The 143325-nt window shown below is 42.1% G+C and overlaps 4 protein-coding genes across 6 annotated transcripts in view; 2 read left to right on the forward strand and 2 right to left on the reverse strand.

Moving 5' to 3' along the window:
* Window positions 1–17023: 17023 nt before the first annotated feature.
* LOC148839320 (matrix metallopeptidase-21-like) lies at window positions 17024–24097 on the reverse strand. Its single transcript, XM_088935646.1, has 7 exons — window positions 23896–24097; window positions 23243–23382; window positions 23022–23163; window positions 22594–22851; window positions 21214–21386; window positions 17995–18094; window positions 17024–17220 (listed from the first exon to the last, which is right to left on the reverse strand). Exons 1-7 carry the CDS (start codon window positions 24095–24097, stop codon window positions 17024–17026), a joined length of 1212 nt encoding a protein of 403 aa, XP_088791772.1.
* Window positions 24098–32747: 8650 nt separating this feature from the next.
* Window positions 32748–109241, forward strand: dock5 (dedicator of cytokinesis 5). Of its 2 annotated transcripts, none has more exons than XM_088908719.1 (52): window positions 32748–32883; window positions 52670–52753; window positions 53000–53040; window positions 53775–53830; window positions 55156–55252; window positions 56755–56903; window positions 57178–57313; window positions 58370–58527; window positions 59260–59341; window positions 59523–59652; window positions 61603–61675; window positions 62307–62449; window positions 63540–63665; window positions 65694–65818; window positions 67218–67316; window positions 67614–67686; window positions 68865–68968; window positions 69604–69784; window positions 70658–70755; window positions 71432–71521; window positions 73992–74092; window positions 75011–75145; window positions 75912–76023; window positions 76443–76513; window positions 78675–78781; window positions 79910–80046; window positions 80212–80307; window positions 80992–81090; window positions 81828–81919; window positions 83941–84019; window positions 84653–84753; window positions 86013–86071; window positions 87105–87259; window positions 88056–88141; window positions 88802–88958; window positions 90537–90577; window positions 91579–91669; window positions 92891–93010; window positions 94332–94421; window positions 96046–96150; window positions 96769–96910; window positions 97452–97533; window positions 98253–98337; window positions 98673–98759; window positions 99156–99332; window positions 99531–99614; window positions 100942–101079; window positions 101607–101782; window positions 102297–102441; window positions 103478–103628; window positions 106376–106491; window positions 106772–109241. In XM_088908719.1, the coding sequence occupies exons 1-52, from the start codon at window positions 32841–32843 to the stop codon at window positions 106871–106873; spliced, it is 5607 nt and encodes a 1868-aa protein (XP_088764845.1). In that variant the 5' UTR covers window positions 32748–32840; the 3' UTR covers window positions 106874–109241. The 2 variants fall into 2 exon arrangements, with proteins under 2 accessions (XP_088764845.1, XP_088764846.1); XM_088908720.1 differs by having other exon boundaries at window positions 62370–62449.
* A 6098-nt stretch (window positions 109242–115339) lies between these two features.
* LOC148839322 (uncharacterized) lies at window positions 115340–119057 on the reverse strand. Its single transcript, XM_088935658.1, has 4 exons — window positions 119051–119057; window positions 116465–117339; window positions 115620–116370; window positions 115340–115578 (listed from the first exon to the last, which is right to left on the reverse strand). The coding sequence occupies exons 1-4, from the start codon at window positions 119055–119057 to the stop codon at window positions 115340–115342; spliced, it is 1872 nt and encodes a 623-aa protein (XP_088791784.1).
* A 14029-nt stretch (window positions 119058–133086) lies between these two features.
* Window positions 133087–143325, forward strand: part of ftsj1 (FtsJ RNA 2'-O-methyltransferase 1) — a 10390-nt gene continuing 151 nt past the window's right edge. Inside the window, exons 1-11 of one of the 2 annotated variants that reach the window (XM_088908331.1) lie at window positions 133087–133120; window positions 135196–135330; window positions 135700–135769; window positions 136274–136376; window positions 136816–136894; window positions 137148–137200; window positions 138192–138245; window positions 138339–138441; window positions 140176–140259; window positions 140987–141090; window positions 141799–143325. The exon at window positions 141799–143325 is cut by the window's right edge and continues 151 nt beyond it. In XM_088908331.1, the coding sequence (XP_088764457.1) occupies window positions 135210–135330; window positions 135700–135769; window positions 136274–136376; window positions 136816–136894; window positions 137148–137200; window positions 138192–138245; window positions 138339–138441; window positions 140176–140259; window positions 140987–141090; window positions 141799–142047 (1020 nt within the window). In that variant the 5' untranslated portion in view covers window positions 133087–133120; window positions 135196–135209 and the 3' untranslated portion in view covers window positions 142048–143325. The remainder of the gene's footprint in view (window positions 133121–135195; window positions 135331–135699; window positions 135770–136273; window positions 136377–136815; window positions 136895–137147; window positions 137201–138191; window positions 138246–138338; window positions 138442–140175; window positions 140260–140986; window positions 141091–141798) is intronic. The other variant, XM_088908340.1, reaches the window with a different exon arrangement.

A 143325-nucleotide genomic window follows, 5' to 3' on the forward strand; every position in this document is an offset into this window, starting at 1 on the left:
TTGCTGGAGGGCTGTTTCCTAAATTCCAAACTATGTATGTTTTTTGGGCGTCTCCTTTTTCCCTTGAAAAGACAGAAGTCTTTTCCAGTATAACTAAGAATGCTGGACAGCCTAACTAGGGACATTTAAAAGCACCTGGTGTTTAAATAAGGCTTTTATCCAAAGGGACCTGCTGGGAACAGGGGTACCCCAGTAGCTGCTGCATCAGAGGTGATGAGAGCAGAAGCTTGAAGTATTTGTTTCAGTTGTTCCACTCTACACATGCAGAGCCAGTCCAGTTGGGTGTTGTATTGAAAAGGTACAAGGTTCAAATCTGCAGGATGAGATTTCCCTTTATTCCCTTAATTTTCAGATTACTACAAGGTAAAAGGGAACAAGGAAAATTTAACAGAACATAAGATTTAGGGTTATTGGATATCTCGTAGCGAGAGAAGCAGGCTTTGTTGCCTAATCACCTCTATAAGTGGTTTCCTTAAGGCCAGGCCCCAGGGACACACTGGCCTACTTTTGTAAAATTAAAAGCAGTTTTTCTTCCGTCAGACGGGCAAAGCTCAGATAAAAAGCTCTCAAGTATAATTACATGATGTGCACATTAGATCATAGGAAAGGTTACAAATGAGAGGAGTCCATTCAGCCCATCTATCCCATTTGGCAGTTAGTGTCTAATTTAGCCATCTCATCCAGCTGGTCTCCACAGGAGCCAGGGTATCAGCTTCGACAACATGGCTGTCCAGCTTGTTCCAGTCCCCACATTATAGTTTGGCTCTGGAACCTTGATTTTCTCAGTGTTACAAGTAGGCAGTTGCAGGAATTTTCTAAAAAAAAAATGTCACCTTATTAAGTTATTCTCTTAATGTCAAAATACATTTTAAAACTTTTCCCTTCCTCTGACTGATTCAGTTAGTTAAATATTTCCCCCAGCAAGCCCAGCGTTGTGAAAATTCAGGGTTCCAGCTCATACTGTAGTTATATTAACACACCTTAAAGACCTCAGGGTTCCCACAGACTAGACAATATTCTGTGAACCTTCTTCTTTGGCACTGCATGTGTAGAGGCCAGAATTCAACCTCTATTACTAACATTGTCAAAAGAGTGTACCCCCATAGTATAGTACCTGCTTTTCACATTTTGAATTTAGTTGACCTGTTGTAAATCCTTAATCTTTGACATCTTAATGCAAACACAAATAACACAATTTGTAAAAAAAAATAAGCACGACTTTCTATAGCCAAAGAGATTTTTATAAACCACCATTTGTTATTTATAGAGGTATCTCAAAACTTCACTTTTTTGTCACACACACACAAAAATAAATCTTCACAGTCTCATGCATTAAAAATAACACACATTTCACGTATTAACATGTTTTTAACATTCTGTATTCAGGGAGAAATTTCTGATGCTTTTTGCATGGGGGAAATGTACCTGACTTCATGATAAAAGTGTCTAAAGGTCACAATCAATTAAGAAACTATGGGAGGGAGCAATAGATAAAGACAACTAATGTTTGCTTCTGTCTCCTGTAACAATGAGATTGGGTAAAGAGTCAATTAATATTCATGATTATAATCCATTGCAAGTGCCACTCTTATCTTCCACCCTAGATGGGCAAGGCATTACTTCTAATTACAGTATGTTACATACAAAACTCTTTCAATAGAACATGCATGATCTATGAGCCCTTTCCTCCTGATAATGTCAGTGTTTGCCCCAGTCTCCTTGGGAAGATTAAGTATTGGTCTTGTTAGATAATCTATTAACGCAGAGTGCATTTATCCCAGGTTCTAGTTTTGGAATCTATACAGTATGTGGATTTTACTTGGAAGTAGAAAAAGCAGAGCAGGTTTTGAACAACACTAATTGAATGCTGTCCTCTTGCTCAAGGAAAAGGAGCATGCCAGTCTGTGGCAGGCTGCCTGCACTCTTTGATCCACGACTGCAGTATAAAGCTTGATCTTGAATCGCTGCCCAAGTCCCCATTCTATCATCATCCCCCTGCAACACTACCTGCCTGCTTTCCGATTCTGTTGCTGCTGCTCTGCACTGCAGTGGGACTAGAATGAGAAGTATCTCAATGCACTTCATACCATTTAAGTTCCTTCCCCTCTGCTGAAACTTACTGACTATCACTCACAGCTTATTGTAGGTTTCCCAGTAGTGATCCTCTGCGGCTATCAGCCTCGGTTTTATGGGCCTAATCCAACAAGTACAGCTTCTCAAGAGGCATCTCAGAGCTAATGGTAATTATGTGCTTAACGAGAAGATTTTCCTGTGGCGACTAAGACGCCGTTTGCAAGGGTGTCCTGGGATACAATCAAGGCACTACAAGTGTAAATTATTTACAGGACAATGAAACAAGTCTGGTTCAAGACATAGGCTGACTAACTTTTAAATGAGACTGGGGAGGAATCTGGAGCTGCACAGTTCTCAGATCCCAAGCTTGGAAGGCATTGCATCTGAAGCCTGTGTGATGCTGATATAATTCTGCAAGTGGCCACAGTCCTTAATCTCTCATGTTCTGTCTGCAAGCACCTTTCTTCCAGGAGAATCAATCCAATCAGAGCAGGGGCCTCTTAAATTGTAGATTCACTCCCAACCCATCATTACATTTATGGTTTATGTGTTTCACCCCCTAAAATTCCAATCCTTACAATCGACATTAAGTTTTTAAAATCTTTTTTATCTGCTACAAATTTAATTGCTATTGTAAACCAACTCAGCCCACCCTCCAGCACAGATGAGACGACTTCATGGCAGATGCATCTTCCAAGATGTGTAATTTCTGTCATTTATTGTGCTATATAATTCTTATTCACACAGTGTTTATAGGTACATCTCTCACCCATGACACTGAAAGCACACAGACACCTGACAAGCTACAGCACTTCCTTTTGTTCACCACGTTGAGGCTAAGTCTGTACAAACTTATCCTCCTCTGTCAGACTTCAGCCTGTCACTAACTGGAAACTCGTTATTGTCTTAGTATCGTGCTATAGCTGAATTTAATATCTGCAAGGTTTGTCCGGTCCTGTGATAGAAGCAGCACCTGACCATGTATTTTATTATTACTTGCCTCTCAAGTGTGCATCTTACACTTTCAAATAAAGGAGAACAGACTTCATTGATCTCATTATTATATCAATTGTAACATGTTACTAGTTTTTAATCAGCTGTCAACCGATTCTGACAAAACAGTACTGCAGCTTCTCTCAGACTTGTTTGATTACCTGTACATTTTCTGGAAACGCATTGTAGAAATGGCCAAAGAAAATGGCCATAAGGACATTAAGAAAGCAATTCACTGAAGTATTAAATACAGATATTGGAAGGAACCGGGAAAGAGGTGGATCTCATTGCTTCGTGAAGAGCTGCATGAGGAGATGCACCTTGAATAAAACAGCAATCAGCCCTCTGATCCTTAGTTATTATCTGCTACAAGCTGTGCAAGAACCAGCAGGGGAGGTCTGCCTTTAATCTCAGTCAATGAATTCATCAGGGACATCCATCATTGTCTGGCTTCTCTGTGTAAAATAAAACAAGCAGATTATAAATCTTTTTCTAGTTGGTATTAAATATTAAATTGCAGACGCCAGCACTCTGGACAGCTGCTTCTCCGCAGCCACTTGCTTTGGTGATGTATCAGCTCATAGCCTTGATGGAGTGCTCTCTGCCGAGTGATTAAGGCTCCAGTTGGACAGCAGTTTGATCCAGTTCGGGTAATACGAGCTGCAGGCTATTGTTTTAGCTGTACTAATGAAATGGGAAAGCTCATTTATATATTGATATTTCAGCAAAATAGATAAGATTCCTAGTGCGGAGCAGCCTGCTCCATATTGAGTGTCATGAGCTGCAGACTCATCCAAATCTTTTATCATCAGGGCCTGGTTATTTTAAGTGTCTTACTTTCTTTGGTTTTCCTTACACAGATTTGTAAATCTGCAACTGTTAATGTTGCTGTTTTACAGCTTCATCACTAGGAATTGAAAAAGAGCCTAGAGCTTGTAACCTCCCCAGATCAACGTGTTGGGTTTAAGAGAGACTTACCCTGCATTTTACTCAGAAAAAGGCATCAAACTTGAAATATACAGCCCCTGGCTCTGGGTTATATTGTATCCTGTACAAGTGTGTGAGGTGCAGAAAACTTAAAATAGCTCAGGAGTCTGATTTCCATCTTCTAAATGACTCACCAAGAAAGGAATCAAAGATTAGGCTGAGGTCTGGTGGAACTGTAAGAAATAAAAATCTGTCCCAAGCGGCTCGCAGATTAGCCGAGACGTTTTTAGCAAGAGTAAATAATTGTTTCTCTGCTGCATTTCTCTCCTTTTCTATGAAAAGCAGTTTAGCACTGTCCAGACACTGCCATGTGTTATCGATTGATTTTCCCAGAGCACAGAACAAAAAGCTTCTTCACTGTGATCACATACTCGTGATTGAGATCTTTAAAGGTCTAAGGTCAACCCTCTCTGCAAAATGCTTAAATGTTCATTCTTCCATGTCAGAACTCAGGTGTGCTTTTATAATCTTGACTGTCATGTTTTCAGTATGGTCCGTGTATCTGCCTGGTTTGAACACTTCACTACAACAGTCCACACTGGCTCTGCTCTGCATTGCCCATGGGTGAGTTTTATGCATAATTTATAGAATTACATTTTTATTGAGACAGTGCAGACCATTGCAGAAATGAAGCAATATGTTGGATGTTGGAACGGATGTATTTAACTAGGATTGACTGTGCGATGCTTTACACATTCTGCATAGGATAGCTTTCCAGGGGCTTAAAAAAACATTTTAAAAACTAAAACATGATTCTCATAACACATTGTCTCTTGAGACCTTTCCCCCTGCTGCGCTCTTAATTACATAATTAAACAGGTTTTTTTTTTAATAAATGCCTTTTTAAATTTTTTTTTCAGCACTGTAAAAGTAATCTTTTACTAAAATCATGTAGGTACACTAAAACCTATAGTTGTGTATAATTTGCGGATGATTTCAAAAAGATGTCTGATTAAAAACAAATAATTCTGCCCTCACAAAGCCAAACTCCTCAAGACTGATGCCCTGTATTCTTTTATTGATCGTTTTGACCAGCTCTGGCCTGTGAGAGAGTTACGTTTTCTGCCATTTTACTTCAGCCGCGATTCTTTCGGGAGGTTGTTTTTTAATTTTGATCAGAATCCAAAGGCATCACCTTGAGACCTGACCTCGAAAAGCCAGCTCCTGGAAGCACGGGTCGAGTGTTGTTGATTTAAATAACTCATCTAAATGAAAAATATTTTAAAAATAAAAAAATAACTTGATCTAATTAAAACATCGCCAGCCGCTGCATGACAGCTCTGGTGGAGACAGAGATGGCTGGGGAAAGGCTGTGCAATGTGAGGTGCTCGCCACATGTAGCCCTCTGACTTTCTCCTCCATGTGTCAGCGGGCTTGCGTGACTGGTGCTCTATATGCAGCCTTGCCAGAGTTCTGCCTCGTCACCCTGATTCCTCAGTAACAACCTCTCAGGTACACTGAGGAGAGCGAACAGGAAGGGAATGTCGGCAGACAGCATTTTCTTGCAGAAGGGTACTGTACTTGAGTGTGTGAACATATTTTAGGAAAGTGCTTCCCTGTGTGGTTGAGCTGCCCACACCAAGCAACTATTTGTGTATTTATAGAAGCTGTCCCTATTTAAATATTTACCAGTCTGAAGCGAGCCTGTTAAAAATTTGAAGATGCAAGATGTTTCTTTTTGTCTGCTTTTTATGCCTCTGTTGCTAACTGAACAAAATCACTTGGGGAAAAAGTCTGCAAGAACTCCAGGCCTGAGCAGTTAACGCGCAGGAAAAAAACAACATATAGACAGGCAGTCTGGCACGAAAGCAGTCAGAAGCAGACACGCATCCTTCAGATGAGAGATTAAATAATGTCCTGGTATTAAATGATGGTCATTCAAATTTCTATGGCACTGATCGCCAGAGCAGAGGTGTTAACCCTAGTGTCCTGGTACAATTTCGCTTTCGGTTCGCATAATCTGTGCTCCCTAAATTGTTATTTAAATTGTCCCTACTTCAATCAATGAAGTTAATTTCTCTCTCCTCTACTAGAAATGCCATTTAGCTGCTGTTACATACCGCCCAGGAGGGGCTGCACTTCCATGCTGGATGATGTAGGTCTCCACCTATATGTGAAGCCCTTTGGGATCCATTGGGATGAAAAGTCCCATTCAAATGCAAACAATTCATTTATTCCAGAATCAGATCAGTAAAAATCATGCCAACTGCACTGTGCAGTAAAGGGTTACCGCAGCCAAGATACAATTAAGTATAAATAAATTACTCTAGTAAATTCTTGGAAAACATAAGACATTGTTGCTGACAGTTGTTAATTAGTTTGGTGCGCCAAGATGCCCCTCATACCAGCTTTGGGAGGGAGGGTGAGGACCACACAGTCTTTCACCTGGAAGTGTGTCCCTGTCTGCACAGTGGGCGTTAGCCTCACCTCTATGAGTTATTGTTACCGCAAGCTCACCGGCACAAAGCAGGTTCTGGGAACTGCTCACTAGGGACACCCAGGCCAACAGCAGCCCAGCCAGCCGGAGTGACACTCAGCCGGCTGGAGGGTATTGCGGGAGGAAGCCTGCTCCCAGATGAATAATGACACAGACCAGGCTGCAGTCAGCCGTGGCAGGAATATAATACTTAACCTGCTCTTCACACAAGAGCTTGAGCTGTCTGAAGTTCTCAGAAACCCGCAAAAAGAGACATTATGTCCTAAATTTGCACGGCAACTTCTAAATCGAAGCAGACCTGTGTACGGTACCCCTGTAGCTGCCCAGGAATGCAGATACAGAGGCTGTGCTGATGTGAGGCTGTTTAAACAACAGCGCAGGCTGGGGAGTGTCTTAATTACTGCGGCGGGAATAAATCGCAGAGAGTGGTTTGTGGGGGGTGGGGGTTGACAGCCGCTCTCACACAGGGCTGAGTCATCCTGTCAGGCAACTCATGAGTCTCTCTCTCTCTGCCCCCACCTCCCCCTTCTGCTTCTTTTTCTGCCTTTCCCTAACCCCTGGCTACTTCTCTTTCCCCTCTCCCTTTCTCCTTCCCCAGCTGTGAATTCTGTGTTCCAGGTTTTGTTCCCTTCATTTCTGTCCTTCCACCTCCTCCCCCTCTGTCTCCTTCTGCTGGCAGGCCGGTACCCTGTCAGAGCAGGAAGAGCCGTGCTGCACACTGCCCTGCAGAGACAGGCAAGCAGACAATGTCGGCTAAGAGAAACAGGCTTTAATACAGCGACCGACACAGTGCTGTGCAGGGACAGGCTCACAACCACACACGCTTACAGACTTTACACTGTTACAAATAAAATTATGTTTGTGGTGCTTATTGCTTAAAGTACTAAAAAGTATTATTTTTATGAAAGCTACAGTACCATTATTTTTATTGATATAAATCGCTCAAAAGGACGTTATACCTTTGAAGCAACACAGAGCTTTTTATAACATATAACAAATCTTTTTGCCTCAGTGGGGAACTCACTGTAGAAATGTAAAAGTACAAATTCCTGGAGGAGACAACTGAAGAAAGCAAAGGAGCAGTGTCTGTGTCTGTGGCTCCAGCACTCTTCAAAAAAACATGTTGGACTTTCTTGAGAAGCAGAAGATGTTAAACCAATTTGTCGTTCAGGCTTGAAAGGCTGTCCAGACTGGAGCCCAGAGGAAGCCTGAAACTTCCCCCAGGCTGGTGTTCTGATGATCACTGAGGAAATTGATCGTCGAGCAGTTCTGTTAAGTTTATGCTCGTCAGCAGACCTTAATGCGCGTTCATGCTCAACGCAGATCGATGGCAGCAGAATGGATCAGGAGGTCTGGGAACCACAAGGCTCTCAGCATGTTTACTGTGCCACGTGTGTCCCAGAGAAAGTTGACTAAGGGATAAAAGCACATTGCACTGATGGAGCAATTGATGATACTTAAGTCCACTAAAGTGTTACAGTATACTGTATACATTTTAATAACATGTATCTATTGCTGTTCTAAGCCTTTGCTGTCTTAAAAAATATGCCTGCCCCAGTAATGTCAACTTATCCAGGCGTCTCCAAGTCCTGGACAGCCCCAGTCCAACAGGTTTTTTAGGCAGCAAAGGCTTAGAACAGCTTCACTATGATCAAATAAGCAAGTTGTCTGTTCAGTGGAGTCTTATTAGAGATCAGAGTATCTCTAAGCCCTCAAGGACCAGTGTGGCCTTCATTGAAACATTACTTGCTTAATTGGTTAGTTGCATAAACAAGTGTCTTTAATCGTTAAAGAACAAGTGCTTCAGGGTCACCTATACAGTGAGAATAACTGGATTGGTGATCTCCAGGCCAGGTTGGAGACCCCTATCCTAATCTGAGAGAGCACCCCATCCCCCCACTCCATTATAATATTTTTGTGGAACTGACTCAGGTTCTTAGTTGATCTTTCGTTCTTAGTTTAACCAACGAGGAGTCTGTTGAATGAATGTACTGCAATAGGGTGAATTGGATAGACTGTAGTTTCAAAAGCCTTGCCCTTATCCCAGCCTCGGACCTGCCTAGTATGAACCACACAACTGCTTCATCATGTCCGCCCATCCATCAATCCTCCCATCCATCCATTTTCTATCCTAGCAAGCAATGGGCGCAAGGCAGGATACACCCTGGATGGGACACCAGTCCATCACAGGGCACACAGATACAAACAAACACACTAGGGACAGTTTTCCCAGGAGCCAATTAACCTACCAGCTTGTGGGTGGGAGGAAACCTCTTTCCCAATTTCCCTAAACACACTCTCCAGCCTGGACTCTAGAGATTGAACGGATTCTGTTGGCACGTCTGCAAGATTCCTGTGTGTCCTTGACCTGGATAAGCATAAGCTGTGCCTTTGGACTGACACACTATCACCCTCTGCAATCGGTCACCAAGTTTCCCAGAGTTTCATCCAGCTGGGCTGTGAGTGGCTTTAATGTATTTGATTACTAAACGAGAGTCAAGAAAGTTTTCCTTTCCAAGCCTATACTTATTTATTTATTAAAACAGGAGTAGTCAACTCCAGGACATTCCAATCCATTCCACTACACATTTCTATCCAACAAGCTGTTGAATTATATAATGTATAATAAGGTATTGTGCTAATTAAACAATGCTTTGGTGTTAAAGAGTTTGTATTACTGGGATGCTGCTCTGGAATGGATTGGCAGGACTAGTATTTCACAACCTAGATTTACAGCAGGGATGTTAGACTCAGTTTCTGGAGGGTCTAACATCTTCTGGTTTTTGTTCCAACCTGCGTTGTCAATTAAATCGTTATTATAATACAATTACAATTGTAACTGTTTGCTGAGCTGGACATTTATAGAATGTATTTAATGTATTTTCCGGTTGACTAATTGAAGCTTCCATTTAATTAAAGGAACGGTTACCTCTAAATGCCTCAGAGCCTGGTTAGGAATATTATGCAGTTAATTGAAAAAGTACACCAGTGTGTAACTGAGAGCTTGTGTGATCGACACCCCTGATTTAAAACATCCTATAAATGAGGAGTGTCAAACTCAACTGCTTATTTAGTCTAAATCGGTGGGGGAGGGGGGCTGCCCAACTGTGATCTAGCAGGTTTTACCCTTAGATCAACAATTTCTTCTTGGGACACTTTTATTTCAACCAGGTGAGTGGGTGATTTGTACAGATGTGTAGTTTACACATTTGAAATGAATATACATTACATTATAGCCAGCAGCCATATCACCCTGCAACTCACAACTGGCAACCCACTGAAGCTAAGCAGGTGTGAGCCTGGTCAGTACCTGGATGTGAGACCTCCTGGGAAAAACTAAGGTTGCTGCTGGAAGAGGTGTTAGTGGGGCCAGCAGGAGTCGCTCACCCTGCGGTCCATGTGGGTCCTAATGCCCCAGTATAGTGACGGGGACATTCTACTGTAAACAGGCGCCGTCCTTCGGATGAGATGTAAAACTGAGGTCCTGACTCTCTGTGGTCATTAAAAATCCCAGGGTGTTTCTCGAAAAGAGTAGGGGTGTAACCCCGGCATCCTGGCCAAATTTCCCATTGGCCCTTACCAATCATGGCCTCCTAATAATCCCCATCTCTGAACTGGCTTCATCACTCTGCTCTCCTCCCCACTGAGAGCTGGTGTGTGGTGAGCGGACTGGAGCATCATCCAGGTGGGGCTGCACATTGGTGGTGGTGGAGGGGATCCCCATTACCTGTAAAGCGCTTTGAGTGGAGTGTCCAGAAAAGCGCTATATAAGTGTAAGCAATTATTATTATTATTATTATTATTATTATACCACCACCAGCGTGGAACCAATCAGGCCAATCTAAACTTAATTCAATCGCTACATTTACTGAATTGGTCGAAACTCCCACGTGGTCTGCACGCCTTTACAAATTGGTGATTTAAGGGTGGTTTGTCTTCCAGCTGGGCTCTCAGTTTCATAACTTTACTTCTCATTATTCTAATAATAGGATTCATTAGACATTAAACATTTTCATCTCCTGAACATGTTGGTGGTGGTCTTTTAACGTTTGTCTCCAGTTTTTCAGTAAACTTACACAGGTTCCACTCAAGCAGCTTGTTAGCTCAATTAAGAGTTCAATTAAGCAATGAGCCTGGCATGAATGAAGGCCATTAGGAATGTGGAGGCTCCCTGACCTGTATGACCAGATTGTGCTTTTCCACGACCAGGACCAGAGCTGGCCACCACAGGCTTAATTACTGTATTTCTAATTAACTGGACAAATTCGTTATTCCCCCCCAGGCTCATAACAGTTAGTTTTGTGGATAATCTATCTGAAGTCAAAAACATCCTTTAAGCTTTCAGCTGAGAAAAAAATGTAACAATAAGTCTAAATAAGAAACTAATTAGACACAGTGGCCCTCCAGAAATTTTGTTTCATACCACTTTTTTAAACTCAGGCCCGCTGACATCTGCTCTCCTGTCAGGGCCTGAGAAGCCGGGCAAGTGGTTAAAACTCTTACAAGCAGAGTCAGCCCTTGAGGATAGCTGTTTCTAAGGGACAGGGAAAATGTGCCTTTGTACACTGCAGATGAGAGGAATAATCAATCCTGTTTATAGAGCTGAGAGTCTGAACTCAGCCTGAAGCTTGATTTAACCTGGACAGCTGACACCTCTGTAAGGTACATGAAGGAATAAGACTTATGGCGTCAGCCTGCCTTAGTTCTGGATGAGAGAAAAACTTCAATCCAACTGCTTATCACAAATACAAAAGGTGCCACTGCTTGGGCCTGCGGCTCTATTGTCTATATAGTGGAAATTACATTTGGAGCATCTGGGGTCTTAGACAGTACAGCTACTGCGGATAAATGCCGAGAAGCCCAAGCATCAGATTAAAAGGCCTTAATGGAAACCCATCTAAACACAAATCAATAAAGCCGTTAAGGTAAAAACAAAACCTAGACTGAGGCCTCTTGATGTGGACAGGACAGTTCAGGAAAGAAGACCGACTTCTTTTTCCTATTCTAATCTTATTCGATTACTTATTAGAATCTTATTAGCAAAAAATAGTTAAGAGCTTGTGTACTGGGAAATTTTTATTCAGATTTTGAGTGGGTTAATTCTAGTTACGTTCAGTGTTTTTAAAAGGAGAAAGTTCAGCTTTGCCTTGGAAGTTGCCATCCTGCATAAAAACAGTGGGCCTTTTTATCAGTCCTCTCTCCTGACCTTAGTCCTGTTTTCCTCCCTCTCTCTTTCCAGCAGCTCTCTCCAGCCCTGAGACACCGCCCAGGTTTCTGTCTGCAATTCAAGCTCCTGCTATGCTTCTGCTCCTATTGCTCTCTCCCCCCACTCCTGTGTTTCCCCCTCTGCCTGCGTCTCCCTCTGTCTCTGAGGTACGAGGAGGAGGAGAGAGAGCTGTGTGGGGTGTGATGAGGAGATGTGTGCTCATCAGTGACGTGTGTCAGCTCACTGCAGCAACCCGCACAGCTCACACACTCACCGACACAGTTACACACACACTGCTCCCAGCCCACACAGCTCACACACTCACTGACAGAGTTACACACACTGCACCCAGCCCACACAGTTCACACACTCTCTGACACAGTTACACACACACTGCACCCAGCCCACATAGCTCACACACTCACGGACACAGTTACTGTACACACACACTGCTCACACACTCACCGACACAGTTACACACACTGCACTGTGCCCACACAGCTCACACACTCTCTGACACAGTTACACACACACTACTAACACACTCACCAACACAGTTACACACACGCTGACACAGTTACACACACACTGCATCCTGCTCACACAGCTCACAAATGAGCAGGACAAGTGGAAAGATAGAAGATATAGGAAGTAATGTTCCAGCAATAGAAAAATAAATAATTCATTTCTCCGGGTGGCTTTCTCTGCCAGAACGGTCACACTAAAACCCCAAAACAGGTCCTCAAGCATACTTGGTATATACTGTAAAAACTTAAGAACTTTACAACAGAGAGGAGGCCATTCAGCACAACCTATCAATTACACCACCATGCATACATTTTTATAACCTAAGTCAGACATTTACAAGAACAAGAAGATACAAACTGCCACAGATAAGATAAGAGAAATATCTATGGATACAGTATATAAAATAACCACCGTTAATCTACTGAAGGCCTGTGATTCCCCATTAACAGCTTAATTGTCCATGACCAATGTTGAATAAGCTGCTGTTAGATAGTGTTTCTTACTTCTAAAAAAATGACCAGATCTTTTCTGGAAATACTGTATTTGACCAAAAACAGGTTTTGGGTTACTAAGCAATGCAATTACAGTATTACATTGTATAGCAGAGAAATACAAATTGGCTGTGCACAATATTAGAGCACCAGTGGGAGAGGGTGTGCACTCATTGGTCAGGCAGTTTCTGGCTTTCATATATTAACAATTCCTGCGGCATACCACGTGCCTGCAGCCCTGCTGTGATGTCACTGAGCGCCCTATCTCTGCTCCAATTGGCTCTCATTCACCTGTTAGGCGCTGTTGAGCTGGGAGAGAATCAAACAATGGCTGACTCTGACAAGTGTTAGGTTTCGGAGAAACACGTCTCCTCACTCTTCCCGTGTAGGGGTATGGGGTTAGTAACGAAACACTTGGCAACGTCCAAATCAAAGTGGAGGGGTATAATAAAATTGGCTAGAAAATAAAAATCATGTAATGTCATGATTGATATTCAACAACACTATCCATGCTATCCATTGTAGCCTATTGCGTTGCTGAGGATCAAACTTGGTATTTTACTGGTGATGCCATCATACATATACCAACACAAATAACTGACAGCCCGTGTTTATACACACACACAGTGTATATAACTGTGTAGCAGTCTGACCCTTTGCAGGATTTACAAGCTGCAGGCAGTTATAGCTCTATGTGCCTGGCCTGCCTATGCTAACTCATGCAAAATAAAGTAATAAACTTCAAGTGGCCAGCGCCTGGAGTCTCGCCAATACACCATTTATCTGGAATTTCAGCACATTTCTGCATTGATTACGTGTGTGTTTAAAACTAAAACCATATATCGACTGATGCTCTTTAATGAATGAATTAATCACCCACATCACCATTCAATTTTCACACTTTCAGTTAGTTCCTTCACTCTGGACAACACAGTCTAGCCTAAGTGCTTTGTACTGCTGTACAAACGTTGCCATTATATTTAAGATGCTATTCTTCCCCAAATTTGCATCAAAGCCAGACATGCAGCTCTCCTAACAAAACTGCTAGAAGAGCAGAGACCACGGACTGCAGTCGTTAACGACTAATTAATCATATGGCCAGCAGGGGGCACAGTACGGAGACACATCGTCAGTTAAAACAATAAATGAAAAATTAATCTGCGGTATTGAGAATGTCCATGACATTCCACTGCTCAGCAGATCAGGGTCAAAAAGAACGTCATTTCTTTCTTGACAAGATTTAAGGCTGCAGCATGGAGGTCTTGGCTCTGTAAAAGCTGTGCAAGAGATCCTGTACTCCTGCCAGCTGCTTCCACTCTGAATAACTTTTCCAGACAATCTTTATAAAGCAGAATTGATCTCCGGCGTGCTGCAGTGGTCAGCAACTGGTCGGCTGGTGGCAGTCCAACTCTCATTGCAGCATGTAGGAGCTGTTTCGGGTTTTATGAAGGTTTACTAGCTAATACCAGGTAATTTGCCATTGTTACATGAAAGAATTCTGAGAAAAAACCTGCATAAACAAACCTGTATACAAACAATGTAGACAAGAGCCTAAAGCATATTAGTGATTAAACACATCCAGCATTTGTCCATCCATTTTCTAACCATTTCATCCAATTCAGGGTTGTGGTGGACCCGAAGCCTATTCTGGCAAGCAACGGGCACAAAGCAGGATACACACTGGATGGGACACCAGTCTGTCACAGGGCACACACAGACACAAATGCCAGAGCCTGTTTTCCCACCAGCCAATTAGTTGGCTGTTTTTGGACTGTGAGACGAAACTGGAGCACCTGAAGGAAACTCACACAAACACAGAGATAACATACAAACTCCAGACAGATAGCACCCCAGGTCTAGAATTGAACCCAGGGCCCCAATGCTGCAAGGCAGCAATATTTTCCACTGTGCAACCTTTCCTATGTTCATTTTATGTCTTCATGTAAACTGTTATATAGTTTATATATAAATTTATATATATATAAATGGAGGTGGGAAGAGTCTGGGATACGCCTCACATTTAAAAGTCATTTTAATAAAAATAATAATTAGTCACTTAGGAAATGTTTTTATCTAGAGCCACAAAGAGCAGCTACCAGAGTGAACTATGTATTAAAAGGTTCTGTTGCTGAGTGGTTTAAGATTTCAGTTTTCCATCTTCTCTGAAGGACAGAGCACAAAGTTCACTAACGTTCCTAGGGTTACACACAGCCACACACAGTCGTGGGCCAAAATGTGAGCCAGGAATTTCCAGATAATAGGGCCGTTTTCTCTAATCACCAGTGGGGAAAATGTCAACTTTTGCTCCTGACTAATTACCTGCAGGTGTTTTATCTAAAAACTGCAAGTGGATTGAGTTACCAAGCTCATTGTACTTGGCGAATCACTTTCTTTTGTAATTACAGTTTGGGCCATCTGTTACAATGCTCTGCCACCTAGTGGTAACATCTGGTCACAAACACTTGAAAGAGTTGTTCCCCCTCTCTGCTGTTCTTTTTAAATGCTCCTTTTCTGTGTTCCTCTGAGATTCAGGGTTCACTTTCCCTTTACACTGTAAGTAGGGTGGCACTTAACAGTTGAAGGGGCAGAGCGTCTGGAAAACTGGAAAAGTCAGACTTGCCGAGGTTAATATTCGAGCTTCCAGTTACAGTGATTTCTCTTTTTAGTTTCTTGAACACTCATTCGAAGTGGTACTGAAGATACTCCAGTGAGTTGAGGCCATGTAAGTACTGTGTTTCAACACGTGCCTCGGGAGCTGAACCATTTTAATTGTGACAACATTTTCTTTCTGCTAACTTCAAAAACAGTGGTTGTGGTTCTTTTTTAAAGGTTGTCATTCAGAATTTGATGGGCAAGCTTAAACAGAAAAACTCACTGCTGAGACTAGACCACAGCAGTCTGATTCTGACAGAAAGAAGGACACATACTGTATTCTTCATCACAGAAACTGAAAGTGTTTTATTGTTTTATAGTGAGTATAAAATTCCTGTAGGGGATTTTTTTTTTAGAACTCTCGGTGACATTCCTGCCCCTTAAGGCTTTGTTGCAGAGACAGGGCCCAAGGGTGTTGAGCTATTCATCCTCAGGCAAGATGGCATTGATCTTCCTCCTGAGAGAGGCAAACTCAAGGTCACCAACCGCCTGTGTGCAGCTGGAGATAATGGGAAACAGGACCCTCATTTCTGGACACCGATACCGGGATTGTTTTACAGTAAATAAGCAGAAAACTGTGGGCTGTAAGAAACAAGAGGATCTGAGATGGAACAGAGCAAATTGAGCTATCCCTTGGGGCAAAGGGAGATTGGGGGTGGGCAGTTTTAGGGGAGGGGGGTCAATAGACTCCTCTCAATACAGATGGAAATAGCTGTGCTGTCCTACAGCACCCCCCCCCCCCCCCACCATATCACCTCACACACACCCTAATTGGCCTCCTTGTCCACAACACGAGTCAATAAAAACCTGACACTGTGTCTTGACCCACTCCCCCCCTCTCAGAAGAGACACCTGTGCTATCTATAGTACGGCACGAAAGAATTACATCTTGCTGCAGCACAGTCAGCACTAATCTCTGTGTCGCCATTCCATAGACAGAAGTGAAAGACAGTTAATTCAGTAAGAATAGACTGCAGTAGATTATAGACATCAAACTGGAAATGTGCGGTCACTCAGGCAAAATGTAATAATCTTTTTTCAAAGGAAAAATCCCCTTATTGTGTACAGGGGGTTAGTTTATAGGACCTACTGGATTAAAATGTACAGTTTTCTTTTGTTACTCCAGTACCTCAGTTTCCTAGTTTTTTTCCAAAACTATTTCTTGCAAAGAATAATTCCATGCTGAAAAACAGAAAGAAGAAACGCAATGTGATACACCTGAAGAAGGCTCAACGGGCAAGAAGTTTCATTTCTTCTTTCTGTTTTTCTACATGGAATTAACCTGGACTTGTTGCCTTGTGGCCAGCACAGGCTGACACAGCTCTCCACACTTGTCCACTTTCAGAACACAGCACAACAGTTTGCCCTTCGTTCGTCTGGTCTTTCATAAACAAGGCGAGAACTCATCAAAAACAGACTGATGACCGTATGTTGGAAATAATACTTTTCTTATATAAGACATCCCGGAAGGAATAGTCAGCATGCACAAGGACAAACCTAATGCTAGCAGTTTCATCCAGTATTTTAACTCTGTAGGTTTGGGATGACTGTAAGAGACCTTCATCTTAGTGGTGGTCAAAGTTTAATGGTCCTCATTCTCTTTTTAATCTTCATAATTTGATCAGGACAGGATGTTGTATGATTTAGCTGCTGCTCTCATCTCTCATCCAGTGTGCTGGGATGGACGTCACACAGGTCCAGCCACTGCTCTGCCACCCTCCTCCGGGGCAGCAGGGCATTGTGGGACATGGGATGCTCAGTGCTGCCCTCTCTTGCCACTTCCCAGAAGAACTTGTCTTTGAAAAGAAACAGGGTGTGGTGGGTATAGGAGTAGTAGGCAGCATCCAGGTTCCCTGCAATAATAATAATAATAGTCATAATCGTCTTTTACACTTATATAGCTCTTTTCTGGACACTCAACCCAGTCCGCTCACCACACACCAGCTATCAGTGGGGAGGAGAGCAGAGTGATGAAGCCAGTTCAGAGATGGGGATTGTTAGGAGGCCATGATTGGTAAAGGCCAGGTGGAAATTTGCTCAGGACACCAGGGTTACACCCCTGCTCTTTTTGAGAAATATCCTGGGATTTTCAATGACCACAGAGAGTCGGGACCTTGGTTTTACATCTCATCCGAGAGATGGTCCGTTTTTACTGTGTAGTGTCCCTGTCATAAGGGCATTAGGACTCACACAGACTGTGGGGTGAGCACCCCCTGCTGGTCCCACTAAAGAGTTGAGAACACATATCCCCACAAGATTGGACTGTACACATCACAATAAGCAAAGAATGACTTGTCTTTGATCGTTTGTGCTGTTTTTTTGCCAACCAGGCTCCAAATAGTCAGGGACGCCTGGCTATTTGCAGGTTCATGTTTAACGTAAATGATGTGAGTTCTTATCCGAAGTGAAAAAGAAAGAGGAATTTTCATACCACATGTTGCAAAAAAATGATTCCACATTGGGCAGCGGGCAAGAGCCAGCAGGCTATTGTCCCAAAGCCCTCCAGCTAGAAAACTCTGAAACAGCTTGAAGCGCTGGGCAGTGGGAATCTGAATTGTATGTCATAGGTGTCATGGCAATCAGTTGCATGAATAAATTCTAATAACAGTGGTGGAGAGACAGGTTACCTGTGGGGTGATCCTCCTGGATGGATGCAGGAAACACTTCCTCCAGTCTCTTCGGAAAGCCAGGCAGAGTCTGGTTACTGGACACACCAAACGCCAGCACCTGAAACAGATCAGAAACAGAGTGAGAGGAGAGAGGGTAAAGCATTCCATCATCTGGTGTGGAGTAGAGTTAGGGACCTCGGCCTTATTCTGTTTGTGTGAAGGCCAGGCCATTCAAGGTTAAGGACAGGGTTAGAGCAAATTAAAGCTTTATAACAGCAGCTAATTTCAAACACAGTACCTGATGATTTACTTTCCTCTACATAGAAGACAGTAGATAGTAGACTGTGTTAAACAAGAACATCAAGTTTGAGGTTTGTGCTTAGCTTGAAAGTTTGAGCTGTATTCAATTCTCCATACTGTATACTGTAAAGCAGTTACAATTACTATGATTACATTACTTTCAAAGTGTACAGGGCAGCTTTAACAATACTGGCTGCAGCTCCTTTATAGAGCGTCACACTGTCAAGATATTTGCCAAAACAAACTAGCAACAAACAAGAACATTTCATAGGCTAAAAAGCTTAGTAATTTGGTAATTTATTTTGATCTGGTTACCTCTGTCCACTCATATTCAAAAATTTGATTAGCAATAGAGAGATACAAATGGAAGTTGAGCACAGAAAATTAAAAACGCATTTCTTTACACGAAGGATTTTGCAAATTATGCTATACATTAATATGCGGGTATAGTATCATTGACTAATGTCATTACCACTGTACTATGTAGTTTATATGTGGCAGTTACCATTTCAATGATTAACTATCTTTGAGTTTTACAAATATTTGACTAACTCTGAGTTTGTAAAAAACTAATTTCTCTTAGGGTACCCATATATATTTTAAAATTTCATAAAAGGTTATCTTACTGTATTCTAACAAGACAACATGCTTGGTTTAGCAAATTCGCATTCATTACTCTCTGTCCAGGTGGTGACTTTAAGCACCTGTTGTTTTTAGAAATGTGCCAGATGTGTGGAAAAAAATAAAACATCTATCTGCTTTGCATCAGCAAGGCCATTTTGCTTGAGAAAAGATAATTGCTGCTTTGTTCTATGATGGTATGGAACAGAGTGGGAGAAGGGTAGCTGACTGATTTTGCCTATCTGTAGATATTTAGTGTTCAGTAGTATTTGTTTCAAACGACAATTTGATGTCTGAAGGTAGGGTTTTCTGCCCGCAGTTTAAAAACATATCAGTAGGTTAATGGAATCAACCCAGGTGTGAGAGTGTGCGTGTTTGTGTGTGTTTCTCTGCCCTGTGATGGACTAACATCCTGTCCAGGGCGTATCCTGCCTTTTGCCTGTGGCTTGCCGGGACAGGCTCTGGCTCTCCTGTGACCCAGAATGGGAAGAAAAGGTTATAAAAATGGATGGATGGGTAGCGTTTTCTGTGAGAGGTGGTATTTCTTCATCAGTGCTGCTTCGAGAGGAAATTAGTCAAACCTGCTTCACCTGGCCAGAGAGAGGAAAGGAGCCCCTGAGACATATCCCATGTTGTACACTGTATCAGTTGGTCAGTTGGTCATAATTAGCAGCAGATCCACACCAAAATGTTTCATATGGCAAGTCTGACTTTCTGAATAACTCGCCAAGCCAGCCACCTTATAGCCTCACTCTCTGCCTCGACAACCCCACCTCTATCAGTTGAATCCACTGTACAGTATGTTTTGCGAATGGTTAAATTTCAGTGTGAGTATACTTCCAACATACTGAAATATATAAGCTTCGGAGTCAACATATAGTACTTGTGATGACTAATTTTGGATGTATTTAACAAGCTTCAAATTCAGGCGTCCATCAGTCTAAAGGTTTTATATGGTAGGCTTGCTGTCTTTTGAACTGAGCAATAACTTTTAAATCATTACTAGTGCTTAAAAAGTCAGAGAGTGCAAAGCAATTATAATGGTTGGTACGTGATTAGAAATCTGCTTCTTTATTGGAGCTGACTATGAAAAAGGTTTAATTAACCAAATTACTATTTCAAGCAAGGGTTCATATCTGTCTAGACACCTTTAAATACATTGCATTTTGAAAAAACTGCTTCCAAAAAGTTCGACAAGAAAAAAAGATACCTTATGATTCACAATAGTTTTAGCAGGAAAATCAAAAACGTATTAAAGAGAGGAGAATTTAAGCAACTGTTTATTGGACTCAATTTCAGTTCACTGCTCTTCCTTAATTGAACTAATAAAGCACTTAATTAGACATCTTTCATCACTTGCAATTTGATTAATCCAACATTTAGAATTGTTTCAGTTCCATCTCTGTGGGAGATTTCATATTACCCACGTGAGTGCTGAAAGTGACTTGAAATCTGCACCATTTTAGGAGAAAAAAGTATTTTCTTCAATTAACGGTTCAATTAAGAAAAGAAGGACTCAGCGCTAATCGAATCCAGCAGAAAGGCCTCCTGCGGCTTACACTTAGTATAATAAAAAGATCTGTGGAAATGTTATAGGGACTCTCCAACTAGCCTCGGCGGGGGCTCTGACAGCCTCTTCTCCTGTAATTGTAGCATTCGTCAGTGACAAACTGAATTCCCTCTGTTTTCACAGAGTCCTGGCAGCTCTGCTTGACTGGGCGGTGAGCAGGGAAGACTCTATCAGGAGCACTGAAGCGTGACGCGGGACACAGAGGGCAAGATAACACAACAGCAGCTGTTTGTTATCGGAAAAGCTTCAGCTTGTTAGGGAATTCCTTCACTGATCCTGCATCGCCCACTCAGATCATGGTGATTTTTCGAAGGTTCCTGTATCTATTCCTGTCCATGCAGAAATAAAAAGGTGGAACTAGGAGGAGAGTACCTGATCACATAAGGTGCATTATAAGGCTCTGTATGTTTAGGATATAAGTATTTATATACACAGAGAGGCATCAACAACACAGCAAATGAGTATTGGAACGTATCCCTCTCAGAATATATGCAGTATAAAGAATGCACATAGTATATGGATATACTATATATAAACACATTGCATGTACAAATATATATTTTTCACACAGCATACTGAGAGGCAGTAAAGATGCAACGATACTCTTTTTTGGTGTTCTTAATTGAACTCTGTATATGTGAAAAAAGTACAAACTCCCATTGCCCAGCAGTAACATCCATTTCAGCTTCACAGCAGACACCCTGGCCCTTGTGTACTAGAGCTGACGATCGCTGGATCCTACTGACCTCCTGGCCCTTGAAGAAGTAGATGCGGCCTTCCCGCCTCAGGAACACAGCAGCGTCGATGGGGCCGGAGACGCCAGGGAAACCCTCCGAGATCCGACGGGGGTACCGCTGCCCCTCGGGATCTTGGGTAAAAACCCGGTCTGTCGAACTGTCGTATCGCCAGAACTGAGTACCTGCCAGCAGAGAGAAATCCCAGTGGATCTGTTATATTTAAACCCAAACTACGGAACGTGCCCAGAATGGGCTGTAATTATCACAAGGAACCATGCAAATACAGTAACACCCCTAGGAATATCTCAGCTTCCGCGTTCTGTAACCCAGGGACTCTCAATCTTTATCCTGCATGCTTGCACGCCTGGTGGTTTTCATTCCAGCTCAGCTTAGTGACTTAATTGAACTAAACAGCTGGTTTAATGGAACATTTGAAAGTCATTTTTCTACTCAAAAGTTTGGGATTTTCTATTGCGTATGAAATTCACTAGTTAAAAAGCTAGAAACAGTCAAATGGTTCAAATTAATCCTGTTATCAGATTAATCAAGGGGTCAGTTGTCTAACTGGAACAGGACCTCCAGGACCAGGACTGAAGGATCTCGTTGTAAATGACAACTGTGCTTTTTGCTTAGGGATAGGATGTAGGCTTAGGTTTAGGATTTTTATTGCTTTTAACAGTACACCTACAGTGGTGTGGTGGAGCAGTGGTTAGCATTGCAGCCTCACCCTGATGGGGCCCTGGGTTCAATTCTGGAGCTGGGGTGGCATCTGTGTGGAGTTTACATGTTCTCCCCATGTTAGAATGTTAGTTCCTCCGGTTGCTCCTGTTTCCTCCCACAGCCCAGAAACGTACTGGTAGGCTGATTGCTTTCCTTGAAAATTGGCCCTGGTGTGAGTGTGTGTGTCTCTGTGTGCCCTGTGATGGACTGGCGTCCTGTCCAGGTTGTACCCTGCCTTGTGACCAGTGCTTGCCAGATTTGGCTCCAGCTCCCCCCTGTGAACCCTGTTCCGAATAAGCTGATAAGAAAATGGATAGACCAATGAATAGTACACAACCTTAAATGACTTGAAAGCAAGAGAAGAACTAATCCACAGCATTCTACAAAGCAGTGAGAAGCATTAAAAGATCACAGGATCATTAGCTATCCAGAAAACAGAAGGGATGTGTGGGTATACTTCAGGAGCAGCAGTTTGCCCCTGTCTCCTGACCTGGCTCCTGGACAGCTAAGAGCTCAGCTCTCAGTGACACAACCTAGGCAGTTACCAGCTTGATTAATAAAGATCCTGATTCATCAGTGAATCACTGCAGAGGCTGATAAAGCCTGAATGATATTAATACTACGTCTGGTTTACCGTTTTGAATTAGACGTGTAAGTGGCTCAAGATACCTTTAAAAAAGAATCTGGCGTCGATTTTGGGTGTCCAGACATGTACAAAGGCGTCAACTCCACCCTCCGGCAAGCCCCGCCAGCCCGCAGTCAACCTGCGCGGGTCGCCAAGTCGAGGACGGCTGTGGCGGTTCTCGTACAGCCAGTACTGCCCACCCCGGAAGAAGAAGGTGTTGAACCGCAATACTGGCTCCCCCTTCTGGCTGCTCTGTCTCCTCACCCAATCGAACACGGTGTCAAATGGGTCCTCACACTGTCCTGAGAGTGGGAGAGGGAGAGAAATACTGAAAACTGAAAACTATTCCCCAGAGTACACTTACATCATGAATAAACAAGGAATATGACCAAAAATAAGGAAGCTGGAACAAAAGGACTGAGTATTTTGACTAAAAGACCTAAAAAGTAAACATCTGCAATCTAGAGCTCACCATATAGCTCCTGAATGGCTCTCCTATCATGCCAGCTCAGCTCCACAGTGCCCCCAGTGGTGGGGTAGAAGGGATGCATCACAGAGCCAGGGTAAAGCAGATGGGGCAGGCCAAGCACATGTCCTATCTCATGAACAGCCACCTGTAGCACATATTGACACATTGGAAAATTCAGAGGGAAACTGACTGGACCTATCAATGCTCTGTGATTGGGATGTTACCTGCAGAAGGCCGACCCCCTGGTCTGATGGGGAGGTGTTGTAAGGCTCATCATCATCCAAGTGGATTTCACCAGGCAGCAGGGTGTGTGCCAACTCCCCTCCTAGCCCGTCAAATGCCCATGGGCATCCCAAGTGACGTCCTAGACAACACACACATGCTTAACACCATTCACACAAAGTGAAAACAGTGATATTTTGAAAAGAGCAAAAGAGCTCATCATTGATGCATGCAGAAGAACATTTGACCACAATTCAATAGCAGTTGGATCTTGTAAGCAACAGCCTCTAAATGTAAATCAACAGCAGAGGTCAAGTTGATCAAACATTTTCCCTTATTTTGAGACAATATGCACAGTTAAAGCAATACCTGATCTGCTTGCAGTCTCATCCATTCGTACTCAACCAGTGCTCTTTCTAATGCATGAAAAGGACCAAAGTATTGTGTAACCGGACTCTGATTTGTATGACAATTGTCTGACAATACCTGCACTACAGAATGAAAATTTGAAATACAGAAGAGCTAAAGGATTTAGCTTTTGTTGACAGCTACTAAATTTCATCTGACATGGGCACAAGCTATGGATTCGATAGATCTGGCACAAAATTCACAAGCTGGCCTGCAGGGTTTCTGATAATGGAAGAATAGCTCTTACGTGTGCCAAAGCCCACCCAGATATCGATCTCTGCCATGGGACAGGTAAGGTCCTCCTGGAAAGAGAGAGGTGCCACCTCACTCCAGCGCCGGAATGCCAGTCGAAGCTCTCGCCTCTGCTCCTCTTTGGTCAGGTGATCGCTGTGCCCTTGGGCCATCAAGCGCCACTTCAGCCTTTGTTGGGCAAAGCCCAGCCCCGGCATGGGACCCAGGGAGCCCTCACTACCCCGCGACCGTCTGGATCGGCGGAGCACAGACCTTGTTGTCCTCTTCCCAGCTTCTCTCGCCTGGATCCGAGGATCTCTCAGTGCATCAGAGGAATCAAGGATAGCAGAAGCTGTGCGTGAGCCTTGGAGCCATGGGGCTCTGTTGGTGGGAGAGGGTGCTGGAATTGAAAGTCGCCCATCCCTTGAGAAAACCCCTTTCTCTCCAGTGTGTGGGGCGGCTGCTGCCTGCGAATGAGCCAAGATGAAATCTTCTTGACCAAGAGCCTTCCTTGGTCTCAGCTGTAACAATGACTTGGCTCCGTGGATAAGTGCGTGTCTCAATCCCAGAGGCTGTGAGAAGTCTGTTGCAGGGTCTGATAGCGCTCCCTTGTGGTTCAACCAAGGAACAGCCAAAAGGTTCTTTGGAGGCTTTGGCCTGGAAAACAATTCCGTCACTCTGTAGCTGAGAAGGTGTTTCTGAAATTAAAAAGTGATTGAATAAAGATAGTTTGAAATATAGTTTTCCATGGCAAATATTCGTAAACTACAGTATTTTCAACAGTGCTATATAGAAACAGTTAAAACAGTTCTAATGGATCTCAGAGTGTGAATCCTGTTTTTAATCATTTCTAATTAGCTTCCATTGGACATCTCATTAAAACTTATGCATTCTTTTTGAAGGACAAGCTGATTCTGAAATCAGAGTGTTGTAAAATCCTGCTGAAATGCTAAAAATTACAACTTCTGCACCATCTTTTATTGATTTGAAAACGCTACTGTAAACTTACAGTACTATCAGTACAGTGAATGTTTCATGAACAGGACATATAGTGTCCTGATATTCTGTCTGTGTATTTTACTGCCTATTGTACCTGAAAAATACCACTTTGGGAAAAAAAGACCAACAAAAATACAGCAACATGCTACAATTTGCCAGTGGGTGAAATGAGTTCTCCTCTGCTTGCAAAACTTGAAATTCTTTGGGATAAAAATTGCTTCACACGTGCAATGGTTACTTATATACAAAACTCATTGCCCACGCTCTTTAAATACTGCCAGCTTTTTCAAAACACGCTTTAAAGCGTCTCTTTTTACTAAAGTTTTTAAATGTGTAACTTGGTCTTACTTTCTGTGTCACTATGGCAATTTGCTACACTTTGTTTCTTTCAATGTCTTATTGATGGTTAATTATTGCATGGTCTGTTGCATATTGAGCTTCATGGAAAGTGCTCATAAATAAAACTGTATGATAATCATTGTTTTTTAATACATAGTACTATTCATCCATCATTCATAACCAGTCCTGGCGGAGTACACCCTGGACAGGAACTGCAAGACAAGCACACAGATACAGCCGGCCTTTGAAAGCTGAAAAATGTATAGTAACCAGAGAAAACTCAAAGAGAACATGTAATCTCCACACAGAAGGTACCATAGCCCAGAAACAAACTACTGTACATTATAACCGTGTCTGATGACTTAGCAAGCTTTTGAAATGACACAGCAAATTCTGTAAATAAGCAGGTGTCTTAGTTTAAAATGACAATGCAGCTGTGTGCAACTAAAAGTGGTCTTACCATAGCTCTCTGAGTGCCAGAGTGAGGAGTAGTAGTCCTGTACTGCTCTGTGACACAGCGCCCCCTACTGGGGTTGTGGCAGGTAACGGCCAGGATGACCAATGCTGTGGGAATAGCTGGATGCATTTCTCAACCACCGAAGCTCCACACTCACACTCGAACCACAGATATGCCCCACACAGCAGGCGAGGCTGAGTTTTATGTCCTGGCATCCTGGCACTGCCAACCCCTGCACACCTGTGCCTGCTGCCATGCCACGGGCAAAACAGCTGCTGCCCGCACAGGCCCAGTGGAGGGCACGAGAAACAGATCCTCCAAAAAGCCATACCAGTGTAATTCTCCACCCCAGCAGCCAAGGTTCATTTTATTAAAGCTTGTTTTATTGCTTGGTTGGGATGGTGAGGGGAATGGGCTTAAGCGTGTCTAATGGGCAATCATCTCCAGCAGCATCTAACAGTGTCTTCTGTCTCAGGCAATCTAGTGAAATCTGTGAGCACAGTGCTTGCTAAGCAGAGCTTGACACATAACTGCTGCATTTTCACATTTGCTGATTTATTGATCTGGGGAATGCTCCAACACCTGGAGCAGTTCTAAAGCCCTGCTTTATGAAATAAAGCCATCAGTAGTTTAGAAACAGGACACGCTGTATAGAAGGTGGTGAGGAGTTTGGGGGAGAACAGTATATAGAACTGTGTGTGCTTGGATTGAGAAGTAATTAGATAGGGAGTACACAGAAGGGGTGAATGGTCAAATTGAGGTGATGTACTGTAATTAGTGGAGTGCCACAGGGGTCTGTAGTAGGCCCACTGTTCTTCCTAATTAATATCAGATGACAATAAAATAGAAGAATTAACACATACTGTAGAAGTTAAAATAAAAAATAGATAATGTTATTTAATGTACAGTATACAAGTGCAAAGTGTTACATGCAGGTATAAAAAACTACAAAATGGGAAATGCTTAGCTTGAAAAGGCTACTTATGAAAAAATGACATCATTTGCATCTTGTTGACTGTTGAGCAGCAGTCAAAAAGAAAACATATTGTTAGAATATACTGCTTAATGTAGATTAGGAGTCACGTTAAATTTGTACAATATGTACACTAGTCATATCTTGCTTAGATCTCAATATTATCGAAAAGATGGACTGGACTCCAGAGAAGAACAACCAGATACATTCTGGGGCTCAGAGTAATGTCCTACAGGCTGACGGAACCCAAATTTTTAAATTCTGAACAGAGAAGACTACAAGGGGAACTGATATGGGTATTCAAAATCTTTAAAGGGATTGATAAAGTCAACCTAGTGGACCTTCCACAATGCGTACAGAAAGGGAAACTGTGGATGTGGATTTAAAACTGAGAAGAAGAGTATTGAACAAGTTACAGTATGTGACAATTTTGTTGAAGCCTGAAAGAATGCTTGCTTCTTTCAAGAAAGGTCTGGATGTAACCTTTCTTATGTTCATTTGCTCATTTACTCTTGTGCATGTTTTTGACTCAAAGGGTCTCTAAATGGATAGGAGTTGCTATTACTAAGACTTGTGCAACCAAAAGGTGGCAAATATTTGAAGAATATCAGCATGCGCAGGCTGTAAAGGAACAGATAAAGGTTTATTCCATTCTGAAAGGAAAAGAGGCACAATGTTTCGGTTAACACCTGAAGAAGGCTCCAAAGCCGAAACGTGTGTCTTTTTTTCCTTTCAACATTTTTCCTTTTAATTTTTCTGAAAAGGTGCTGTAAAAGGAGTACATAGATGATTTTTAAAGCCACTCTGGATCCTTATGCATTGGTCTGGAACAGTATCAGTTCCACTTTTAAAACAGGTAACATAGATTAAGCTGCAGTCTGTCCTGTTCGCAAAACATACATACAGCAACTCAATTACACACAAGGTGACTGAGCAGGCATTAACGTAGATACAGATAAAACCATTATACTGTACCACTGCCAAAGGAATGGCAGGAGTAGATGCCCACTTACATACCAGGTTCACACTTGATTTTGGCCCATGGTTAAGGAGAAAGGGAAAAGCATAAGATCACATAGCTCACTGACCACATTATGCCTAGAGGATGTCCTTCTTGAGCTCAGTGGGAGTTGCACACTAGGTTTGTCTGGATTTCACTGTGCCCCCACACCAGAACAGCGCAGTTGCCCAGGATTTTAATGTATAGTTTATAGGGCTATTTCCTGAAAAAATTAAGAGGACAAGTGGGCCTATGGAGAAGGAAAAGAGCTAGTTAGTGAGATGATCCCTGTTCCAGTTCCAGGCTCTACTGCTGCCTCCCCTATTGGGTTTGGGTTACTGAACCTCATGGTCTCATTCTGTCCTTTGGATGAGATGCAAATTTAAAGCCTTGTCATATTGAATGAAGAAACAGCAGTTTTTGATGCATAATTCACTAATTTAAACACTTTTAGTTACTTTGGATAGTTATACCAAGAAAATTACTATTATTAAAATGACCCACTTAAAGCATACACCTTGTCTTTGAGAAATCAGTGTATTTCATAACCATCTTACGTCGCATGTTAGGATCCACCAATAATTAAACAGGGAAGGCAATAAGGCTCCAGCAGACAGCAGTTTCAGCCATCTCAGGATTTACTAGATAAAGGCTCTTGTACAAAGCAGGTATGATACAATATCTTTTAAAAAAATCTGCTCACCCAGGTTCTGTTGGTGTAATCCCACATGTAAAGTTTAAAATTGGGTGGTAATAAATTAAAAAAATAACCAGCAATTCCAATGGAAGAAAAAAAACAACAATTCAGAGTATCCGTCTATAAAAGGCTACTAAGAAGAAATGTATCAATAACACATACCCTGCATCTTGATATAAAAAAAAACCATAAAATCTTGTAAAACCTGAAATGGCTCAGAACGTTGTGCCAGTCCTGCTTATCTCTTGATTTTGGTCAGATTGTCATCAGAACGAAAAACATGATGGAGATCAGTCCTGCTTCATAGAGACTGTCTGGACCAAGACAGGTGTTCTTCTCTTCACTAGTCAAAAGCAATCAGAGAAGAAGCAGGTGGCTTTCATGCAGGAGTTCGTGTAAACTTTTAACACAGGCAAGGTGTCCATATCCTACAGCTGTATAGCTCAAACAAGAACAAAGCGAATCTGCACCAGCAGTAGTTGATGCAAAGTTAGTCTCCTTGTCTCTATATATTACTTTAGATTTAAGTGTTCACTGGTTAATACTATTGCATTTATATGGCAGGTTTTGTATAACCAAGGTACTGCATATGCTTTTTTTCTGAAAAAAAGAAAGAAGGTAAACTGCTCTTCCACAAACGTGGACTCCCAAATGTCCACAAGAGGGCATCACTGAGACAACTTGCTCTCTAGGTTGGAGGCTTCACTGGAAACCCTTAACTGAAAGGGACTATAGTAGGCTGAGTAAATTGTTAACTCTGAATTACATGGAATGACTATACTGTAAATTACTTGAGAATAAAGGAAGCTCACTCTGTAACTGTGTCAATTACTCATCAGCAATTCCTGCACTGCACACGAGTCTACGTTCATGTGAAAATGTATCTTTTATTAATCTGAAATAAACAACTTATGCTCCTCCAAGCTTTGCCCCTCTGAGACAATAATTAAATATTCTAGGAGAGACAGTTCGATTGATATTAACTCAGTACCAAGTCTATGTCCTATTATTGTACCTACAGTGGTATAATGGATATTTAGACAAGAAAATTCTTCTATAGCCCCTCACTTTACTGCACTGATAATTCAGACTATGAGCTATCCCTTCAATCTACAGTACTAGAAAGTAAAAAAAAAAGGCAAATCAGCATAGAATCATATTCTCCAATAGACAGTTGAAATCATAACCTGCTCAGTCTATAGAAAAACAATGTCATCAGATTTTATATTTCTAAAGGCTCCTTTTGTCCAACTAAAGTATTCAGGCACAGCACCAGGAAGTAGACAATAAACAATTCAATCTCTGTGAACACAAAACAATAAACATTTATGCCTAGGCAGATAAGAATCCGCTCCCTACTGCTGAAACTAGTTTTGAAACAGAGGGGAGAGCAGGCCCGAGATCTGGAGCCTTTCACTATAGGGTCGTTCTTCCATTGATGGTCCCTAAAGGAAAATTTGTGTTTTGAGCAGTTAAGCCCCGCTTGTAAGCAGGGCACATGTTCAATAAAGTCAATTGAAGGTCGTTTAAGCCTTCGAGCCCCTGTCACCAGCCATTCAGAGCTGTGCCTTACCCATGCCTCATCTTAACCTAATGTAGTGCATTTGTTAATTTGTTCAATTAGACCAAAACTCAGATTTGTGCCGTTTGTGAAAATGGTTAGAAAGTCTGGTCTTGGAACAGATCGCTGTGAAGAGACGGAATGCTGGTTTAGTAAGAGTTTTGTGAAAATGGATGATTGGGGGGGGGGGGGGTTAGTTTGAACTGTAAACCTGTAGTGGTCTGAGGGCTCCTCAGGCTTGAATAAAACTGAATAAAACCATCCTGCAGCGCATTAAGTCTTTTTTTCGTGCCAAGGAGGAGAGCGTTTAGGGAAGAAGCCTCCCCTGGGCACTGGTGAATCACTGAAGGGAGGTGGCCATGATTTCCACATCCTGCCCACTCTCCCAGATTACCCCCCCCCAGGGCTCCGCTCTCCACAGCAACGAGGACTCCCCAGGAGGGCTGTATCGGCAGAGCCGAGCACCTGGAGACAGGCGCGAGACGCCTTTCTGAGCCCAACTCCCATTTCACAGTGTGCAGGTTCTGGCCAGATATAAAAAGGTGCAGATCTGACAAGATAGGTAACATAGACAATTGCAAAGTTAAAAAATGTGGGGTTTTACACAGCACTTTGGAGAACTGCATTTTGGCAGAGTTTGAATTAAAAAGGCAGCAATTTCTGTTCTCCCAAAGCTGGACGGAGAAGACTATGAGGGGATCTGATCCGAGAATCCAAAATCCTCAAAGCAACTAACAAAGTCTACCCAGCGGATGTCTGTCCACTAGAGTGCACAAGTGGAAACTGCATCAAAGCATATTTATAACTGTGAACAGGAGGCATTTCCTTATGCAGAGGGTTGTGGGAGCATAGAGTGAGCTCTCCAGCCATGTTGTTGAAACCAGTACTCTGGATTCTATGAAGAAATGGCTGGATGAGATCATTGGATCAATTAACTACTAACCAGGCTATGAGCTACTAAGCAGGCCAGAGGGACTGAACAGCCTCCTCTCATTTGTAACCTTTCTTCTGTTCTCAATTCATATCCCAGGAATAAGTGGTGAGTTAATGTAAGGGGCTGTTTACATACCAGCATGTGGCGGTCTGAGGATCATGAACGATGCTCAGGAACAAAAGGCACATTTGCTTGACAGATCAGACTCACACTTACAAACAGCTGCAGAGGGCTCCAAACAGGGGTATGAGGGCCTGGGATGACATCTAAAAATTACATCACCTCTATCACTAGAGGATTCACTATGATGCCGTTCCAAAAAATGCTAGATCAAACCTCTTTTTTCTACCATTCGCCCTTACAGGTTTTCCAATATCCTGCAGGTGTCAATATAAAAAATAACAGATTCTGACCACCCACATAACTACGGGGTTCAGTTGAGTAAATGAGAGCTTTGTGTTATGAATTTCAGGGCCATTCTGAGAGTCTGTAACTTTGTGTCAATCCAGGATCTAGGCTGTTTCCCACCCACATATCCGACAGCCAGCGGTGTGCATGGTGCTTAGGAAGAGAGCTTAAGTAGTCTCACCTTTGACCTGGACGGAAGCTTTCCATTTCCACACGCTGTATTATTGTTCACAATAGCATAACGTTATAAATCCTTTTCTTGATTAAACATCCTTTTTCCCTGACTTCAAAATCTTTTTTTTCCCGATCATTGAAAATCAAACACCGAGAATCAAATGTTTATTTGTGGGGTGTAAGTAAAGTCACTTCAGAACAGATAGCACTTTAAATTGAACTTTAAGTCCGTTGGCAATTAGAAGGAAATTGAGCACAAAGAAATGAAGATAGGATACCCATTCTTCTAATGTTTTAAAGCAATTTATTTTAGAAAGAGGGGTCTGTATAAAACTAATGAATCTACGAACGGGTCTGAAAATTCACAAAGCACATCTCTCTAATTCAATGCTTCAACCTGAAACCTGAAAACAAAACAAAACGTATATTCCTCGATATTTTAGCATGTGTGTTTTTTTAAATTAAGGATCTATCTTTTAACTAGTCCGGGGACTATTCTTGTTTTGACAACCGAACGTTTATTTTTTACCGGGCATGAACTTCAAATCTGGGCAGCGTTTTCGTGTTATTTCTGAAATTGAAAATAGCATTAATAAAATAAGGCAGAAATGCAGATCAATTACACACTGTTATCACTTTCCTGGATTGGTTAATCCTTCCTAAAGACGGATTACTGTATTAATATTTTTTTTTTCATCCATCACAAATATCTCTCACAAAATCCTTATTACTGAAGACGACGCAACGTATAACAGAAATTTCAGCTTCGGCATCCAAGATAAAAACTGCTCTCCTACGATGATCTGTTAACACAGGCCGTTGCTTCTTGAGTGTAAAATCATTCCCAACATTGTTATTATCTCAGAAGAGTATAACTGGAACTCAAAATGTAGCAGATACACACTTAGATTTTCGTTTATAGAATGGAGTGACACATTTCTGTCTCTCTCTTTTATAAATGTATCGGTTCTAAACTTTTGTTCTCAAAACATACCTATTTTGTTGCACAATTATAAAAATGCGGTCGTCACCTCAAAAGGGGAAGTTTGCCTATCATCAGTATTGAAGTAAAGGCAGGGGATAAGGTAAGGTGGTGATAAAGGGAGTGTCATTGTTCCATGAGAAAAGCTTTTCACTCAAATTCGACTTAACGTTTCTATTAACGTTAAAAAGCAAAACAAACGAGATACACTGTAATCTCCCTTGCTCTTACTGTACGGCTTTGTTTCTCATTAAAACAAAAGCCGGGCTTTTGTTCGGCCGGGCTCAATCACTTCGCTCCCCAGGCTCTTACCCCTCCCCCTTACACTGGGTTAGTCATCATGGCGGAACTGTAATGTCCTGGGCGAGAAACTTGTACCCTCCGGTTGGAGTTCATTTATTTTATTTATTCATGAATTTTCCCGTCTTTTCCCTGAAATGACTCGCTGGATTCCCACCAAGAAAGAGAAATACGGAGTTGGTAAGCGACGAGTTTGTTTCACGTTTGCCGTGCCCTGTGTTCCGCGAAGATTTGCAACTTGGGAAATGCATAACCTACCTGTCCCGGCTCATTTACGGCACTGTATGCGCTTCTGTGTCTAAAGTTTTGAAGTGAAGTTTTAAAGTATGATCTGTGCGGCTGGAATACGAGCGCATATTTAAATGCGTGCTCGTCCGTTTGCTTTGCTGTGGCGATATACGAGCTAGGTAAATAAAGGGGGTTCCACCTTGAAGAAATTCTTCTGGTTGGCATTTCCACCTACCGGCGTATGTGGTTGGGATTTACTTGAAAACTGACGTTAAGTGTTTAAATTAGGATCCCTCTATTTGGCAGTGCTCGCTGTCTCTACGCGTTATGTACCGTGAGTGCCATTTGTTGGGAAGACCTGTACTCCCCCAGTTAGTGTGCTCAAAACATACTGCCTGCGCGGTACACGTAAACTGTGTCTGTTCGGACCGACTTTTTTAAAGCGCACCTCAACTTCCCAGTTTACTGTCCCAAATGTATGACAGGGGAGCAGAGGTACGGTACTGTCAAAGGCGCGGAGGCTAGGAAAGTGAGCTTTTGACTTATTCTGCGGAGCCTGAAGTATGAAACCCAAGTTTCATACTTCAGCCGAAGACCTGTGTCGAAACGTTTGGTGGATTTCATTCCCTAACAACTTCAGTCCGGAGGGGCAGCATTGATTGTGCACCGGAGTGGGAATTCAGTGGGAAAGTGATGTTAGGAATTTGCACGGGATTCCAATGCAAGTAAAAACACTCCAGGCGTTATCCCAGTTCGGGCTGTTGTTGGTATACCGCGGCCGGCTACCCAGTCATTCGGCTCTGGGCTGCGGGCCACGGCAGCTGTTGGGGATTCTCTGCAATTTCCGGGGAGTGAAGGTGGAAAATCAAAGCCATTTCGTATCGCTTACTTTATCAGTCACGGCACTTATTTAATTAGGTGTTCGCGTAAGGAAGAATGCAAGAAGAAAAATGAATGGACCTTTATCTCCACTCCCACAGATCATCCAGTAGAAATTGACTACAGGACTGGCATAATTAAATGCTTTATGCTTTTTCGACCTCACCTGAACTAGGGAATTGAACCCATGTATATACTGTAACAACTAATAGATCGCCAGGCACGCCTCACAGTGATATATTCTGTAGTAGAAATGACGAATAATTGGTGCTTTGATGTTTGTCATTGACAATTTTCATCACGAAATACATTCTTAATGAAAACGATGCAAGAACCGATAGGATGAGATCCTCCAACCGGTTACTAGTAAACAAAAGAATTAGAGCGTTTTACATAATTTGTTACGTTCTTTTAATCCACATTTAACATTAAAAAGGACCAAAGAAATACCGAGGAAACCGTATTTTAACAACTCCCCTTTTCGTCCATTTTGACCATAAACGTTTAGGTAGGGTTATTTTAGAGATCTGATTGCTGTTTCTTCATATTATTTTAATGAGTTTATGTCTGCTACTGTTCAGCCGTGGCGTCTTACTGCCAGATCCCTTAAATAATAGGTAAAAAACCCGCGCTTTTGCAATTCCTAAGTTGTAATTAACTTAACACCTGTGGAGCTCGCAATGGGCTACATTTTGGCGTTCCACCAACCCTCGGGCCCAGTAGCCACACATATTTGAGGAGAAACTCTTCACGGCAAGAGTGTTTTCTTTCAGCCCCCCACAGCTGTCCTAGTTGTCCGCGCCGGTTCAAAAACACAAAAACAGAACTGCACTGCGTGCTCTTCCCTTGCAAGGCTGAAAAGCAGAACAGTAGTTTTGCATACGCTGTATTTATAGCGACTGTAGTGTTATTTCTTGCGAATGATAGTTTTTTTATTTAGCTTGCCTTGCACATTTCTTAATTCACTTTTTGTTTTCACACTCTGGTCCTGTACATGATACCGGGGCGTTCTTATTTTATGTCACATTGACAAATTAATATAGTGGCTTTGCAGCTTATGCAGTTCCTAGCTCCGGTCCTCAGGAGCGCCTCCACTCCTGGTCTTGGTTCTTGCTGAGCTTGCCAGTTACTTAATTGAACTGGTAACCCAATTAAGGCACTCCCTTTAATTGATCCCAGCTCTGAAACGAGATCGAGCTGGTCCGTTTTCTAGGTAGCTTTGAAATCTCCTGTGTGCAGTTGAAAACCTCTTTGTTTACTCCGTTTTATTTCTGCAGTATATTTGCTCATGTCAGATTTCAGTTGTTTAACTCATGTAAACAGAGTTGAGTGGTGAGGCGGGAGGGTGGTCCCTTGACAGCAACTGGGTCTGCGTAGGCACTCTTTCAATCTGGGTGGTCCGAAATTGGTTCTGGAGGGCAGGTGTGCCTGTAGGGATTCATTCCAGCTCTGCTCTTAATGAACTAAATTAAGTTCTCCTTGGTTTAATCGCATCCATTTACCAGTTTTCCCCTGTACTTCGGATGCTGCTGCTTTGAAAAAACTTAGAGAAGCTGCAGACACGCCAGGATTGGAGCACCTTGCTTTAATACAGAGCAGTGGTCTCAGTGCCTGGTTCTCTGGTTTTGGAGATTCCCAGCCCTACAGGGACAAATTGATGTCTCGTTTTTTTCCTTTGAAACTTGAGACAGTGGCCAAAGATGACATTAATGTTAGGTAATTTGGGGTCTCCCGAGCTACACCTGTGAAGGCTTTCCCTGAGTACAAGTTGAGCTCTGTGGTTGCAGGTTCAAGCCTGGCATATGTTACTAGAGGAACTGGGATTCCCCCAGTGGGTCAACAAGTAAGCCTGCCTTAAAATGTCTTTCTGTCCCTTCCCTTAGTAAAACACAACAACCTCAAGAAGAGCCCATTAATGATGAGGTGTTAATTTGTTGTTTTCCTACAGCAAAGGATGAGTTAAAGAAAGGCAATTCAGATTAGCTGTTGGAGCCTACATCAGGCTCAGTGTGGAATGAGCACTATTTTAATTAAGTCTCACTTCAAAGCAACGCTGGGTTTAAAGTCCTTCCTTTTAATTTCCCACTGGATGCATTTCAGAAAGTCTTCACTGCGAGCTGCCACTACCAGGCAAGGCTTTCTGCTTAACCTATTGATCTGGTTGCCATCGAAGCTATTAACGTGCTGTTATTCATTTGCTCTTGGTTTGTCTACCTGTATTCTTCAATTGTGCATTTCATCTCCATGAGGCAAACTAAACTCCCAGCTTTCATATGAGTACTCTTGCAGACAAGGGGTGCTGTTGGGGAGTGATTCTCTTCTCCTCCAATTAGGGCTGTGCTGCCGGTGACATGTTAAAAGAAGAGGGGCTCAAACGTCAGTGAAGCTGACCCCCCTACAAACATCACAAAGATTCCCAATGTATTTGTATGTGTAGGCGGGCCTATCATTCCACATTCTCCCCGTGTGCGGTCACAGGGTTCATGGACACAAGCTGAGACTTGAAAAGCCCACAACTGTCTATTCCAGATCGGATGGGTATAGTAGGTGATTCTAAATGAAAAAAACAAATCTCTAATTAAGGCAGTGAATAGTTAATTTAAGTAAGAGCTTGGTTGAAATGAAAACTGCAACACCCTTAAGCTTAGTGGTGTCCAGCTCCAGTCCCAGAGACCCACATTCCTGCTGGTGACCTGTTTGTATCATCTTAGTTGTTTAAGACACAGCCGACTGAACAAGTAATTAGTTCAAGTAAGAAGCCGAGGACACAGATCGGATGAAAACTGAAACCACCTGATGGGCACAAACACTTCAATGTTTGTGTTCTGGTCAGTTAGGGCTGTGTTGGCCAGCTGCAGACTTTAAGGTTTTCTTTTCATCAGTTGGCTGCTTTACTCCCAGGTCTTTGTAAACCATTGAGGCGATAAGAGAACTAGGCAATCAGCTGGATTTTGCTGACTGTGACGGCTTTACCTCTTCAGATGCAGGTTAGAAGACTGCAGTCTTGCTCGTGGACGTCTGATATTTTTGGGTGTCAGATCCTGGGTCTGGTGGGCTGTGGTGTCCTCTTACTTCCATTGTAATCCCAAGTGTGCTTCGCACATAATTAAAAATATTTCATTTTCCACCCCACGGACCTTTGCATTTTCGGATTTTTGTAAAAGGTGTGCTGAAATCAAAGAACAGGATATCTAAGATATCCCGAAGCTTGCAGTGATGTGTTTTAATAGATTAATTTAATCATTCAGGCTATTTAGGTCAATTAAAAATCCAAATCAGAGCCTGGATTAAATCGAGATTCATCAATGAAAAATTCTAAGCCCTGTATCTGGTGGCCATTTTTATTATTGCAGCAGTTATCCAGCATGTTTCAAGCATATTTCAGGAGATTTCATGCAAAATAAGACACTGGGGGTGTAAGGACAAAATTTTGTAGTCAGGTGGAAATTTTGATTCAGTCCTGAACTTTGATCACGGCCTCTGCAGGTAGCAAGAACAACTTGAACAGGATGCTCCATGCGTTCTGCAAGACATTCAGACATTTGCAGTCTGCTCCCATCCTGTTAATCTAACGGGATCGCTTGCAGTTGAAGTTGTGATGAGGGTAACATTGTGTGGGATTGAACTACATGTTCCAGCTGTTACATTGGATCTCAGTAGGACTGAGATCTGGCCAGGCAAGGTGATGTAGGGCTGTATTATGCTTCTTAGACTGCAGTGATGACTTGCTGAGGGAGTCTATTTCTTTGAGGCTTCAGGTTGTGCCTGTGCAGTGGATGTGGTGTAAATGTGGTGTGGACCATTACAAATCCCTCATAATTGTGAGGAGGAGAGGGAGCGAGGGAGTGGGTTGTGCAGTGTGCCAGTAACATACCAGATCTGCTTTGTGCATGCCAGTATACAAAAATGTAACTTCTTTTAACAAGGAAAAAACTAGCAATCCATTTTGTACTCCACGTCTGCTCCATGCAGGTTTATTTGTAGAACAAAAACACAAAAAACATGTTTTCCTCAGTCTTGAGTACTAGACGTTTTTGGTTGATGCCAAAACCTATGAGAAAAAATGTGTTTGAAATGGAAGAACAAGCCTGGTTCTCTGAGTGGAGGTGGTGTGCTGTGTGAATGGGCCTCTGCATTGTCCTTCCCCTCAGTACTGCAGAGCAGAACAGGTTTGTGACCGTTGAGAAGGACTGTAAATGTGGAGATGTCTCAGACAACAAGAGCTGCTCTGTTTTCGGTGTCTGAGTGTGAGGTGATTTGTTGTCTGTGGCACAGACGGGGCCTAGACTTTCCCGCCTCATCCCGCTGTTGCCTGGTCTCGCTAAGCAGTGCCTCACAGGGCCGTGTGGAATGTGTGTGCACTGTAGATGTGTCATGGTCAGGTATTCACAAGCCGTGGCTGAGACCTGTAATTTTCCCCGCTTAGCTGGGATTGTGTCACCTTAGTGAGTAGGTACTGAACTGCCCCCACATTTTTTTTCCGCGTGTCTGAGTTTATGGATTTGTTTGTCTATCTTGGCTTCTTTTAAAGTTTACGTTCTGCATTTGTGGCGAAAGAGAAATCTCACAAGCCGGCAGCTTTGGGGATGTGAGCCAGGGTTGACTTGGTTCCTCCTTGTAACCTGATCTAATCGGATGTCTGAAGCTAAGCGAGGGTGGGCCTGGTCAGTACTAGGATAACCATGGTGCTGTTTGAAGCGATGCTGGTGGACCAGTAGGTGGCGATCTTCTTATTACGACATGACTTCCAAACTAGTTCCCCACTGTGGCAACATGGAACACTGTGCTGTAGAGGGTGTGATCTTTCAGGTGAGACTGAGATCCTGCCTGTGTGGTCGTTAAAGATCCTCCCCTCCCCCCCCCCCCCCCCCCCAATCTTAGAGTAGGGGCATCCTGGCTAAATTCCACTTTGATTCCATGTTCAGACTTAAATTCCACTCCTGATCTGCTGTGTAACAGCCAGGTGGGTAGTGCACTTCGCTGGTGCCTGTGTGCTGTGCTTTGGTATCCACTGGGATGAAAAGCGCTGCACAAATAAAAGGAATTGCTGTAAATATTGATCATTGATCAAGTCTTGAGCCTCCTTTCTCACGGACAGCTGGTGACTTTTCCCTTTCTTTCCTGCTTGTAAATAAGTTTTGAGCTTCATGTTAGTGGTCCAGTGTTCCAGCTAAAATGGTTCCTCGTTATATATACAATATATTGGAACCAGTCCACAGAAGGACAACCCAACAGACTTCAGAATGAACAATGAAACATGAACCAAAGGACACAAGTAAAAACTACTAGGAAGCCCTTTAGAGAATAGAAGTCACATACAGTATGTACCCAAAGAGTTGTGGGAGCATGGAACATGATACAGTATCTAGCCATGCTGTTGAAGCTGATACACTGCCTTTCTATGGGCTGGTGAGATCCTTGGGACAGTTAACTCTTTTAACAGTGGCCTCCTCTCATCTAAAATCTTAATGTTCTTTTGTTGTTGCTTGCAAAATCCTGCTTCAGCTCCCACTTGAACTTGCACTACTGAGTTGCTGTGTTTTAACCTTAAGCATGTTACTGATCCTGCTTGCTCATTGTCCCTGTGGAGAGACATCAGACTAAGGCTCTCTAATGTATATTTTTTCTGCAGTTGTATCTGCTTGACATACATGTATATATATATGTGTGTGTGTGTTTGTACTGTGATACACCCAGGGGTGGAGTACCATACCAGTGAGCTTCTAATAGGCAGGTCTTGCGAAAACAGAGGCACAGATGCAGCAGCCACAATGTTAAAAAAACAGCACTCTTTATTAGACAGTCGGGGGAAGACAAAATGCAAACAAAGCTAAGCTCCTTTTTAAGCTCTATCTACACTTCTTCATTGTACCCTCTCTAAATAGTATATTTGGACAACTAAGCTGCTTTCTGGCTTCAAAGCCAAACATCTCAATCAATTCCAAGAACTGCTCCCAAAACCTCCCACAGGCTAGAGCTCTGCAGTTTCCCTGCGGCGGACTGTCAAGATTCTTCTTTTCCCTCTCTCTCTGATGGAACGCTGCCCCAGGGGTGATGTAGATCGACCCTGGAAGCCAACATGTCTTGGTTTTCAAATGTCACCTGGCCAGTTGACTTCCTTCAATTGGTCAGGTGACAGAGGATGGCAGACCATTCCCCAGTGCTTCCCGGTGGTTCAGACAGGAACCACCATTGTGTCTGAACCTACTGCCCTCTTACAGTGGGTTACTGATAGATAACTGATAATTGAGTTATTGTAAGGAAACTGACAATCTGTTTTGTAACAGGTCCTCTGACCTTTTAGTGGTTAAACCAGTCATGGCTAAATTATTATTATGCTGATTAACATCTCTTATCAACAAGGTTGCTTAACAGGGAGTCTGTTGTGAAAGTCACAGGCTAGTAGTATGCGAGGTCAGCATTCAAAGCGGTGCAATCTGTACATCTGTGACGTGCTTTGCAGCGGATGTAGGATTCTGCCCCATTCCTCTCTCAGCCTGGAGCAGCATGTCTCTACTCACTTGGACACCTCATGGCATATAAACTGACCCACCAAACCTCCAGTGGGGATCTCCTCTGGAATTTCAGCCACCTGGCACACCTATCACTGGCTGATCTTGCATGAAAGGCATTGTTACATGAGTTGCACGAGGACGTGGCGTTGTCACATCAGGATGAGCCTGCAGGAGGAGCAGCAAGGGAGGTTCCAGGACTTGATCAAGGTAGCGCCATGCATTCAGATCGCCCATAAGTTCTGTAGCGTCTAGCTAGTGCTGCCAAAGCATTGCAATTGGACTTCTCCCTTGATGTAGGCATGGTTCTCCTAGATGGTGAGTGAGAGCGCTCTTAGTCCAGCCTCCAACCTAGTGAAGTTCTATTTCAAGTAATAAAGAAGTGGTTCTGTTGATAAGAGAAGCATATAGGTTCCTTTCTCTGTCATTCTTGATTTTCAAATCAAAGACTAATTTCAGTCATTGAATGTATTCGCGGTCAGTCACGGATGATCAATGAATCAAAGTCCCTCCATCCATATTCTAACTGTTTTATCCGATTTAGGCTCAAGGGGGGGAGCCGGAGCCTGTCTTGGAAAGCAACAGCATAACACAAGATACACCCTGGACTGGATGCCAGTCTGTCCCAGGGCACACAGACACATACTCACTCACACCAGGGCCACTTTTCCTAGCAGCCAATTACCCGGCCAGTATGTCTTTGGACTGTGAGAGGATGCTGGAGCACCCTGAGGAAACCCACATGAACATGGGGAGAACATACAAACTCCATGCAAATAGCCAGGGCCCAGGGCCCCTGCACAATAAGACATCAGTGCTAACTACTGCTCCACCATGCCACCCCATGAATCAAAATCAGAATGAATACAGCATGATTGACCAAATACATTTAATTATTATCCAACTTCCTTTTCTGTTTCCATGAATATTTCCAATAGTTTGTACTGTATTTCCAATTTTTGTACTGTGTTTGGAAAGTACAGAGCTCCTGGGTTTGCCGACTCCAAGGGGTCCAGAATTAGTCGAGGACAGTCTGTTGTCAGCACAAAGTCGTGAAGGATGAACATGGCTGATTTGAAGCTTGTCCTCCAGTTTCATCAAGGAGTGGTTTTACTTGGTGTTATGTGGTACACAAAGCCGGTTAAGGTGGAGTCCCATGGCAGGAGTAGGCTGACTACAAGTTCTCACATTTTGGCTGAGGAGTGGGTAGCCTGGCAGTTAGGGTTGGCGGGTTTCTGTCCAGGCCTTGTCTTCTCTCTTGAAGTTATGAACATGAAAAACTGTTGTGTTTTGGCTAGGTGGTCCATCCACTGGTTTGAAAACTTGAGACCATTTAGCGGCAGTTGTTCATTGTTCAGCCTCTAGTCTCTGCGAATGTTTTGGGGGAAAAAAAAAGTGGCAGTGAAATGTCTGTTATTTTAAATGTTACATCTGGCTCTGTTTTCTTCAGTGCTGTTTCCCTAGCAACAGCAGCCTGTGACACAGCCCTGGTCCGACCTGAAAACTTTCCGTTTCTGAGTCTCAACACAGGCATGGGGGGGACTGTAAGGAATGGGGCATTAGGGATTTTATTTTGGAGGGCGCTGTTGTGCATACTTTATTTCAGATATTCCTGTATATAGTGCATACAGGAATTTCTAATATTATGCACTGCATACCTAGTATTTCAAACCATAGAGGTGGATTTTTGTTAAGAAGTCACAGTAGGCCCATATTACATTTGACTGTTACAGCCTAGATAAACATCAACAGAATTCACAGTTAAATCGTGAGAGCAATAGGCATGGCAGTGCATGATGGAAACCGCAAAATCCACAGCACCCTTTTTTTATGAAGGGGTCCTCAAATTGTTTAACCCCCCTTTTGCATTCGAGCTGAGGCTTTGCTCTGAGACACCAGAGCAAGCCCGGGTTTGGGGGGCCATCACGCCTGTGTTTCGACATGACGGTTATTATGTACTGTGAGCCATTATGGCTGGCTCTCTCTCAGTTCCAGTGCTGGGCTGGGCACAATCCATGCTGTGTCAGTTCATGAAGAGTCTATTGTGTGGTCAACAGAGCCCGGCAGAGTGCTGTCATTCTTTTTTTTGTGACGTTAATGAGGCCATTGTGTGAAGAAGCACTCGTTTTTTTTATTGGGTTTTCTGCGTCAATGAAAGCGCTCAAGAGGAGAAGGCAGGCCGCACGCACCCTGCTCCCTGTTCCTTTTTTCTTGTTATCAGCCGGCATCTTGCCTTTCCTTTGCAGGTATCGGAGGTTGCAGGTGTCCTGGTGTCCTGAGCCAAGCTGTGCCCCGTAGTTAATTAATCAACAAAAGGACTCGTGTTCATTACTAGTCGGGCCTGTTTAAGAAATATGACCATGGCTTCTAATTATTTGTGTCTTTGATGTTGCAGGTAGGCATTCTTGGAGATACTCTGCATTTCTTTGGTTCTTATTTCAGCCTTGTCTGTTGCCGGTAGACCATAGTAAAACAAAATCACACCTAGGGGTCTCATCCAAGTTTTGACACTTGATAGTGAAGAATCATAGGAAATTTACAGACGGATTAGAAAGCAGGACTCCATATAGCATTTAACATGCTCTGAAAATGGATTCAGGCTGTGCGGTGATTGGGCTGTTTGAGTGTATTGTGTGATAGTCTTGGGTGATTGCTTCCATTTTGGGAACTGTATGCTTCCTTGTGTGTTCGTTTTATGTTGTTTTTTTAAGAAACGTGTTTTGTGGCTCTCGAGGTATGTTTCTCATGGTTTGCTGATGCTGATAACAGAACCTCTTGCTTTCTGTACAACTATCCGATCGTCTCTATCTGGTATCAGAGCATGGGGTGGAGAAACATTTTATTTTGCCATTACACACGTAAACTGTACATAAGCCCTAGTGTTTCAGAACATAAGAACGCTTACAAATGAGAGCTGCAGTGTAGCTTATGTAGTTTTTAGTACCTAATTGATCCAGTGATCACATCTAGTCATTTCCTGAAGGAAGCCGTCAGCCTCAAAGACATGGCTGGGCAGGTTGTTCCATGCTCCCACAACCCTTAGTGTAAACAAGTGCTTCCTCTTCTCTGTTTTAAAGGCACTTCCCCTTAGTTCCACCTGGACTGAATTGTCAGTGCCTTTGAGGATTAACAGTACTTGAATCTGTCCCCTGTGCAGGACTAAAAAGTTTAAGTTCTTTTAGCCTGTTAGTGTAAAACTCTCCTTTGTGACTGGGAATGATTGAATTATCCCCGTTCCTCATGTATTGCCCAGTCTTTCCTTCTCAGACCGTTTCTGCAGCAGTGGTAAATATTGTGAGCTCTTGCATGAGATCTTGGTGCATGAGGCCAGGCTGCACCAAATTCTGCTGTGTTGGTCTCTTTGTTTGATTTTGTGCAGTGTACAGCTCAAGGCTGTTCATTTTGTACCGCAAGGGCTCTGTGTGAGCCAGACTAATAATAGGTTTTATGGACTCCAGTCTCGCCAGAAATGATCATTAATGAGAAAGCACCCAGAGGAACTACTAACATTCCCAAATATTCTCCTAATTGCCATGTGCTGCCACACTGACTCTCTGCGTGTAGTCTGCCTACCTCTGTGTCAGCCCTTCTCGTTTTAGCATGAAGTGGAGGTGTGTACAAGCAAACCAGAAAAGGTTTACTTCCTTCATTGCTGGGTAGGGCTGGTGTACAGCTCTCGTCTCGCTTCAGGAAGTGGCTTTAGAAGGTGGCCGGTTTTTGTTTTTACCACATTGAAGGGTCTAAAATGAGTTGATATTAAAATCATTGTAATAATATTGCAATTAATATTTTTGCTTTTTAGTTGTGATAACAACTAAGGCGCTTGCTAACTAATATTCTTATTGCTTCAAACAATCAGTAGATAGCAGAAATACAAGCGAGACATCCGGTTGGCAGTGCCATCCTGAGCGGTGGCACTGTGGCTAAGGATCTGCACCTGTGGTTAGAAGTTTGCCGGCTCAAATCCCACGGCCAGCAGAGGAATCCTACTCCGTTGGGCTCCTGAACAAGGCCCTTAACCCCAACTGCTCCAGGGGCGACATATAAATGGCTGACCCTGTGCTCTGACCCCAGGCTTCTCTCTCCCTGTCTGTGTGGCTGTGTGTCTCATGGAGAGCAAGCTGGGGTATGCAAAAAGACAAGTTCCTAATGCAAGAAATTGTATATGGCCAATAAAGTGATCTTATCTTATCTTAATCCTTGGAAGACTCAATGACTGAGTTTTAGAGGCGGGTTTTAGAAACTGGTGTCTTGACTGCAGAGTCTCTTAAGAACGGGCATGAATTTGTTTGAGCCCACCTGATCAGAAGATTGGGTTTTCAGTTTTGAGTCAGAGTAAAAACATAAATTGTAAATCGGCTACTTATGAAAAAGACTGAAGACCCAAGGGGAACCTGTGTGGTACAGCCTAAATGCATTTAAATCTGAGATCAGGAGGCACATTGTTACACGTAGGGTTGTGGGAGTGTGGAACAGACTACCAAGCCATGTTGCTGAAGCTGGATTCTTTCAAAAAACAGCTGGATAAGATCCTCAGATTGATTACTACTAAATACCAAATTGGCTAGTTGGACCAGAATGCCCTCCTCTAGTTTTTAACCGTTCTTATGTTTAGAAGATGAAGCAACATTCGGATAGCAGATTTGCCAGAGGGCTCTGAACATAATGGTTTGGTTGGATTCAACTGGACTCATTGAATATATGGAGACCACTCTTGTGAAGGCCACGACAAGCTCCATCTGTTTGTCAGGATTCTCCAGTGCGCACATTGGACATCTCTTGTTGAGTGAAGATGGACAATCGAACCCTGTTCACTTTTTGTTTTTTTTTAATAAGGGAAATTATCACTTTTAGGCACCTACACCATTGGATCTGACAGTGGTAGATCTATAGCTTGCTTAATATTGCATCAACCAAAGAATTAGACTTCCCTGGGCAGAACTAAATTACAATTTGAACTGACGGTTGTCTTGCCTCCTAGGCTGGATTTCCTGTGGTACTCAAAGGGGAGATGCTACTCACGTGTCTGTCAGATTACCATGCCGGATTTCTGCAGATGTGTTTGAACTTGAACTGGGCCTTGGTAGATGACCCTTCCATTCTGTGGCGTTTGCTTCACAATTTCACACATCTCATCTTGGGATAATTCCATCATTTCCCAACATAAAGCCATGATTCATGGCCACGGGATCATGCCGCCTGGGATGCAGCAGTTTGAATCTGGGTAGAAACTTGGACGGGGATACCATTGAGGTAGGAGGAGCTGATGTGGGGTGGGTTTGGTTTATTTTTTTTTGTGTGTTCGTGTTTGGAAAATCAATTTTATTGCAGTAAAGTAAATCAATTACAATACATAATTTTAAAAGATTTATATTTTTAGATACAAGAATGCCTGTAATTTCACTTTAAAATCAGTTAAATGAAGTGCTAGTGCCTATGGAAATTGCCGTCCACATTCATGGCGTTTTTCAAAAGCCAACATGTCTTAAAATCTCTTAGGGAATGTTAGACCAGCAAAAATGGATTTGTAAACGCAGGTCTTCGTCTCCTTTGTGCGTTGTTGTATTTGCTGTTAAAGTCCTGACTTCGCCTGACAAGTCTGTTCGCACAAGACTTGTGCAATCAGGCTCCTTCAAGAGAAATCTGGGGCTCCCCCCGCCCATTCACAATCTCTTATCATCCTATTCTGCTGATTTTGGCAATTATGAAGCCCAGTTCAAGAGCTACCAGGCTTTTTATTTACACATTTACTTTTATTATGGTTTGACTCTCCGAATGTACACTGTGTACTTTCAAGGGCCTGCTGGAGTTCCTGGAGATGCAGTATCCCAGTATCCCAGCTGTTGTGGTTGACGTCATTGCTAATACACTTTTAAAGAGGGATTACAGACTTTCTACCACAAAGTGAAACTATTTCCACATGCTGTGACTGAAATCAATAAGGACCGCAATCTTTCAAGCGCAGAGAAAAGGTCAGATGCTGAACATAGGTTTTGCTTTCAGTTTATGTGACCTTGAAAGACAATCTTTATGTTTCAGCCAAGCAGCAAAAGTGGTTCTTTGCTGCTGTTGATTTGTTCTTTTTGTCTAAATAAAATTCATCCAGTGCCTTGAGTACACATAATAATTTTTTTTCCTTCTCTGTGCCATATCTGTGCTGTTTCCTCCAAGTTTGGCATTTATCAACTTTTACAGTACTAAGATGACGATCTGGCTTGTAGTCGTTTGGTTACCACAGCCAAAGACAATTTTACAGCCCCTTTAAAGTGAAACAGTTGAGTGCCGATTTGCACCTTTTGATAAATTGATATCACTGTTTAATTATCAGCTACCCGCTGTTCCTGCCAGAGGTCAAACTGACTAAACATCGGGTCAGCATTGCAGATCTAACTGCAAGACAATCCAACATAAGGCACTAGCTCGGAAGATATGAAGAATTCATGTTAAATACAGACAAACGTTTTAAAAGAATCCACTTCATTAAATGCTGCCTTTTTTCTAGGCAAAATATCAAGCTCATTCAGTTGACATGGCAGTTCAGGAGCTGGAGGGTATATGCAGGCTGGATGTTTGGCACCAGTGCGAGCCGTTCGACTTTTATTGGATTTCTGTTTGAAAACGTGTTTTGCACGCTGCAGACATCACTGGCAACGGCAGGACAATGCGAAACATGCCAAAAATGTGCGAGGCGTCAGCCTCTGTGCACACCGCCCCGAGCCCTGGATTCCTTTCCCGTCTCCTGTCGAAGCCTGAACGACGATCATGTGGGGGAAAAATAAAATTCACATCTCGGATCCTTGCTTCTGCGTCCCCTGTCACACGTCCTCAGGTGGCGATTTCGATGGATTTAGCCCACGTGCGGTGGCAGGACGCGCTCATCAGTAAACATCATCGGAAACGGCAGCAGTCCTGGCTCGGCCTCTGCTCTGGCCCGCGTTGTCAGCGATGTTGGAGTGGCACTTAATCTTCTCGTCTGCAGGGGGTGACGTTGGAGTCCATGGAGATCCTCAGGGGGCCTGTGCAGTCTCTTGGCCCCGATTGATTTTGCAGAAGCGGAAGCAGGGGGAGGCGGAAGTCGGCTCAAAAATTGGCGTGGACTGGGACGCGATGTGATTCGTGTGTGGGGCACCTTGTAGGGTAAATGGGTTTGGCTGATTGACCCCCCCCGAAGCTGCAGAGGTCGTTTCGTTTGAAACGAAATCTAAAGAAAAACAAGTGAAGGTTAAGTGGCGACGTGCATATCCCTAAAAGCTTTGCTGAATTACAGAGGAAAAATCTGGAGTCAGGTTTAGAATATTCTGTCCCCCCTGCAGGAATGCCAGGAATGTCAGTATTTGTCTGGGACTCAAACTGATGTCCGTTTTTTAATTATATTCCAGCCTTGACGTGAAAACACGCACAGCTAATGGCCTTCAATAACTGTTTCAACTTGAAAGAGCTGAATGGTCTAGAACAGGGGATACCAGCCCTGGTGCTGGGGGTGGGGTGGGTTGGGGGATTACCTCTGTTTCTTCTGGTTTTTGTTTGTAATCGAAGGCTGATTGATTCCAACGTCCCGTTTCAGTCACAATTTTAAATTTGCTCTCAGCTCTTAAAACGCTGACTGGATTGTGTCATTGGTATCAACCCCGGATCTGTTTCTCCCCTCACCGAGCTGAAATGACACCTGCTGGGCCTCTGGGGTTTTCCAGCTCACTTGCTGCACCAGCAGGGCCAGATTTTGGTGTTCCTAGGCCCTAGGCACTTTTACTCTGAAATGTGCAAAAAGAGGGCTAAACGCCAATTGAAGTTCGTCAATTGACATGCGGCACTTCAAACTATTCTAATGCTAAACCACATGATTGCTGGAGCGAGTCGAGCGACCATCACTTCGATACTTCTAGTTTCTAGAACAGCCGCTGGATAGCGTCTGATTATTGATTTAGGGCACCTAGAGTCGATCGCAAGCATGTTGTTTCAGCTCGTTTTTTTGTTAATCACTGGTGTTTCCCTCCTTCGTATGTCCTAAAAAGTTGATAGGCCCTAGGCACTGTGCCTACAGTGCGTAATGGGAAATCCGGCACTGTGCACCAGACTGAATGAGAGTCATGCGAACAGCCACCTGTCACCTGTCCTCCTGGCCTGGAGCAGCAGTGATGCCCACCGCTGCTGCCTTTCATGTGAGATGTATGCTTTCAGATTGTGTAGAGGCTGTCACTCTCTGTGTGTTGATTGAAACTTTGGGGTGTTTCCTCATGTGTTTGAGGGCCATTGCTGTGATTTCAGCTGGAAGGAAACACTTTACCAATCAGTTTGTGTTAGTAAATGAGGCCCTTATAAGATGAAAGCAGTCAATTATTTTACTTTGTACTGTATATGTTGTATTTGCAAGTCATGGCCAGTGAGAAATGATCAATTAAAATGATGACAGAAAGATGTAATCAATATCAAAAAGCCGTCCAATTTAAAAAAATAAAATAAAATGAGGCCTGTTATCTTTGTCTTGGATTCATTAAAACGCTGAAAGATGGTTAGAGAGGTGAGGGGGTTCTCTTGAAGGGAGCGAGTAAGAATCTGTGCACAACAATGGCTCTAAGAGAGGAATAGTTTTCTATGTGCACCACGATAAGCCAAGCCAGTCGAAGCCTGCAGCCAGCTCCCGCTTCTGGCAGCTGGAGCGGCGAGCGACAGGCCCGGACAGGACCCTCCTCACTGCAGCTGGGGCAGGGAGCAGGAGGGGTGTGTGTGTAGGCAGACAGGCAACCACAGTGGCAGACTTGCCCAGTCTTCCAGAGCCCGGCCAGGGGGCATGTGCCGAGCCTCCCAGCCTCCGAGGGGGAGAGGCGTAGGCCTGGCTGCCACTGAAGATCTAGTCAACTAGTTCTGTTGAGTCTAATATTTCCTTTTCCCCAGATAATATTGGTGTGTGTGGAGGGTTGGAAATGGGGCACTTCAGACCTTTAACAGAGGAGAACCAGGTTGCTGCTGTAAGTGGTGGACCAGTAAGAGGCGCTCTTCTCTCTGGGCCAGAATTTACAAATACTGATGTCCTAGTAGGATGACAGGAGACACCATGCTGTAGAAGGTGCCATCCTATGGCTGAGACTTACCGAAGTTCTGCTACTTGGACATTATCCAAGATCCCAGGGAACTGTTTGTATGATCAGGGGTGTTAATCCCAGTGTCCAGGTTAAATCCCACTCTGGGCATGAGCAGTCTGGCCTCCGTAAAGTTTCCCATAATTTTGGGAGTCAATTAATTCACTTTTCTCCCTGATCTGTTGTCTAGTGGGGCTGCTGGTGCATTGTGTCACCCAGGTGGGACTGCATTGCAAATGTGGAGGAAGTGGGGTTCCCTCCTATTATATATGTGAAGCAGTTTGGGATCTGCTCATACACCTCAAGCAATAACGTAATACGTGTGCAACACTTAACTATCAAAAGACATTTATTAAACTGTCCATGCATGCATGTTTCTAGAAAAATAAAATTTTTGCTATTGATTGCATCTTTCTGTCGTTATTTTGACTAATTGATCATTCGTTACACACCTTGACACACAAGAGTGATTTTGATGCATAAACACTGTATCACCTCGTAAGTGAGTTAATTGGGCATGTGGAATGAGGTGAATCAATCTGTTAAATGTTAAAAAGTAAAGGAACTAATGTGCTCCATCTATCAAAAGGACAAGTCCTTTGCACTGTCAGTATATGAGAGGCTAAGCAGTCAGTGCTCCATTGCTCCATTGCTTTCTGGCAAAATGAACACAGCCTGTCAGTGATGGACAGTGATCTGGCAGATCAGTGGTGAGGTTTGAGTACGTTGGTCTGGTAGCTAGAGATTCCACTCATCGTGACTGATGGCAACCTGACTGCTCAGTGCTCCAACAATCAAGTCCTGGGTCCTTCCTGCCAGGAGAACATTCCAGCTGGACAGCACATGTCCCTCATGCTGCTCGGGCAATAACGTCTCTTTTGCCAGATGATGGATAGATGGATGTGACCCTTATATCCTCACAATAGTTGAGCCCCATTGTGGGTCCCATTTGTGGGACGAGCTGAAATAACGTGTGGCATCTATGAATCAGAGACCAGTAAACTGGCACATGATTATTACATATCTAATAATGAGTGAGACAGAATCCCACAAGGCAGTGGGCTTCACAGATGTTGCCTTACTGATGATGAGCTTGTATTGATTCCAGCGGTGGTCACACACAGTTACCAGCCTGTGACTTTAGATCCCCCGTTCATCATCCTACGTGATAACCAGAATAAATCAGCATAATTAAGTGGCATTTCTGTAACAGATGTGACACAGGTCATTTAGCCGATGGTAACATCTGAATTTGTTGCAGGTAAAAATGAGTTTCTTTTGGTGCTTGGTATAGTTACAGTATGTTTTTCCAGCTACTTAAAAAATCCACTTCTGTACCTCACAGGCACGTGAACTCGCCCTAACAAAAGCTTTATCTGTAGTGCAGCAAACAACAATAGAATTTAAACACCGGAAAAGTGGGATAATAATGAAACGAGAGGCAGAACTGTGGGTACAAAAGATTCCTAGTGGCTTGTGCCGTTTGATCTTCTTTGGCAGAGCGAGACGAGAAAGAACAAAACAAATGAGAAAGAAAATGGGTCTTTTAAGTGCTGTGATGTTGAAAGCGCTCTTGTTAAAGCCTGGCTTCCTCCGAATCAGAAATTGTTGAGTCAGGAAAGAATAAATGGCCGGGTTCAATATCATCTCCTGCTGTTCACATCAGTGCTGGCACAGTCATAGTCTCATAGTCAGTCTGCAAGCTTGAAGGCACAAGGAAATAATAATAAGGGATGATCTCTGCCATTGGTGTATTTCTTTCTTCTTTGATGCATGTTTTTTTACAATAAGCTGCTGAGTCAAGTCCATCTGTCCTTCATCTATCTGAGCCCACTGTGGCTTCGGCTTGGGCGATCTCCGTCACGGCTGGCTAATGACAGCCCGGGCTCGGTTTATTTTGTTGTTGAACCATTTTTTTCCTCCCAGTTTTATAGCCAATGCCTGAGAAAAGAAGACTGAACACTTTTTTTTTTTTCATGACGGCAGCACTTCAATTCCAGCGAACCAGTTGTTGGTTTTATTTTCTCAGCGAAAACACACTGTAAAAACAACAAAACCACATCAAAGCAGCGGACCTAAACACTGAGTGACTGAGGGGTGTGTGTGCGGGGCGGAGAGGTGTTAAAATGTCCTTTCAAGTTTACTAAGAGGAGATTGCTGTAATCTTTCAGTTTATGAAGCAATATCGTGCGCAATGTAAATCAAGCTTTTTGTGAAAGATTTTTTTTTTACCACTGCACCATATTTTGCAAAGGTTTCTCTCTTCTATACTCTATCATTTTTCTAAACCTCCCTTATCTCACTTTCTGTCACCCTTCCCTTTCTCACCTTCTCTTTCTCACGCTGCCACCTTCCTCCAATATCCTTCCTCCTGCAATTCAGCTCATTTCAATTCAGAGCTTTATTGGCATGACCGCTGAATTACAGTGCTGCCAAAGCATATACAATTAACACAACATCTACAAACATTTACAGTACAAACACATCACAGGATGTTTACATACAACACATAGAATACTACTGGGAGACAGACTCACTGCTCCTCAGGCTCTGACAGGAGATCACATACTGTGCCGCCAGCTGAATTGAGTTCCCTCCCCTCTGTAGGGGAATAGGATTGGGAGCTGCTCTGATTCTGGGAGGTGTGGGAATTCTGGGATTACGTTAGTTATTTCAGAGAAAAATGTTCGTCCAATCCCGGAGTATTTCTCATACTGTAGCAGAGTGTGCATCTATGTCTCCGTTTCTCCCCGCTGGCAGTGGGAGCACAGCCTGTCCTCTCTGGGCAGCCAGGTCTGCCTGTGTCGCCCAGTTTCGTTGGCCAGATTGTGGTCACCAAGCCTGTACTTCATTAGGGTCTTTTTCTCCTTACTGTTTCTTACCTTTGTCAGATATTCAGCTAGTGTGTATTGTCTGTTTAGAATACTGTAGCATTCTACAGTATACAAAATATACTATAGGAGTAGTTGTGTTGTGCTTCTGTATCTGTGTTCCAGTGGGTCCCCGTGGGTGCTGTACTTGTGTTGTGATTTGGTTAATATTGATTAGTGTTGTTTTAGCTGTGCTGTCCTTAGGCTGGTTAGTGTCGGTGAGCTTCAAGACCAGCTTGGCTCAGCAGTGCCTTGTGGTGTTACGAATTCTGGTCACTGTTTCTCAGGTGTAACCAGTATTTGAGTGCTCTCTTTTGTATCCAGATTTGTCATGGGTATTGGCCTAATTCATTCTAGTTAGAATCACTCACCACCCTCTCTCCCCTTCCACTCCCTACAGTCATCTACAACTACAATGCCAGGGTGGAGCATGGACTTAACCTGCAAGTGGGCGACTCAGTTCACATCCTGGAGACCTTTGAAGGTGAGGGCGCAGAGAAATCCGTACCTTCCAAGCAAGGGGAAAGCCATGGTTTATTGAGATGACCTGAAAACTTTCCTCTTGCTGTGGAGTCAGATTTGTTATAAACACTGGACATAATCTCTGTAATAATCTCGTGTTTCTTCCCGTCTTCTATATTACTTATTCATTTTAATTGCATACATCTCTTTATCCCTCTCCCTCCGTCCTACTGCTCCTCTCTTCACCCTCTGTCTCTTGTTCACGCAGGGTGGTACAGAGGCTACACACTGCGGGACAAATCGAAAAAGGTATATTCTCTTTTGCTTTTTTGATTCTCTCCAGCTCCCACCTTCCCCTGACTGTCATGTCAGCATGTCTTTTGCTTTTGGCAGCTGCTCTAAGAGTGCTTTGTGGTTGTTGCTGTTAAGCTTTTGTAGGCCAACAGACATGTTGGACAGGTTAAAAAAATCTGCAGTTGAATCTTCTTGGCTACACCAGTAAAGGGTTTTTCTTAGAGCACAAGGTAATCACTTTGGTTCTGATGTCAGGGATTCGAGCCTGTGTGATGTCATTAGCTGACTGTGACCAGGATCCCCTAAAGGGCAGCTCGCAATTGGCAGAGGGTAGGGTGGGATTAGTGGCCTAGGGCTGCCTTGGCATTCCAGCAAACAGGAACTCTCCTGCAGGATGCTGGAGAGCCTGCAAGGTGTCCAAGGTGTAACATGATGAGCGGCTTTGCAGGTGAGCGTGTTAGAGGAGAATGTCTCTGTGTCTCATTCACTCCCAAGTAATACTAGGAGTTACAGCCTGTGGACTGAGTCATACATAATGATTAATGAATCAGAAATTGGGTGGATAAAAAGTATGAATTGTCAATTTCAGATTTAAAAAAAATGTGTGCTTGCTCATGCTAGCCTCTGCTTTGAATAATATGGATGACTCCTTATGGTTAAACAGCAGGAGAGTTTAAACTGGTCCTTGCAAGGAAATTTTGAATTGTTTCTAGGATTTCTGACATGACTTCCTGTGATTTCCTCCATAGGGCATTTTCCCAGCTTCCTACATTCACCTGAAGGAGGCTAAAGTAGAGGGAACAGGGTAAGATTTAATTTCAAGAGGCCTGGTCTGACTCTAATGGGATCTCGGAGGGTCATGCCATTTCAGCTCTCTTTCCTCACAGTCATATTTTGACTTTAGTGAGTGAGTGTATCTAATCAACATGAGCCGCTGATTGAATACGCCTACAGACTCCTCTTCAGGACAAATGTTGCAATCTACCGCTATAAATGTAGAGAATCTCAAGTGAAAACTACAGCCTTCCCATCTTGAACTGCAGCAGTGAACCTGCAGGAACCTAAAGAAAAACACAACTGTTGAAAACCTAAGAACTGATGAGCATCTTATAATGAGCAGAGATGTCCTTTAGTCCTGTGGGTGTGAGTTAGTCCTAATTATGATCTAAATGAGTCATAAAGGATCCCAGTGCTTGGGACCTGATGAGTTATTTTGCTGAAGTGTATTCCCAGCCTTAACGGCAGCAGATTTATACAGAATCTGCTGGTTTTCCCTCTTATTTCCCTCCCCTGAGGGCTGCAGTTTTAGCGTCTGACAGGTTTTACCTTTATGTGAAAAGAAGTAAGGGTGATGTTGAGAAAATAGTAAACTAAGACTGAAGTATCAAGCATTGAATCTGACATTTTTATTTAGTAGTCATCTGAAGTATACCATCTGGGAAATAACAGATGTTGTGAAGAAGAAATAGGGTTCTATAGAGAAGACAAGAGCCCAATGATATGTTTGGTCCAGGATTTTGGTACACTCTGTTTTCCATCTCTCCTATCTGATTTTAATATAGGAAGAAAGTACATGGTATAACAGGCAGCCAGGATTGTGCTGGTTATTTCTGGCATCAAATCCCCACTCCCTGTAAGGCTGAAATGAAGAATATTATGTAATTATGCTGCTTGAGTTTCTCTTATAAGATACTGTTGGTTGTTGACAAAAATAGATGCTTTAACTATTACTTCATTCTTATGGCAAATTCTGACTTGTTTCTTTAAATTTAGTTACTGATTGCTTTTTTTAGTAGGTCCTGGCAAGAAAACCTGGCAGGTGGTAAATGTTGCAAATATTAGATACTGTATAAACAGGAGCAAGGCATTTAAGCAAAATAAAAGAAGAAAAAAGTGTAAGGTTCTGTCTGGTGACTATCTTGAAACTTGGCAAGTTAAATGCTGAAAATGGAAAAGAAACAGTTGCACGGATCATTAAATATTTACAATATATATAAAATATGCAGAAGTTTAATTGTTTTTGTCGTTTGGGATTTTCCGTGCCCTGTCTGTAGTTAGATCTCCTCCTTCACCATAGACATTTTTGCCCTTGTCTCTTGACACTTTGCTACTCTCTAATGGCCCCTCCAGACAGCAGGAGACAGTGATACCTGCCGATGTCCCCTTGGTACAGGAGCTGGGTGCCACCCTGAGGGAATGGGCACAGATTTGGCACAAACTCTATGTGGTGAGTATTTGTTGTGACATGCATTTCGTAAGCCCACTCACTCACACAGTCCAGACCATAATACAAATAAAATTGGTCCTGGGTTGAATCCAGTTTTTATTCCAAATGGAAGATCCAGATATACCCAAAATCCACACATACTGTAGCAGCTGTCTGTTTGCTAGTGGCTTAATGTGCCTGATCAATGGAAAGCCATAGAGACTTTGGGGGTTTGTAGTTAGTGGAGAGGCCAATGTATAATACTGTTATAAATGGAGATGGGAAGACATGCTCCTTTGGGAAGAGTAAAATTCAAACTTGTATGTCCAGAAGAGACAAAGACAGCTGCTTAGATGGATTGGCCACCCTGACCATTATACATAGACGTATCGGAAATGGACACCAGATCAGATGTGTTATTCTAAAGGATATTTATTTTTCTTACTTGAGACAGTTGCTTTATGGTGACTCTAAACTTTGCCTTAGAAATTAATTTAACACGCTGGCTTGACCACAAGTAAAATGTTGTTGGGCACTTCTGCATTCCCTCCCTTGACACAACTGGGTCTTGACAATATTTATGTGGGGGTCTCTGCTGCCCCGGCCCAAGCTGCCATGGGGATGGGGGGTAGTAGTGGCTTGGAATACAGCTGCTGATATAGCCAGGGTACTTCTGTCATTGGTATCATAGTTTGCAAATTCTTAGTCCAACAGTAAATGTTAAAGGTTTTTTCCCTTTTAGATACATTTAAATTAATAGGAAAGTAAACAAAAAAAGAAGAAATGCCGGGTCAGGTTACTAGAGATAATCCAATAAACATGGCTTGCAAGCAACTGGGCATTCCCCATGTTTTTACAGATAAGAAGGGACAACCAGGAGCAGGTTTAATTAATATTAATAATGGCATAAAATGACATGCTGTTAGTGTATCTGGCTGTAAAGCAAATGTTCTGCATATATTGATCAAACTCATTAGGATTCATAGGAAAAGTTACAAATGAGAGGAGGCCATTCACCTTATCTACTCCATTTGGCTGTTAGTAGTTAGATGATGCAGGGATCTCATCCAGCTGTTTCTAGAAGCATTAGTAAGGCTCAGAATTGATATCAGAGATTGTCCATCTATCCGTCAAAACAAAAAAAAGAACTTTTTTTATGAAAAACTCCTATTGTGTTTTAAGAAACTGCTGAGCTTGTTTCTCAAAACAAAGTTAAAACATTGAAATTGCCACCCAATGCATTGAACAGTGACGTGAGCAAAATACCCTTGCTTAGGAGGTTTAAAAATGTTACGTGCCCTTTCCCCCTTTGGAACATTCCTTCCTCTGGTAATTGTTGTAGCCACCCACCCCCCCCTCCCCTGCATCCCATGTGGAAAGCAGCAGCTGGAAATAAAAAGATGTTCAGAAGAAAATAGGAGATTTTTTTGTTTGGCAAGTCAGTTGAACCAAAACTGCAAGGTTTGCAGCCCTGACACCCCCTCATGTTTGTCGGGCTTGCATGTGCCTTTTGTCTTCGACAGAACAACAAGACCACGCTGTTCCGGCACGTGCAGCAGATGGCCTACAGCCTTATCGAGTACCGCTCCCAGATCGTGTCGGGGACGCTGCCCAAAGATGACCTGGTGGAACTCAAGAAGAAAGTGACCGCCAAGATCGACTACGGCAACCGGTGAGAACTCCTACCAAGGTCTTGTTAAAGACTTCCTTCCTCTGGTTGTACTATTTTACTGTGGGACAAAGTCTGCCTTTATTGTGCACCAATTCTGGCTGCTTCCTCTTTTAGATCACTTGGTCTCTGCTTTGCATTTTATCTGGCCCTCTCTCTTCCTCTCATTCCCTTGTCCCTTTTTTTTTATTTTTTGCAATGATCGGTAGAGGACCTGCCAGTATATCTGGATATGGGAAGTCATCTGAGGGCCGCATGGATATGCCTTGTGTTTCAGGATCTTGGGGCTGGACCTTGTGGTTCGCGACGAGGTGGGGAACACGCTCGACCCAGAGTCAACCAGCACTGTCAGCCTGTTCCGCGCCCATGAGACAGCCTCGCGCAGCATCGATGACCGGATCCAGGAGGAGAAGGTGGGCACCTTCCACCACCATACCGGCCAGTTCTGGGACATCTAGTGCACCTTGTAGGCAGCAGCGTTAGAACCCTGTAGCTTCTCGTCAGATCTCAGAAGCTAAGCAAGGCAGGGAACATTCTGTCCTGTAGTACTGGGATGGGAGACCTCCAAGAAAGGTTGTTGCTACAAATGGTGTTGAGAGTCACCTACTGATCCATCTTCCCTTTGGAGCAGAATTTTCAAACTGCATACCCTGTGCTGTAGGAGGTGCAATGCACTGGATAAGATGTAAAACTTGGTCATTAAACATCTTGGGACACATTTCTTGGGTGTCTTGACTAAATTCCCCCTTAGGGTTACAAACCCGGCCTGTGTAAAGTCCTTTCTTAGTTCAGTCGGGGAAGCAATTGTTTTCCACGCGATCTGCGGTGCAATGGGGCTGCTGGCATGTACCAGATGCCACATATCACCCAGATGGGTGCTGCATTTTACAGGTGGCTGAAGTGGGTTCCCTTCTGTTTGTAAAGGGCCTAAGGATGGAAGGTGCTATAAAAAATGTTTTTCTAGATATATTTCCCACTTTTTAATTTTTAAATTTATTTATTTTCCAACATTGTTTAGTACTAATTTAGAATCACTAGTTCTTAATCAATTTACCTCCGAGACCCATACTTGCCCAGAATTTTGCAGAGGTATTACAAATTCATCCAATGAAATGTGCTTTGTTTCTTTTCATTGTTACAGTAGAGGTCTTTGCACAGGGACATCCAAATCTCCTCCATCTACTGTAATTTAGGAAGTCAAATGGTAAAAAAAATCTTTACAGGTGTCTGCTTCAGAAGGCTAAAATCCCCAAAATTCTCTTTAAGTTGGCAGTTTTTTTTCTTAGTAATCAGTCTAAGAATCTCATCCAACCTTTTCTAAAAGATCCCAGCTTCCAGAACAAAAACAACTATGTTCTTATGCACCTGTGAGAGAATGTCCCTGTGCAGCTTTATTCTTGTTGGATAGGCTATTCACAGTGGTGCTGTGGAGATGCCATTGAAGAGTTCTCCGTCTCTGTCGTTCCCAGTCTCGGCTGCAGAACCTGGAAATGCGCCGCCAGTCCCTCTTCAGTGTGGTGCACACTTACAGCCTCTTCATGAACCTCAAGAACTTCGTCTGTAACATCGGGGAGGATGCTGAGCTGCTCATGTCACTGTACGACCCTGACCGGTCTGAGTTCATCAGGTCAGAGGTCATTCCATACATTTTCTAATAGTTCTGCAAACAGGGCATCGTGGTAGAACTGCCATTATCCCAGGATATAGTAACAGGCAGGGTGTGGACACTTCTTCTTTTTAAACGCTCTCGGGCAATTGATTCTGTATCATGACTAAGGAAAGTGGGTTCAAACAGATGGCTCAAGGTGTGTTGCTTAAACATTTACAATCATTCTGCCATTAATAGAGATTACTACATGGACGTTGACTTTTTGTTTTAAAGTGAGGAATTACCAGCTATTCATCTTTTTATACCCCTGATTCTAAACCGGCCTGGTACTGTTGTGACCATCTTATCTGTACAGGGAAGATTCAAGGTATGCCCCCCAGTAACAGGGTTACCATGAGAAAAAGGAGAGGTACAGCAAGATGGAGTGACTCTGGCCAATTAATGAAAAAAAACCATTAGCAAATCTCTGCAGCTTGTGGGCTATTGCTTGTTGAATCCTTGAATCACTTTAAGCCCAGATTTGAACAAGTGATTTCTGCATTTTGGGGCCCAAATTGTGTTCCAGACAGATGAACTCTAAGCCAGTTAGGAACCGAGGATTCATAAATAACTGCTGTACAGTTTCTTAGGCAGGTAAACTGGCAAACCATTACTGGGGCTAAAGAACCCTGAATGAAGGCTGCAATGAGTGATGTTAAACAGCAAAAAAAATCATAGTTATGTGGGGTTTCTCACTTCTTTCTTTTGCAGTGAGAACTTCCTGGTGCGCTGGGACAGTACTGGAATGCCCAAAGAGATCGAGAAGCTAAACAACCTGCCTGCACTCTTCACGGTAAAGAGCTCAACCCACCCCTTCCAGATTTACTGCAGTAGAAGACGATTTGCTCTGCTTTTCTCATGATATCCCTCTCTCCTTCCTAATTCTCTCACCCCCTCCTTCTTCTCACTCTCTCCTTCCCCTGGCTCCGACCCTCTCCCCTCTCTTAAATCTCCCTTCCTTTCCCTCCCAACAGGACCTGAGCAGCAGTGACCTGATCAGGCCGCGTGTCTTTCTGGTGTGTCAGATCATCCGCGTGGGCTGCATGGAGCTCAAGGAGGGCAAGAAGCACACAGGCGGGCTGCGGCGGCCCTTCGGTGTGGCAGGTGTGGTTCACAGAAAGAGGCGATGCTCTGTCTGACACTACAGTCCCCTCCAGTGCAAAGCAGTACAGTGCCGCACTGCTGCATACAAAACTGTGCTGTGTCATAGAGTTCAGTACAAAATCCATAAGGCTGGTATGACATTGTACCATGGAGTGGGACAGCATTGTCAGATCATGGATGATTCCTTTGAGAGGGTTGCTTATTTTAACATGGCAGGGTGGTGCGTCTCATTAGTGTTGGTTTCATTACAATTGTTTTCTTTGGGCATGAGCCCTTTTACATTTCTTGAACTACAAACAGCATCCTGCTATACTACTGAATGTGTCTGTGAGTAATGTAGCTGTCGGCATGAAACTTAACAACCAGTAATAGCCTTTTCATCGAAAACATAAGAAAGGTAGCAAACAAGAAGAGGCCATTTGGACAATCTGGCCCATTTAGTATTCTGAGATTCTCCTGTGCTCTTATTTTTTTTATAAAAGTAAGCAATTGTTATGTTTTTAATAGATATAGAATGTTTAGAACATCATGCCTTTTGATTTTTTTGTCTTTACTAAATAAAACTCTTCGGAAGAAATTGTGAATAAAAATATATGTGTGAAATCTGTTCTTATCCTTAATCATATGAATATTCCAGGTTATGTCTTTTTGTCTAAATTGTGATAATTCCGGAACATCTGTGTGGATTTGAATGATACTTCTTTCTCATTTCCCCTAGTGAAATGCTGAATAAGGATCTAATTGCAGTTGCTTGTAAATCAATGCAACAGACACCCTTTGTCCTCTATGAGTTTTATTGAACTTGTTTTATTCATAAAAGCGTTACCTATTAAATGTTGTTAATAGTTTTGTTCGAGATGTTTCGAGTTCGTTTATTCTACTCCAGTTCATTCTCAAGGCCCACAAAAGGCTACACCTTGTGTTTCCCTTACTAAGAGAATGAAAAGGTAATTAATTGCTCCCTGCCTCTCAGACAAGGATATCATTTCACAATAGTTGGGCAGGAAGCAATCATTTCTGCTGCCACCTGTTTGGAGATTAAATGAACCAGACCTGAGTGGAAATTGGAGGGGGGGGAGCTTGTTTCACTCATCTGTTTCTCTGTCGAGGGAGAAAGCAAAGCCCCGAGGCTAGACATATCATAGTTTCTCGACTTTGTCACGTAAGGCCAAGTTACTCAATTTCTGCATGTTTGATCCTTTGTTGTGCGTCACCTGATCCATCTGAATGCAGGAGCAGATGTAGAGAGAGGATGCCTAGGCCATTCTGAAGGCAGGGAGGCAGCAGTTGTTAGCCCTGGCTTCATATCACTTGTGAGGGACTGGTCTGTGTGGAGATCAGGACCTTGGAGCTGTGTGCAGAACCCTGCGATTAAAAGATTGAAGTTCCGTACACAGGGAATCATGCACAACTATGTGTCATTGCAGGACATCGATCTGACATCCCTTCAAGTTGTTTTTTGACCAGTACCCAACATGGCTGGGCATCTTGTTCCAGTCATGTTCCTATCTTGGTTCTCAAAGTCTTACCTCAGTATAATATTAAATATAATTTATTTTTGTTTTGGTGATCAAGAAGTAATTCATTGGAATTAACTTTATCAGTACCTCTTAGGATTTGCATACTACTATCACAGGTTATCATAGAAGGCCACAGTGTTCTCTGGTTTTTGTTCTATCTGAAGTCTGACTGACTTATTTGGATTATTCCTGATCTCCACTTATTGACTATTGAAGGTCAATATATCGGTATAACTGTATGTAGAGGTTTAAACCTTCTTCATTTCTGGGTGTCAAGTAACTTGCTCAGGATGACACAGTAAGCCAGTGGCTGAAACATACTTGTGTTCTGAACCTCATAAGAGAAAAGACCATGGAGTTCCCATGGAGCAAGAGACGAACATTTTGGAGGTGATAATTTAGTGACCAGGGTTTTTTCTTTTGTTTGCAGTGATGGACATCACGGACATTGCACATGGGAAAGTGGACGATGAAGAGAAGCAGCATTTCATCCCTTTCCAGCAGTGAGTCCCTGTGCCCGGTGAAATGTCCTCAGACTGGAATGCTGGAGCCTAGGAATGGATTCTGCCTGATTTTGAATGTAGTGGATACCTGTAAAGACTGCTACTTTGCAGCTATGTTTATGTAGGCTGTAAATAAGTTTCTACACATTGGGAACATACCAGAAAGTTTTGAGTTAGGTCTGGCCTAACCCATAAGACCTGTGTTTAGAATGATCTTGGATTGCTTTTCATTGAACTGTGTGACAGTAAGTCTACAGCCTACAGTAGTCAGAGGGCATTTTCAGTTTGACTGTAATGGTGAAGCAAGATTTGATAGGGTGGAGGATTAGGATGTGGACCAACATGTTGCCTTAATGATGTCTTAATTATCTGTGAGGTACAGCGTGATTCCAGCCCTGCTCAGACTGCTCCCATGACCAACCTGCTTTGTACCAGAGAAATGTGTTTGTTGGCACGTTGTTCTGGTGGTTTGGCAGTATTTGCGCCTTCCCTTTTTCCCCTCTCCCTGTCTGGCTCCCGCACTGTCATTACACTCTCCCTCCTTCTTCCTTGCTCTTCTTCTCCCTGACTCTCTCTCTTACACTCCTTCTGTTTTTCTCTCTCTGTGCGCCTTGCTTTCATTCTTTCCCAGGATTGCCATGGAGACCTATATTCGTCAGAGACAACTCATCATGTCCCCACTCATTCCCTCCAGAGTAATCGGGGAGAATGAGCCCCTGACCTCCGTCTTCAACAAGGTCATCGCCAGTCGAGATGTCAACCACAAGGGTCAAGGTGGGGAGTCTAATAAGTCAGATAGGATTGGAATCCCTACTGTCTGCAACTCCCTGCTCACAAACCTACTGCTTCACGCCATCAGACACATGTTTCTCGTGCTTTCACCGTGCTTTCTTGTGTTCAGCCACCATGGTGCTTTTCTGCATTGTTTTAAGGTATTACTACAGTCTCATTTGGCGTTCCCCAGGGCTCTGGTCTTGGTCCCATTTGTATTGTTTGTGTTTCCACTGGGTCACAGTCATCGTAGATAAGGTATCAGTTCTAATTTCTCTGGTGATGGCTCCTACCTGATTTCTCTTTGCATAAAGCCTAAAATTAATCAAGCTCTATCTCCCTTGTCACACTGCTTAGATTGTTAAAATTTGGATTAACAATTACCCAAATGTTTTTCAGCTGAATTTTGATTAAATTAGTGGTTCCACTCTACGCATCAGCTCAGCATATTTGTCAGCTTTAGTTTGACTATTGTAGGCCATGGAAACAGTCCAAGCACTCAGGTCAGGAATCTTGGTGTCACCATTAATCTGAGATTTGCATCGGAAGATAATCTTTGCAGTGTTATGAATGAGTCTTTTTTTCCTTTGCGCATCATTGCTCATGTCTGTTCATATATCTCCTAGTTTGCTACAGGGAAGCTGATGCATGCTTATGTTTCTGCCAGGCTTGATGGTTGGAATTCAATGCTTGCTGGTGTATCCAAATGTCGGTAACAAATTGGAATATGATCAGAACTCAGGTGCTCGGATCTAAGTTAAAAATACAATTCATAATTATCTTCTTTCATGTTTTAACTTCATTGCACTGGTTCTGTCTGGAATCTGTCATTCACTCAATGCCAAACCTTGTGAAACTGCTTTCTGTTTTGTTGCAGAAAGGCTGTGGAATGATCTCCCAGCCCACTTTAGAGCTTGCATGTCAGTCATCTCATTTAAATTCTTAAATCTTACTCTTAAATTTTTTTAATTCTTTAATTTATTGTATTAATAATGAACTTTTGGCTACGAAAACAACAGCAGTTTGAGAAATTGGTTAGAAATGTTCAAAAATTATAATTGGTGCTGATCTTTTTTCACATCTGTCCTTCCAGGGCTGTTTGTCACTCTGAAGCTTCTCCCAGGGGATTTGTCTCAGGTTCAGAAGGATTACCCCCATTTTGTGGATAGGACAACTGCCATTGTGAGGAAAATGGGCTTCCCTGAAATCATTCTTCCAGGTGGGCCCCACTGTCAGAGCTACAACGTTTAAAAATGAAGGTTAGAGGCCTCCAGAAGTGATTCCAGTTGTGCATGAGCATCTACAACCTGGGGATCCCAGCTAGCTTTAAAATCCATGATCAGCCTTTTCGTCCTGGAGATCGCAGCCAGTTTTCAGCTATGAGATTCTGTATCTTACAGATTACAGCTGTCAGAAACTGAAATAGAAACCTCCTAGAGCAGGGATCTGCAGCCCTGGCTCTGGAGAGCCCCAACCCAGCGGGTTTTGTAGATCAGCATTAAATTATCAATTTCCAAAGATGTGGAACAGTTCCATTTTGATCAATTCAACAGATGATTTGTTAAATGGTGTAATTTAGAGATCATTTAGGTCTAAAATCGAATTACTCTTCATCCCTCAAAGACCAGTGTTCACTTATTTTTACTTGATTTCTCTATAGCTTGTAGGTGTTGCCAGTGTTTGAAAACAGGCGACCTATAAGACTAATTGAATAGAGACCCCTGTCCTGGAGCACGATGATCACAAGTGATTCAGGCCCCTGATTCAAGGCCACATCCTACAGCAGGGATGGGCGATCTTGATCCTGGAGGGACCATGTGCCCTGCATGCTTCAGCTCAGCTCTTAATATTTACCTAATGAGACCAATTGAACAGCTTTTCTCAGCTCTTACGTGCTGGTGTTCAGAGAGGATATAGAAAATATATTCCTGTCCTATATTCATGCAAAAAAACAGGTTACTGGATAATGTCTCCTTTTGTCTGCCATTTTATAATAATAATAATAATAATAATAAACTTTATTTTATATAGCGCCTTTAAAGGTGGCTTCTCTAAGCACTTTACAGAATGACAACAACAATAAATAAAAAGAATACACAAGATAAAACACAATTGCAATATATAGAGGAGACCGTGGATGGTGGTACTAAGAAGAGCAGAGGGGTGAGGAATGGAACCAGTTAACTAAAGGCTCTTCTAAAGAAGAAGGTTTTGAGTCTGGATTTGAAGGAGTTTAGAGAAGATGACTCTCTGATATCCTTGGGCAGAGAGTTCCAGAGCTTGGGGGCATAACAGAGAAGGCCCTGTCACCCATACAATGTAGACGGGCTTGGGGGACAGTAAGGAGAGCAGAATTAAAAGAGCGAAGGTTGCGAGGTAGGGAGTAGAGCGATAATAGTTCAGACAGGTACTGAGGTGCCAAGCCATGCAGAGCCTTATAGGTGAGCATGAGGATTTTAAAGTCCACACGGAATTTGACAGGAAGCCAGTGCAAGGACTCCAGGATAGGAGTAATGTGATCACTTGCACTAGACCTGGTCAGCACTCTGGCTGCTGAATTTTGGACATACTGCAGTTTGTTCAAAGTAGATTTAGATACCCCAGCGAGTAGCGCATTACAGTAGTCAATTCAAGAGGACACAAATGCATTGATCAGCTTAGCGATAGCATAGGGTGTAGTCGAGCGATATTTCTGAGGTGGAAAAAAAGGATGTTTTTACAATATGCTGCACATGTGGGTCGAATGTTAAGCCAGAATCGCATATCACCCCAAGGTTTTTCAATTTAGGCTGAAGCTTGAGTACAGAACCATCTACAGATAGGGTTACAGGATTGGCTTTACCAAGTTGATTGTGGGTGCCAATAAGCATGACTTCAGTCTTGTCACAGTTAAGATGAAGGAAATTTTGAGTCATCTAAGTTTTTATGTCAGAGATGCAATTAGGTAGAATAGAGACAGTCACATCAGTGTCAGGTTTGGTATGGATGTACAGTATATTTGAATGTCATCAGCGTAGAAATGATAGCTGAGGCCATGTGATCTTAAAAGCTCACTGTATTACAGCTCATTTTATTACTAGGCTGGTATTACACACTCAATCTCTATGTCAAGACTATTTGTTTAGATGTGAAAATGTTTCATTTTGCAAAAATCTTTGATATTATGAAGACAAGATCTGATTCTTTTTGCGTATTTTTAAATTTCATGGGGGGGCACAACCCAAAACGTTAACATTTGATGTTTTAGGAAACGTGCGCAATGACATCTACGTGACGCTGGTGCAGGGCGAGTTTGACCGGGGTAAGAAGAAGACACCCAAAAACGTGGAGGTGACAATGAGCGTGCTGGATGACGAAGGACTGCCCATGGAGGTGAACAGAAACCCTCTCCGTGAATGCTCTTGTCTTCTAGACCCCATTCTGTCTCCAGGACACTGCACAGTGAACCCCTTAATGTTTTTCACGACTGTAGAGCAGGCCAGCTCGCAGGCTTTAAAGCCATGTTCAAGTATTGAACAACAATCACAACTAATTCAGCCCATGATTGGTTCATTGAAGGAGTCTGACAGCGGGGTTGGAGAATTTGAATCTGTCCTGGAGCAGAGTTGGGGATGAATCCTTAAGCTACAGTGTTTCCCATCACCCTGCTCACTCTTCCCGTTTTCTCACTTTCCCAAACGGACATGGACCCCTCTTCTTTTTCTGAACCCTAGATTCCAGGCTCCTTACACAGAGTGTGATCAGATTTTGAATGTCTTTCTAATGTCTGCCTTATCTTTATAGACTAAAAAGAAAACAGACACCTTAAATTAAGCTAATCCTCAGCTGACTTCTTGAATTAAGCTCCTTTGTGCCTTTTCAAATTACCTTCTAATATGTGAAAATGTATCCACATGTGTGAATGAATTTAAATCTTGTAGTTCTTTTACCTGCCTTTACCTGTAAAACAGCAACTCTTCACACTTGTTTATTGCTGTCATAGTGGCTGGTTTATACAGTTTTAATAATGTACAGTACATGTTTTTCAGGGTAAAGGGTTTAAACTCTTTTGGGGAAACTTAAAAAAAAAAGTAATCCATTAAAGTGAAAAAATTACTTGTACAAAGGATTACTTTCCTAATTTAGCAAAATAAAAGAATAAAAAGTCATCACATAGTTTCTATGTAAAATTCGTAGAACCAATTTCTCCCTTTCTCTTATGAATTTAAAAAATATTATAGTTAAATTCTATGGCTATTATAGAAGTTAAACTTCTATCTGTAATGGATCACATTTTAAAAGGCGCTTTCCACAGCCATGGGTTAGAGTATTGTTGTATTGTTCTTTGTTGCAGCTGTCCTAAGTCAGTAAAAAAACACACATCAATTTTCAACATTTTGCAGAGGTTACTTTGCAACCACAGCACTCTGTTACTTGTCTGTAACCCACTGGGTATAAAAGGCAGAGCTTCAGGAGGCTGAGATATGGTCTCTGTCTGTAAATGAGTGCAGTGGGCTCAGCTGAGGAGGCTGCTGTGAAGTGTTGTGTGGTCAACGTGTGGTGCTTGATGCTGGACAGAGACCTGAATGTGAATTGAAAGAAGGTGTCCTTTTGATCCAGTGGTTTCATTCCTAATCAAACCAAACACACAGCACGTTAGAGAACATGCAGGGAATTCTTTTGAAATCATAGCATAAATCGCATTTATGCAAAACGAGAGGAGGAAGCAGCCGGCGAGCTGCTGCCAGCAGCTGTTAATCGGTGCTCGGATTCTCTCTTCCTTCTCCGGCAGAAAGCCATTTTTCCTGGGGCCGGCTATGATGGAATCACGGAGTACAAGTCTGTCATTTACTACCAAGTCAAGCAGCCCTGCTGGAATGAGACCGTCAAGGTAGGCAGCAATCAGGATAAACTTTGCTCTGCATTCCATAAATGCCAAATTACTCATTTCATAATGAGGCTTGTTCACGGAGGAACTGTATGGATTTCTGTTGCTGACCACTTTTTTTTTTTAAAACACAATTTTGCATGTGCAGTGTATACGTGTCCTGCACACATTGGGACAGATTTTACTCATCCTACCCTAAGAATGGGTTGCTTGATTCTTCCTGATGTGTCTCTGTCTATTGGGTGCAATTCTCCAGGCCAGTCCGATATCTCACATTGCTTCCCTGTTCTGGCCTCCCAGGTGGCAATTCCCATTGAAGATGTGTGCCGATGCCACCTGAGGCTGATGTTCCGGCACCGATCCTCACAGGACTGTGAGTTCCCTGCTCCCCTCCATCTCCCTCAGCAAGCTCAGGGTTGAACACACAGGTTTTAACTCGCAGCAGGAACAAGAAGGGCTTCACTGTGGTGAATAAGAGGAAGTTCTAAACACAAAGTCTATTATTGTTACACCACAGTACTTTATTTAAACGGCTACAAATGGTGGTGTGATGACTTACAGGCCAATTGGCTGGAGAGGACCAAAATATCATGCTAGACAGAAACACAGTACACTCATCCCTCGCTTGTCAAGCCCAATTCATTCTGTAAAATAAACTTGTGAGTGAAATCTTGCATAGCGAGAATTAAATTCACATTACATGCAAAAGCATGAGATATGGTTCCCAAGTCTAGAAAAACACATAATATAAGTTATTTTCTAGCTAGCTTAGTACTTCAGCACCAGATTCAGCACTCCTCCTCGTGTGTGGTAATCATACTCAATCTGTCCCTGTCCTACTGGCACTAGGAACAGAAATCTGTGAACACTATCAGCTCTGTGTGACGCGGACACAGTGAGCATGGAACAAACTAGAAATCCAAAGAAAACAAAAACATTTTAAATTCCTTAATCTTAAAGTCTTCCGCTAGTCTTTTGTTAAAGGAATTTAAGTGACAAGTGAATTCTCACCCAATCAAGAGCTGTGGCTCAGCCGGAGTGGAGGCTTGAATCTCGTGTGATTGCTCAGGACCAAAAAAACAAACAAGAGAGTCCTTTTCTGTATGGCAGCCTTCCCCTGTCATGTAAAGCTCTCATTAACACACAGTGGCTTTCTTCTCTTGAACACAGAACATCTTACCATCAGTAGGTTTTTGTCCTCTATGGATTGGATGGCTTTTTCAGAGGTTGTATACAATGGCGATCGTCTGGGGTTCAAATGACAATTAATTTGCACTACAAGAGCGCTTATGAGCACTGGTCTGGTGAGAGTGAAAATTGAGCTTGTGTAGTGCACCTACATTCCCGTTTCTCAGGTCTCGAGTGAGCGAAAACTCATAAAGAGGTTGTTCCCTGAGTGAGGGGTGAGAGTATTGTTGAGAACAGATGTGCTGCACGTGTTGAATGAAGTCAAGGGAATGCTGAGGATTACACATTGTCTAAATGCCCTGTGGGTCAGAGAGTCATCCAGAGGTGTGCAGATGTTGCCCTGACAGCGTTTTCAATCTCCAGCAAGGGACAAGTCAGAGAAGCCATTTGGCATGGCCTTCGTCAGACTGATGAAAGCAGACGGGACCACACTGCGAGATGGGAAGCACGACCTCATTGTGTATAAGGTGCAGTTTGCTGATCAAAAACATGTTTTGCACGTTCTGTCACGCAGCTGCCAGGATCTGTTTTGCCTTCCTTGTCGTTTTGCAGATTTTATTTTCTCACTATTTTTGACACGCAGAAGGCAGTCCTTTGCGTATTTCTTTTTTTTCCCCCCTAGAACGATGAACATCTGAGCACTGACAGTTACTATCCTAATCCTATCTTAAGCGGAGTCATGCACCAGGAGAGTGATTTCTGCCCAGTAGACGGGGGTTTTAACAGTGGCAGGGCAATCTTAGCTCAGTCAGGTGAATCCCAATGAAAAGGATCAGAAGACAGAAGGAGTCAAGTTTTGCTTTCCATTCAGGAGGCAGTTTGGATAAATTATCAAATAAATAGACAGCCTGCAGGTTTCTTCCATAGAAAAATAAGGAGACCTAGGGGTGAATTATGCATCGCCCACTGCTGCTACAGAGTCACTTACAACATTTCAGTAACTTGAGCTTTAGTAATCTGGTAAGAGAGTCAGTGGTAGGGCTGGAGCTTGAACCGTGAACCTCCTGGAAACAAGTCCTTTACCTTTACCACTGGACCAGCTAGGATCTGTCAGTAAAGCCATCCAGAGCCCTAGCATGACTGATCTGTGTTGTAAATGCAGGGTGATGTAAAAAAGGCCGAGGATGCCAAGACCTACCTGAGCCTGTCTGGGACCTGGGCTGAGGTGGAAGAGAAGGACAAACAGTCTGGGAAGCCCTTCCAGAACTCCAGCATCATTCCTGTCACCAAAGACAGCTTCCAAATCACCACGCTCACCTGCTCCACCAAACTGACCCAGAACGGTGAGCTGAACGCACACTAGAATTTATGAACATACCCGAAATGACTAACCCTCAGACAGAATGATGCACACTGTGATAGATAACAGGGAGTGAAATTTTTTATTTTTTTAGCAGATCTTTTTGAAGCATTTAACCTCGGAATGAATTTAACCTAGTTTTCTCAGGTTGTGACCATCACATAAGATCATAAGGATTTCGAACGACAGGAAGGAACCCAGGGTACTGGCATCAAAAGTGTGGCTAGGTAGCTTGTTCCACACTCCAACAACCCTGTGTGTAAAGAAGCACCTCCCTTTCTTAGTCTTCCACATAGTTTTCTTCCAATGGTATAAAATGCACGACAGCTTGGGCAATCAAAATGGCTGTTTTGTGGTGTGGACTGTACTCAAGTTTTTTTGCTATTGTATAGCACGAGGGATTTTCAATGTAAAATAACGTATAGTCCTGGCACTCATATTGTTGTAGAGAGATTTTCTGTCCGGTGAGTCACAGTATGGGTTTAGCTAAATACAGGTAATTATTTTCTGCTCGGAGGTCTTGTTGGACCCAATATTTGCCCTCATCCCCCCCTTTCTGTGCCTTCAAAACACTCATTGCACTTTTTTCACAAACTGTCACCTGTTCTGTTTTATTGTATGACCAATCTTGTACACCATAACCAGAGGAATTAGATTTTGTTATTGTCTGCGTTTCTGGTCTCTTATGTGATCTTTCCCAGCAGGGCTCACTTATTTGTGATGTTGTTGTATTCATAATGTATTCAGTATTCATAATGCAGTTTTATGGAAGAAAACCATATAGTAAGTGGGAAATTACAGTGGTGAACCTACACAGGGGAAGGGACTGACTGCTTGTAATGTCTGTTTCTCTCAGTGGACCTTCTGGGGCTCTTGAATTGGCGCTCTAACCCTCAGGACTTGGAGCAGACACTACAGAGGCTGATGGAGGTGGAGGGGAGTGAAATTGTCAAGGTGAGTGGGTCGGATGGCAGGGCATGGATAGGCACACAGAGTTTAATACTGGACATGTTCTGCCGCCACACACATTTAAACGCTAAGGAATTAAAACATTTAGAAAGTCTTTAAACTTGATGCCTAACTTATGGGCAGTCAGCTATGAAGAAGAATGAAATATCCTATCCATCCTTCCATTTTCTGACTGCTTTATCCAATAACACATCGCAGGGGAGCCGGAGCCTGTCCACAGGCACAAGGCTGGAATGCTACTCCATCTCAGGGCACACACAGACACAAACACACATGCCAGGGCCAGTTTTGCCAGTTAACCTATCTGTATGTCTTTGAACTGTGGGTGAAGAAAACCCATACGAACATGGGGAAAACATAAAACCCAGCGCAGATAGCACCCCAGGAATCGAACCCAGGGCCTCAGTGCTTCGAGGCAGCAATGCTAACTACATCACAGTGCTGCCCATGACATACGCTTTTGTTGTGTGTCTTTCCGCTTTGAAGCTGTTGTTAACTCTTTATTTTAACATATCCTTTCCAAGCTCGGGACTTGTATCCATGGGCTTTGTGGCTGTTGTGGGTTTAGAGTGTTAACCACTGTTGCATGGGGCCTGTTAAATGTCAAAGATGACTCAAACATTGGATGGCGCCGGTACCCTGACTCTCTTTTTCCCCACAGTTTCTGCAGGACACTCTGGACGCCCTCTTCAATATCATGATGGTGACATCCGAGAAGGAGACCTACGACAAGCTGGTGTTTAATGCCTTGGTGAGTAGGAGTATACACTCTCTGTATTGAGCAGAAACTGAAGCACGCAGGTGGGTTTAGTAATGGAATGCAAGCTAAATTTGATCCCATGTTTCTCCTTTATACTTTGATGTCAAGAGTCACCTGCAAAAATCTAAGTAGCTGTTAGAGGTATAAGGCATATAAAGTATAAGCATTATAAGCATTTTCTTAAGCCTGGGACACACAAGCGCATTAATTTGCTTCACTGTCCAGATGTCTCCCAGACGCAGTGCCATTTAACAGGTGCTTAGCCTCAGGGTGATAGCCAATGTCAGTATCTTGTCTTCAATGATACAAGACAGAGTATCAGTCAAAGCACAATACTCACCCTTCCCCCCTCCTTGTCTCTTGACCCCACTCTCTTTTCTTTCTTCTTCGACATACTGTAAGCTCCCTAATAATGAACGAATTTCTTCCTCCCCTTTCCCTGTTGATGTGACAGAGGTTCCACGTCCTTGCCAGATACAGCTCTGCTTCTTTTTTATCCTTGAGAAGGGCCAGTGTGACAGATCTGATTAGGGCTTTTTGCGGTTGACACGTTGGTGTGTTGCAATCCGCTGTGTAGTAAAACAAGAAGACGTGAAGTGACACAACCAACATGTGGTCCCAAGCTTAGTAAAACTATTTTTTAAAATGTGTAAGCCATGTATTGTCTGGTCTTCAAATGCAGTACTAACTCTTGTCTGAACCACTTTTTTTGTTGCTGTATTCGATCCTGAACTTTATTTGAACTCCTGAATTTCGTGGGAAACTATCAGACTGCAACTATCTTTGATTTGATATATGAACTAGATCCATTCCTTTTTAGTCTTGAACTGAGATAACTGTGAGGGCACCTGGTACAAGTATTCAGAATCCTCAAAGGCATTGAGGAAGTCAACCCTTTGTATTTCTTCAGTATCGACAGTGAAACATGAACCAGAGGGCAGGAGTGGAAAACCATATAGGAAAAACATTTAAAACCTAGAACAGGAGGCACTTCTTAGCCCAAAGTTATGTGGGAGTGGCTGAAGCTGACATCCTGCTTTCTTAAAGAAATGGCAAGATCCTTGGATCTAATAATTACCAAAATGGGCTAGATGAGCTAGCTTAATATTATTATTAATTATTATTATTAATAATTAATAATTGCTTACACTTATATAGTGCTTTTCTGGACACTCCACTCAAAGCGCTTTACAGGTAATGGGGACTCCCCTCCACCACCACCAATGTGCAGCATCCAACTGGATGATGCGACGGCAGCCATAGTGCGCCAGAACGCTCACCACACATCAGCGATCAGTGGGGAGGAGAGCAGAGTAATGAAGCCAATTTATAGAGGGGGATTGTTAGGAGGCCATGATTGATAAAGGCCTATGGGAAATTTGGCCAGGACGCCAGGGTACACCCCTACTCTTTTCGAGAAACACCCTGGGATTTTTAACGACCACAGAGAGTCAGGACTTTGGTTTTACGTCTCATCCGAAGGACGGCGCCTGTTTACAGTATAGTGTCCCCATCACTGTACTGGGGCATTAGGACCCACATGGACCACAGGGTGAGCGCCCCCTGCTGCCCCACTAACACCTCTTCCAGCAGCAACCTTAGTTTTTCCCAGGAGGTCTCCCATCCAGGTACTGACCAGGCTCATACCTGCTTAGCTTCAGTGGGCTGCCAGTTGTGAGTTGCAGGGTGATATGGCTGCTGGCCATATCAAATGGCACTCCTCCTTTGTATCCTTGCTTATAATAATAATAATAATAATAATAATAATAATAATAATAATAATAATAATATTATATAAATTGCTTACACTTATATAGCGCTTTTCTGGACACTCCACTCAAAGCACTTTACAGGTAATGGGGACTCCCCTCCACCACCAGTGTGCAGCCCCTCCTGGGTGATGTGATGGCAGCCATAGTGCATCAGAACGCTCACCACACATCAGCTCTCAGTGGGGACTGTTCTGTACAGCATAAGAATCTGAATCACTCAGGAGCTTTGAGTATGGCATGCTAAATGGTTGGTTTTCTAGCCAAATACATCACTTCTAGGATAGCCTTGAAAACTGTGGTCTGCTCCAATTCAAACCACTGCACTATTTCTAACACAAGCTATAGTCAAGTGTGTAATCTGAGTTGTTTTTTTCTAGCTGGATTTGAAGCTCCAATCTTTTGCAGGCAATTAATTACAGGCCTTATACTTTGGTGCTCTTCCTGGGCCACAGTGGGTACAATCATACGGTTGCTGTCATTGGGTCGGGTCTGCGTCGAGTCAGGACCAGCTCCGCACCTGTAAAACACCTGTAACACCTGGGTGATGTAAAAGATTTTCAGTACAGTAGGCCTAACCTGACAAAAGGGTTAAGTATTTGCAAGTGCAGTATATTTAGACCATTGAGAACAAGTACTTCCAAATAGCGTCATGGCACAAATTCTGATCTGCACTGATTCTGTCACTGCAGGTGTTCATCATCACGCTGATAGGAGACATTAAGTTCCAGCACTTCAACCCTGTTTTGGAGACCTACATCTACAAGCACTTCAGTGCCACGCTGGCGTTCGCGTGAGTTTCTTTCCCATGGGGGCGGTCTTGAAAACGTGCTTTAATAATAATTCCTTACACTTATCTAACGCTTTTCTGGACACTCCAAAGCGCTTTACAGGCAATGGGGACTCTCCTCCGCCTCTAGTGCTCCAGTACGCTCACCACACATCAGCTATGGATGTACATCAGCTAGGAGAACAGTGATTAAGCCAATTCATAGATGCTATATACAAATGACCATAGGAGAGAATTTTAATGGTCAAATAGAGGCAGTTTCACAGTTATCCGGCGTTTATTTAATGTATAATGAGTTGCATAATGAGTGGATGAGACATCAGATTTGCGAATACAACTGTTCAGTTTTTTCTAAGCAGGAAATTTGTAAAACAAAATTATGACATCCTAGTGTTTTTAGAAAAGTTTTATAAACTTCTAGGCAATATAGAAATTGAGACAAAAGGGGCATTTAAAACGAATAACTTCTTATGTTTATTTAGTGCTTTACCCCACAGTAGTTCACACAGCCCCACCTGGGTGATGCCCAGCAGCCATTCTGCACCAGCAGCACCAAAATGAGAAATTCCTTTATCATCTGGATTAAAGGTGACATGCAGGGAGACTAGGCTGTGGAGGACCAGAGTCAATATTAGCCTGGACACCAGGGAAAACACCCTGCTGCTCTACTCTTACAAACAGTGCCATGGGATCTTTCATGTCCAATTAGTCACATGTCTCCCATGCCAGTACTGACCAGGTCCAACCATGCTTAGCTTCCAGGATCTGACAAGATCAGGCTGGAAAATGGTAGCAGTGCTGTTTAAAACTGACCAAAATACTGGAAAATATCTCTTCCATTTTAATTTGACATTTACCTGAGCGGTTGACACTACAATTGCTTGATTGAACCACTGATGCAGGCTCTTCTTTCTCCTACAGGAAGCTGACCAAGGTGCTGAATTTCTATGTGGGGAATGCCGAAGACCCCAAGCTGACAGAATTTCTCTACTCCGCTCTCAAAGCCCTGAAATACCTCTTCCGTTTCATTGTACAATCACGAGTCCTCTACCTCAGGTCAGCTGGTCTCCATGTGACATCCTGCAAATTTTTGTACCTTACAAAGTGAGACTAACTGCAGTTACAGTCCTTAGTTCATATACTCCTCAGGTATTGAAGGTAGTTAGAAACAGGAGGTCATTGTTTTTAATGTAAAGCTACCAAATTGATTTGAAATCTGTGTTATACAAAACACTATGAATATATAAGTCACATATTCCAGTAATAACTTACCACTTTGATTTTAGTAAAAGAAGCATTGATGAAGGTTTTTGAGCATCACTGTGTTTAGCATTGCTGCTTTGAAGCACTTGGACTCCTGGTTTAATTCCTGGGATTCTATCTGCATGGAGTTTGTAAATTCTTTCCCTGTTTGTGTGGGTTTCCTCTGGGTGATCCAGTTTCCTCCCACAGTCCAAAGACATGTTTATAGGTTAAAAGTCTTCTGGGAAAATTGGCCTGGTGTGAGTGTGTGTCCTATGATGGACAGGTGTCGCATCCAGGGTGTGGATGCCTTGTGCCTGCTGCTTGCCGGAACAGGCTCTGGCTCCCCTACAAGGATAATGAGGAATTTTGCAGGGAATTAAAGATGACGGCATTTTTGGGAGTATGCTAATGCTTTGTACTTGTATTCACATAAAGTGTCAAAATATGTATTTGTGCTCAGGAATGCTGTAGTCATTCTGGCTTTGCTGTGTGAGCTTTGGGATTACCGTGCTGAACTCGATGGAAGGAATAATCTCTCCTGTGTTTTACAAACTTTGTTTCTTTGTGTGCCTCTCAGATTTTATGGAAACAACGAAAACGGAGACGAGTTTTGTAACTCCATTCACACTCTCTTCTTATCCTTCAATAACCTGATGGACCGGCCGCTGGACGAGGGTGTGAAAATCAAGGTGAGTTTGGAGGAAGAGGTGTGGAGGACATGTTCTGTGCGGCTCCCCCAGCACAACTGCACTAGGACTGCAAGGCAGAAATTATTGAGCCTCTGGACTGTAGTGCTTGAACTGGAGATTACAAAACTGAGCAAAAAGTGTGAAATCGGTGCATAGTAAATGAAGAATCATATGCTAGTGTCTGGTGTGTGTGCTCTTAGCTGCTTTTTACCTCAAAGAATTATGGGAGTATGGAAGAAGCTACTCAGCCATGTTGTTGAAATCAATAATGTGCTTTTTTTCAAGAAACAGCTGTTAAGAACCAGTTAGTTTCTAACTACCAAACGGGTTAGATGGGCCAAAAGTCTCCTTTTCTTTGTATCTCTTCTTATGTCTCTGGGGTTCTTATCCCCCTCCTGACTGTTCTCTCTTCTCTGCAGGGCGCTATATTGAAATACCTCCCAACCATCATCAACGATGTCCAGCATGTCTTTGAGCCCGTAGAACTCAGGTAATTCTGCAAATGAAAGTTGCAGTTCAGAAGCCAGTAAAAATGATTTCTTTTGGAATAATCTTAGACGGTAGGTGTGTTGCCCAAGCCTTAAATAGGCCTCCGCTCTCACCAGTGAAGGTTCTGGATTCATCCAGCCCTTGATCACGCATTGTAGAGATTTGTAGAGACTGTGGAGCAAACTATCTGTCCACACTGGTGCTGCAGAATCGCTATCAACAGTGCGCACCCTGGGACATGGAGCAGTGGGGTTCATTTTCTTGTTCTGGAAGACGCATTGTGAGCCAGTGACAAAGCTTATGAACATAAGACAGTTTTATAAAGAAGGGAGGCCATTTGAACTATTTGATCCAAGGATCTCATACAGCTGTTTCTTGAAAGAAGCTAGGATATCAGCTTCAACAACATGGAGTTTCATAATCTCACAACCATCTCTGTAAAGATGTACCTGCTGTTTTTGGCTTTAAATATACTTTCACATAGTTTCCACTTGTGTCCTCTGGGTCGTGTTTCCCTGTTAATTCTGAAAAAGTTTGCTGAGTTGACTTTGTCAGTGCCTTTAAAAATTGTGAATACTTGAATGTGGTCCTTCTTACTTTTCTCTTTTCGGGACTAAAAAGGCTCTTCTTTTAGCCTGTCAGTACAGAACATTCCTTTAAGTCTTGGAATATATAATCATACCCCTGGGGGTGTACCTAGAACAGTGCACTCTATAACTTAAGAGTATCAGTTTTACTCATAAGACGTTTTTGGTACATTTATTCTCTTTTTTACAGGAACAGGAACAATGCACAGCATTTTTGGGCCATACCATGCATTTGTTTTAGTCTTTCATTGTGTTTTGTGGGGCAGGGGGATTACACTGAAGCCTCTGTGTCCCCAGGTGGAATACTGATAGACACAGGAAATCTTTCATCCCCACTGTTTTATCTCTTTCAAAGTATCATAACTGTCTTCTCCCTTATCTTGCTGTAACACTGTTGCACTGACTTCTTGGCTGAAGTGAAGTGAATTGAGAGCTTTGCATAAGAAACAAACAACAACTTTTGTTCTGGCCATGCTTTCAGTTATACAGTTGAACTCTTAATTTACTTAATAATAGGATTAATTAGAAATATTCAATATATTTCTAAAGGGCCGCATTTAATTTTTTGTATTTCATATGTAAAAAAAAACAACTTGCAAATGTTCCAATTCATATATTAGTTTAAGGTTTCAATTAGTTTAAAAAATAATTTGGAATGAATTGAATTATATTAAGAGTGTTAAAATGAAGGTTAAGTGCTGTGTTTACAACATAGTGTAAAGTAGTTCAGTAGGTTTATGTAGTCTGTGCCGCATGCTGCCTTGTGATTTGCAAAGTATCAGGTAACAGAATTCCAGCCCTGGTCAGAGCAACATATTTGTGAATCTGCAGATAAAAAATAAGGTACACCTGTATCCGATTGCTCTTCTCTGGATTGCTTGCAGGACATCATTATTGTTTCTCTAATATATGGTGACTAAAACCATGAATAAAACTGCCATCTTATGAGTGCGTTGTGCAATCTGAATGCAACTTCCCTTAATTTGTATTGTATGCTTTTAACTGTATATTATAAAGTGTTGTTTGCCTTTTTTATTGCTAGGGTTTGTACCAGGAAGTTCACTATAACAGTGCCTTTGTTTTAACCAGTGTGGCATTCTTTTAGTATCTGTGTTCTTTTCTAATGAGTACATTAATACTTACCCTCCTTTGTGTGCTCTTAGGTTTACATGTTCATTATTCTGCTTGTTATAGTGAATGAAGTAAATTAGTTATAGATTTTATAATAAGTGATCAGCAGTTGGTGACTCAAAAGCGAGTGGTCTGGGACTGGGCATGGTTGAGGAAACTCTGATTTAGAGGTTTTGTTTTTGAAAAGAGGTGTTGCATTCAATAAAAATCGGAGTCTTTCTTACCGGTGGTTGAATGACAAAACCTGCTTGATTTAAAGTCATTGATACAACTTAGCTTTTTTAACATAAGATGTGAATTGCTGTGAGCAGTGGGTGATCCTGTATCATCAACTATTGGCAAGCACACTGACAGACGTGCTCTTTAAAGACCCTTCTCCGATCTGATTTTGCTTGACCTCTGTGACTGTGCTGGCTTATCTTTCTCTGTGTCTGTTTCCTCCAGTGTTCTGCTGACCAAATTCATTGAGAGCATCCCAGACTTCCAGCTGGTGCGCCAGAAGCTGGGCTGTATGTGCAAGATAGTGGAAAGCGACCTCTTCAGACAGCCAGGTGAGGCCCGGGTGATACCTGCTCGAACCTGCATCAGCACACTGCTCAGCGATCTGAGTCACGTCGTGCAAGCATGCGCATCCTGGATTCCTCCACAATAAAGGGCTTTAAATTTTCACCTCTGCTGCTCCAACTTGCATTCCTCCACAATGTCACTTCCTTGAAAATGAACAGCACCACAGTGATTCCCTCTCTTCCTTATATTCATCCTTCTGCATTCCTCCTCCACCCCATCAGCCCCTGCACCTCGTCCTGCAGCCAGGTGGGCGACCCTCTGCCAACCAGCTTAAGCCAAAATGTCTTCTATCTACCTTCCCGATAGACATTCCTAAACGCATTTCATTGTTGGGTGTTCATTCTTTGTGAATAAGTATTAATATCCTCTGCTGTTTGTTTGCTTTGTCTCAATAATGTGTTCAGTTTTTAATGAAATATTAAAATGTCTGATGCTCTTTTAATTTTTTTCTAGCAAAGTGTGAGGCCCTTTTGCTTGACTCTGTGGAAAATGCTCTCAATATTTAACCCCCCCTAAACCTCTTTCTTGTTATATAAGGTATATAGAAAATTATCTATATGCTACAGTATATGAAGACCTATACATACAGTATATAGGAAATATATCAAGTAGGTAGCCCTGTCAGCATGTGTAGGCTGCAAAGGAACAAGTGAAGGTTTATTCCATGCTGAAAAGAGAAGAAAGGAGACACAACGTTTCGGCTGTGGAGCCTTCTTCAGGTGTGTTCTTCGGGTCAGCATTGAATAAACCTTTACTTGTTTCTTTATAGGAAATATATGTCCTTTTTGATCCAAAAAAGATAATGGTTAAAGTAGTAATTGACACTAAAAGGTATTTCTTTTTCTGTTGGACAGTGTTCAATTTCCCTTCAGTATTCTTTGAGTTTTGTAAAGGGTGCTGTGCACAGAAACTGAACGCACTGAAGTAATCAGACACTGGGTATATGTGAAAGCTCAAGAAGAAATATTTTATGTAATATTTAAAGAGGTTCATGCAAGCAGGCACAGAGATTTATGATCCACCCACGCCTAACAAGTTACAGATAATCTGAGGGCTGCTTCCACCTGTGCTGGACACAGCATCTCACGTTGGCATCCATGTCCGCCTTCCAGAGTGTCGAGATGTGCTGCTCCCCCTGATGACAGACCAGCTCAGTGGCCAGCTGGATGACCACTCCAACAAGCCAGACTATGAGGCCTGCGGCCAGCTGCTCAGCACCATACTAGACATCCTGGACAGGAAGGATGTGGTGAGTCCGTAAAAAGTAGAGCGGGGGTGGGGGGGCAGGTTCTTCTCACACCCCCAGTGTGAAAAGCCGGGATTGCCCAGGAGACTGACATGAGTTGGTTTTCTGTCCTTCAAGCTCTTACTCTGTGTCTCATTATCCCACCCACCCGTGTCCCTCATCCCCCAGGGTCCCACCTCGGCTCATGTCCAGATGATCATGGAGCGCCTCCTTCGCCGGATCAACCGCACCGTCATCAGCATGAGCCGCACCCTCCCGCTCATCGTAAGATGTGTCTCTGTGTCTCTCTGTGTATCTGTCTCGGTTTCTTTGTGTGTCTGTCTCTGTCTCTTTCTCTCTGCATGTGTCTGTGTTTCTCTCTGTGTGTGTCTGTCTGTGTCTCTGTCTCTGTCTCTCTTGTGCACACACATGTAAGGGAATTTCTACAATTGTGCCCCCATCTTTCTAAAAGTCTTTGTAGTCTCTGTCCTTGATGCCCATGTGTTGCCATTCCAGAGAACAAAGCAAATATCGCACTGGGTGAGCAGTAATAGTGGTGGTGATGTAAGGTATGACTCAGCTTGACAGCTGATAAGAGGAAGTTGGCTCATTAGTGAGAGGTTGTGGAGAAACCTGGCAAAATTACAGACTGTGATTATTATGTGGAAGTAATATATTAACAAAATCATGGTAATTATCATATTAACTTGACAGTCGACTATTTGCTATAATATGATTATTTGCCGCACTTTCTGTGCCCTATTGTAGCATCGTACATGAAGATTGAGATGGTGGGGTGTTTTGAAGCGGTAACTGAGATACTGTTTAAACCTGATTCTGTAATGTGATATCATGTCATTGATGATGAGTACCATGTCAGTAATTTGAGGCTAGTCAAGTTATCCTGCCTGTCGCTGTAGATTGTTGTAATTTCACAGGCTTCCTACTTTCTACTTCTTCTCTCTTCAGGGTCACTATCTGTCCTGCATGACAGCCATCCTGAAACAGATGGATGACTCTCACTACTCCCACTACATCAGCACCTTCAAAACACGACAGGACATCATCGTAAGTCAGGCCTTCCCGAGGTGCCAACTTGTGTGTAAAGAAACATTGAATTTCAGAGCAAATGTAGTCCTGACAACTTACAATGAAACATTTACGTATAGCAGGGAAGCAATATAGGATCTGGAAAAAAAGACAGATTTCACTTAAAACACAGTTTGGGAGCTTTTTTGTTTATATGAGAAGAAATTGAGCTGAGAGCTTTTAGATGTGTCCTGTACATGTGGCATGCAGAAATTATTCTGTTGTTGCATTTAAGAACATAGGAACACATACAAACGAGAGGAGACTTTTAGGCCACCTAGTTTCTTTTGTAGTTAGTAGCTACTTGATCCAGGAATCTTATCCAGCAGTTGTTTGAAAGAAAAATCCCACCTGGGCATCTTGTTCCACATTCACACAAACCTTTGGTTAAAAGGTGCCTCCTGTTTTTGGTTTTAAATGCTTTTACATGTACTGTAGTTCCTATTTGTATTTTAAGTTCGTTTCACTTTTGATTCTAAAGTCCAATAGGTTGACTTTATAAATGCCTTTTGAATACTTGTGTCAGAATAGAAGGACCAGGTCTGGGATTGCAACAATGCAGTAATCCCAGTCATAGGTGGAAGCACATTATTCACAAACCCCCAAAAGCTCTCTGTCATGGGACACATATTTGCAGGTACAGGGTGCAGCTTTGCAGGAGATTCTGATAACTCCTTATCTCTCTCTGTTTGTTTCTCATCCCGAATGATGAACAGGATTTCCTGATGGAGACATTCATCATGTTTAAGGATCTGATCGGGAATGTGTTCCCTTCAGACTGGATGATCATGAACCTCCTGCAGATCAGGTTAATGCACTGCACAGCCTTTTTCCTCATACAGCTCAACTTCGCAATTCTGGCCCTAGGGACTCAGACATGGATTAGATCAAGCATTTAATTCCGTATGTCAGTTAGAATTTATGAACCCAGTAATGAATGGCCTATATTTACTTGCATCTAACTGCTTCATTCTATGTACAAATCTGCCAGGGAATACTGGGCTTGTAACTTATGAAAATATTAATTCCAGTCAGGGGATGTCAGTCTGATTATCAGAAAAGTTAGCAATGTTCTCAGATGGAGTTCCCAGTTGGATTGTCCTGCCCAGAAGGTGTATTTTTTTCTGTGTTTAAGTATCAGTCCTGGGACTAGAAAAACGTAAACATAGATCAAAGAGCGTTCTTCATGATTCTGGTTAATTCACCAGGTAATTCATTAAGACCACCATGCTGAAGAATAAACAGTGGGGTGGACCACAGCAGAAATCAGAGAAGGCAGGGCACAAAAAGAAGAAAACAAGAGATACAGGATCATCTTTCTCTTCCTCCAAAGCCTAAGGCGTGAGAAAGATTCTTGTTTTAATCTAGGAGACCCGATTCTGGCTGGGTAATCTTAGTTATTGGTATAAGAGATTTTACAGTCTTATTGCTCTAGTCATGTAAATATTTGACTGCAGTAGTATACAATATACTATTCTATAGTCATTTAGACTAACACTTGTTTTTTTGTCTTGTCTATTGTTTCCTAAAACTGTTCTAGTAACAGTATTAAATCTGTATATTAGAAGTAAAAGCTAGGGTGTAAAAGTGAGTTTTAAGACAGGATTTCAAAGTGCTGACTGACTTGCAAGACCTTTTTTTCTTGTCATCTTGTCATCCCTTTGACAGCTCTTTCATACTGTACTATGCATAAATCTGAGCCCAGGCTGAATTGATGTACACAGTGTGTTTGCAGAAAGACTTATGCACACTTAAGGGCCCAGGGAATGATTTCATATCTTAACAATTCATTGATGGTGTGTAAGAGTGGGATAGAGAATTGCAAAATTCACAAAAAAGCAAGAGAGTGGGAATAGAATGCAAGTTACATGTGGTGGGCTAATTTTAGTGATCAATTCAGATTTGTAGAGAGGAGAGGCTGCATGAAACTGGAAAATGAGAGATGTACTGAACATGAAAGTAAATACACTGTGCCTGAAAGTGGAATCACGAGATCACACCAGTGTCATTTGTTTTTGAAGCATTAGGTTTTTTTTTTATTTAACCTTTTAATTCTTCATTTTAATTAAACACCATTAGTTGTTTTGAGCTCTTAAATAGAACTTCAAATTATTTTAACACTACTAACACTGCCTGGAAAACTGATTCTTCCTGAAAAATCTGTTATAAAGTTTGGAGGAAATAATTGCGAAGTGTCCAAATGAGTGAGATATTAATTTTATTCAGTTCTCCATTAAGCAGGGGGAAGCCCTAGGGTGCTGGAGATATGAAAGTTTCCACTGGAACTCGACAGGCCGGTTTTTAAATACAACTGTACTGTTCTTAACCTCCATCAGATTGTGTTTGCACCATGTTTGGAAGCTCTTCCTGTTGAATTGCTAGCTTATTTGAACATTATCTCTCCGTAGGGCATCTCATGCCCCATTTTACAGATCCACTTTATGGGCATGTTTTAATTCCAGCTCGCGTCTCTCTTAAAAATGACCAGTTTGCTCCATTAGACTTTTTTTAGCTTCTGACTTGTGGTTTAAGAATAGAAAAGCAATTAACGGGTGTAATTAAACACATTAAATCAGTAATGAAAATAATTATTAGCTTTTAATTAAGGATTCAAATAAGTAACAGAGCTCAGCAGTCCCTAGCATACTGGGACCAGATCTCAGTATCATTTTTTATATTTAAACATTCCTACTAAAATGTTTAGTACTAATGTGTAGTTGTGGATATAATTGTGTTACAAATCTAAATTAAGCAATTTTCTGCCTACATTTGTTAGTTTGCATTTTTTCTCATTTCTCTTTGTTTTGATTTTAACTTTTACCTTAACAGAGTGTTTCTGCGTGCAATCAACCAGTATGCAGAGGTTCTCAATAAATACTTCCTGGACCAGGCCAGTTTTGAGCTACAGGTAATTCCTCTTTGTACAGTGAAATGATCCTGCTCCCTTCGAGTTAACAAAGATGTTTTAGAAATTAGAAGACACATTGTACAGTTTTGTAAATCACTGTAGCATGCTGTGAATCTGAGAGTCTTCTGTATGGCTCTGTACTTCCTTTTAGATGTGATGCCATAAACAATGCTATTATTTAATGTTTTATAAAAATGACTATGCCCTACTGTCTCAAACCCAGGCTCTTCAATGTCAATACTCAGTGTTGATGTTTAAGGTATCTACTGATGAGCTCTGTGAAGGCACAGTGCCCATTGTTTTTGTCTTTGTTATAAGCTATATACTGTAAGCATGGTCTTCTAAAGTCAGGATATCTGCAAGAAGACATTTACCGACATCAAAATTGACACGCTGTCGAGGCTGGTTTTGGGAGAGCAGTTTTCAAATGGATAAAGAATTATTTTTTGTATTTCCTAGTTAGCATTTTGGGTGACCTCATATGAATGGATTTAATATGGGATGGCCTGTTTGTCTGCAGCAAAAAATAACAGGGACTGCTGCAGGGTTTCACTCCTGTTGGTCCGCAGTTTCAGCGCTTGGTAAAACCATATGGTAATAGTCTGGCTTCTAACTCCTGTTCTCCTTGCACAGCTCTGGAACAACTACTTCCACTTGACTGTGGCCTTCCTTACCCACAAGTCCCTGCAACTAGAGACTTTCTCCCAGGAGAAACGCAACAAGATCCTGAACAAGTAAGTCTCCCAGAAACAAGTTCATTTCTATTTTAGTCTTCACAACTTGGTTTGTTGTTGTGACACCGAATTAGAATGGGAAGGCAGTTATTAAAATCTCTAAAATACATTGAAGAGAAATTGTCTGATGTGCATTAGTGTTCATTTTCCCTGTAGAGCTGATTTTACTTTAGAAAGTTGTTTAGTATATGAAAGAACAGCGCTCTAATGGTATGCTCAGTTTTAATTGATTTTAATTGCTATTCCTGCTAGAATACTGTGCAATGCAGAATGTGCTCAGAATTAATGTTCCCTGTAGATTTTTTTTTGATGCAGAATTGACAATTTCCATGTAATTGCTTCCTTTTCTAGTTTTGTTTGTTCCAAATGTATCCGTTGTTTCTACAATGTCAGGACAGTCAGGAAAACACATTCCCAGAGTAGCCAGTTTGTCCAGATGAAGTAATTGAAGGGCAAAGGAATGTATTCTTTTACACTCGGCGTGTCTGTAATGTTCTTGTAGAATGTTCTGTAATAATTACTATATCAAGCCATGGGAAGAAATTCTGTATGTGTACTTTTTCGTCAGGCCTGTAATGTTTTTTTCCTGATAATTAAAGCTTGCAGTTTTTGAAGTCAAGAGAGGAGGCAGACTTCCATCTTTCTGATTTTTACTAAGGAGAAGGGGAATATCTGCTACAAATGGCAAATGAAAGCAACTTAAAATGTGCTGGTTTTCTGAATTGTTCAGCTTTATATGTTGCTTTAATTTTGCTGTTTTAGAGTAGATGTTAATGTTTTGTTACTACAACCAAGATTTAAACTAAATGTTGGAGATTGTGAAATTAAGTCATTCTGAAATGCTAAAACTAAAAGATTAACAAAAAAACACAAATATGGTTGAACACAAGTCATGTTGAACCCACTGCTTTCAGATCACAAAATTACTGTGCCATCGCTCATAGTGATCTGTTCACTTTCTCTCAAAGGGGTAGTTTGAATGAAATGAACAGCATGATCAAAAGTAGTGAGATTATATTGGAACAAGAAGTGGCTAATTACACATTGTTTATGTTGTGCTGTTTTAACAGAAATCTGAAATTTAAATTCAGCATTCAAAACATTGTGAGCAGAATTAGAAGGAAATATGATTAGAATTCAAAACCTTGTGCAGAATTCCCCTGAACAAATACAATGAGAGAGATAATAGATTCTATTTAACTTACTTGAACTTAATTCTGGGTAAATAACAGTATTCCCTTCTGTTTTTGTCTGTTAAGATATGGAGACATGAGGAAGGAAATTGGCTTTAAGATCCGGGACATGTGGTACAACCTTGGTAAGAAAGAGCCTGTGGTTTTCCTGGAACATACTGTACTGGCAGAAACAGCCATTTCGTGTCGGTACAAGCAATCAGTAACAGAAGAAATTGTGCAGCAAGCTTCTCAGTTTATCTCTAAATTTATAACTGAAAGAAGGCATTAATAATTTTTCTTAATGTTTAAAGAAATGTTAAGATTGTGCAATGCACTAGTAATATTATGTGCAATTTTAGTCACCGTGTTATAAAAAATATATTTATTTTGGAGCTAGCCAAGACAAGAGCAACCAGATACATTCCGGGGCTTAACAGAACATTCAACAGTAAGAGGCTTAAACAGCTGAATCTTATTAGTTTTGGAATGAGAAGACAGTGGGGTGACCTTATCCAGGTACTCAAAATCATGGACAAAGTCAGCCGATTGGACTCCTTCAGAATAAACATTGAATCACAATTGGAAACTACACAGAAGTGCGTTTGGAACTGAGAGGAGGCAATGCTTCTTTACACAAAGAGTAGTGGGAGTGTGAAGCAAGTTACTCAGCCATGCTGTTGAAGCAAATGCCCTGGCGCCTTTGAAGAAATGGCAAAATAAAATCCTTGGATCACTTAGCTACTAACTACCAAACTGGCTAGATGGTCTAGAATGTCATTATCTTCTTAATAACATTGTTAATGTCCTTAAGAAATGTTTGAAATGCTTGTTATTAATACCAAATGGAAAAATCCCTTTGTGAAAAACCAACTGTTTTGAAAAATCTGTTTTCTGTGTGATGCATATGGAATGAATTGTGTGCAGCTTTGGCGTATTCCTTCTCCTACATTTTTATTCCATCAGACAATTCCATTCTTTGCATTTCACTGAAAAAATGCTTGGAGGATTAAAGAATTGTGTTTAGTCTATTTGAAGCAGTGAAAAAAAGATGGATCGCGTCCCTTCTGCTCAGAATGCACAAACTTGGTTCTTCATCTTTAAGGATTCTAACAGATAACTGACGATTTTCTTGAGGTAAAAAAAAATAAAACCTTGCGAGCCCTCTGTAACCCCTAGGTCCCCACAAGATGAAGTTCATCCCATCCATGGTGGGCTCAATCTTGGAGGTGACACTGGTTCCGGAGCCCGACCTGAGGAAAGCCACCATCCCCATCTTTTTTGACATGATGCAGTGTGAGCACAACTTCAGCCCCAACCACACCTTCCAAATGGTGAGCCCCATTTTCCTGCGAATCCCGAGCATTGAAAAGAGCCTTATCAGCTGTAACTGCAGCAAAGACGGCACCTGAGCACTCGCGACAGATTAACATTCGCCATCACCCTGCAGACTTATTCCAGCCACCACTGGCAGCAATGCAAGCCGTACATCTTTGACACATGCTGTGTACCAGTTTGCAGATGTGGTCTTGAGGGATTCCAACCCATTCCTTTCATAGCCTAGACAAGCACGTTCACTGGTCTCTGAGCCCTACATGCCACATGTTGCCCCAACTCATGCAAAACACTCTTTTTTACATAGAGTAAGTTCATTTTGGTGCTCAGTATGTATTTTGGAATTACCTGTATAACAGGGGTTTTAGTGCTCACAATACAGTTTTTACAGTTCTCAAGAGGGCACAGACCCCAAAGTTTGATGCTTCTCTGGGCTCAAACTCTGGGGTCTGTGCAGGGCTCAGGTGCTCAGAGGTGTGTGTGTGTGAGGTGGCAGTATATTGTGGCAGTGTAACTATTGATCAAATGCATTGATGCCTATAAGCCACTGCAATCGTTGGTGAGTAAAGGGTTGGGGGGGGGGGGGGGTAGCAGGTCTCCGTGGATAGAATTGGCTGCAGCAGAGATGTCACACAAGCCCCGACACGCCATTTCTCCCAGCAGCAGGTTTTAAGCTGGTTGGGACTGCGCACACAGTCCATCCTGGTCCACTGAAGAATGTTACCTTCGCAGTTTAGAAGAATTGATTTTTATGGGCTTGAAGTCCCGCTAATGGAGACCGTCTGTGTGCCGCAGTTTGAGAACGAGCTGATCACGAAGCTGGACCAGGAAGTGGAAGGAGGCCGTGGGGATGAGCAGTACAAGGTCCTCCTGGAGAAGACGTAGGTTTGCCCTTTCCAGCTAACACGTCCTGTCATCCTTTTGTGTCTGTGTCCATCTTTCTTTCTAGTTATGTATAATTAAAACCCATTTGAGGCATTTCATTTCCTTCCTGTCAGAGCCATCCTGGAGATCTCTGCATTTACAGCTGTACACTAATCCTATATTTGGGTCTGTGTTTGACTGTGTGTTTATCTCTTATATGGTTTTGTCTTTTGGGCTGTGCAAAGTGCAGATAAGTAATAGAGCCTTCCTCTGTTTGTCACGCCAGCAATTAACCTTCTTGCCCTGTATCACTCTCACTTATCTGTGCCAAACACATTTTCCTCACAGGTGCTATCAAATGGAAACAATACTGTGTCATCTTTGAAGAACATCTTACATTTCGGACACAACAGCAGCCATCATAAAAAGCAGTTGCTGAGCAACTAATCACTGTTTTAATTTAATGACAGTGACATGTTTCTTTCAGTTTTGAAGGTTTTAGCTCCTACCTGTACATAGAATAATACAGGTAAATGGACTAGACTCCTGTTGCTCTGTAGTTTGATCCATTTCAGGTTGCTACCATTTCCTGTTTTTTTAAAGTTTTCTTACGCAGCTGTCTGTCCAGTTCTTCTGGACCTCTCCTTGGTTACCTGTGTTTGTGCGTCTGCCTGCAGACTGCTGGAGCACTGCCGCCGCCACCGCTACCTGTCTTCCTCAGGGGAGTCTCTGGCCCTGCTCCTCAGCAGCCTGCTGGAGAACCTGCTGGCCTACCGCACCATCACTCACGACGAGAGCCCTGAGCACCGCATGAGCTGCACTGTCAACGTGCTGGTGCGTCCGCTCGCCGCCACCCCCCACCCCCCCCAGCTCCGCAGCCCCCCATAGCCCCCCGCTGTGTGCTGAGCAACTCGGGGGCAACTATGGGCCTTGGAGAAATGTGCCACAAATCTTCAGATACTGACACCGACTACTCCATTCCCTTCGTCGTAGTGATATGCAGTGCTGTCTGTGTGCAGCGTTGCGTTTTTCAGCTCAATGAATCAGAAATCATAAGATGTCCTGATGCCATCTTATGACTGAAAAGGAAATTGAGTGGTTAGTGTGGTTAGCTTAACGGGGACTCTACTCCATTTTTAAAGCCAGTTTCAAGAAACACTTGGATGAGATCTTCTGACAAATGAGCTGCAGAACTCCTGACTACCAAACAGGGCAGCTTTGCCAAAGGTCACACATGAGAGAAGGCTATTTCTTATGTCAGTAATAATTATAGAAATAATAATTCTTTACACTTATGTAGTACTTTTCTGGATACCCCAATGCGCTTTACAGGCAATGCGACAGCAGCCATAGTGCGCCAGTATGCTCACCACACACCAGCTATCAGTGAAGAAGAGAACAGAGTGATGAAGCCAGTTCAGAGATGGGGATTATTAAGAGGCCATGACTGGTAAAGGCCAGGGTGAGATTAGGCCAGGACACTGGGGTAACACCCCTACTCTTTTTGAAAAACACCCTGGGATTTTTAATGATCATGGAGAGCCAGGTCTTCGGTTTTACGTCTCATCTGAAGGACGGTTGCTTTTTACAGTTCCCATCACTATACTGGGGCATTAGGACCCACACAGACCGCAGGGAGAGTGCCCCCTACTGGTCACACTAATACCTGTTTCAGTAACAACCTTAGCTTCTCCATGAGATCATTCATCTGGCCATTACTGGCCAGGCTCACACCTGCTGAGTTTCAGTGAGTGACCAGTTGTGAGTTGCAGTTTGCAGAGTGCCTGTGGGATAGGGTTTGGATTAGCTGGCCGGGGCTGTCTGGGCTCTCAACAATACCTGCCTGGCTCCACCACCAGGCCTGCGTTGATATCTCTGTGGGACATGTCTGTGCTGTAGCTGGCCTAAATCCTCCTGTTTTTCGCTGTGGAGTTCTTAGTATGTCTAGAAATTAATGACTCTGATAGCTGGGAAGGTTGGAGGATCACTTTCGGCACTGTGAGCTGAGGTGTAAAGAAACAATTTGTAATTCCAAATTGGGTCGATACAAAATAAAAACAGTATTAATCTCAGTAGTCCCTGTGTCAGTATGTTAAACACAAAACAGAGCAGACTCAAACACGGCAGTGTCTTTGGCTTTAGGCATCGTTACAAGGAATGTCATCACTTCCGTATCAAGTCCAAAGTTTATCGACTGAACTGTTATTATTTAATTATGTTATATACTGCTCCTTTTTTTTGCATAGTTCTTTTTATTAAGGAAAAAGGCAGAAATAATGCTGGAATGAAACAGAGCATGCTTTTATCAAACTGGAGCAGCTTGTTCACCTTGTTCCTTGCACAGTACATTAGTGTATAAACCTCCCAGGTTTACAGTTTCAACATTTCAGAATCGTCTTGTCTGTATTGCAGAACTTCTACAAGGAAAAGAAGAGAGAGGACATCTATATCCGGTAAGCCTTGTGAAGTGTGGAGGGAAGGGAGCTAAGGTTGTGCTGAGGAACAGGAAAAACATGTACTGTGCACCAACAGTTAAAAGGAATATCTCCATACTATGAAGAAATCTTACTGCTGTGAAATATTTTCTTATTCCAGCTTAATTTTCCAAAATTGACAAAAATGTATACATTCTTTCCCCGCTTGGTGCAGTTATACTTCTTTTTGGCAACTCCACCAAGTGGACTTTTCAGGAAATGGGAAAGCAGAAACATGTGATCACCAGTACAGTAAAAAGATCACCCTATAGAGGTCAAATTTAAGGTCTCTGCTTATAGAAACATTTATTCAACCCATATTTGCCACCCTGTTGTTTACTAATCTTTTCTTTTTTGATCATGATCCCCCAGTGCACTCACCTGTGGAGCGATTTGTCACATGGCAAGCTCCAAAGTGCTTGACAGGAGAGAGCTCTGATTGGGGGAACATGGCATAACTCGATGACATTGTGCAACAGATATCTGTGTGTGCTGATTGCCAGGAAGCCGAGAGAGCCCTGGCTGGCTTAATTCCAGCCCTGCTCCATCAACATCAGCTTAATTGTGAGGTCTCACTTAGGGAATCCTGGTCACGGCTGTGGAGCTGGCAGTACAACTCTGACTCGAAGTCATTACTTCTAGGCCATAGCCTACTGTACCTACGGTAATCTGAGTCCCTTATGCTACTTCAGCCCCATGGGATCCCCTTACTGTAGGCTTTTAGAAAAGGAACAAACACAAAATAAAAATAATTGTTTGAAAATCCCCCCAAAAAGGGCTCTTCTGTTAGATTTCCACTGCACTTTACACCTTCATTGTGTTGCCTGTTTCACTGGAAAGAAGACTGGTGTTAACTGTGAGGTTAAAATAAATTAGTCACACTTTCTGCTAGATGGGCATGCTGACCATAAAGCTTGGGCTGTAGTGCTCCTTAAAAACACCATGGCTAAGTCTGGACTTCACTCTTTCTCACTTTCCAGGTATTTGTACAAGCTGAGGGATTTACACCTGGACTGTGAGAACTACACAGAGGCTGCCTACACTCTCTTACTGCACGCTGAGCTCCTGGAGGTCTGATAGTCCGAAAAACTCCTGTGGGTTTGGTTCTGCCCAACAGAACTGAAGTGCACTGTTTATATGAGTAGAGTAGAGTTCATTGTCACCTGCACAAGTGCAATGAAATGCTTATTTGCATGTATGCTCCTAAACAAAGACATCAAGGAAACACCAGAAACAAAAACACAGAACAGTGGCAGTAACAACAAGTTAAATAACATACATCTGTGTGAGCCAGTGGTAGGAGTTCAGTAATCTGACACTTTGAGGGAAGAAGCTGTCTCTGAGTCCAGACGTTCGTGCCTTTATGCTCCTATATCACTTACCGGAGGGAAGGGGGGAGAAAAGTGAGGAACCAGGATGACTGGTATCCTTGACGATACTTCCAGCCTTCCTGAGGCAGTGAGTAGTAAAAATGTCTACTACTATATGGCCCAGGAAATGCCCACTACACGCTTAAATAAGTGATTTATTTTTATCCATCAGCTTAACAGCTTTTGAGAATTCTCTGCAGTAACCTTTCATGGACAAAGTTGGTTCAGGTCTTGGTGAAAGCTCTCATCTGTAGTATACAATATTTGCTCCTACCCGTAGTTCACAAGATGAGTTTTTTAATTTTGCGGTTTTTCTGCCACTTTCTACCAACTCGCCCTGTTTGCCTGTGAGTTTTGCACAAGCCCAGGCAGTAGATGTGAGCTCTATTTTCCTGCACTGTCTGTCTGTGAAGGTTGCTGGGGGGGTGGGTAGGTTGCTGTAGCTAGGCAAATGATTCATGCTCCTGTTAAGACATCACATTCCAACCATTTTTTCCTCTGATAAATTTAACCACGTAATGGGACAGTCACTTTTTTTTCCTTCAAGCAATACTTTCTGGGACTTTTTAAGGGACTTTTTGAAAAGATTGCCAAAGCTGCTTCACGTTGGCTTTAACATATTAACTTTTCAGACTAATAATTTATAGGCTGTTTATGAAAATGACTCGTGGTGTGTAGATACTCAAGGGCCAAGATAGATGGCCCAGTGAAACTCAGTCAGTTTTAATGGTTGAATTAAAAAGTCGTGAAGGAGTGGATTTGTCATTTGCTCGGTCACGTTTCAGATTCAGAACTCCAGAGTAAGGATGGCTTTGTAATAGAGGAAGTCATTCAGAACCACCTCTCAGTGTCGCAGAGCCTGTTTTGCCAGCGTTGCATAAACCTGAGGTGTAATGGACTGTGCCTGTCTTTGTGTCTCCAGTGGTCCGACCAGCCCTGTGCTTCCCACCTCATCCCACGGGATGGCTCCCAGGTGTGGTCCCAGCAGGAACTCAAAGAGAAGCTCTTCCAGGAGATCATCCACTACCTGGACAAAGGCAAGGTGAGGAATTCAAACATTTCTTTTATTGAACAGCATCACCTGAGAACCAACTGTGATTTATAGGAAAGACCTGACTATGCAGCTCGCTCCACTACTACAGAATTCACAAAACACAGTGCATCAGTTGGCAAAAACATAAGAATATATTGGCGGTCCATTGAGGGGAGGAGTCATAGATGGCCGATACAGGTATGTTTCTATCCAGAAGATAAGGAAGAGATGAGGGTGGCTTTGAGAACTACAAGTTCCAGAATCCTTAGAATCCAAATGAGGAAATGAGCCCCAGCTGAGCAGACACTTTGTGTAGAAGCCATCAACACTATAAGAAAAGTTCAACTAAAAAATGCTTACATGTGAATGTTTGATCTTCTCAGAAGACCTGGAGAGAAACAGAGCTAAAGAGTTTTAAAAAACAAACGAACGATACAGCACTAATTTAGTCATCTGGATAAGAACCAGAACTTAGCCTTAACCCAGGCCTAGACCCTGATTTTTGTTGTATAAAATGTTCATGTTTATATGCTTTAATTTCATGTATGATGGAAACAATCCTAGCATTTTAGATACGGTAGGAATCGTCACAAACATTGCTGGAGCTGTAATAAGCACTTATTCCAGTATTTGGGTGCTGAAGTCTGAAATGACTGATGACCACGATCATCAATCTAACCTTGGGAAAGGCCCATTCAATTACTATTATTGGGTTGTAAATCTGCCACCTCTTCTGCTCTCTATCCCTTCTTCAGGCAGGGACAGTTCAGACCAATGCCAGGGTCCTGAGAGCCAATGGGGGGGAACTCTGAATCGCGTTATTTGGACCAAGGTGTTGCTTGATCAGTCTTAGTGATCATGCTTTTTAGGCCTTTGCTCATTAACTGTTTCAAACTTCAGGATTAAAATTTCAATAATTTTTAAAATGCATCATATGCTGTGTTGGTTTGTTACTACTGATTATCTGGAGTGAAGATTTGTTGAGTCTTATTGCATGTGAAGTCACGCTGTAGCGATGAATTGTGCAAGCCACAATGAGCCGCCATCATTACAACAAATAGAACTAATTCGATCATTTTTCGGATGACCTGCATGCTGTTCTTTATAAAACGTGTGTAGTGACCATTGACAGCACCGGAAATCAGCGTTCACAGCTTCAGAGGTTTTATTTTCCTGTAGATGAGCTGCTGTACATCTTGCATTTACTGTCATAGTCAAAATAATCAGCATGCAGGCTGCTGATCTGCTGCTGGGTCAGAATATTGCCAGTTAGTGCAGCTGTTGTGGTCAGCGTCTTTACAAGTGCCCAGCTGTGTGCTTGCTGTTTCAGATGTGGGAGAAGGCCATCAAGCTGAGTAAGGAGCTGGCAGGGATGTATGAGAATCAGATCTTTGACTTCATGGAGCTCAGCCAGCTGCTGGTAAGAGAACAGCCAACTCTCATATCGTTCATATCATCTTTCAGCAGTCATATTTCATCGTAATTGTAGCTGCTGTGCTTGGAAAAACAAGAGAAAGCCCATGGCATGCATCTTGGTACTACTAACTACTTGTTACTCCTTGGACAATCTGAGTATCTTGCCGATAGGCTGCTGAAAAAGATACAGCTCTACAGTACTTAATCGGAAGTACTGCTAATAGGGGTGGGAGACTGGAACAAGCAGCCCAGAGATGTTGAAACAGATATCCTAGGATTCTTCAGGAAAAAGCTGGATGAGATCCTTGGATCATCAAGTTATTAAATGTAACATTTATTACAATGTTTAAGTGTAATATTTGTTGTAATTGTTGAGGCTCTGTCTGCTTTCTACTGAAAAAAGGACTATATTATGCTCCTTTTTCAAAATGTGTTTCCTTTTTTAAATGTCCTCTGATCTCTTCCTGTAAAACAGTTAATAACATTTAAGCAGTGGTTTCACTTTTCTCTTCCCTAAATTGTCATGAATCAGGGATATTATGTTGAAATTGCACAAGATAAGATAAAATCACTTTTATTGGCCATATTTCAATTTCTTGCATTAGGGATTTGTCTTTTCGCATACCCCAGCTTGCTCTCCATGAGATACACAGAAGGGGAGAGAAGCTTGGGGTCAGAGCGCAGGGCCAGCCATTTATACGGCCCCCCTGGAGCAGTTGGGGTTAAGGGCCAACGGAGTAGGATTCCTCTGCTGGCCACGGGATACGAACCAGCAACCTTCCAGCCACAGGCGCAGATCCTTAGCCACAGAGCCACAATTTGTACCGACACATCTTAAAAAAAGATATTGCTGCTCTAAAGTCCAGAGAAGAGCAACCATATAGATTCCCTAGTTTGAAAGGAATTTCCAAAGCAAGATAATAAAGGGTAATGGGGACTCCCCTCCACTACCACCTGGATGATACAATGGCAGCCAGAGTGCGCCAGTCCGCACACCACACATCAGCTATCAGTGGGGAGGAGAACAGAGTGATGAAGCCATTTCATAGATAGAGGTTAATAAGAGACAATGATTGTTCAAGGCAAAGGGGAATTTGACTGGGATGCTGGGATTACACCTCTACTCTCTTCAAGGAACTGGGGCAAATGGACCCATGCAGACTGTAGAGTTAGCACTCCCTACTGGTCCTAATAATATCGCTGAGCTACCAGTTCAGGAAAATGGGCAGTAGCAAAATATGCATAGACCTGTATATCTGGAAGGATATACAGCCCCATCTACCAACAAGAGGAAAGATACCTTTTCTCTATTAGCACTTTCTCAAATGTCACTGTTCTGTAGTAATTGTTTTCATGGTTAAAGTGACAGAAAGCATTACAACTATATAACTGAAACAGCTGTCACCGCATGTAGGAAAGTTTAGTGCTGTAATTTTCGCAGCCACAGTGCTTTGGAGACTTCGTGTGTGCCATGAATAATAATATCACTGAAGGGATGTCAGTGGCATAGAAATGCGGAAGAAAACTTGCAGCAATACAAAGCTGCCATCTAGTGGTTATTGGGTTGAATTGCTGAATTTGAAGCTGGCAATGACGTCCAATACATTTATTTTCATCTGTGTCTACAGAAACAGCAGGCCCTGTTCTACGAGAACATCATGCATGCCATGCGCCCTCAGCCGGAGTATTTCGCAGTGGGATACTACGGCCTGGGCTTCCCCACCTTCCTCAGGGTGAGACCCCACTTCCTCTACTGAGTGTGTTTTGGCACTGCTTCTGGAAAGCTTTCACAAATACACTGTACATCAAAACCACTGCGAACTCTCTTGGTTCTTTTGCTTCACACATTTATCCAAAGTGATTCATAAAGGTGCAAATCCACGATGCATACCATGTAAAACATAGTGTGCAATGTAGTATCAGGAAAAACTGAAATTAATATAGGAAAAGTAGCTGCGTCAGCATGCGTAGGCAGCAAAGGAACAAGTAAAGGTTTATTCTCTGCTGAAAAGAGAAAAAAAGAAACAGAACATTTCAGCTGTGGAGCCTTCTTCGGGTGTCAGTAAATGTAGCAAATTGCATAAGTGCAGTCATTTGCATTATACAGGTTATAAACAATTCCAGAGAGTTAGGATGTATTATAACTGAAGTTCATATAAGCAACTTGGAAAATGTAAATTACAGTGAAAGTATACATGCGAGATTCAGTGTGTGACCCAGTGCAACAAAAAGGGTTAAGTTCTGAAAGGTGTACCAATTATAGATGTTGAGTGACCTCTTGAAGACTGCGGTGTCTGGTGCTATATCTATAGCCAAAAAGACGTGAGCTATTGTAATTTCTCTTGTTTCAGAATAAGGTCTTTATTTATCGGGGGAAAGAGTATGAATGGCTAGAAGACTTCAGCTTGAAGCTGCTGTCTCAGTTCCCACTGGCTGTGAGGATGACCAGCACATCGCCCCCTAGTGACGAGATCTGTAGCTCCGCTGGACAACGTATCCTTCTCTTCCTGTTTCCCCCCTGCTGAGTCTGTGGTTATCTGTACCTCAGGGCAAGGGCTTACCACTTTCAGCGATGTGGTAACAACTTGACGCGTAGTGCTAGAGATGCATGTTTTTATTCCAGCTACCAGCCATGTTATTGAAACTGATACACAAGCTTCTTTCAAGAGATGTCTGGATGAGTTCTTTGGATCAGTTAACTACCAAAACCTAACTAGGTGGACCAAACAGCCTCCTGTCGTTTGTTAACCATTCTTATCAAAGTCCTAGATCAAAGGGTTTTCCATTCCAGCATCAAAACTGAATTGCACTCGAGACTTTTCAGATGATCTCATTCCAGATAATTTCCAAAATCCTTCAAGTGTGTGTGGGGGGGGTTCCCCTTTCTTGTACCTGTCATAGTGCCCCAGGCTATAGATCTCTAAATGTGTACAGTTAGTTTGAAAAGACCTGCTCCAAGATATAAACCTTGAAGGCCGACCTTGGAAAAGCCAGGCCAGGCCAAGCCATGACTACCCTTAACCAGACACTGCAGACATCCAGTGTTTCACCGTCAAGCCTGTTCTCAACCTGCCTCCCCGCTTCAAGGACAAAGGAGTGCCAGAGCAGATCCTGAAGTATGACATCACACGGCCCTGTCTCTGCTGCTTGCTTCTTAAGAGCACGACCGCTGTTGTGTTCTCACCTGTGTACTGGGGTTCTGTCTAGTGCTGCTGTGGATCTGGTTTTTGTTCTCATTATGCTTGGATTGAGGGAGGATGGGGGAGAACATGGGTCCAATTAGCATTCCCTTTCATAAATTGAAGAATCTCAATGAAAAAAAAGGATGAAGTTTGTCGCACCCTTTAAAAAAACTTTCCTGGAAGGAGCTCTCAGGGTTCACCCTCCCACCCCGACCTGATGATTGTTTCACGAGGATTGTTTCCTCTGTTGGACTGCCCTTCACATCTTGGAGTACCAGATGGCAGTTTTTTTTTGCCAGTCCCCTTCATCCTTTTTAGTATTTTGAAAGAAAGTGCAATTCACCTATATTGTGTTAATGCTGTCTGATTGTGAGCTCTGCAAGCAGAAATTAAAGAGAGGTTTTCAAATTGTAGGTATAACTCAACGACGTATGAAGCAATATGCTTCATAACCCCTCAACTATATTCTCAATTATGGTTATAGCATTTACCAGGTTAAAATATATCCAGGTTAAATAGAATTCAAACAGCTCCTGAGAATTAGACCGCAGGTTTAATTCAGAAAAGTCAATGCCAGAGTAAATTCAGGATGTACTGTAGGTTACACTTCCAGTAGGAGAGACATTGTTAATCTTGTCCTCTGTGTCTTACAGTTATTACAGAACCAATGAGGTGGACCAGTTCCAGTATTCAAGACCCTTCAGGAAAGGCGAAAAGAACCCAGACAATGAGTTTGCAGTGAGTACTTCCCAGAGGAAGTTTCCAAGTATTTCCTGCGCTCTTCTGCTTTAAAAACAGCAATAACCTCATCTAAAGAGGGTTGGGGATCCACATATAATGCTAGTCCAGTATTCAGAGCTTGCTGTTTTATTCAGTGCAGAACCACAAGGACAGATTCAACCTTTAAAAGTGTCCTGTCGATCAGGTTTGGGGAAGATTCATGGATCTTCAATGCCTTGAGCACCATTGCCCACACTTCCAAATGTTACCTCCAGAACTCTTGTGGTCTGCAAACTCCACCTGAGTTTTAGAGTTGGGGGTAAGACTCCATTTCTTTTACTCCATATCTTCAGACCATGTGGATTGAAAGGACTACCTACATCACAGCCTACAAGTTCCCTGGGATTCTCAAGTGGTTCGAAGTCAAGTCGATATCAGTTGTAAGTGCATGACAAACTACGTGCTTGTTGCAATGAATGTGTGAGAGAGTTAGGCCATTTTAATTCTAAGCAACCTATGTTGGTTTGGGGTGAACAGTCCTGGTTGTGGTAAGCATGTGTAGTGTTAACTAGGGGGACATGCTGATAGCTTCTGCCAATATTTACTGCAGTTTCAATGGATTAGTGAGCAACCCTGAGCAATGCTAAGAGGTCTGTGCAGCATGTACATTTGTGATGGTAAAATGGCATGCCATGTGATTGCTGGTCTTTATAAGGGTATTTCTAGATGCTGTGTTTTGCTGGTCTATGTTTTTAAATGAGAAAGCTGCTCAGTCTTGCTGTGTCACCTTCAGTTTAGCTTGTATCAGTGTGTGATTGCAGTACGTGTGTTTCCAGGAGGAGATCAGCCCTCTGGAAAATGCCATTGAGACTATGGAGATGGCCAATGAAAAACTCAGTAACCTGGTGCAGCAGCAAGCCTGTGATCGCTCGCTGGCTGTCCACCCACTGTCCATGATGCTGAATGGCATCGTTGACCCCGCTGTCATGGGCGGCTTTTCCAACTACGAGAAGGTTTGTGCTACTGTGTGCCTTACAGTTTGTCAGTCTGTCATTCTCTCTGTTGGCCTACCTGTTTGCCTGGCTGTCCATCTTCTACAAAGAAAATTGTCAGTGGGGCTATCTGTACTTTGCCGTGAATGCAGTGATGCACTCCTGGGCTCCCGGTTCTTTCAGGCTTTCATGACCCGGTCATTGTTTTCCTTCTGCTAGGCTTTCTTCACAGACGCCTATATCGAAGAGCACCCTGAGGACCTGGAGCGCATTGAGATCCTGAAACACCTCATCGCCCTGCAGGTCAGATTGCAGCTCGAACCCACACAGTGAGATAGATGCTTTTAACGTTTGACAAAAAATACCAGTGGGAACAAGGGACGAGTCAAGATGGTATGGGAAAAGGTTGCACAAACCTCAGAGTCTCTCTTTCCTAGCGTTAATCCCGCATCAGCAGGGTCCGCTTGTTGGCACGCTCCATCTCCTTTTGGTGGTTTGAACCAAATCTTTGGGCTGACGTTGCCATTAACTGCAACCAAGAAATACTCCAACGGTGCGTCGCTCCGCCTGCCGTCGGAGTGGGGGGGAGGAGAACAAAGTAATGTAGCCAATTCATAGAGGGGGATTATTAGGAGGCATGGGAAATTTGGCCAGGACGCCGGGGTTACACCCCTACTCTTTTCGAGAAACACCCTGGGATTTTTAATGACCACAGAGAGTCAGGACCTCGGTTTTACGTCTCATCTGAAGGACGGCGCTTATTTACAGTATAGTGTCGCACAAACCTCAGAGTAAAGTCGATAAAATGCTGATGCTCCTGGAGAGTTTTTGAGAGGGCAAATCAAGAAGGTTGAGGTGAATTCCACACTTTGAAGTAGAAACAAAAATCAGTGTTTTGGCTGTTGGGACTTCTTCTGGTCTGCGTATGAGTGAGAAAGCAAGGGTGCACGGATAAGAAGAGAAGAAACTAAAGAACATGTGAAAGAGTGAAATTTTCAGTTGAATTAACTCGGCCCTGTGTAGTAGCACGCTGACACAGCACCCCCATTCAAATCAAATCACGAAAGTGCTGTTTCCAATGTCCCCTTTAGTTTCTGCCTGGCAGTGTCGAACTACTATGGGCCGATATGTTTTCACGGTTGTCTATATGGTTTTTCATCTGCTGAAACTGAACCAGATGTTCCCTTATCTGTAATACAGTATGAGTGCAAGTCACAACCTCAGGCCATTCAACCTATTGGACCTTCCCAGTTTCCATAAACTCTAGACATTTGCAAACTGGCTTCAGCCTTGTCCCAGTCAGTCACTAGATTAAAGACTACTAAATATTAGTATTGCGTTGTTATTCCATGACAGGTAGTATAAGACAATGCCAGTGTTACATTAGTAAAAAAGAAATGAATGGAATACAAACAAGGCAAATAATACTCATAAAGGTGAAGTCAGGGCAGGAAATGCTGCATTCATAGTTCGCTCACAACAAGCTATAATTCCACATTTCCCAGCACGTCGACCTTTTTAATGTCATTTGATGGTTTTATTGTATGTATTAATAGTTTTATCCAAAAATGCCCGTTTTATTGGCTTTCAATTTAGGACAGCCCTTATCCCCTTTTCACTGTCTCCTTAGATCCCACTGTTGGCGGATGGGATCCGAATTCATGGGGAGAAGTCCACGGAGCAGCTGAAGCCTCTGCACAACCGCCTGGTCTCCTGCTTCCAGGAGCTGAAGGAGAAAGTGGAGAAGCACTACGGTGTCATCACGCTGGTTAGTAGCACTCCCTGCAGCCCGGGTCAGCACAGACGATTGGTTTTCAAGCCCCTCCAGGACCGTTATCGACTGATTACTGGCTTAATTAGTTACGACTAAGGTGATCTTCATCACTGATGGAGGAGAATAGCAAAACCCTGCGGGCTTTGGGGCTCGCTAAGACCAGGCCAAGGTGTCCCTGATAGCAGAGCAATGAAGAAGAATAAGGAGAGGGTGAGATCACACTTGTGTGCTTCAGGACACAAGGAAATTCAAGTCAAGGCCTTTGTTCGGCTGACCTGTGATCTTTTAAATTTGTTGCTGGCCTCACTCACAGAAGGAACCAAATCATCTCAATAAATAAATAACCATTGTTCCTTCTGGTGAGCTGGCGAAGTGTGTTACAGGGGAACACAGCATTTTAAAGGCTTTGGAACGCCAGTTTATGCAATGTCATCTGGCTTTTGAGGTTCACCGTATACGTATAAAGAGTGGAGCCCCTCTCTCTGTCTGAGCAGTGTGGTTCTGAACCCTCTCTCCCACAGCCCTGCTCCCTGACGGAGAGGAAGAAGAGCCGCGTGGGCTCAGTAGTGATGCCATACATCATGTCCTCAACGCTGCGCCGCCTGTCCACCGTGTCCACGCTGTCCACCGCCTCCTCGGGCCACTCCAGCGGCTCCGGCTCCTCCGACGGCACCCCTTCCCGGCCCTGCTCGCAGGAGTGCGTGTCCCCACTCTCTACCAGTGTCCCCACTCTCCCTCAGCCTTCAGCTGTTTTCCTCTCCAGTGTCCAGGGCAGCAGTGCCTCTCCGTCTGTCTGCCCCTTAACTTGATTTCTCCTCATCTCGACTTGTTCTAGTGTTTCTTCCTTTTTTCCTCCATCCTTCGGTTCCTCTCTTGCTAGCGAGACTAGGAAAAGAGGAAGAGAAGGATCAGGGACCCGACTGGGGGACCCTGAATCTTGAAACATCCTCTCCTCTTAAGAGGCAAAGTCAGGTTCCCCCAGTGCCTGTCCACCTCTATCTCTCTTTCTCTTTTTCTCTGAAACTTTCTGTCAGCACTCCCCCATGCTGCATCTCTCCCTCTTCTTTGACTGCTGTTTTTCAGGGTCTGCCCTGCCTTTCTCTTTTACCCCATTTCTCTCGTCACCCGTCTGGTTCTCCCTGTCTCCGGCTCTCCTTCTCCACCTCTCTTCAGTTTAGCCAGAGTTCGTCTCTCTCTTTCTCTGTCCCCAGCTCTCTGCTCTCCCGAGGCAGCGACAGGAGAGCCTCGGTGCTGTCCCGCTCCGAGGAGGACAATAGAATCGGCCGCAAGAACCGGAGGGAGTGGAACATCAGTAAATCCCAAGTGCTGATGGAGAGACTGCCAGATGCAGACGGGGTAACGAAACCTCGGTGATAAGTGGGGCAATAGAGTTGGATTGCCAGAGCATTACTGTGGCCGAATTCCAGTCGCGTATTGGATTACACAAAGGTGTTGTAGCTAGAATTCTGCTAGAGGATTTACCTTGTGTAGAAATGTTCTCATCACATAGCTTCTGCAGGACAGCCACACAGAACATTATCCAGTTTTTAAATAAAAGAAACTTGAATACTGCTTTTCTGGACACTCCACTCAAAGAGCTTTACAGGTAATGTGGACTTCCCTTCACCATCACCAATGTGTAGCACCACCCGGATGATGCTCCAGTCCGCTCACCACACACCAGCTCTCAGTGGGGAGGAGAACAGAGTGATGAAGCCAGTTCAGAGATGGGGATTATTAGGAGGCCGTGATTGGTAAAGGCCAGGGGGGAATTTGGCCAGGACGCCGGGTTAACACCCCTACTCTTTTCGAGAAATACCCTGGGATTTTTAGTGATCAAATAGAGTCAGGACCACAGTTTTACGTCTCATCCAAAGGATGGCACCTTTTTACAGTATGGTTTTCCCGGCACTAACTTGGGGCATTAGGACCCATACAGACTGCAGGGTGAGTGCCCCCTACTGGTCCCACTAACACCTCTTTAAGCAGCAACCTTAGTTTTTCCCAGGAGGTCTCCCATCCAGGTACTGACAAAGCTCACACCTGCTGAGCTTCAGGGAGCTGCCATTTGTGAGTTGCAGGGTGATATAGCTGCTCTCTGGTTTTCTCAAGAAGACTCACAAACTTGTTAAAGGTGACAGAGCTTGAACATAATAAACTTGATTATACCTTAACAATTAAACCTTTAGGATTTATCAGTGTGTGTTTAACCTCTGTGACAGACAGTGTAGGTTATTCTAACGGGTTTACCTGGTGAAAGTATAGTTTGTAGGCACACTTCAGTGAGGAATAAGGAAGTTTTACTAAGTGTAGGTGTGGGCATGTTGTCATCCTTATATGTCTCAAAGAAGAGCAAATCTCTGACTCTAATGTTGTGCCCTCTCCATCACAGACCCCTCCAGAGAGGCCTCAGAGACCCAAAAGCTTGCAGTTTGGGGACCGGCGAGTGACCCTGTCCCTCTTCCAGGGGGGATCCTCTCAGCTCAACTTGTCCAACCCCCTCAGCCCCCTGCCCCCCTCTCCTCACACACCTCGCAGTTCCAGTAAGTACGTCCTAGAGTGCTCACAGGGAATGGAAGTAAGAATGTCCATTGCAGAGCACTTTAATCTATTTCATAGAAGCAGATATGTCCTTTAATGTCAGAAGTGTGCAGATTTACTCAAAACAAAATTCTGAGTTTGAGTTTGAATTATCCAAAAATAGTTTTGAGAAAACATGCAAGAACGTGCAGTTTATTAAACCCCAAATAGCTTAAACCAATGGCATATGCAATGGCAATCCGATCTGATCAGATTTTTGTTGTATCTGATTTGGATTAGCCAGTTGTGCATATTGCACATATCAGTTCAGACCCACAAATCTCACAACCACACACGGAGAGAATAAGGACATGTAAGCTAACACTTCAGACTTCCCTCCTTCAAGCTGTTTGTGTCTCAGTAGGTCACAGGCAGCACAGCCCTGTACCAGAGGATCAGGGCTGAATCGAGGAGAGATGTCTCCTTCACCAACAGCACAGCTTACATCCAAGCGTCCAGCAGACTGCAGGGGGTGCTGTGTCTTGTTGAGAGCAAAGAGTGCCATGTAACTTCAGGCACAGATTTGACACTCAACTGCATATTCTTAATTTTATTTAGGACCTTGTTTCCAATGTGGAATCTGGACCCTACATAAATGCAGTATTGATGATCAAGTGGCCAGAAATATAGAGTGTTGTACCAGTCCTAATGCAGGATTACCTACAGGGTGATTATAAAGTCATCTCTGGGAAACTGCATTCACACTGAAAATGTGTGAGCTGTGAGCATGTACTTAGCAGTGCAAAAAGCATTTGCCCCCAGGTGGTGCTGTATCACTATAGTTGTGAATCCTTTCCTGAATAAGAACCTGTATATAATTTGTGATGTTACTGACTGCGAGCCCTGGACTGTCCATCTTGCATTTCTTCCAGAGGAGACAAGTGCACTCAGGCATCTGTAAGAGGCCTGTTCCAGTTAAACAACAAATAAATAAAAACTAACAGTAATCAAGTACATGTGTGTGCCTCTACAACAGTGCACGAAATAACAAATGCAAACAATAACAAATATGAAATAAATAAAATCCACATAAATAACTAATATCGAATCCTCAAAACTTGTAAAAGCTGCATTTGTAAAAGGACTAATGTAAAATAAATAGAGCGCAGATGCTCTGCAACTTGAAAACAAAGCTAACCCATCCTGTTAGATCAGATACATTTGTCTATCTCATGCACCTGGTGAAATAATCACCCAGAGCTGTCTGATCGGAGGTTACATTTTTAAAAAAAACGAGTGCGCTCCAAGTGCCTGCAGTGTAGAGGTCTCAGGTGTGTCAGTGGAATCAAAAGAGATTCACTGAGTGCATTTTCAGCAGTGAACAAAATGTTTAAACACTTCAGTTTAGTGACACAAGCTCACATTTATTTTTTTCATTAAAGTTGCTGTCTGTTTCAGTTATTTCTTTCAATATTGGTGCTTATATCTTTATAATCATGTGGTGTGCCACAGGAAGGTAAGGATGTAAAAATCTCAATCTCACACGGATGTAAAAGCTTCATTTTCTCCTGTGGAAGGCTCAACAATGGCATTCATCACATAACTTGTTGTAGATACATCTGTATAGGTAGCGGAGACAGATAAAGTTAAATATTAGTCCTGAGGTATAGAGAGGAGTGGAAGAAAGACGTGTTGCTTAGGATGTAGACCTATATTACTTTTAACAAACTGTCTGGTCTAGTGTCGTCATCATAAGGAACTGAATATTTTTATCCCGTTTACCTTAATGTGAGTAAATTTACACAGGAAGGCAGGTGGGCATGAAACAATATTTAAATAGTATCTCCAGGTTTGCTTTTGTGATTCATCAGTACGCAGTTTGTGTAGGAGCCGGAGCTCATAAAATCTCATTGCCCCCAGTGTGTCTGGAGGACAAAACGGAGATGAATTAATTCAGCATGATGTCCTGTTCAAGGAGCCCTTGGGTCTAGATAATTAGAATCCTCTTTTTCTGTTAGCCTTCCTTTCAAAAAAGGATTGTTGTTGAAGAGCACTTGTTTCAGTGAAAATCCTTCAGTATGTGTTAGTCATGTGTGCCAGAAAACAGGATTTACTGCAGTTGTGTAAAACAACTCTTTTTTTTCTTTCCTTCATTAGCATCCTGAAAGCTCTTTTATAGGAAGTGGGTCATGGTCTCCATGCCTCCAGCATCAGAGATGCCTTTGCCTTTTATAAAAGAGTTTTCATGTGCTCACCTCACAAAAAAAAACATTGTAATAAAAAAGACAAATATGAGATTTCTGCTCTTTGGGACTTTGTTGGCCATTACTGTAGTGTTTTCATTCAGGTGCACAGGTGTAGGCCAGTGGTGCCCAGTCCTGGTCCTGGTGAGCCACACACCTGCTAGTTTCTGTTCCAGCTGAGCCCTCAGGTACACAATCAAACCCTTCATTAAGATTTACCTGCACTGTTTGTCCCCAGCTCTTAAACATGTTGGAACTTTAACTATTGTATTTGGTGAGTTAAATAAAATCCCAAACTTGTGACTAGAAACAAAATGCAAATATTCAATTGAAACAACTTCTTAGATCAATTAAGGGTTCATTTATCTAATTAAGGTGGGATGGGATGAAAACCAGCAGGTGTGTGAGTCACCAGGACCAGGATTGGGAACCACTGGTGTAGGCAATGCTACTTTCTCCAAAAGATCTGGAAAAAAAAAAGCTTTCGGTATGCTTCCGGTCAGTTGAAGTGCCTTCCTTCTGTGCAGGTTACACGTCTCTTCAGAGTGATGGTGATTTGAGCTCGGACCCCCCAAGCACACCTCCCCCCATTCCTTCAAAAAGACACGCCAATGAAAATGACAGCCCCCGGAACTCAGCAGAGGTAAGCCAGCAATGGAATTACCCCTTTGGGCCTGTTTTCTTTGATTCCTCTAGAGAACTAAGCTGATGCACCCCTTTGGAGAAATTGATCTAGTGCTATAGAGCCATACAAATTCACCTTTCCTTCTGCACGTCAGCTTTTATTTATAGCCTGGGAGTACGCAGAGACCTCATCTTCAGTGCCTGTGCAAGTGATCACATTGATACAAGGCAGAATGTCACCAATGGAGCGAATGTCATTGTACTAGCTACTTCTTCATCTCTCTCGTGTCTTTTTTTAGTTTGTGCCCCCGCTACCAGTGAAAGGGGATACCAGACCACCCCCGCCGCCTCCCAAAACGCGCAAGTCCGTGGTCTCGACGTTTGAGCCCAGTCCGCAGTGAAGGGGGGCGTCGGTCCTGATGCTGGGATCGTCCATGTGAGCGGTTGTGTGAGGAATATCAAGCCCTGTGTCACCCTCTCCGTCCCTTCCCTCCCTTCATCTGACTACAGCGATTAGCGAGGAGCAGTGGGACCTGAGAGAGAGGGTGGGAGGGTGGAGAGCACATCTGGAGGAGAAAGTGTCCTGGGACGCTGAAATTCTTTTCTGTCAGTGAAGTGGCCTCCCTCTGATGGTTCCCACAGAGCACGGCCTGTCCAGGTACTGTACACGGCTGGACAAACAAGAACAGCTTGAAGTCGACCGAAGTGTTTTTAGTTGAGATTCCGTCAGAACCTGAGTTTTGACATTTTTAAAAATAATACACAGTCTTCTAAGGATGCCCAAGACTGCAAAACAAAACAGTTGTGAAATAATTTATAAATATACTACACTGTAAATAATCGGGGTCGGGAAATGACTAAATTCATTTGGAAGCTTTTTTTTGTCCAGTTTTCAGCAGCCACAGTCGACAAATTAAAACTCAGGTCACTTGATGTGAATCCTGGAAGCACTGCATATGGTTACTAAGTCAACAACCGGAGCTTTAAATCACTGCAGTGCAAACCTCCCTTTTATCAATAATGGATTCTACATTTTCAAGTTCTGTGTAAAGAGTTCTTACGTTCTTACAGAATGTTTGTTACTCCACACACCTCCTTAGCAGCCCGACTCCCTGGAAGACTTCCCTGTTGTCAACAGTGATTGAAGAACCTTGCAGTAATGTGTTCTTATTTTAATCGGTTTGCAAAGGCCTCCAAATGTGGGATTTTAATAGTGTTTGGAAAAGGAGTGAAGGGTTTTATGCAAAGCAGGAGCTTCAATAAATGTTTCCAGGCACTCATTTCATTCAGTGTAATAACTTAAATAGTGTAAGTGTAACTTATGATTTTTTGTCATGCTGGTGGCTTGCGAAACACAGTATTGGCGGTCCCAAAAGGACAAGTGCGCTATCTTCGTGTCCGAACCCACAAGTTCCCTTTCCATGTGACATCACATGCCTTGGTTTGGCTTTGAAAAATGGTGGCACAATGAAATCGACTGGTCGACGGTAGCCAAGTTACAGTAAATGCTGCAGTGTGACAGAATATCTCATAAGAAATGCAAAACAGGAGAACAAGATGAGTTGAGAGACAATCATAAAAGGCAGGATGATTTTTTTTTGGCCTGGGGTGTGTAATGGTCCTTACATATGGCATTCCACCCTCTGGGGCTCATTTTATTCACTCATTTTGCTCACCTCCGATAAGCCTATAATTAAAATGAGACGCAGTGTGTGGTGTTCAATGTCTGTATTCCTCGACTTCAGAAAAGCACTTTGGCCAAAAACATGGCATGGTAAGAAATAGACAAAAAAACATTTTAAGCAGTTCATGCTGCATTTTAAATGAGGCATTGTACCAAACCTCCACTCACATGCTTTTAAATTCTTTCAAGACATACTAAAGATATTTTTGGAATAGCTTTCTCTTAGGCTAGTGCTTAAGATGCTTTAATTACCTCATTTATTAAACAAAGATAATCAAAACATGCACTGGATTTCAATCTAAATGTGATTTTGTGTTTGTCTTAAGGGAAAATGTGTGTTTGTATAAATGTAATGTTTTCCTACAAACAAATGGACTCGTTTTGTGTGGGTCTTGATGTCACTGTGTAGTTTATGCACAAGTGCCCTGGATCAGATGCCTGATGTTTTTATCTCCCTGACTGTCACTGATGATCTGTCTGATAAAAATGTTTGGTTATGCATCAGCCTATAGGAAGGTTTGCGAGTCTCTGTCTGATATTAAACTGTCCTCTTCAACACTGGATCCTTGAATGCTGAATGTGCACAAATTAAATTCAAGGTAATCTCCGTCTTGCAAGGAAATCAGGATATATGCAGTAAAATGAAGTATTAAAAAATTAATACTAATTCAATCACATCAGTACCACAATCGACAAAATGCTATTTGTATAAGGGACCTAGCCTTACAAATGATACAGGCTTTTTGATTTATTGTTCCTTTGCTTTACTTGTGTGTCTTTCTCTTTGTCGAACTAAAAAAGTTTCCAAGGTCGTCGTCAAGGAAACAAAGCAGGCTTACAAAATGTGTCAGTTTTGTAGCTGGAATCTCTCAAGGGACCAAAATGAACCAAACCTATATCATGGGGTAAAAATTGTATTTTGCAGAAAAAAGAAAGGAATGTAAAACAGGGAGATGGCAGGTAGGAGTTGCTAGAAATGAGCAGTTCGGCTTTGGAGGAAAAGCATGTCAAAACACTGATTTATTTTGGTATATTTTTATTTGTAATGTCAAACAGTCAGAATAAAATAATTTAACAACCAAAAACAGTGACCACTTTGTTTATTTTACCTCATGGAGTGCTGTTGAGAAAATCAATTTCAACATCTGTCAGTGTTAGGCTTTTTAATGCTGTTTATATGCAAATGAATCTATCAATGTGAGCTTCGATACCTTTTAGGGATATCACATGCCGCAGAAGAAACCTTTATCACTTTAGAGAAACAATTCATTTGCCAGCGATCTCTTTCACACAACCCTTTTCCATTATGGCTTCTCTAGAACAAGAGTTGGCAATTTAATTCTGAAAATATTTTTTAGAACAAAGTGCAACACACTACAATTAGGGTAACACCCTTAATAACTTATCAGCGGGTTATTAACTGGAAGGTTTGATTTGATAAAAACCAAAACAGGAATAATACCAAGATATTAAAGGGATCAATAGAACAACTGGATGCAGTATAATTGTTTAGAGAGGAAAAAAAACTAGTCATGAAAGTTTCAGCAAGAGAGGGTTGAAAAAAGGGAAATATACAATAAACGGGGGATGAATAATCAAGTGGGTGATGTTTCTTTAAAAATTCAATTGCCGTGTTGAGCTGGGGGTGGAGGTGACTTGGGCTCAGGATTTGAAACTGCCCACAAAATATGTGAGAGAGAACACTGTTACAGTGTAGCCAGATAGGATATACTGGCATACAGAGACACCTGCAGAAAACATTAGGGTTAAATATGTCATTCAAATGTAGTTTAGTAAAAGTTTGACCTTTTTATCCTTGTAGTAGGTAATATCAAAATTGTAGGGACAGTGATGCTGGGGAGAAGAGAGTCTCCAGTTCGCTCATACTGTATGTTCATCAGACCATTGCACCTGTGCAGCCACAGATGTGCACAAGAGCAGTAATACATAGAGATCAGGTATGGAACAGAGAACTACAGTATGTATAATGGTCTTTTTATATTTCTCCAGGGCTCAATACACTTTAAAATGCACTGTGTTGAAACCCTGTTTCACAATCCTTATAGAAAAATCAATAACATTCTTAAAAAACTTTTAGCACACTCAAAACATCCAAGACATTTCTTCAGGCAGATATCCACCTTTCCAATCCTCGGCTCAATGCCAGATTTCTACAGCTGATTAATAATTAAAGTAAATCATTCAATTACTGGATGCTTTTAATTTTTTGATAAATACAGTATATAGAGGGTGTGATCTATAAACTGCTGTAAAATGTCAATAAGATGGCTGGGAGAGCACCAGGATAGGTGGCTCACAGGGTAAGAATTTGAGTCATTGGCAGAACTAGAGCTTGAACCCGAGAACACCTGGTAGCAAGTTCTTTAACCTTTCTGGAGCACTGTGCTCCTACGGAGAGCTTGTTTCAAAGTGGGTCTTGTCACGCTAACCTGTGCGTGAGGGAAGTTTCTATTGCTTGCAGGGCTGACATCTGTTTATCAGTATTAGATTTATCCACTTCCTATTATAATCAGTGCCCTGAGTTGAAAGCCTTATCATGTTCTAACCCACCACAAACAGTTCTATAGCCTTGCTTGCTGTAAAACTGAAGATACTGTACCGAGCCACTCTTTATGTAAACTTTGGAAGCTGAGCAGTCTTCCAGGCAGGTTTTATTACTCGCACAGCTAGACAGATGCAAAGAACAATATGTAAATATGTAAATATAACTGTTCTTCTCAACACCTTTTTATTGTTCTTTTGAAAAAGCAACAGATTTTTTTTTAATTAATGCCATTATTGATTTATTAGACAATGATGTAATTCATTATGCAAGAGAAAATACAGCTCTGCCTGGAAATGTAAGAGTACCATTTGTATCAACTGTATGTGAACCTAGTGTGGAACAAGATTCAAAGCAGTCAAGCTTATGAATACAGATCTACTGTACAGTTGAATATCCTTGGATGACAAAAATATGAAGGATATCTTCTTTTCGAAAATGCCGAGGTGCATTGCTAGTTTTTTTATTTTGAGATTACATGGATTACAATTAAGCTTTTTAATTTTCTTTTCTTGCCATTATGTTTTAGAACATTATTAAAATATTCATAGATGTCCATATTGCACTCGGAGAGGAGTTAACAGCTTTTCAGTCAACAACCATACCGACCAGTTTTTCGGCCAGTGCACTGGATTTGGAAAGATGCTGCCACTGGTAAACATGAAGTAATATTTATGGACTTTAAAGGAACAAGGAGTCACCAGTACCAGAAGCGAGAACAAGGTCTGTTTTCACTGTGTGGTTTCAGGATGAGTGAGCGCAGTTTCTCCCAAAAAACCCTCTGGGCATCTGGGTCTTCTCCTGGCCAATCCAGGCAGGATTTCTTGCACAATTCTCTATGGAGCTTCTCGTGCTGGGACAGCCTCTCTGAGGTGATCTTCTCCAGGAAGATGAAGATCAGCACATCCCTGTTCTCTGAGAAGAGCTGCATGTGTGCCAGGCTCAGCTCCAGCTTGCACCACTCGCTCTTGAGGAAGTGCCTGGAGATGACACAAAGCGTCTTGCGGCTACGCTGGATGCTGCTCTCCACGTTGTCAAAGAAGGAGCCCCCAAGGTCCCAGTCTCGATCCGACACACACAGCTTGACGTTGGGCAGCCCAGCATTGTCTTCCATGTGTGGAATCAGCTCATGCAGCACCCACTGGAAGTCCCTCTCACTGTAGGCCACGAAGGCATCAAATACAAACCCTGGGTTGTCCACCCACACCTCACGGTCATTCTTCTTGGACAGAAGAATGTACCATTGGTAGTAAATCTTCCAGCGGTTGATATACAGCAAAGTGATAACAATACTTAAGATCAAGACACCGGTGGGGACACCAAGTATGTACCAGACATATTCAGGAACACATATGGGATTGAAGTCCTCGAGCAACACGCCTCTCAGGCGTACAGGAGAATGGCACTGAAAGGTCTGACTGATGGACTGGTTCTCTAGGGAGCTGATCCAGGATGAAGCCCAGGCCAGGCTGCAGTTACAGACGAAAAAGTTCCAGGTGAAATTGGTGAACAGATTGGAAGGGAAGAGGCTGAAGAGGCCTTCAGGCAGAGTCTGGAGATGGTTGAGGCTGAGGTCAATGTGGAGGAGATTCCTATTGTATTTGAACAAATCTGCTGGGAGGCTCTGCAGCATGTTGCCTCTTAAATTAAGTTGTTGAAGATCTGTGAGGGAATCCAGGAGTCCAGATGGAATCTGTTGCAGGGAGCACTGCTCTAGAGTCAGTAATTGGAGACCATTTAGCTTTCTGAAAGCATCTGGATCTAGGAAAACAATAGGGGACTTAAGTATGAGTAATTCCTGCAAATTCTCTAGTTCTGAAAAGGCAAAGGCATCTAGCAGGTTGATGGAAGAGTAAAAGATCTGCAACCTCATCAGAGGGCACTGACGAAGGTGCTGAAAGGTTGTCTTCCTAATGCTTTCAAAGTCTATGGTGTACAAGCCCAGAGTGTGCAGGTTGGAATATCGAAGATCAAAGAAAACAGTTGTCATGTCCAGGGCTTGGATTTTTCCAATGCTGAGAGACTTGAGGTTTGGGAGCTGATAGAAGGCCTGTGAGCCCACCTGTAGGGTGGATTGATGCTGCTGGAGATGTAAGTGCTCTAAGGAGTTCATGTCTGAGAATGCATTGCTCTCTGCCTCATGTAGCCAGCCATAGCTCAGGTCCAGATAACGGAGGGAACGAAAGTTAGAGAAGGTCCATTTGTTAATCTTTAGGATGTGATTTCCCATGAGCATCAGGTTCTGCACATCTGGAGGGATTCCTTGGGGCAGCTGTGTGGTACAAATGTAAATTAGAGAAGAGTTCATGAAGTATATAATCAATCTCAGAGATTTACCAAGATTTAAATCAAACTGATTTAATTTAAATGTTGTAGGTATAATTTGACAGCAAATGGTGATTAACAATAATTCTTTAAAAATGATGCATTACCATCTCTATTAATATTATGTATAGCAATAACTTGATGGTTTACTGAAAACTTTGCTTGTGTGATAACTTTGGAATAAATGGAAACAGGAGAGCACTGTTAGACTTTGAGGTGCTCCTGGTCTTTAAGATGTCTGAGAGCCATTGAGCTCATCGAGCTCATTGTGAATTCCTTAGCCTCTTTCAGTTCTTGCTAGTCATCACAAAATTTACTTCAAGTGAATGTGTCTCAATATGAAATCACTGTTTTTGTTGTAATATATTCAAATATCAAATGTGTGCATGGAACTACTCAAAAATAAAAAAGATATTGTACTTGTTCTTCTTAATTTAGTAATCACAAATACAAATTGCTTGAAATACTTTTCTACAAATACTTCTATTTACTGTCTTTTTAATGGTCTGTTATCTCTTATAGTGGTGAACTGTAACTGCAGAACTACTAAGAACGCACAGTCTTTTAAAAAAAACTAAGTAATCTTAAAGGTAATCTGGAAAGTAATCCCTAGTGATTCATTAAGTGGAGTAGTGAAAATTAGTACATTATACATTCTATTCAAAGCAAGGCAGTCTATACCAGATTATTAATTGAAAGCAATCTGCCAAGTGACAGCTGCTTTTCAGTTGTGCTCACCAGCACAATTCATTGGTAGGAATGAGGCATCTATTTATTGATCAATTACTTACCACTTACACTGGGAAAATAAGGAGCTTAGAATTTCTCTTAAAGCCCAAACAGAGAATAAAGGTCAGCCTCGTGCTCCTCACCTTCGTTAGACTGGCTTCTTTGCAGTCCAGCGTCCTACTGTTGAGAAGGTAGAAGCAGACCCCCTTCTGGTCCTCAGTGGTATTCAGCCCAGCACAGCTGGAGAGGCCCTCATGGTCAGGGCAAAGCGTCTCGTTGATGAAATGAATGAAGGTGTCATTGTTGCCAGCAGGCGGTGATGTCTGGGTGGGAGATGTCGAGGTGAACTGAGGTGGTACAGAAGGGTAGATGATAGGACCAGCACTGGTAACAGGGGTTGATGCAGTTGCACTTGTAGCTAAATTTATACTTGTAGTCAGTGTGGTTGTAGTAGGGGGTGGGGTAGTTGTAGGTGTACTTGTAGTCTGTGTGGTTGTAGTAGGGGGTGGGGTAGTTGTAGTTGTAGTCTGTGTGGTTGTAGTAGGAGGTGGGGTAGTTGTAGGTGTACTTGTAGTCTGTGTGGTTGTAGTAGGGGGTGGGGTCGTTGTACTTGTAGTCTGTGTGGTTGTAGTAGAGGGTGGGGTAGTTGTAGTTGTAGTCTGTGTGGTTGTAGTAGAGGGTGGGTTAGTTGTAGTTGTACTTGTAGTCTGTGTGGTTGTAGTAGGGGGTGGGGTAGTTGTAGTTGTACTTGTAGTCTGCATGCTTGTAGTGGGAAGAGGTGTAGTTGTAGTTGTACTTGTAGTCTGTGTGGTTGTAGTAGGGGGTGGGGTAGTTGTAGTCTGTGTGGTTGTAGTAGGGGGTGGGGTAGTTGTGTGGGGTAACTGAGGTGGTACAGAAGGGTAGATGATAGGACCAGCACTGGTAACAGGGGTTGATGCAGTTGCACTTGTAGCTAAATTTGTACTTGTAGTCAGTGTGGTTGTAGTAGGGGGTGGGGTAGTTGTAGGTGTACTTGTAGTCTGTGTGGTTGTAGTAGGGGGTGGGGTAGTTGTAGTTGTAGTCTGTGTGGTTGTAGTAGGAGGTGGGGTAGTTGTAGGTGTACTTGTAGTCTGTGTGGTTGTAGTAGGGGGTGGGGTCGTTGTACTTGTAGTCTGTGTGGTTGTAGTAGAGGGTGGGTTAGTTGTAGTTGTACTTGTAGTCTGTGTGGTTGTAGTAGGGGGTGGGGTAGTTGTAGTTGTACTTGTAGTCTGCATGCTTGTAGTGGGAAGAGGTGTAGTTGTAGTTGTACTTGTAGTCTGTGTGGTTGTAGTAGGGGGTGGGGTAGTTGTAGTCTTTGTGGTTGTAGTAGGGGGTGGGGTAGTTGTAGTTGTAGTCTGTGTGGTTGTAGTAGGGGGTGGGGTAGTTATAGTCTGTGTGGTTGTAGTAGGGGGTGGTGTAGTTGTAGTTGTACTTGTAGTTTGTCTGGTTGTAGTAGGGGGTGGGGTAGTTGTAGTTGTAGTCTGTGTGGTTGTAGTAGGGGGTGGGGTAGTTGTACTTGTAGTCTGTGTGGTTGTAGTAGAGGGTGGGTTAGTTGTAGTTGTACTTGTAGTCTGCATGCTTGTAGTGGGAAGAGGTGTAGTTGTAGTTGTACTTGTAGTCTGTGTGGTTGTAGTAAGGGGTGGGGTAGTTGTAGTCTGTGTGGTTGTAGTAGGGGGTGGGGTAGTTGTACTTGTAGTCTGTGTGGTTGTAGTAGGGGGTGGGGTAGTTGTAGTTGTACTTGTAGTCTGTGTGGTTGTAGTAGGGGGTGGGATAGTTGTACTTGTAGTCTGTGTGGTTGTAGTAGGGGGTGTTGTAGTTGTAGTTGTACTTGTAGTCTGCATGCTTGTAGTGGGAAGAGGTGTAGTTGTAGTTGTACTTGTAGTCTGTGTGGTTGTAGTAGGGGGTGGGGTAGTTGTAGTCTGTGTGGTTGTAGTAGGGGGTGGGGTAGTTGTAGTTGTAGTCTGTGTGGTTGTAGTAGGGGGTGTTGTAGTTGTAGTTGTACTTGTAGTCTGCATGCTTGTAGTGGGAAGAGGTGTAGTTGTAGTTGTACTTGTAGTCTGTGTGGTTGTAGTAGGGGGTGGGGTAGTTGTAGTCTGTGTGGTTGTAGTAGGGGGTGGGGTAGTTGTAGTCTGTGTGGTTGTAGTAGGGGGTGGTGTAGTTGTAGTTGTACTTGTAGTTTGTGTGGTTGTAGTAGGGGGTGGGGTAGTTGTAGTTGTAGTCTGTGTGGTTGTAGTAGGGGGTGGGGTAGTTGTAGTTGTAGTCTGTGTGGTTGTAGTAGGAGGTGGGGTAGTTGTAGGTGTACTTGTAGTCTGTGTGGTTGTAGTAGGGGGTGGGGTCGTTGTACTTGTAGTCTGTGTGGTTGTAGTAGGGGTTGGTGTAGTTGTAGTTGTACTTGTAGTCTGTGTGGTTGTGGTAGGGGGTGGGTTAGTTGTAGTTGTAGTCTGTGTGGTTGTAGTAGGGGTTGGTGTAGTTGTAGTTGTACTTGTAGTCTGTGTGGTTGTAGTAGGGGGTGGGGTAGTTGTAGTTGTACTTGTAGTCTGTGTGGTTGTAGTAGGGGGTGGGGTAGTTGTAGTTGTAGTCTGTGTGGTTGTAGTAGGGGGTGGGGTAGTTGTACTTGTAGTCTGTGTGGTTGTAGTAGGGGGTGTTGTAGTTGTAGTTGTACTTGTAGTCTGCATGCTTGTAGTGGGAAGAGGTGTAGTTGTAGTTGTACTTGTAGTCTGTGTGGTTGTAGTAGAGGGTGGGGTAGTTGTAGTCTGTGTGGTTGTAGTAGGGGGTGGGGTAGTTGTAGTTGTAGTCTGTGTGGTTGTAGTAGGGGGTGGGGTAGTTGTAGTTGTAGTCTGTGTGGTTGTAGTAGGGGTTGGTGTAGTTGTACTTGTAGTCTGCGTGGTTGTAGTAGGGGGTGGGGTAGTTGTAGTTGTAGTCTGTGTGGTTGTAGTAGGGGGTGGGGTAGTTGTAGTTGTAGTCTGTGTGGTTGTAGTAGGGGGTGGGGTAGTTGTACTTGTAGTCTGTGTGGTTGTAGTAGGGGGTGGGGTAGTTGTACTTGTAGTCTGTGTGGTTGTAGTAGGGGGTGTTGTAGTTGTAGTTGTACTTGTAGTCTGCATGCTTGTAGTGGGAAGAGGTGTAGTTGTAGTTGTAGTCTGTGTGGTTGTAGTAGGGGGTGGGGTAGTTGTAGTTGTAGTCTGTGTGGTTGTAGTAGGTGGTGGGGTAGTTGTAGTTGTAGTCTGTGTGGTTGTAGTAGGGGTTGGTGTAGTTGTAGTTGTGCTTGTAGTTTGTGTGGTTGTAGTAGGGGGTGGGGTAGTTGTACTTGTAGTCTGTGTGGTTGTAGTAGGGGGTGGGGTAGTTGTAGTTGTAGTCTGTGTGGTTGTAGTAGGGGGTGGGGTAGTTGTAGTTGTTGTCTGTGTGGTTGTAGTAGGGGGTGGGGTAGTTGTAGTCGGAGTAGAAGTTGTAGGTCGGGTTGTTGTAGTTGCAGATGGGGCAGTTGTAGTCTCTGTGGTTGTAGTAGGATGTGGGGCAGCTGTAGGTTGGGAAGTTGTAGTTGTACTTATAGTCTGTGTGGTTGTAGTAGGAGATGAAGTAGTTGTAGTTAGATTAGTAGTTGCAAGTAGGGCAGTTGTAGTTGTACTCAGAATCTGTGTGGTTGTAGTACGAGGTGGGGCAGCTGTAGCTGAAGTTTTAGATGGACTTGTAAATAAGGTAGGTGCAGTTAGATCAGTTAGAGCGTTAGCTGAGGCAGCCATAGGTAGAGATGGAGGAGGCGATATGGCTACAGCTACAGATCGGTCATTTATAGTTAGGAGTGTTGTTTTGGCTTGATCATTGATGTGGCTTTGACTTCTCCCAGTCTTTCCAGTTGAGTGCGTTCCTTTATGCTTAGCCACTGGCCAGCAGACTGTATGTTTCCTTTGTCGGCTGTAGTTAGGGGTCAGGCCTTGAGGTCTTGTTGAAAGGGCCTGCTGGAGAGCTGTGATCCTGGTGTAGGGTGTGTGGACAGAAACACCATGCTGGAACCCCTCTGTGGCACTGTCAGAAGGGGGCAACACACAGAGACCAGTGCCAACCATCCAAAGCACAAGCATGTCTTTCATCTACAATTAAAACAGAAATTTTTCAGTAAATGGTCAATTATCTGTCACAATCTCTAGATTTTTGTTATTGGATACTAAATCTGATAGGTCATATGAAATAAGAGCCTGCTGCTGGATTGCAGTTTTATTTTGCAAACAGTTTATGGCTTGTTTTTATATTGGATATTTCTGATGTATCAGAGAGAATCATGTTTCTGCTCTCTCTCCATAGTGATTGTATTTTACTTGTTTCAGTTAATTGTTTTGGAATTAATTTTAGCATTTTAAATCATAAATGTATATATTTAGAGTTAGCACTATTAATTTGCTATATCAGCAATATCCTGATCGCTCTACAAAGGGGGCTATGAAAATAAATAAAAGGCTCAGATCAAATGGGGTTTGCAAAAAAGCAGATAAGAGGTACTGCAAACATTGAGCAAAAGATTTTGTGGTCAGACAAGACAAAATTGGAACTTTCTTGTCTAGATGCAAAGACAGGCACAAATGTGGTGTATCACTTAATCACCACTATCCCCGCAGTCCAACACTATTGTGGCAGCAATATGCTTTACTTTTGCATATCATCAGCAGGGTCTAGAACGCTAACTAACATACTATAGATGACATAATGTACTGGCAAACTGCAGAAAACCTGCTTCGAACCTAAAACTGGGACAAAAATTCAAAGCGCAAGACCAAAGTTACACTGCAGTGGCTTAAGAATAAGATAATGAATGTCTTTGAGTGGCGAAACTAGACATGTCCTGACTTGAATAGTGTTGAGAAGCTGTGGAAAGACTTGAAAAATGCTGTCCAAAAGCAATCCCTGAGCAATACGAGAGAGCTTGAGCCTGAAAGAACGAGTACAAATCGTACCTGTGTACAAATGGTGCTTTCACCCAAAGTTAAGTTAATAAGCCTGAATTCTTATCCAATCAACATATTTCTGTTTATTTCTCTTTAGTTTCTTTCTTTAGCTTAGGTTCTTGGTAGTAAATTGATCTTAGCATCTCATTTCAACACCTTTTGGAGTAGTAGTTGTAGGTGGGGCAGTTGAAGTTGTACAGTACTTGTACTTGTCTGTGTGGTTGTAGTTGTAGGTACGATGATTGTAACACACACAAACTAGAGTCTAGCGATTAATGGAAGCCAGAAAAGAGTTTAATTTTGGAGACTCAACATTACAACCGACCTTCCATTTTCTAACTGCTTTATCCAACACAGAGAGCTGGAGCCTATCCCGGCAAGCAGCCAGGACAAGTCAGAATACACGTTGGATGGCACACCAATCCCATGATGCTGAATTTTGTTTGCCTTGATGCAGCTTAGTCACTTATTAGAATATGATTGTGTTATTATCCATTCTGACATTCGATGTAGGGCAGCTACTTCTGAGATATGCTGGACCTGAAGGAAATGTAGTGGAAATGTAGGAAGTATGGAACGGAGTTATTAGACATGAGTTTTGTTTTAAGTTGGTTTTCTGTTCCACATTGATGCTTCACTTCCAAGCATTATACAATGTTAGATGTTGTAAATAAATGTGCTCATTTGCATTTCTTGAGAAGTACTGTATTCAGTTGTTTTAAAATTATTATTTTTATGTATCTAGCACTGACAATTGCACAACATTCTCATGTTTAATTAATTTAAATGCAACAGAAACTATATACACTGGCATTTTAGTTACTTTGCATCAAGGGTATGAACACATGTGGAGCCCAATCTATTTATCTGTATTTATTGGTAAAATGTCAGGAGTTTGTAAGATACCAAATAACTTTTCCATTCATAGAAAAAAAGTTTACCTATAATTATTATTATGACTGGTTTCATGTTTTACATTTGTAAATGTAAATATTTATGCTTTTCTTATTATCAAAATTTAATATGGTTATTGAAGGATATCAAGCTAACAATGACTACATTTTTCAAAAAACAATCTAACCCAATAAAAAATCTTAGACTTCTAGAGTTAATTCTGTTAAATCATTTTTTTAAAGATTGTTATCTCATACATTAAATGTGATTTCTAACATTAAAACCCAAAAAAGAAACTCACCCAAGGTGAAGCAAACAGCATCAGGTGGATATGGATGGAGAATTTTATTACCTCTTCATCAGCTGTGCAGACCAAGGGAATAACACACACAGCAGCAGTAAAAGACTGAAATTCAGATGTCATATAAAGGGAACGCCCAGTCCTCTCAAATTGGAATATATTCCCATAATCCCAGTGATACTTCAGTCAGGATAGCATTTTCATATTGGCAATACCCGGTTTGTTCAGTGTTAAAATGAAAAAAAAAATCCAAACCAACAATCTGAGATGAAACTGAGAAAGTCGCACATTGAATTTAATTTTTTTTCTAATTTTCATTTCACTTTCTACCTATTTGCTTCGAGAACAGCTGATGGGTCTTACTTTTTCATTATGACATGACTGCATTCCCATGATACTGAGCAAGGGCAGCTCTGTGCAGTATTGATACAGTATGCTCCTTTTTCCTGTTTCTTCTTCATTTGTTTTAGCTAGAAACCTCACAGTATAAATTGTGACAAAATAACCACTATATTTCTTTTTATTTTACATTATGATGGCAGTGAAGGAAGCTGCCAAAAACATGCCCTCACAGTATGCCAGTGAAGGGTTAGGCCTGGGCTTGCATTGACTTATACAACATTCATACATTGTCTATTCACCTAAAACTCAAAAGGTCTACGGGAAACATAGTCTGAATTACATTTAAATTCATTTGCAATTCATTTGCAATTTGGGGACTGCAATTTCTCAGACTGCCTGTTAAATCTCATTAACAAAATAAATTAATTGACAGTATTGCAAAATTTTACAAATTTTGAATTAAATTTAAAATCACGAACTTAGTGAAAGTACTGTATGGTTGCCATGTTGTTGCAAACCGCTGGTCTCGCCATGGGCGAGAACGAGAGTTGGTGTGAATTGTGACATGAAAGCAGCCCTTCTTGCTCACTAGTTGCTGTGAACAAATGAAAAACATGGTCATCTAGCCACATGAATTATTGTGAGTATATTTTAGTTGCTTGGCAGGTTGCTCTTTTTTACAATACTTAAAAGAATCCAAAAACATGTTGCATTGCATGTGGCTTTTACATGAAAATATTTACTATTATATAGAATCAAAACTCACTTGGTCTAAAGCATATTTACGCTGTAATAGGGCCACTTTCTCATCATAAGAAGTTATGATGCCTCATTCTGAATGGCAAACAATCACGACAAAGGGGCGCTATGCATACAATGAAATGTCATCTCTGTTGTGATGTGAATTGGAGGTTGTACACATTTCTGTGTTCACTGTATTTTCATTGTGGTCTGAAATGCACTCATTATTGCCGCTTCATTATAACCCCGAGCTGTAAAATTAGCTTTGCAGTTCCCCTTTAAGTGTAGGAAAGCAGTTCAATCTTAATTGAAATTCACTAATAAATAGTGCTGCTTTTGGTATGAAGGGTTCGAAAATATTTTGCCGGTGACTACACATTTGAAGCCATTGTTCAATGGTCAGCTGTTAAAAGACTTAGCCTTAAATGAGCTGTATAACCAAGGTGTGTGACCAAGCATTCGGCTAACACCCAAGTTGCCTTTGGGTCAAGCGTGACAGTGATGTACTATCCCACTTGTTGGTGGCTACTCTTTGATGTAAATGGGAACTTCAGGTTTCTTACGGAACCTCAGAATCCTTAAACAGCAGAGCAGCTACTGCCTCAGTTTAGGAAGAAGGAGCAGACTGCTCCTACAGTGCCAATAAGAAGATGGCAAACCCCTCCTCTAATGATGTGTATTACAATTTCTTACCATGACACCCTTGTTTAATCGTGTTTAATCCAAAGTGGTCTTTTGGAAATAGTCAAAAGTATTTATATTAACCAATGTTTTTTTAAATACAATGGTGAAATAGAAACAAATGACTGAGAATAGGTGTATATGAAATAAAGTGAACAACTAGTTTACTGTACTTTGTACAATTACAGGGGTTATTGGGATCAGGTGGTTCAATAATTGTGTGCTGAGTAAGCAAGGACTGACTCTGAACAGCTTTGTCCATTATAATGGTCAGAAACTTTGTGAGTTTGATCTGCACCTTTAAGGTTAGCAGAAACACGTCATGCCACGTTCAAAAGAAATTTCAGCGGACCTCAGAAAAAGAATAGCTGATGTTCATTGGTCTGTAGAGGGTTACGAAGCAAAATGAGAGAGTGAGTCTTTATTATCCCTGAGGGGGTTGTTTATTTTACAGCAGTACTGTTGGTGTACAGATGGACAGAAAAAAAAACACAACAACACAACATGGATGACTGCAGGGTGGATGTTCTCTGTACAGACAAGTCAAAAGGTGAAACTGTTGGCACAATGAGAAACATTTGTGTGGAAAAACAAAGCACTGCGTTACAGCTGGAAGAACCTCATCCCGACCATCAAGCTTGGTGGTGGGAGTATTAAGGTTTGAGGCTGTTTTGCTGTGGCAGGACCCAGATGACTTGCTGTTATGGATGGAAACATGAATTCAGCATTGTGTCAGTATATTCTGGAGGAGAATTTCAGGTCATCCATAACCAAAGAAGAAATTTGGATTTTTAATTGACCATTCAAAAGTCCACTCATAAACACCTTTGTAATGTTATGTCAGATCCTGGAGAGAGCTGTTCATGCAAGTAAAACCTGTAATGTCACCAACCTGAAATGGTTCTGTAAGGAGGAATGGGTCATAACACAGTCAATGGGACACTGATAAACTGTTGCAGGAACTGCTGCTCACACATATTCACACAAGGATATTTACTGTTGTACCAAATCATTAAAAAATCCAAATATAACTTGTCTTTCTGTTGTATATTTAATATGTGAACCACTGGTTTACTTAATTGAGAATTAAGGGGGTTAATTGGAATAAGGTAGTTAAATACTTGTGCTTGATAAGTGAACAAATACTGAGTCTGAGCAGCTCAAGAGCTTATCTTTATCATTTCATAAGACTTTCATAAAAATCAAATTATTTTTAGGTCTAAAATATATTAGAACACAGACCAACCTAGGGGACTGACAGCAGTTTTCTTGGCACTGTATATTCTGTCAGGAGAGGGTATGGAGTATACTTCTGAATGGCCTGTGGGCAACGTTGTCAGGAGAGGGTATGGAGTATACTGTACTTCTGAATGGCCTGTGGGCAACGTTGGTATAAATGATTAATCTGTCTCCACTTGTAGAGATGATAGTCCATTGGTTTGGCAGCTACTGTTCTCTCTCAGGGAACAGGTAATACCACATTAGTCTAATATTCTGTTTGTGGGCTGTATAAAATTGAATTTCATTTAAATTAAAAATACTGGCCTCTCATCAGGACAGATTTCAAGGCTATCAGATTGGATATATGTACGCATAGTTCTGACCTAAAACAGTGACTTTAGGTTTGAATAGGCTATATGTTTTGTGACCTGTCCCAGATAGTAGAAGGACTAGCTTGTACAGTACAAGAAAATAGGTGTGATCACTTGTAACATCTGGATCATACCAAAATACCCCCAGCAAAAGTGTCATCTTTTGCTACAATCTCCTGGGTGGTTTAGAAATGGAGGTGCTCCTATGAAGGATCTCTTGTGGGAGCTGAAAGCTTTTAGGGTGCTCTTCATCACTGTGTACGTTTATTTAAATGTATATTACCAGAGGGTTCATTTTCTCTCTAATTTGCATGTTGTCAATATCCAGGCAGGCCCTGCTAGCCTAATTCATGCTTATATACTTTCAAAGTGAGCATGGGTCTTTACCACCCAAGACTAGATTTTACACTGGTGCAATTTTGTTTACCATTGGAGCTTTAAATCTGGTTTTGGAACATAAATTGTTTTTATTTTGTATTTGTTTCCTCTTGCAAAGCTGACATAGCACTGGTGGACCTTGTTAAATGACTGTGTTACAGTGTTAGTTTCTATGGGAGTAAGACTTGCTCAGCTGGAAATTCCACCACTACAATCACAATCTTATTTAGAAACAATAATAAGAAACCATGATCTGAACTAAAAAGCTTACCAGCCAACACCAGATTCCTCACATCAAACCCTGTTTAGTTCTTTTTACTTAACTAAGTTTAATGGTCCTGAATGCGAATTGCATTCAGTTGGAATGTTGAAGTTGGAGCATAAGCTAAAGGAAAATAGCAAAAGATCATCCTTACCAATTTATACACAAATTTGAAAACAAAAACATAATATCCGGTTAAATGGCCAGTTAACAATATTGGTTTTCCATTCACTGTTGATACACATTTACATGTGAAGCACAAAAGGTTGGCACACTTGCTGAAAAACCAAAATGTATAAAGGAGCTTAACCAATGAGTTAATGGTGCAATACCAAGCGTAGTCCAGTAGCAAAAATGAAACTGTCTAGAATTAAAATACAATGAGACATAAAGATAGGAATAAATTAAAAGGACCATTAGCTTTGGATATGACAGTCTATGAACTAATGTTTCAACTCCCCCATAGTTCTTCCAAAAGTCTTCCTTTATAACTGGGGTAGCTACTGGTTAAGATTAAGGAGATTATTCTGGCAAATAAATCAAGGTACAGTATATCTGTAAATTTAAAATATATATCACATGTTTTATAACATTAATACACTTTGCTAATTTCCTAAATACAAAACCCCCCACAAAATGTTATTTTCATTCTAAACTTTGTTGTCCGAATAGTTCTTTTCCCACCTGTATCAGAAGCGAGAACAAGGTCTGTTTTCGCTGTGTGGTTTCAGGATGAGTGAGCGCAGTTTCTCCCAAAAGACCTTCTGGGCATCTGGGTCTTCTCCTGGCCAATCCAGGCAGGATTTCTTGCACATTTCCCTGCGGAGCTTCTGGTGCTGGGACAGCCTCTCTGAGGGGATCTTCTCCAGGAAGATGAAGATCAGCACATCCCTGTTCTCTGAGAAGAGCTGCATGTGTGCCAGGCTCAGCTCCAGCTTGCACCACTCGCTCTTGAGGAAGTGCCTGGAGATGACACAAAGCGTCTTGCGGCTACGCTGGATGCTGCTCTCCACGTTGTCCATGATGGAGCCCCCAAGGTCCCAGTCTCGATCCGACACACACAGCTTGACGTTGGGCAGCCCAGCATTGTCTTCCATGTGTGGAATCAGCTCATGCAGCACCCACTGGAAGTCCCTCTCACTGTAGGCCACGAAGGCATCAAATACAAACCTGGGGTTGTCCACCCACACCTCACGGTCATTCTTCTTGGACAGAAGAATGTACCATTGGTAGTAAATCTTCCAGCGGTTGATATACAGCAAAGTGATAACAATACTTAAGATCAAGACACCGGTGGGGACACCAAGTATGTACCAGACATATTCAGGAACACATATGGGATTGAAGTCCTCGAGCAACACGCCTCTCAGGCGTACAGGAGAATGGCACTGAAAGGTCTGACTGATGGACTGGTTCTCTAGGGAGCTGATCCAGGATGAAGCCCAGGCCAGGCTGCAGTTACAGACGAAAAAGTTCCAGGTGAAATTGGTGAACAGATTGGAAGGGAAGAGGCTGAAGAGGTCTTCAGGCAGAGTCTGGAGATGGTTGAGGCTGAGGTCAATGTGGAGGAGATTCCTATTGTATTTGAACAAATCTGCTGGGAGGCTCTGCAGCATGTTGCCTCTTAAATTAAGTTGTTGAAGATCTGTGAGGGAATCCAGGAGTCCAGATGGGATCTGTTGGAGGAAGCTCTCTTCTAGCATCAGTAACCGGAGAACATTTAGCTTTCTGAAAGCATCTGAGTGTAGGAAAATAATAGGGGACTTAAGTATGAGTATTTCCTGCAAATTCTCTAGTTCTGAAAAGGCAAAGGCATCTAGCAGGTTGATGGAAGAGTAAAAGATCTGCAACCTCATCAGAGGGCACTGATGAAGATGCTGAAAGGTTGTCTTCCTAATGCTATCAAAGTCTATGGTGTACAAGCCCAGAGTGCGCAGGTTGGAATATCGAAGATCAAAGAAAACAGTTGTCATGTCCAGGGCTTGGATTTTTCCAATGCTGAGAGACTTGAGGTTTGGGAGCTGATAGAAGGCCTGTGAGCCCACCTGTAGGATGGAATGGTGCTGCTGGAGATGTAAGTGCTCTAAGGAGTTCATGTATGTGAATGCATTGCTCTCTGCTTCATGGAGCCAGCCATAGCTCAGGTCCAGAGAATGGAGGGAACGGAAGGTAGAGAAGGTCCATCTGTTAATCTTTAAGATGTGATTTCCCATGAGCATCAGGTTCTGCACATCTGGAGGGATTCCTTGGGGCAGCTGTGTGTTACAAATGTAAGTTGGACAAAAGTCAATGTACTTGCATTTCATTTTCAAAAGTGATTGTGTCATATGGCTAGATTTATGAAAACTTAAATATAATTTCCTCAGGTGTTATTTCCTCATACACAATCAAATTCACACTTCATATTGTTCGTTGTTCAAATTCACAAATGCCAAATAACACAAGCCTTTTCATCTTTGACGTGTTCATGAGGTCACACCATAACATCTTTATATCTTATTCCTCACCCTTCTTGTAATTTTTCTAATTCATGTGTTCAATCAATGCAAAAAGCCTATGCACACTACACATGGTTTAAATTATTTTGATAAAAAACAAAAATTATGGAAACAGTCATCTTAGAATAGAAATGCCATCTTTGCGTTTTGTGTGTTTGAATGCAAGGGATATCTCTTTTTTCCCTTAGCAATTTTTAATGAAAGTCTAATCAAACCCTGCAGGAAGTACAGGAGGTGCATAAAAGACCGAAGAGGAATCAATTTACACAAAGGTTGTAGGCCATGTTACTGAAGATGATGGATCCTCAAGAACTGGCTGGATGAGATTATCAGATCAACTAGCTAGCAGCCACCAAATGAGCTAAATATGCTGTTAGGCATACTTTTGCTGGCAAGCTGTATGTGTTTGAATGTTACTTTTCAGGTATGGCTTCTGGAATCACTTCATAGCATCACACGGAAGGCTTCATAGCATCACTTCACAAAATAATTATAGAAGTGAATTTAGTTACAGGACTAAGGGAACAACATGTGAGGATGTTTCTGTATTTTCTCTAATTTATTTATCTAACTGTACAGCCATTGAGGTCAATCAAGAAGGAGGATTTGCTTTCTCTTCTTGAGGTCTTTTTCTCCATTTTTTTTCTTGACTTTGAGACAATCTTCCCAACTACTCCAAACACACAGGGAGAGTTCTCTCATACAAATGGATTAACTTTCTAGTTTCCAAAACATCTTGATGGGCTCTTTTTGTGGTAGCTTCTGAGGAAAACTATGAGAATTTTCTTTTTTGATACACACCCTAGCTGGTTTTATTTTAAATTCTTATTTCCATCCAGTGATCTTTTGTGTTTGTGTATGTACTCACATTGTTCCTCATAGAATAAACATGGTCATTAAAGTTGTCAATGAATTCAACTGCAGTTTGATCAATTATTTGTGCCACTGTGGTAATGTGGAATGTGGAAAACTATGAGAATTTTCTTTTTTGATACACACCCTAGCATTCCCACCTGTATAAATTCAGAGTTCACTGGAAGAGATACATGAAGGTCAATACGAAACTGGGAATTTCTAGCTGATGAGGAAAATTCACAGATATCAAGCAAAAGAACTTCACCTTTGTTAGTCTGGCGTCTTCACAGTTAAGTGTTCTGCTGTTAAGGAAATAGAAGCAGAGGCCTTCTCGACTTTCTGTAGCATTAATCCCTAGGCAGTTATGGATTCCTCCGTTGCCAGGACAGAGTGACTCATTGATGAAGTGGATGAGGGTCTCACCGCTGCCAGGAGGATGCCATGTGGAGCCAGTTGTGATGGTGGTCAAAGGCAGCACAGTGGAGGGGTAAATGATTGGCCCAGCGGATGCAGTTGAATCTCCATTTGAGGTTATTTCCTCTTCTGCAGTCGTAGATGAGACAGCTGTCGTACTTACTGTTGTATGCAGGAGTGTTGTAGAAGGGGGAGATTCAGACTGAAGCATGACAGGTGCTGGAGTGACAATGGAGTTGCTGTTTCTCCAGATCTCCTTGGCTGAACGTGGTCTTCGCCGCCGAGCTGGTCGCCGGCGAATCATGATTCTCCAGTGCTGGGTGGGTTTACGGATCACACTTCGTGGCCTTGCTGACGGAGCGTCATGGAAGGGCCTGTGCAGAGCAATACCTTGCTCCATGGCAGCACAGCCAGAAGGGGGTGCAACATAGACAACACTGACGACAATCCAAAGGATAAGCATTGCTTTCACCTGCAATACACAATGCGCTGTAGTCAATTACTGTGCAAATATTTGTCTGCAAAATCCTGAGATTAAGTTGTAGGTTCTTCTGATCATTAAGTTTAGAGAATGACCTGTCCTCATTAAAAAGTACATGTATAGAGAAAACAAACACATATCAGTGCTGCACTGGATTTTTTGTTTAAAGAAGCACTGTATATTTCACTGAGGACCTTGATATGTACTTTAACTTCTCCAAGCAAGCTGGGTGTGTTTGAATGTTCTTTTTCAGGTAAGGCTTTTGGAAAACTATTACAATATCACTTCACAAATTAATTACAGAAGTGAGTTTAGTTACAGGACTGTAAATACACAAGGGAACAACATGTGAGGATTTTTCTGTATTTTCTCTAATTTATTTATCTAACTGTACAGCCATTGAGGTTAATCAAGAAGGAGGATCTGCTTTCTCTTCTTGAGGTCTTTTTCTCCATTTTTTTTCTTGACTTTGAGACAATCTTCCCAACTACTCCAAACACAGGGAGAGTTCTCTCATACAAATGGATTAACTTTCTAGTTTCCAAAACATCTTGATGGGCTCTTTTTGTGGTAGCTTCTGAGGAAAACTATGAGAATTTTCTTTATTGATACACACCCTAGCTAGTTTTATTTTACATTTTTATTTCCATCCAGTGATCTTTTGTGTCTGTGTATGTATTCACATTGTTCCTCGCAGAATAAATATTGTTATGAAAGTTTTAACAGAGAATTCAACTACAGTTTGATCAATTATTTGTGTCACTGTGGTAATAAGATCACTTAACCCACAATTATATTTTTTGTTTAACAAAAAAACAATTAAAAAAATGTGTGAAAGTCAAAAGAAGCTCAACTCATACCATTAAAGAAGGCTGTGTTAATAGAAGATAAGAAGTTACACAACTTTGGGAGATAACACCAAATTAGATCTGTAATTAAACTGTGTTTAAACTGCCAAGAATATCATTATCTTTTTGTCAGTGATAATGCTTTAATATATCCAACAAAAGATAATACGTTATGAGTTCAAAGTTGTAGATGCAAGTATCAGTACCTATTATTAATCTTACTATGATCAATTATAATTTTACGATATAATTAGTCATATCATATTAACACATTACAGTAACCACTAGAATATTTTGAAAACATGAGAGAACCATTGATTGTCCAGTTAACTTTATGTTTTTGTGAATATTTGTTTGTCAATTTTACTAAAAAAAAAATGAAAAATGAAGAATCTTTAATAAATAATTGGATAGAATGTCTAAAATCTAGATGCTAGTACTTCCATCTGTGTGATGAATTAAAACAGCATAGCTTTTCAAAAGCTGATCATATTTTAATACTAGGAACTTTTTCTTTTTTTAAGCAACGACTATGCTTCAAGAATTTAGCTTAAGAATTTCTCTGACTTTTACTCCAAACTACAGTACGTTGCAAGTTTCCTTCCACATCTAGAAAGAGAAAAGGGAGGCATTACGAAACAAGTTCATGTTCTTAAAAACAACGGATCATAAAGTCCTGGAATGCAATAAAGAAAGGAAGACAAAACAAATCAGTGAATCAGTTTCTACAGTTTTTTAAATCTCTAAAATATGGATTTGAAAGCTGAAACAAGGACAAAAACTCACCAGAAATAAATCAAGTGATTTTCCTTAGGGTATCTATTTCCTTTGTCCCTAGGAGGGCATGTGCTGTGCAAAGCTAGTGAATAAATATTGGAGTCATAAATGACACAGCTCAGCTGCCATATATCAACAGGAAAACACCCTTATCGAAAGATTTAATGTGTTTCTTAATGAATTACGGGTACAGTAGGTATACATACTGTACTCTAGCTTATATGAAGAAAGAGTGTTTTCCTCTTAACAAATACCTATTTTTGTACAAGAAGCTATTGACGGATCACACTAAGAGATGTGTGGCATGAGTGGATGTGGATTAATACAATTATTTGGTTTTCTTTCTTGTAGAGTTGGGATTTTGCTTGTGTTTTACATGTTGCCATGTAAAACATAAATACATATACAGTATAAATCAGTTCCCATTAACAAAACCTGGAGCACTGAAGAAATTGAGTTGTGTTTACATTTTAATGGGCATTTGTAGTTAGTGTACGGTTCCATCTGATTATTGCCACAATCTTGAAGGGTTAATGGTCACAATCCAGTAAGTATAATATGTTCTTTTAATTATGCACAATTTGATCACACAAAATATAAAAAAGAATGAAAAAATCATTTAAACTAATGCTATTTATATATATAAATATTATATTTATTATATATTATATTTATATCTACAATAAATAGTATAGGTAGAAGGATGCACAATGGCACAGTTATTAGCGTTGTGATGCCACACAGTGCTGGGGCCATGAATTCTGTCGGTGTTGAGTTTGTATGTTCTTCCCGTTTTGTGTGGATTTCACAGTCCAAAGATATTTTGCTCGGTTGATTGGATTCTTGGAAGATTGGCCCTGCTGTGAGTGTGCACGCGTGAATGTCTGTGCATGCCCTGTGAGATGGACTGCTGTCCTGTGCAGGGTGTGTACAGCCTTGCGTCTTGAGTTGCTTGCTGGGATAGACTTCGGCTCCACCACAACCTTGTACTGGATAAAGTGATTAGAACATGGATGGATGTATTGGTGGGTATATGAATGTTACCAAAAGCTTGTTAAAATGAATCATTAGAGTAAACTGAAAGAAGGGAGCACTGCTACTGGGTACAGATTCTGACAAATTAGTCATGTACAGTATATGGTATAGAGGAGGGATACCCAATCCTGATCCTAGAGTGCTGACAGGTTTTCAAGGTCTCTTTAAATCAGCAGTGTCTGAAGAGATGGGAAAAGCTATTTAACTACTACAATTAAGCCAATAATGAGCTGATCCAGGTTTTTAAGCCATACTGGACTGGAAACCTGTAGACTTAAGTGCCTGCCAGCTTCTGGACTGTAAGTGTAAGTGTTTCAAAAGCCACCTACAGTATGTGCATTTCTGTAGGTCCTCAGTCTTCACAGAGTGGGCGCTCTGAAAAGGCAAAGTAAAGCTTTCAACTGTCAGGTCTTCCGGTTCTTCATGCCCTTCATCTTACAGCTAGAGCAACAATAGTTCACCACTGGAATCCTGAGGCTAAACAAGAGTCCATGCAGTGAAAGTGCCAGAGAAATTCCATTAGTTAACAGATACGATAAAGGCAGCTATTTTCTAGGATTGTCCCGATGACTTACTCTATACCAAAGAAAACCAGTATTGTACAAAAGTATTGAGTCAACACGCTGAAAATATCTGAGACAAGCCACAAGTAGAATAAAGCAGAATGTTGAGCAATGCTGGGTAATGCAGCCTTTCGAAAACTCACTTCACGCTGTTTCTCTGTTGCTCAAGCCACTGTTTTTCGATGTGACCTCAAGTGTTTGAATCGCCTATGCTACAGCCCAGTTCCTGGGCTCAAACCATTCCTGCCTGTTTTGAAATATTAGGTTTCGCTTCTTTTTGCATCAGGTTAACAGATGATATAAGAAAACACCAATTTAAGTCAATTGAAAATATGACTTTACTAATCGTCTATCTATCCATTTTCTAAACTTGATCCAGTACAGAGATGCGGAGATGCAGGTGCCAAAAGCAGCTGGCAGTGGACAGGAGGCAGGATACGCCCTGGACGGTTTGCCAGCCCATTGCATGGCACACACAGACACAGACACTCGCACCCTTGGCCACTTTTTCCAGCGGCCAGTTAACCTTTCAATATGTCTGGACCTTGGAAGAAAACTGGAGCACCTGCAGGAAACGCGTGGAGAACATGCAGACTCCACCCAGACAGGCCCCCCTTTCTTAACCCCAGGGCTCTGGCACAGCAAGACAGCCACCATGCCGCCCTTTATTAATCATATTGGATGGAATCAGATATCTTTATTGCTCAAACAAGTGATCATGTCATAAAGGATATTGTACTGATATGTGATTTGCTCATCTAAAAGGCAAACGTTCTTTTGTCCTTTTCAAATAGCAATATTCAGCTGTTTGTGCAAATCTATTTGCTTAATAAGCTTGATGAGTACACATTATGTAAAGAAAAAATAGCTCTGCATAAAAATTAATTATGAAACTTGAAACTGTGATCAGAGGCTTTTCGATAGAAGATTCAAAAGCAGCGGTTAAATACATACCCTGATTTATTCTTTTATGATTGTTACCTGCCCTATGTAAAGAAATAATGATGTAACTTCACCTGCCTTGTGCCGGCTCACCCGTCCCACTAGGCCATTGTGATTAGTGGGCTGGGAAAAGTACAGTGCTGCTGTACAGTCTGAGGGGACTTAGGAAGCTGATGATCTGGGCCTTGGATGAAAGAAAGAGCAGTGAATTAGGTCTTTCTCCACCCTTGAGAGGCAACAGCTTGAAGTAGCCAGAAGTAGCTTGAAGTAGCCAGGATCATAATGACCTGAATCAGAACATTATTATTTTTGTTGTTGTTATTATTTGCCCACTTTAAGTATTCAGGTGCTGTTGCTTTAAATAGACATAGAAAACCTGCAGACCTGCCATAACTTTCTTTTTCAGATTCCTTTCTTTCTTTGTACAACAGTTTCTGTCCCTAATTCCTGCCTTTTCGCCTCTGCACTGTTGCACTTAATACAGAATCTCTATCTTCAGTACTCACTTCACTGGAATGAAAGAACAGTGTATAAACAGAAGCAATATATATTTCCTTTTCACTGTTTCACACCCAAACCTTTAATGCTACGCTTCTGTCTCTCAAAGTTTAATACATAGCAGAAAAACACCCATATCGTTAACTAGCAAAGTAAACCCACCCACTAGTACGAACCCAGCTTTTTAATCAGGCACTGAACAAGCCGTCTTAGTCATCTCCCCCGTAAGCATTTGATTGGTTGTGGGGTCCTTATTTCTTTCATATAGGAAGCAGAACTGATAGTAACGTGAGGTAAGCTTAGTACGTGTTTAATGAAAAAATATAATACAGTGAAAGTTGCAAATATAACTTTTTTGATCCGTTGACTGCAAAGATGCTGTTTTATTTTCAGTGCATTTTGTCCCATATTTCTTAATCTTAAGTACTAAATAAATTGTACAGTAAAATGCGGCTCTGTAGGTTGATGAATAGAATAGATGAATAGATACCAATTTCACTTCATGGTAAACGACTTATAATATTAAATTAGTTATAAGTTATAAATGAGTATTTCTAAAAAAGACGGTCATTTTGCAAATTTAAGTGAAAGTAACTTACTGAGAGAGCTACTAATTCATTTTATACAAATAGATTTTTGTTTACTCGTTTTGTCTTATTTCTGTATATACCTGCTGTGATAACAATTTATTACCAACTAAATGCATTACAGTCCAGTCTATGTAGGACTAATTACTGTTGAAGTTTTAGCTCAACAATAATTCTTTCGTAATGTTAGACTTTGTCCAACTATGTCGGTAGTTAGGGCATATTATTATTGAATTTTGGTGAATTCCTGTTGTTACTGCTCTTTAAAAGGTAACATCAGATCATCGAATTGCTCATTATTTTTTATTTAGGTGCGTGCCTTTGCACTAAAAAGTAATTCTCCTTCCTTTCTTCAAAACGTCATTACTTCGGTAAAGCCTTTTGATGATTTTCCAAAAAAAAGTCTTTAAAAATTACAATAAAATGTGTGTATAGATTAAGTTCTTCATATGTTTTACTTGGTGTCTTATCAACAATATGTGTGTATTTCATTTTAAGGTGTAAGATGTTTAAGGAGTTTTTTAAAGGTGTTTCATTAATTTATATGCAAGAGTTATACATTTAAGCATTGTTATTATGTCAGTACAGTGTTGACATTTTGTCCATATCGTAATGATAGTGCCTGTAATGGATTAGAATTCCCACATTGCTTGTTAACCTCAAAATAGTATTGTTAAATTACGTAGCCAAAGAAACTGATATATTATTGATTTTTAAATAGAACTGAACATTTAAAAAAAGTCACACATTACTGTCTTCTCTGCTAGAATGAATGTAATAAATATCACACCTAAGAAGTTCAAACAACTTAATCTTTTAAGTTGGTATTAACAAGAAAGTAACTCATAGTTGAATGAGCTAGTGGCAGTGAGGTGTACACAGGACAATTTGTAGCTCAGTTTTAACTGCAGGATTACTATCATCAGGCAGTTGCTACACAGTAACACTTGTGCAGGAAGGAAGCTGTTACAGCTGCTTGTTTTGGAATGATAGCCAGCAAAAATACAAGCAAAAAAAACTACTTAGGAATTGGTAGCTGGTTGGCACAGTGGTCATAAAAGCTGTATGCTTTTTCATGTAAATAACTTAAATTTGTTGTTCTATTTAAATATTTTCATTTTTAGAAGTTTTAAAGTCATAATAATAAAACGTCCTACTTAGATTCTTGTAATTTGTAATACACAGAGCACAACATAAGACTTGCATTCTTTTTACATGGCGTTACAAATTGCATTTATGCAGCACTCTTCATCCCAAACAGTCTCATAGTGCCTCATCTGTATGAGGTGACTTGCTTTAATAAGTACCCCCATTCACAATATTGGAACATGTGATTTGAATTTTTGTCCAGAGGCAAGAGTGCTACTGTTTCATCGACAGCACTTACAGTAGCAAGTATAGACTAGGCCCAGCAGTGCTTATCTGTTGAGATCTATTGAAATCAGGCTTGAAGGTGGTCACACTTCCCAAGAGTGTAACCCTCATTTAAAAAACTTAAGAGCACAAGAGAAGGTTAAAGAGAGTTGGCCATTTGACACATTTAGTTTAGTACTTAGTTCTAATTGATCCAAGAATTCTATCTCATCTTTTTTTTAAAGCAGCCATATTGCCGACTTCAACAACATCACTGGGCAGATTTTTTCATACTCCCACTATCCTTTGGGTAAAGATGTTAACCTAATCATTGCTATATGAGATACTTCTGCTTATTAGGAGAATATCAGTATAAGTTTAGTATGGCAGTTAATTATGTATGTTAATGTAATGTTTTGTATGTTAAGCATACTGGGAGACAATGGGACGGTCATCCAAAGACAAGAGGGATATTTATTACCGTCTGGCCAAGGAGGAGGGCTGGAGGGCCAGAAGTGCCTTTAAACTGTTGCAGTTGGATGAGGAGTTCAATCTCTTTAAAGGTACTTTTCAAACCTGTGTGCTTTCCTGTACATCTTACTGTATGATTCATCAAAACAGATCAATTAGAAAATACTGGTTTATACAGTATGCATTTGCTCAAAACAAGGCAACATACTTGAAGTAGTTCAAGTAGGTACTGTAGCTGCGTCAGCATGTGTAGGCAGCAAAGGAACAAGTAAAAGTAAAACCTTTACTTGTTCCTTTGCAACATATTTGAATATCAGCTCCTAAAGTTTTTCAGCCTACTGTACTTTCTATGCTTCCCTGTATGAAATGCATATAACTCTTCAGATCTGTGTGCGTCCGGTACTGGAAACATGATGGCCTTTGCAGTAGTGTCAGTGTACAGTGATGCCTGTCTCCCACAGGAGTCTGCAGGGCTGTTGATCTCTGTGCAGCGCCAGGAAGCTGGAGCCAGGTGCTGAGCCGCAAACTCCGGTAAGCCTTGGGTCCTCTGTGTCCCAGGTTCTCACCATTCTAGGTGGTTCAGTGGTTACAGTAATGGGATCGTAACCAGGAGGTTCCCAGTTCAAGTCCCACCTCTGCTGTCAACTTGTGATCCTCACCCTGACCAAGTTACTGAACTTCTTTTTGCTCCTTCCTTTGCTTGAGATACACAATCAAGCTGTTGCTAGCAGTGATTCTGCAGCAGTTGATTTTGCACCTTCTCCATTACTGCCCCTTTCTTGGTTTATAATTGTATAATTATTAATTGTATAATTGTACCACATCTTTCATTGGATTCCTAAAAAGTCTGCATTGTGCTGTACTTGAGACATTTGAATCAATCGCTTTATGTAGCCATACCAGTCATTTGGGAACAGATCCTCATGTATAATTCTGACCTGGTCAATAGGCTTCAGCCCCTGTGGCAGGATGTCTGAGTGATGTGTTCGTGTACTTTTTCCAATCGGTAAAACGTGGCCTGTGGTCTGTGTGCAGAGGCGATGGGGAGAGGAGCGTGGGGGTGAAGATTGTGGCTGTGGACCTGCAGGCCATGGCCCCCCTGCCTGGCGTGACTCAGATCCAGGGAGACATCACCAAGGTGAAGGGACTGCGGAGGGCACGTCGGGTTGGGCGCAAGTTGGTTTGGGGACATAAACTGAGTTCAAATTCAATTTGTATTACCTGGGAGTTGAAAGAAGCAAACAGGTATGGAAGGCCTGCTGTGGTACCTGCTGTCGTACCACAGAAAATGATCAGACTCCCCTTACACAGCAGTTTGAGCCATGTCTGGTCCTTGCAAGTTCCATGGTCATGTACAGATTGTGTTGATAAAACAGAACATCTTACATTGTATATTATTTTTAACTTAAGATGTATTTCAAAGCAAGTATACTTAAAATAAGGTATCCAAACTTAAATTCCCAGCACGTGTTATTGGTTTACTTATGAGGGCCTGAAGCTGGTAAAATCTTGATTGTGTTATGTCTCATTCCGCAGTGCAATAGGAGTCTGATCAGGCTATTTTGCTGTCTCCCTAGATCTCCACAGCCCAGGAGATTATCAGGCACTTTGAGGGACAGCCTGCCGACCTTGTGGTGTGTGATGGTGCCCCCGATGGTAGGTACATGGCACTGCAGCAATTTAATCTTCTGCTCAGCTAAAAATGCCATCAATCACAGTCTCGAAGCAGTCTGTACAGTAAGTGAAGAAAGAAACAGAATTATAACGTTCAAGAGCAAAATGTTACCTGGAATAATGGTATTCCATTAACTAGTATTTGTTTTAATTTAAGATGGGTATTGATTGGGATTTTTGGTTCGGAAAGAACTGGATATTTGGGGCATTATTGTACCTTTGATTGTGTCTGTAGTGACTGGACTTCACGATGTGGACGAATACATCCAAGCACAACTGCTGTTGGCTGTGAGTATCCCTTTACTTGCATGGCATATACTGTGATTGGATCTAGGGCCTACCCATTCTCCATGAAGGATTCAGGTGCTTTTAATAATAATAATTGCTTACTTATATAGCACTTTTCTGGACACTCCACTCAAAGCGCTTTACAGGTAACAGGGACTCCCCTCCACCACCACCACCAATGTGCAGCATACACCAGGATGATGAGACGGCAGCCATAGTGTGCGCCAGAATGCTCACCAAACACCAGCTATCAGTGGGGAGGAGAACAGAGTAATGAAGCCAATTTATAGGTGGGGATTATTAGGAAGCCATGACTGGTAAGGCCAATGGGAAATTTGGCCAGGATGCCAGGGTTACACCCATACTCTTTTTGAGAAATGCCCTGGGATTTTAAATGACCACAGAGAGTCAGGATCTTGGTTATACGTCTCATCTGAAAGACAACGTCTATTTTACAGTATAGTGTCCCTGTCACTGGGGCATTAGGACCCACATGTTACTATACTGGAGCATTAGGACCCACATAGACCCACATTGCAGGGTGATATGGCTGCATACATCAAAAGGTGTTCTTCATAAACTCACAAATTGGGCAGTTTTGTTTTAATTAATAATGAGAGCAATATCTAACAGTTTTAGCTTTTTGCATTTGCATGTAAGCAAACACTTCTATTTTCTGTTTTAGAAAGAAGAGTCATGTAGTGCAATACGGCAATTGGATTTAGCTTGCAACAGTGAGGCCAGTCCCAGAGCAATTAAAAACAACGCCAGAAAAGGGGAGATTGTATAAAATGTGCTTGGGTTAATTATAGTCTGAATCTTAGAATTATAACACTGAAATAACTACCTCTTTAACTAAACCTTAGTAAAATGCATACAATAAATAAATGAACAAAATATGAAATAGAGTTTGGATCATGACTTGCTTCAATGCAAATTGCTCATGTTTCTCTTTTTAATTTTTCTTGCTCTTTTTCGTTTTACTCCACAGGCTCTTAATATTACTACTCATGTTCTCAAGCCTGGTGGAAACTTTGTGGCGAAGGTAGGGGAATGAGGACTACTTTGTGATTATTCTGTAACATTTTTGGCCATGGTAGTAAACCCGATATTCTTGTGTTGATACTTCTCTGGGCAGATTTTCCGAGGCAAGGATGTGACTCTGCTCTATTCCCAGCTGAAAATCTTTTTCTCCACCGTCACGTGTGCCAAACCAAGAAGCAGCCGGAACTCCAGCATTGGTAAGCAAGTGTCCTGGTAAACATAATAGGACGGGCATCTTCAGTTCAATTACTGCTGTTGTTGCAAAGGCAGTTTGCATTATTTGCTACATTTGGAGAATACCAGCTTAGTACACTGCCTCACAATGTGCAAGTGTTACAACAGTTTTGTTTGTAACTTTAAAAAACTAAGTTATAGACTTCTTTTCATAGTTACAGTTATAAACAAAAAGCAAAATCTTGGTTTATAGTCTTGGGCAAAAAGCCCAGAATGGCTATCTTGTGTTTGTTGTTTTCTTGAAGTGTTCACTGCTCCATCTAAGTTCTATGACAATAGTCAGCTATTTTTGTAACACACATGGTCTTCTAATGTTTGTTGCACAGTAGATGTAGGTAGTTTTTTTAATCCTGTGTATGCCAGACTCTGCTCTGTACTTCAGCAGTGGTGCTGTTTTCAGTGTCTGAGTTTTGGGCATGTGGTTTCATACTGTATTTATTATTTTTTTTCCGTAACTGATGCCTTAAAGAAAGCTGAAGCTCTCTTGACTAGGTGTCTTGAAAAGCTTAACTCGAAATGAAAGAGGTAATTTGTACTAGAATAACAATTAAACTTGTCCTCATGTTTGGATAATATGCCAGTTGTTTTCAATTGGTTTGAAATATTAGAAGAAATAATGTGTTGAAATAAGGAGAACTTCTTGTCTTTAATTATTAGCGAATAATCATTGGATTCGATCACACGTTTAATAATGAATCAATGCAGGTAGCACAACATTTAATGAGAAGTATATTCTTTTAAAAACTATAGAATGACGATGCTTTCTAATCCTGATTGTCATGTGCCTCTGTCTTCTGTGCTAGACCAATTGAATCACCAATCAGAAGGCTATTGGTTGAAAACTAACTTTATTTTAAACCAAGCTGAAATGGAGATCAGTTTGCTGTATTTCCTGAAAATAATGCACAAGAAAAAAGGTTGTGAAACTAAGATCTGATGACAGAAAACGCTTAAATTATCTAAAACACAATTATTAAAATTAATAGTTTAGTCATTTTAACTGTTTGAGAGCTGAGATGGAATGAAAATCAGCAGGTTAAGGAGTACTTCAGGACTAGGACCGGGAAATAACACAGAAATAATCCTTAAAAAGCTAAAATAGAAAGAAATCCCTCCAGAGTTGTTTGTATTTAAGTGTCGGAGCTGCAGGTAGAGACTGAATTTACAGAACTCAAGTAGAAAGTGAAACTTAACATTGCTGTCTGAATGTGTTTTAAATCCTTGGGTCTTGAAGAACTTAAAAGGGTATCTCACTCTAAAACTGAAATGCAATGATAGGGTACTGTATTTGTACGCTATATATAGATTCTTTTTACTGAGAACTAAGTTTGTACTGCATACAGTTAGTGTGTGAGTTAGGCGCAGAAAATACAGTACTGGTGCAGGCAAATCAAAGCAAGTGTCTTACAGCACATACAACTGTCAGTTACAGGTCACTGACTCCAGTTTTGCTGGTGCTGCATTTAAATTTCAGACAGTCAATGTTTGACAGTCTGACTCTTTGAATAGTTTCTGGTAAAACGTTTTTTGACTACAAGCACTACTGTCGATCATATGCAGTACATCTTGTATGTTAAATATTAATATTCCATTACAGAGCCTGTGTGTGGTTTTTATGCATTTGATTTAGGCAAGGCCCGATGTAGAAGCTCATGCAGAACTGCACTGCAATTTATTTCCGCATGTTTCCTCTGCAGAGGCATTTGTGGTATGCGAGAACTACTCTCCCCCTGAAGGATATGTGCCAAACATGTCTAACCCTCTGCTGGATCACTGCTACGGTAGCCCTCTTGCCACTTCTTTACTTGTTGTTCCTTTCAGTTGCATGTTAAATATCTGCATTTCTTGCTTTTTTTGAACTACTGTCTGTACTTCATTTCTTGGTGATAGACAGATACACACCTTGAACAACAGTCTCACAGACGTTTACTTTTACATCCTGTTTAGCAGTAGATAGACATCGACTATGCCACTTAGTGACATACAGATTGTACCTCACAGACCAGCACTGTGACTGCCCGGTGTTTCTGAACTCCTGTGTATATTATCTTCAAGGATTTCAATGCAACCAGTGTTGTAAAGCTTATTTATAAACCTCCGCTTCTTGTTCCGGGACCTAAACTGACCACAGGCTTTATTCACTGTGCACTAACAGTGTACAGTATAAGTTTGTTTTTCATATACGAACGTGTTTGAGAATTAAAGCAAAATAGGTTTTTACTGGGTCTCCAAAATACCCCATATACAATATTATTATGGTGTACCATGGTAGAAGCAAAGTGTTGTAGAGCACAGTGAAATCTTAGTAAGAGAATACATCATTGGGAAGAATGGCAAAGCTTTAGAAAGCCTCAGGGAAAATAACAAGGAAGTTGGGATTAATCCGGGAAAACTTTCATTATGGTGACCACAAGATGGCTGCAGAATCAGATTTTGTGCTGGGTGAGGGGTGTATTTTAAAGGACATCAGGAGGCTAATTGTCTTGTTTCACTTTCCTGTCTTTTCAGATGTGGACTTCAACCAGCTTGAAGGTCCAAACCGTGTCATTGTGCCCTTCCTTGCTTGCGGAGACCTGAGTGCTTATGATTCAGATCGGACTTACCCTCTCCAGGTAGTTAAGCACCCATTTTGTGTTCTGCTTTCTCAGTTTTATATAGCCTTGAGACCGGTGATCTACAATTGGAGAATCCTGGCCCTTTAGTTTTCTAAAAGCCCTAGACAAGTGGCTACACATGTTGAACAATTGAGCTAGTAACTGAATCAGTAAAGCAACAGAGAAATAGGCTGGAATGAAAGCTATGGTACCCCTTGTCTCTTCAGGGCCAGAGCTGGATTATTAAACTATGTATTAAAGTATATGGCATTTGCCCAGGTCTGCTGTTTCAGATCACTTTAAAGGAGGAAAAGCTACAAAAACATCCAAAAACATTTACAGCAAGTAATATTTATGTTTAGAAAACACACAAAGAAGCAGTGGAAGTGTATGAAGCTTACTTGAAGCTAATGTGAGCAATCAATCAATCAAAGTTTTTGTTTGCCTTGGGACCTTATCCTAAGGTCGCATGTTGACTGATGGGCTTTTAGAATTGGATTATGACAAGGGGTGCTGTCTTTCAAACAATACCTAACACGTCTGCAGCAAGTACTTGCAGAATTGTTACGTGGAATAATTGTGTCTCCACAGTAGAAACTGAACACTTAAATGCTTCATGCAATATTTTATGATTTAGTCAGACAGTACATTAATGTTAAGGGTGTAAAACTGTATGTTTTAATACTGCCTTAGGTAAGAGCTTCAGCTTTTCTCTTTCTCCTACAGCTGGATCCCAGTAAAGAATATCACTACCTGCCTCCTACACAGCTGCCAATCCAGCCTCCCTACCAGCAAGCCTGTCATCTGCGCAAACACAACCTGTTGGCCAAGGAAGATGTTTCTTCCACCCCACAGGAAGGATCCAGCCCTACGCATGACCTGTCCTCCAGTCAGGAGCTGGAGAGATCCCCGACACCCCCTTGTACATCACCAGACTTGGCCAATCCAGATCAAGCACAGCAGGGACTGTTGTAATTCATAACAGAGGGACTCATTCAGGTTTGTACAGGACAGTTGATGTCAGTTTTTATTTTATCCTACAAATCCCTGGAGAAGGCAATAGGTTTGGGGTGTATTAACTGTACAGACATGAAGAATGGAAGAAGGACCTGAAGATAACAGGGCTGTGATTTTGGGTGGGTATTTCGGAATGTGTATTAATTGGTTAAAAGCTTCCTTCAGGTGTTTAAGGAAGTCTTTTTAAAGTTAACAGTGAAAGGTGTTATTCTAAACAGCAGTATCAGATTGGGTGTGTCTTTGAACAAAGGAGAGTACACCATTTATAGGCAATTTTATCAGAAACAGGCAGGAAAACACTTTTAACACAATGTTGTTTTTGTGACTAAAAAAACAGCTGTTTTATTCTGTTTAAGTGGAGTTTTTCAGATACAAGTATTGCTTTTTAAAAACAAAAGCATTGGAGTTTAAAGTTAACATTAACTTCCTTCACTGAAAAAGTTATTTGAAATAATTAGCACCTCACATTACTGTAACAATGCAATGTAGAAATCCAGAAGTATTTTAAATCATTTTTGCATTCTTCCCATAGAAACAAGTAAGTTCTTCATGTGTGATATCATCCAACAAAGGCTTCTGATAAGAAGCTAAATACCATAGACTCAGATTAGTCTGTGCACATGATTTTTCTTGTAAATTGTTTTCTGTTTTATTTTTAACTTATGCATTCATTTTATTTTTGAATACAAACAACATTTAAATAAAAAAAGACACTAAAACCATTCATGTCTTAATTTACCACACACTTGACTGGCACCTGCAAGTACAGTATATGCAAAAGATTTCAGTTTATTAAGAAGATTTGCAACAAAACAAAAGAAGAATAATAGGTCTTGGGGGAACTGAACTCAAAACTGTTTGCCTTCATAGAAATTCGCCCTCCTTGAGGAAAGCTGGTATGAAGAAAACCCGGGAAGGCTAGTGTAGCTTTGGTGTATGCCTTTATGTGACACAGGTTGCATGAGTAGGTAGACAGCAATAGAGTTGCAAAGCTGAGGCCATGTCAGGCAGTAGCAGTAGCCCATATAGATATCCATAAAGGAGCCAGTAGGGATCAAGGCATTACGTTCTTTGAGTTATCGGCTGTATGGTCAGTGGCAAAGCTGGAAATCATTGGGTGTTTCATAAAATGCCAGAGCTGTATTGCCAGCATCATGCTATTGGCAGGCTTCATGAAGATACCCTGGATCCTGGTGTAGCAGGGGTAGTCTCAGTTATCGGCTTGGAGCGGTAGTA

The sequence above is a fragment of the Atractosteus spatula genome, chromosome 2, assembly GCF_055471065.1.
Source record: "Atractosteus spatula isolate fAtrSpa1 chromosome 2, fAtrSpa1.hap1, whole genome shotgun sequence".
In the NCBI taxonomy this organism is placed as follows: Eukaryota; Metazoa; Chordata; class Actinopteri; order Semionotiformes; family Lepisosteidae; genus Atractosteus; species Atractosteus spatula.

What these genes read in the sequence shown, in the direction of transcription:
- LOC148839320 (XM_088935646.1), bottom strand. Translation starts at nt 24,097, where the DNA reads ATGCCGGGGCTGGGCTTTGCCCAACAAAGGCTGAAGTGGCGCTTGATG. An exon ending in CTGGGTGGGCTTTGGCACAC is followed by an intron (nt 23,383 to 23,895) that starts GTAAGAGCTATT and finishes TGTGTTGTCTAG; the next exon opens with GACGTCACTTGGGATGCCCA. An exon ending in AGCCATTCAGGAGCTATATG is followed by an intron (nt 22,852 to 23,021) that starts GTGAGCTCTAGA and finishes TCCCACTCTCAG; the next exon opens with GACAGTGTGAGGACCCATTT.
- dock5 (XM_088908719.1), top strand. Translation starts at nt 32,841, where the DNA reads ATGACTCGCTGGATTCCCACCAAGAAAGAGAAATACGGAGTTG. An exon ending in AGGGGAGTGAAATTGTCAAG is followed by an intron (nt 70,756 to 71,431) that starts GTGAGTGGGTCG and finishes TTTTCCCCACAG; the next exon opens with TTTCTGCAGGACACTCTGGA. An exon ending in GCCCCCGGAACTCAGCAGAG is followed by an intron (nt 106,492 to 106,771) that starts GTAAGCCAGCAA and finishes GTCTTTTTTTAG; the next exon opens with TTTGTGCCCCCGCTACCAGT.
- LOC148839322 (XM_088935658.1), bottom strand. An exon ending in CCTCTTCCCACTACAAGCAT is followed by an intron (nt 116,371 to 116,464) that starts GCAGACTACAAG and finishes ACAACCACACAG; the next exon opens with ACTACAACTACAACTACCCC. An exon ending in TACAAGCATGCAGACTACAA is followed by an intron (nt 115,579 to 115,619) that starts GTACAACTACAA and finishes ACAACCACACAG; the next exon opens with ACTACAAGTACAACTATCCC.